Consider the following 136,933-nt stretch of genomic DNA (forward strand, 5'->3'; position numbering starts at 1 on the left):
ACAGCGATCCCGGAATTGGGGAGGATGACTTATCTCTCTTGAACAATAAGTTGAAGCACTGACTAACAACATCAACTCGATAAAGCAACTTTTAGAACAACAAAACCCTCCCCTTGTCTAGGGAATTGGGGAAGTAACGGCTCGAGTAGTTACGGAAATTACCACCCCACCAGAAGCACCCGCCGGCTCTCGAAGGATTAGGCAGATCGGAATATCAAGGCCGGTGCCCTCCCACGTTTCAGGCATTACTGTGCTGGCTGCCTCCAACTTACGCCATGAGCTAGAAAAGAAGAGGCGCAATAAAGCTCCCAAAACCGTGGTTGAGGCAATAGTCAAAAGTAGGGACCGGTGGGAAGCCAAGCTCAATGAATTGCGGGGCTAGATCGGCGATATCCGACAAGCTTACCACACACACACTCCAACATCAATAGAAGCAATACTGGAAGAAACCGAGCCACCTTTTACTGCTAACATCATGCACACTCAACTCCCACGCCAGTTCTGAATGCCGCACACCACCCCTTATTCCGGGACCACTAACCCGCCTGAGCACCTAGAATCTTTCAGGGCATAGATGGAGCTTCAGGGTGCATCAACTGTGGTTATGTATCAAGCGTTCTCCTTAACCCTAACAGGAGCATCTCAGAAATTGTTTCGGCAATTGAAGCCGTAGTTTATCAGCTTGTTTACATAACTCGGTAAAGAATTCATTATCAATTTTATAGGAGGAAAGGAGAAGTTCAAGCAAACTATTCACCTCCTCACTATTATCCAAAAGGAAGACGAGCTACCAGAGGACTACATTAAGCGCTTCAACTTGAAAGCAATGCAAGTAAAAAGACACTTAGAAGAGATCGCCCTAGCTTCCATGATGGGAGGCCTAAGAGAAGGGAGGTTCCTCTTCTCACTCGACAAAAACCCACCAACAACATTGGCCGACCTCCTCAATTGAGCTCAGAAATACTCCAATGCTGAAGGGCTTTTCAGTTCGCGGAAGGCTACTCAGAACAAGGAAAGCTCGCCTAGGAAAAAGCGGTCAAAGGAAGAACTGACCTCGACCAATAACAACAAAAGGAGAAAAGATGACGAGCCAATTAGAGGCCAGCGCCTGAGAAGGTGACCCCAAGAGCAGGTACAGTTCGTACGCACCCCTCAATGCGACACCCGAACATGTCCTCATGGAAGTTCAAGACAAACGAATCCTCAAGTGGCTGAACGAAATGAAATCCAATACTGATAAGCGGGACAAGCAGAAGTACTGCCACTTCTATCACGACCATAGTCATTCAACCAGTGACTGCTTTAATTTAAAAGATGAGATTGAGGCCCTCATCCGCAATGGGCACTTGTGAAAATATGTCAACGGGAGGGAAGAGCGAGTAGATCCAAAAAATGAGTGACCCATCAACAATGAACCTACCGGGGAAATCCACACTATCTTTGGTGGGCCCGCCAAGGGAGGAGACCCGAGCTCGGAGAGCTCATGCCCGAGTATTAGTCATTGCAGCTCGGAGCATCAAATTCACGTCACTAGTAGGCCTCCTAAGGAACAGAAAGTGGCGTCTTGTGACCTGACCTTCACTTAAGAGGACACCCGAGGTGTCCACCATGCCCATGATGATGCATTAGTGGTGACTATGACCATAGCCAACTACAAAGTATTTTGGATATTGGTGGACATTGACAACTCGACTGACATCCTCTTCGCCAAAGCCTTTAACAAAATAGGGGTCAGGAGGTCTCGACTCTGACCTGTCAAGACCCGCTTGCTCGGATTCGCATGGGATAAAGTCACCTCCGAAGGATCTATTCAACTCACAGTCACAGCAAGAGAAGGACAAAACCAAACAATGACTATTATCGACCTCCTTATAGTCAATTGTCCCTCCGTCTATAACGTCATCCTTGGACGACCATCTCTCAACACTCTATGAGCAGTGGTATCAACGTACCATCTCGTGATAAAATTTCCGACTAAGCACGACACCGGGCTAGTTAAAGGAAATCAACAAAAGGCTCGATAATGCTATTCCATGGCATTAAGAATATAGCATCAAGCGATGACTATCACCTCCCTCAATCCTCGGGAGGACTCGGTCGAAAGATGATGCCCAATGGAAGACCTCATGACCATCCCGCTCGAGGAATTTGACCCATTCCGCACAGTACAGGTTGGCTCGTCGCTGACTGCATCACTACGGGATGAGATGATGAATCTCCTCCGATGACATGCCGACGTGTTTTCCTGGTATCATAGGGAAATGACCGGCATCAGTCTAAAAATAATGGTTCACAAATTAAACGTTGACCCCGATTACTGACCAGTCAGGTAGAAATGGAGAGCGTTCGAGCCTAAATGATATGCCATCATCGAAGAAGAGGTCGGAAAACTCCTCGAAGCAGGCTTCATCGAAGAAATCTGTTATCCAGACTTGATAGCTAATGTCGTCCCGGTGAAAAATCCAATGGGAAGTGGTGAGTCTGTATTGATTACACCGACCTGAACAAAGTCTGCCCCAAGGATAGTTTTTCCCTCCCACAAATTGACCAGCTCGTTGATAGCACGGTCGGGCATGAACTTCTAAGTTTCACGGATGCTACTCGGGCTACAACCAAATTGCCATGCACCCTTACGACAAGCAGAAGACGACCTTCGTCACCGACAAATGTCTCTACTGCTACAGGGTCATGCCCTTTGGACTGAAAAACGATGGGGCCACATATCAGCGACTCATCAACAGCATGTTCACTCAACAGATCAGACGCTCCATGCAAGTCTATGTCGACGACATGCTTGTCAAAAGCATCAAAGCCACCGACCACATTGACGACCTTGAAGAGATGTTCACGATCCTGCAGAAATACCGGATGAAAATGAATTCGAGAAAATGTGCCTTTGGAGTCAATTTGGAAAAATTCCTCAGATTCTTGATCAGCCATAGAGGAATAGAGGCGAACCCCAACAAAATTCGGGTTCTCTTGAACGTCCGCTCTTGATTTTGGTGGCCGGCCATGATGTATAAGGAAGATCTACTCTGACCTGCAAATATGTAATCCCATGTTAACCCTAAATTAAAAGAAAAATGTCAGGCTGACCTGCTATTCAAGTGGGCCATACACGAGGAAAAGTTAGGAGAGAGACATCCACCCTTCATTTTTACAAGGACTGCTGTAATGATTATATGGATCCACTCAAGCCATTAGGCTTCACACCCTAATTTAAACTTTAGGGACCTAAAAATCAGGCTCATCCGTGATCGAAATGGACCACACTAAGAGAAATACTTTGGATGATGAGCATTATCTGTACACCTTTTTCAATCATGTGGTCAACTTGAATAATAGACGGAGCTAATTTTTGGGCCGTGAAACTAACCACGTCAAAGTTAGTTTTACGTAAGCGTCGTAGCGGGACCACGCAAGCCATTAACTATTTGCTCCTGAGTACTCTTGACCGAAAGGTAGTGGACTTCACGGTACATCAATTAACGAGATAACCTTTTGATTGGGAGAACGGATTAGGCCAGGACGGTGCGGAACGACCATGGGATTACCGTAGGGCCTACCTAGATGTATGAATTATGTATCCATGCGGCCCATCCGTTTTTCCATATCATTTTAAGGTATCATCCAAAAAATGAATCAAATCCAATTATCAAGTGGATCATACTATAAGAAACAGTGGTGATTGACCGTCCAACCATTAAAAACTTCCGAAGGCGCACCTTAATGTTTCCGTAGTGTTTATTTACCGGCCAATCTGTTGGTGAGGTCACATAATCCTGGATGAAGGGGAAAAAAAACAAATCGATCTAAATCTTTTGTGGCCCATTAATGGTCAATCACCATTATTTCTTATAGTATGGTCCACCTGATAAATGGATTAATTTCATTTTTGGAATAATGCCATAAAATGATACGAAATATTTAGGCATATCAAAATCTCAGGTGGACCACATCACAGGAAAACAGTAGACACTGAACGTCCACATTAAAACCTTCGTAGGACACATTACAATATTTATTTGGCATCCCACCTGTTGATAAGGTTACAAATACCTGAAGGGAAAACCTAAATATTAAATTGAACCAAAACTTCCATGGCCCTAAAATGTTTTCAATGGTAACTATTCAATCCTCACTTTTTCCTATGATGTGGTCCATTTGATATTTGTATCTACCTCATTTTTAGTCTCATCCCCTAATATGAGCTGGAAAAATTGATGGACGGCGTGGATAAAACACATACCTTATGGTGGGCCCCAAAGCGCTTTGACACCAGCAAGCTGGCTGGTGTTGGCGTGGCTAGCCAAATCACGTCCCATCAGAACCCGGCCATGGAATCGAGCAGGACACGCGCTAGCAGATGATGGGGGAACGAAAATTTCCTCTTAATATGTTTTCTAGAAATACTTGTAAACTAATCATGAGATTTTCAATTTTCACAAGCGAGGCCTTTGGTCCAGCTATCCACGCCATTACTACCATTCATTAACTAACCATATACGACCGACCTACGCTTTTACTACTACACCCGTAAAAGGAGCCTGTTCAATTTAAAAAAATCAGTGGGACCCACCGGATATTTGTGGATGATATTTACGTGAGCTCCTGTTAGGTCAGAATAGCCTCACCAATGCGTCAGATCGAGAGCTCAGATGCGGTGCACCACGTAAAATTCTTGAGCCGGCGCAGCATATGGGGATGGAGCTTCGGTGGATCTCTGTGGGCCCCACGGTGATATATCTGTCTTATATCTACTCCATCTATTCGTTTTTCAAGCTCATTTTAAGTCATCATATAAAAATTATAGGAGATCTAAATCACAGGTGGACCACACCACAGGAAACAGTGGTCATTGAAACCCACTACTAAAAACTTCTTAGGGCCCACTTGAATGTTTATTTTCCATCCAACCTGTTGATAAGTTCACACAGACTTAATTGAATGGAAAATACAAATATCAGCTTGATTCAAAACTATTGTGGTTCACTAGAAGTTTTTAATGATCAATCACCAATGTTTTCTAGGGTGTGGTCCACTTGAGATTTGAATCTGTTTCATTTTTGGATCCATCCGCTAAAATGAGTCATAGAAACCGATGAATGGCATGGATATAATAAAAATACACTAAGATGGGCCTCACAGTCAAGTATCCATCGAACCGCCTCCAGTGTACGGATGAGTGTCATATAGACATGACAGCGGTCGAGACGTTTTTTGTTTCCTAGCTAGAATTTGGTGCGTAGACTTTGCAACGCAGCCAAGAACGCATATCACATATCACATGAACTAAAAACAAAGATGATGACAATCTCAAGTGTAGTATACTATAGGAAACCGTGGTAATTAAACACCCACCGTTAAAATCTTCTAATGTACATAAACCTTAATGGGCCTACGGTGGTTTTCATTATCCCTGCTGTTTGCTACGGTGTGGTTCACTTGAGCTGCTGATCTACTTCATCTATCGGTTTCTGTATTAAAATGATATAGAAAAATGGATGTGCAGAGTCAATATATATATATATATATTGTGTGTGTGTGTGGGAAAAAGTATCATGCGCTCGACTTCGATAAGCTCCCATGAGATTGAGCTGTGTGGGCCTCACTGTGATGCATGTCGAACATCAACACTGTGCATTTGATGGTCCCCTCTAAATTATGGGATATCTCAAAAATCAGTCGTATACGGAACACAGATGGGCCATACCATCTAAAATCATGTGAAGACATGTCAAAAACATATAAAAGCACTTGGTGGGGCCACCTGAGTTTTGAATGCTGCTGAAACTTGGTCTGAACCCTCATCCAAGTGGGACACACATAATGGATGGGCTGGATTTGCAAACCACATCTCGGTGGGCCCAAAAAATGATTATGAATGTTTTAATGGTGCAGGGCCCCTCTCAACTTCTGTATGTAGTGTGGCCCATACAAGTCACGGATTTACTTGATTTTTGAGATCTAGGCCCATGATGAAATGTTTCATCTGACTGATGGGGTAGATTTTCGATATACATCACGGTGGAGCCCACACAGCTCGACCTCATTGGACGTTTCCATCAGCTCGAGCGCATAGTACCTTTTCCATATATATATATATATATACACACACACACATGCGGATATGGCACACCATGCCCGACGCATCACCGCACCACCGCTGCGGGTGGTGTGCGCAACACCACCTAATCCGCGTCCCGCGGCCAACTCATATATGTGCGGGATCCTGATTGTGGGGCCCACCTTGATATATATTTTTTATATCCACCCGGTCCATCCATTTTAATTGATCATTTTATTTATGAGCCCAAAAATAAAGCACTCCAAATCTCAGGTGGACCACACGATAGGAAATAGTGATGATTGAACGCCAGCCACTAAAAACTTCATAGGCCCACATAATGTTTATTTGCTATCCAACCTGTCGATAAGGTCACACAGACCTGGATGAAGATAAAAAAAAAAAAAAATGAAATATCAACTTGATCCAAAACTTTTGTGTAAAAGTTTTTAATGGTCAATCGACACTTTTTCATTTGGTGTGGTCTACTTGTAATTTGGATCTACTTCAATTTGGGGTTTATGCACTAAAATAACTTTTATAAACGGATGAACGGAGTAGATATAACAATATACATCAAGGTGGGCCACACCTAATCCGCTCTCATCGTAAAGACACCCAACTGTTTCCTTTTGCTGCATGCATTGTTTGACTGTTCCAGAGTGGGCAGATACAATGATCTCCAGCTGGGGTGAAGGTATGGTAGCCCGCCGAACCAACAGAGGCTGTAGTAAATATGCTTCTCCTCAGCGCAACCGGTCTCATCTGAGCCGTTCGATTGGTGGGCCCACTGATGTAATAAGGCCCGGACCAACGCAGATTGTATATTTATCCTGCCACTAGCGACCTCCCTACTGGTCGGTGCTGGAAAAACTCTATGAACCGTATCATGACATATGTATTTTATCCATGCCGTCCATCCATTTTCCCAGCTCATTTCAGGCCATCCAAACCTTAAGTGGCCCAAGAAGTTTTTAACGGTGGGCGTTCAATCACCACTGTTTCCTGTGGTGTGGTCCACCCGAGATTTGAATCTGCCTATTTTTGTCGTCATGCTAGAAAATGAGCTGCCAAAATGATGATGGACAAAACACATACATCAAGGGGCCCACATAGTCGGTACGCAATTTGCGTCTGGCGGTCCGGACAATCCCCATGATCCAGTGGATCATTAGTGTTTCTTTTTTCTTAAAATGTTCAAATGTCAAGTGGACCACTCATACCATGATGGGACGTTGGATGTGAAAGACTAACAGTTTTGTTGGGCATTAGCCATGTAGCTATCTTAGATCCAGCATGATGAACGGTTCTGATCATGGTGGTGGGCCACTCATTACAAGTAAATTTTTAATATTTACTTGGACTGTTTTAACACAGGACAAAACCGAACCATGCGCAGGTTACGTACTTTGGTGGAAAAGCAAATCTTTTGGTAGAAAGTACGCAATAATTGGAGGAGATTTACGGAGGAATAGCTATATTCATACGATAGTTCTCTACTAATTAATAAAACGGTGGAGACCCTTCAACCGTACAATGTTATAGTAGAATCCTAATCTAGACCATCCAGTTCGCTGATCCAGCTGTGGATGGTGTTTGATCGAGAAAATACTCTCAGAACATAATATTAGCCATCGTTATTGCTTTATAATTTGGACCAGTTATTTGTTTATTGTCATCCATCCATTTAATAGCTATTAATTGATGTTTAAAATTATTTAATCACTGAGATTTTGGAAGTACGGTCCATCGAGAATGGGACCCACAATTCAGATGGTCTGGATAGATGAACATCGATCCTTACGCGAATGACTATGACTCACCACCAATTTTCAAAATATGCAAAGCTGCTATGACGGAAACACATACATGGGCAGATGGGAAGGTGCGCGTCTACATCTGGATCTCCAAACCATGGGCACAGCTGTGTAGTTAAACAATGCACTCGCAGTTGCAGTAGTTCTGAACCATAAAATCAACGGCTGAAATTCAGCAATCAAAATGGGTCTTCCTAGATGTGCTCCAGAACTGGTTTGGATGGTTTAGATTGACTAATAAATGCCACGTGTAAGTAGATTGTATTAACGTGTATGATTCATCATACTCTCTCAGACACGCATGCTTTAATTCCTCGTGATAGCGACGACTCCGACCGACCTTACCCCCTGCCTTTCCGAAAGGCACTGGTACCGTATGTCAGATTGTAGGAATCCCTACGTATGCATAACGCTACTGTGAAATGCCTAATACAACTTTATCCATTCCATTAGGATTGTGGGGTCCACTTTAGAAGGGCTGTATGCTTAAATTTAGTTTAGATTACAATCCTAACCGTCCATTAATGGGCATTTGTTTTTTGAATTAAGATCGCTGGCCATTTTTGTAACATCATTTTCACGGTTGAGATCATCTGGCAATGCGTTTTTTTTGGGGTAATACTGCATCGGCGTGATTTGAACGATCTGGATTGAGATATGAATATGCCATGTGTACAGTGAATCTTTAATCGGCGTGGATGTTCGTTTCTGGCAGCGTACCACACACACCCCTCTTTTTCGGGCCATGCTGTTTCCTGATATTTTTGGCATCGCTTTCCAACTTGGCACACGTGTCATGCAGTTTATTCCAATTGGCAATGAGTGCTTTTTATATACGACCCCAGGCCGTGTATCAAATCCGAGACCGATCAATTAACCGGCGGAAACGGAAGCGCACCCGGTTACAAAATTGCACCGCCCATATCGTGGCTCAACAGCCCACTTATGTGCTATGCCTGCACTGTTACATGTGAGGGTACCGTGGAGCACATGTGTATGGATCAAGTAAAGTAATTCAATCACACTAAGCAAGCTTAACACAAATACTTCAAATTTAATGAGAAAAAATTATAGTACAAAGCAATAATAAACACTATAAAAGCAGAAATTACGAGAGATAGAGAAAATACCTAATTTGAACAAGCCTCGAATCTCCCTTATAAGCCCTTTGAAATCCTAAGAATGAATTAGAAAACTTTATATACATCTCAATCCCGATTATACTTATATATATAGCATCTAGGAGAATACCAATCAAAATCGAAAACAAATCCCGCAAATTCACTAATCTGTGTAACTCTGCGATACATTCGATGACACTTTCGATGAGACTTCGATGTCATTGAACTAAATCTTCGATGACATCAAACCAACTTTGATGACATCAAAATAATATCAAAACGTTCCAGCGACCAAATATGAAAATCTGAATTTTACGGATGACATCGAAGGGCCTTCAATGATATCAAAACTTACTTCAATGGCATCGAGCATGACACCTAAAGTGTTCAACAACCAAATTGATTTATACCAATTTGTAATCGACAGATTGTTGAAATACATATTTAAGACATCTATCAACATTTTATGCATGCCCATCATCTCTTACATAGCAAGAAAGCACTTGGAATACCAAATGGCCCAGCCGGGCAGGCTAGGCTGAACACACAGCCCCAAGCTCGGCTCAATTGCTACATGGGTTTAAATTTTAAGGTTGGGCTTAACTTTTAGGGCTCGTTTGGATACCACCAATTAAGTTTTTGTTTTTTTTTTCCTTACGATAATAGGTAAAATATGTAACTTATTTGAGATAATTAAGTTTAGTTTATAATAAATTATAAGTAACTTTTTTACTTGAAGTTATTTAATCACTTCAGTCTACTAAGTAGAAATCAAGATAAGTTATTTAAGGTATAAATAGCTTATTTTGAATAACTTATGATTCAAAAGCTCCCTTAAATAGCCATAAACTAATAAATTAGATTGTCCAGTAACGGGTTGTAGGAATATTTTGTAAGTTTTATTAGGGCTTATTTGGTTTTTCTGATACAATGGTAAATAGTTGTAAATGCATAATGATTATTTAGTTTTTCAATTATGAGATGACGGTGCTTATATTCTATTTGTAATGATGATTTTGCTACATTATTTATTTCACTCTAAAATTTCAACAAAAAAAAAATATATAATTTTAGAATAAAAAATAATAATTGTTATTGATGACAAAATCTAGACCACCCTCCACTCGGTGCGGCGAACCTCCAAGGAACCTCGGTCCTACACAAAGGGTTAACAAAGGAGACCCTGGCTAAGCCAGGGGACCCTCCGATGCCTAAGTCAGGTCAAGGGAGTCTGGGTCTAAGTTGATTGTGGAGAGAGGGTGTGAGATCTTCTGTACCTATAGCAATGGGGTCTTATTGTATTTATACCTGATCATTGGACTGTCTGAGTCCGTTATGCTCGGTATGATTTACTCAATCAGCGGGATACTAAGATCGTGGAGATATTATCTGCAATCCTGGGATCATGTAGCGTATCGCGGCCGAAGTAACCGGTCATGTTCGCCTATGGCAGTTTCTAAGTTCGGTGTGAGGATCCCATACCTTGCTTCAGGCTCGGCTTAAGTCGAGCAGTCAAGGGTGTCCGGTTACGGGCATCTACCTTAGACATGCTCGGGCCTTCGTCATAGAGTTCGCTCGACGCGGATCGTGTCACAAGCTGAGCCTCGGCACGGAGGGGACGTGTCAGGACAGAACCTTATTTTGAGCATTCTGAAAGCTCTACCTCCGAGTTCTGAGGTGAGGGTCGGTCCTTGCCCAGTCGTGACGAGCCCTCCTGCTACCCAAGCGGATGGTAAATTTGTTTTTGGTCGAACAGTAAGACGACCTGGAATATTTGTTCTCAGCGTCACGCCAACTACTTTGAGCCCAATCCGAGCCGACTGCTGGCCTCGGAGTAAGAGTGCCAATATGACTTAACTGGGACTCTTCTTCAGTTGTATTTATCATTTCAGATTCCTGTATGTCCGACTTGATCAGGAAGACGTCAGTCCTCCGAATCGTAAGGGGCCCGGATCTTCCCATAACAAAAGCCCCCTACTCTTCGAGGTCGACCACGGACTCGGAGAATAATCACATGGAAGATCAACCGCCTCATCTGTTGAACCTTCCACGCATGCCGATGTCATTATGATTTCAGCACTTGAAGCGCTGTCTCCTCAGGATTTCGCGCCTGCAGGCTGTCCTTTAGTGGACACGTGGTGACGGTTACGATTCTAAATAATTACTGAGCCTATAATAGTTTACCATGTATGCCCAAGGAGGCGTTCAAGTGACGTTTCCTCTGCTCGGGCACCGTTTCGTATACCAGAGCATGTTGTTCGATATCAGAACCGTACCGTCTGGCAGGGACCGAGCCAGCAGCGAATGGCCACGTGTGCTCTAGAGTCAGCTCGCGACGATCCGACTGCGGCCATCATTGCTCGCCATTAATGCAAAGATTCTATATGACCTATATAAACTCCCTTCGGAATCGTTCTCCCTATTTGTATTCTGAATTCGAGTGCGTGCCAGAGGATGCGATTTTCAGTGAAAGCGATTCCGACCGATTTCAAGTTTCCGGCAAGGTGATTCCGGCCGATCAAGCATTCCCGGCAGAAGCGATTCCCAGTGATCGTCCAATGAGTCTTTTTTTCTTGTGTTTTCTATATTCCTTCCAAGATGTCATCTGATATGGACGTGGTCCGAGAGGATTATAACGACTCCAAGCCGGCGAGCTCGGATGATGAGAGGGGGGCATCTAAAGGCCCCTTCAAAGCAGTGCCTCTATACCCTCCGCCCCGAAGGAGTAAGGAGGCGGGGGCTCGGACCCGACAGGCTCGCAGAAAGAAGTCCACCTGAGCCCCCAGAGATTTGATGGTGGGGGGTGCTAAGATGCCGACAATTGAGCGGGCATCGGAGGTCGTCCCATGAGGCTCCGTATTGACGGAGTCTTGATCCGTTCAAAGTTTGAAATTCTGAACTCCATTCAGATAAGGGCACCCGAGCCCCTTGATACCGCTAGCGCGCCTGCTGAAGGGGAAGTCACCATTTTCCTCTGTGGCTTGCAATGCGGGCTTCGACTTCCTCTGCACCCCTTCGTCTGAGCCTTAACAGCCTATTTAGGGCTAGCTCCCAGCTAATTCACCCCCAGCGCTTAGAGGGTTTTGATCTCTTCCTTCATCATCTGCGTCAAGTCAGGAACTGGAGCTGACACCAGAGGAGTTAGTAAGTCTGTACCTGGTCAAGCACGACAGCCAAGAACCATGGTACTACTTCGCGACCCGAGGCAACAAGGGGTCGGGTATGATTTTGAACCTTTCGTCCTCCAACAAGGATTAGAAGAATAAATGACTCTATGCTTCTGGTAAATGGGAGGCACCGGAGGCAGAGCTCGAAAGCTTGATGACTCAGGTTCCCACCCGATTCACTTCACCAGGTCGGACCACCCACATGTTCTTTTTTCATGTATTTCTTCCTTCCGTCGTAATTGAACTGTTGTTGAACTAAAGTTTTCTCTTATTTCTGTAGACTTCCCAAGGGGCTCGCCTCTCCTATCCTCTGATCAGAATAATCGGGTTGCTAAGGCTCGAGCGTGATCAGGAGACCTGCGCACCTGATCGGATCTGATCACAGCCAGTAACCTTCACTGGTCCAGGCTGTGCAAGTCCAAACCCCTCCCTACTTCCTTCAGTAAGTTTATAGCTTATTTTCAACCCCTTACCTCTGGAAGGTTTAAATCTCTTAACTTGATTGCTAATTCATTATTGCGTGAGCAGGCATGGTCGAGGCATCTGGCTCTCGGGGGAGGAAAGCCGCCCCAACGACAGAGGAGATGTTGACGGCTGAGCGCCGGACAAAGACTACTGTTCAGAGGAAGCAGGCTGCTCCTCGTGGGGAGGGCCCCTCAGGTCCAGTTTCTATTACTTCAACCCCAATTTTTGTTGCCGCAGCTCTGGCTGTGGCACCCGCCAAGGCCCGAGTCCCAGCAATCATTGTTCCAACTCCGGCAATCATTGTTCCGACTCCTTCCCTCCCGCTTACCGTCGCTCCCCCTACTGCGGAGGCTCCTCCTGCAGCCCCCGAGCCTTGCATCATCGTGCCCTCTTCTTCTGAACAGGAGGAGGCCGTTCGGATGGCTGATGACATGTTTTCTCCTCCCAACGCCGGGAATGATCCCAGGGCCAAGGCTTAAGTCTTGGCAGACAGTTGGACCGAAGCTGGGGAAGCAGTGGGCTTAGTGCAGGTGAGGACGAGCGGCGGGAGGTTCTAGCCAGGCTACCATATCTCTTGCTTGGTTCCCTGGGCCACCAAGCACGCTCCGGAGGAGGAGATAGCTAGCCTTCTCACTAAATCGAACGACTCTTTTCTAAATGACATGGCTTCAGTATTCTACAGGATATCTTCTTCTACTGTTTCTCAGCTTCCATTCTCATTTTTCCATTCATGTGCTCATACTTCCATTTTTCATTCAGTCTGTCCCAAGGCTTCTTTTGACTCAGGAGAGGGTACGGGAGCTGGAAAAGAGAGATGTCGAGGGGAAGGTCCTCAAGACAGAAGCAGGGATCTTGCGGGATGAAACCACTTTTCTCCGATTTGAGCAAGGCGAGCTACGCCGGCAGCTTGAGGATTTGAAGGCTAGAGAGCTCCAGCTGCAGGGGATCTTGAATGATCTTAAGGCCCGATGCGGTGCTGCGACGGCTGAGCTGACACGAGCCAGGGCCCATGCGGATTCGTTAGCTAAGGAGAACACTCGATTAGGTGAAGTCCTGGAGCAAACTAGGGCCGAGGCAGTAAAAGAACGGAACTGAGCTGTCTCTCAAGCAATGAAAGTTCAGCGGGTTGAAGATGAGGCCTCTATGGCTGTGGAGGTAGCTTCTGCGGTGGACGCCTTCAAGGCTTCAAAGGAGAGGGAAGCCGAAGCCACCAAGTTTTACAACTGTGGCTTTGATGCTTGTATTGAGGCGGTCTAGGATTTGTATCCGGACCTCAACCTCGAACCTTTGTTGTCTGAAGACACAGAAGAGAAGCCCGTCGAAGATGTCCGCCCGAACTAAGCCCCTGACTCCCAAGCTCCTCCGACTACATAGTTTTTAGTACTTCTTAACAGAAAACTCGGTTGTTTTTATGAATTTTATTTTTTGACCCTCTGCAGAGGGCGCTTGGATGATGATAATTTTTATGTTAATTGGTGGCTAATCTTTGAAAATTTACTAACAAGTAGGTTTGCTTTAGGGCATTGCCGAGCCGATTCCTTAACAGATCGGCTCATCCCAATGCCGTTTTGTAGATTTTCAAACCTTTATGGTTTTGTTATTGTTAAGTCCAAATCCCTAGGGGATTGGCTCATCCCACGATTGGCGAGAAATTTCTGTTTCATCCGTTAGTTGGGTGATGAGCCGACTCTTCTGTTGGTGAGCCGGGTCGTCTTTTAGCTTTTCCCCTGACTAAGAGGAGATGCCTTGTCGAGTTTTCGTGGGATAACGCTCTGACCCCTTCTTTAAGGGATCAGCTCGTTTAGTTCGCCTCTGCATATGAGAGGCAACTTTCACTTAGCAGATAATCGGTGTAGGAAAGGCAAATCTTATTGAGGGCCTTAAAAGCTGGTCGCTCGGAGGCGTACACTTATCGAGGGCCTTAAAGGCCAGTACATTAAGGATAGTAGATTTTCAAATGCTCGGCGTTCCATGGGTGGGGGAGCTGACGGCCCTCGAGGTCTTCCAAGTGATAAGAGCTCAGTTTGGTCAATCGGACCACATGGTAGGGTCCTTCCCAGTTAGGTCTAAGCATTCTAGCTCCCGGCTTAGCGGTATTCTAGAATACACGCCGAAGGACCAGGACCCCAAGGTGAAACCTCTTGATCTTGACCTTGGAATTGTATAATCGCGCCACTTGCTAATGCCGAGCAGCGACTCGGAGCCTTAAGATCTCTCTGACTTCTTCAAGCAGGTCCAAGTTAGCCGCAATCTACTCGAAATTCTGGTTTTCTTGATAAGTCCTTACCCGAGCCGTAGGGAGGCCAATTTCAACCGAAAATATTACCTCTGAGCCGTAAGAAAGTGAGAATGAAGTTTCTCTAGTTAAGGACTAAGCTGTGGTCCTGTAGGCCCAGAGGACGAACGAGAGCTCCTCAACCCAACTGCTTTCGCTTTTTCCAACTTCGTTTTAAGATGGTGCTTAATAATCTTATTGACCGCTTCCACCTGTCCATTGGACTGTGGGTGCCGAAGCAAAGAATATGCATTTGTGATGCCGAGTCCTTGACACATGCTTCAGAACTTATCGTTGTCAAACTGCCGGCCATTGTCTGACACGATGGTGCGCAGAATCCCGAACCGATAAATGATGTTTTTTCAGACTAAATCAATCACCTTCTGTTCTGTAATTTTCGTAACGGGCTCAGCCTCGGCACATTTAGTGAAGTAGTCGACTGCGACGATGGCGAACTTGACTTGCTCCTTTCCTGTGGGCAATGGGCCGATGATGTCAATTCCCCACTGAGCGAACGGTCATGGACCGCTCATGGGAGTCATTTCTGAAAAGGCCAAGTTATATGTCCTAGAGGAGGGGGGGTGAATAGGACAATGCCAAATAAAACTTATAACAGCGGAATTAAAAAGAATATGATAGCCAAAGTAAATCACAATGTAGGAAAGTAAAATAACCTCAAAATTCAGATCTTGAGAGGTTGATACAAACGTTGTTCTAAGGACAACCTTACACCAAAAACCAGAGTTTATGGTAGGACAACCTTATTTCTAGAAAGATCTTTGTATCAAATCTCAAACCGAAGAGGAATACAAAAACGGAATTGAAATAAATTGCAATCACAAATGTATTGTTCTAGGGACAGCCATACACCATAAAAATGGCAGGGCAACCTTACTGGAACAACTTTTAAAAGAAATTAAATATCAAGCTGATAAAGGAATAGCAGAAAATAAATTCTAAACTATTACAACATTCTCACAAAGCTTGAATTAAATGATTATAACATTCACCACCATACATACATCCCACAAAAGAATAATTAAAGATCAGAAGAATAAATCATTCAACCACAACACAAGAGATTATAGTGGTTCACCTGTGTGTTCACCAACTGTTAAACAACAGCCACACAAAATGCTACTCCACTCCTAATATCCTCACACAGGGGATATTAGCGTTCACTAACAAAATAGGTTTTCCCAGGTTCACCCAAAACCTTCACAATTGTGTCTTTGTCTGTGGGCTTACACAATTAAAAAAAATCCCACTTCTGAGTTTTCTTGGCTCTCCTCAGATAACCAATACAACAAGATTTTTCTGGCAAATCTTGAAAGAAACCAAAACAAAAAGGAATTTACAATTAAATGTAAAATACCTGATTATCTCATTCGTTGTAGCAGCCCGGTAGAACCAAATCAGAGTAGATGATTGAATGTCCAAGTTCAATGTCCAGTACTCAATTACAATGGATCTAATTCTAATAGATTTTAAATTAAACCGAATAGGGCTTGCCTTAATTGATTTTGATTCCAAAGAAAGGGAATAATAATTCCTCTTATCAAATCAGATTGGAATAGTAGAAACAAAATCAATTAAAATAAAGGTAAGGAAAGAGAATATTAAATAAGCACACTTAGCTTAGATGGAGCACAGAATTATCTCTCAGAAGTTCGATGAAGATTGGCTTGAATTGATTAATTAATTCGATGATTTCTTCTTAGATTCGTGCACTATTTATAGGTGAGCAGATCGCGTTTTCGACTGGTCTAGAGAGCACTTCGACTAGTCGAAGCAATAACAGATATTTGAAAAATCCGGCGGGATATGCTTTAACCATTCTACGACTGGTCGAAGGTCTCCTACGACTGGTCGTAGGTCACCTACGACTGGTCATAGGTCACCTACGACTGGTCGAAGAACCTATAAAATATCGCTGGATTTCGAGTCGAAGATTTTCGACTGGTCGTAGATGCAGTCGACACTGTTCCTACGACTGGTCGAACAGATTCCTGGACTAGTCGAAGCCTAACAGATTTCATCCGGAATTTGTAACAAACTCACGACTGATCGAGGAATTTCTTAGACTGGTCGAAGCAACTCTAGGACTAGTCGAAGAAGGCCTAGGACTAGTCGAAGAACAGACCAACCTCATGTAAAATAAACATTCGGTTTATGTATCCAAAATGACCTACTTCTAAGGTCAACCTATGGTCAGTCAAACCTCAACCATGAAGTATGGACATTGAAACATTAGGAACAAGTGACCTTGATGTATGAGCCTTGAAGCCTTGATGTAGTTGAAACCTTGATGTAGCTCAATCTTGAAAGTGTACAAACTGCCTTGAACTCTTCTTGAAGTCTTGCAGCTTGAGTCTTGTCTTGTGAGCTTTGCTTGTTTATGAATGTTGATCCTTGAGAGAGCTTCACTTATGTAAGTTATTTATAACAGTGATTTTGGCACCACAAATTTGATAACAGACAGGGATATAAACTATAGCACTTACAATCTCCCCCTTTGTCAAATTAGTGACAAAACACATAATCAAGATAAACAAAAAGTAAAACAACTGGTAAATACCTGCAAATCAATATTCAATATTCAACATTCAACCAATTTCAACATTTAACCAACCAGTTTCAACATTCAACCAACCAGTTTCATTCAACAAGATCAAACATACTCCCCCTTACTCTCCCTGAGTAACATAACCAATGCTACTCCTCTCACAATCACATCGTTAAGAATAAACCATTCTCCCCCTTTTTGTCACAATATGACAAAGGAGAACTAAATAAAGGGATATATGAGAGTAAACATAAGGAGTTATATGAGTATAGCAAAAGAGAGAAAGAGATACTCAACATAGTATCACATAGAATAAATATCCAGCATAAAACATAGATAGTATCCAACTCAAAATCAGTCAACCAAGTGCTAAGTTATAAAGTTATTACAGACCAGAAGTCTCATAAAAACTCTTCAGAACCAGAACTTGATGACGGAGCAGGAATAGATGGATCAAGTTGGTACATGCCTTTGTTCAAGCGCCTAAGATATTTGCGCATGTACTTGAATTGCAAATCATGAGCAACAGACATGTTTTCCATCTTTACATTTATATTCTCAACTTTCTCCTCTAATGCTCTCAGACGAGCATCAACATCAGATGGTTCAAAATCTGGATCATTTGCTGAGTCAGAATCCAGTTCCTCAAAAATGTCATCCATATTAATGTCAACACCAGCTTCTTCATGACCACCACCACCACCACCTTATTCAGGAAGCAGATCCAACTTCATCTTATTGATATTAGTATTGTTGAAAATCAGATGATGGATAGGTGCCTCATCAACTGGCATATCGACTAACATATGTGTAGCCAATACAGTCATTAAATAGGCAAAAGGAATGTCACTATGACCAGGATGAAGTCTAAACTGAAGAATGAAATGACAGATTAAGGATGGCAAACAAATCTGAGTACCATTGGAAATAGCATGGATAACACAAACCATAAACGAAGTCAAGTCAGATTTATTACCCGAACGAGGATACAGATTAGACACAAAGATTCTGTGGAGAATTCTGTACTTAGGTAACAAATACCTTGCGAGAAGCGCATTCCCTTTTTGAGTCCATTGAACATCCATGTTGCACAAGTCTCTAGTGAGCATGCGTTTTTCAGCCATTGAGGGTTTATCAGTTAAGTTATGGATAGGAATACCCTCATCATTCACAGGAATGTCCATAAGGGCTGAAATTAAATGACGATCAACATCAAAAGGCCCTTCTCTAGTAGAGATTTTAAAAGTTAAATCATCCTATGAGAAAGCACTAATACATGTAAACATGGATTGGGCAATGGACCGGTATGCAGGCCCACCCCAATGTAATAAGTTAACCCAACCTACAGCTTCAAGCATAGGAAGGATGTCAAAAGGTGCAATATGATTAACATCAACAGGATGTTCAACAATAACATTACGTAATCGAATGTCCCTAACATATGATGGATCATCATTGGGAACAAGAAGATGACGCTCAGAGATAGCGGTCGATCTGGAGGAAGAAGAAGGACCACGTGAAGTAGTTTTTCTTCTTCTAGAAGCCATTTGCAACAAGGATTTCAAGGAATAAAGAAGTTGCAAAGGATTGAAAAGTGGGTTTTTTCAAAACAAAATTTTCAAAATCCAAACCCCAAATCTCAATGAAATCCAAAATAGAAAGCTTCAAGCTTGAAAAGAAAGCAATCTAGACACAAATCTGTAAGAAAAATGGAATTTGGAACACTAACCTTGAAAAACAAGAAGGATGGGTTCGACAAGTCGAAGCTCGACTCCAAGGAGAAGAAAGAAGAAATGAGGAAGAAAGCAAAAATCTCCAATTTTAAGTGAAACCCGAGTTCTACGACTGGTCGTGGGTATCTGCGACCGGTCGTAAGACGACTGGTCGTGTATACTCACGACTGGTCGAAGAAGCCCCAAAAATTCAAATTTCTTACAAATTTTACAAAAATTGGAATTCAATCTAGCAAATATATACACTATAATACAAGTAGGCATAAATAATCAATTTAAAATGCACATGCCAAGATCAAATTTCATCTTTTTAAACCTGCTTTTATCGAGAGGTTTTGTGAAAATGTCAGCACGTTGAACTTCAGTAGGAATATATTCTAGAGATATAACTTTTTCTTCTACTAATTCCCTTATATAATGAAATCTAATGTCAATGTGCTTAGTACGAGAATGCTGAATAGGATTTTTTGAAATATTTATCGCACTGGAATTATCACAATGTAATAACATAGAATCCTGTTTAATTCCATAATCACTTAGCATTCGTTGCATCCAAACAAGCTGTGTACATGCATTACCAGCTGCGATATACTCAGCTTCAGCTGTTGAAAGTGATATAGAATTTTGTTTCTTACTAAACCAGGAAACTAGACAATTTTCAATGTAAAAACAACCACCACTGGTTGATTTTCTATCATCTAGATTACCAGCCCAATCAGCATCCGAGTACCCAGCTAATTGAACATTGGTTTCATGAGGATACCAAAGACCGAGATTTACAGTACTTGCGATATATCTAATAATTCGCTTGACAGCCATCAAGTGAGATTCTTTTAGATCAGATTGATATCTTGCGCAAATACCAACACTTAGAGAAATATCAGGTCTACTAGCTGTTAAATATAACAAACTACTAATCATACTCCGATAAAGTTTTGAGTCAACATTTTTACCATTAGAGTCTTTTGATAGTTTCAGGGTAGTACTCATAGGAGTATCGAAATTCTTGCCATTCTCAAATCCAAATCTCTTGATTAGATTCAAAGCATACTTAGATTGAGAAATGAATATTCCTTCAGGTTGTTGCTTTACTTGCAATCCAAGGAAATAAGTCAATTCCCCAACCATGCTCATTTCGAACTGTGATTTCATCAAATCTGCAAACTCAGTAGTCAAGTCAGTACAAGTTGATCCATAAATGATATCATCAACATAAATCTGTACCATTAAGATATGATCATTATGTTTTTTAACAAACAGAGTTTTATCGACAGATCCCATTTGAAAATTATGACTTAAAAGAAATTTCGTTAGTTTCTCATACCATGCCCTAGGTGCTTGTTTTAATCCATAAAGTGCCTTTTTAAGCCGATATACATGATCAGTATTTTTGGAATCTTCAAATCCCATTGGCTGTTCAACATAGACTTCTTCATGTAAATCGCCATTTAGAAAAGCACTTTTTACATCCATCTGATAGATCTTTATCTTTTTAAAACATGCAATGGATATAAACAGTCTGATAGATTCAAGACATGTTACTGGTGCAAAGGTTTCATCAAAATCAATCCCTTCAATTTGAGTATAACCTTGTACCACTAGTCTAGCCTTGTTTCTAATTATATTTCCACACTCGTCAGACTTATTTTTGAAAATCCATTTTGTTCCAATGATGTGTTTATCTTTAGGTCTTGGTACGAGATACCAAACATCATTTCTTACGAATTGGTTGAGTTCTTCTTGCATCGCAACAATCCAGTTCTCATCAGCAAGAGCTTCTTTTACGTTAGATGGTTCAATTTGGGATGTAAAACATACATAATTACATATGTCCTCAAGTTGTCTACGGGTGCGAACACCGGTGAGAGGGTTTCTAAGAATTTGTATGGTTGGATGATCTTTAACAGTCCTCAACTCAGAATCAGTCTGATTCGATGAAGTATCGGGTTTATCAATGATTAGTACTTCATCATTATCTGAATTAGGAATTGGCGTGTTTAAGTGATCATCAATGACAACATTAATGGATTCTTGAATCACACCAGTCCTTTTGTTCAGAACCCTATAACCTCGACTGTTTAAGGAATATCCTAGAAAAATCCCTTCATCACTCTTCGTATCGAATTTTCCTAAATTTTCACGATCACGTAAAATATAACACTTGCTGCCAAAAACTCGAAAGTATTTAACAGTAGGCTTTTTATTGAACCACAATTCGTAAGCCGTTTTATTTTTATCTTTGCTAGTGTAGACACGGTTAATAATATAGCAAGCTGTGTTGACTGCTTCAGCCCAAAGATTTTTAGAGAGCTTTATGCTATTCAACATGACATTAGCCATTTCTTGAAGCACCCTATTCTTTCTTTCAACAATTCCATTTTGTTGTGGAGTTTTGGGAGTAGAGAATTCATGTAATATTCCTTGGTCGGTACAGAACTTCTCAAAATTGTTATTCTCAAATTCAGATCCATGATCACTACGAATTTTACTGATTTGAGAAGATTTTTCAGTTTGAATCCTTTTGAGAACTTTTCTTACTTCTTCAAGGGTTTCAGATTTATCCCTCAAGAAGACTACCCAAGTGTATCTGGTAAAGTCATCAACTATTACCAAGATATACTTTTTCCCACCACGACTTTCTGTTCTGGTAGGTCCTATCAGATCCATGTGGAGAAGTTCGAGTGGTCTTGATGTGGTATTTGAATTCACCTTTTTGTGTGAGTTCTTTGTTTGTTTGCCTATCTGGCACTCACCATATATTTTATCTAATTTCTGAAGTTTGGGTAAACCTCTTATAAGTTCTCGTTTGCTCAATCTATATAAATTTCGATAATGTACATGTCTAAGACGTTTGTGCCATAAATCAGTCTCGTCTGTATGGACCATGTAACATGTTTGATTAGATGAGCTGGATTCACTAATAATATAGCAATTTTCAGACGTTCTACGTCTAGTTAATATTACAGAACCCTTATTATTTAGTATCTCACAGCTTTGATTAGAAAACCGAACATTATGGTTATTATCACATATTTGAGATATACTAAGCAAGTTATGTTTTAATCCTTCAACGTATAAAACATTTTTAAACATAGGAAGATTAAAAAGTTAAACCGTACCTTGGCCTATAATCTTGCAGTTGCTACCATCACCAAATGTGACTGAACCATCAGTCATATCTTTCAAATCCGTGAATAAAGCTTTGTCACCTGTCATATGCCTGGAGCATCCACTGTCTAGGTACCACTTTGAATGACTTGTTGCTTTGAAAGCAGTGTGAGTAACCAAGCAGGTAACTTTAGGAACCCATTTCATAACTGTTTTGGGTTTAGGAACATAGTTGGTCTTCTTTTGTGTATATTTGTAAGAATGACCTATAGAGTTAGATTTTAAGAGCTCCTTGAGTAAATCAACTATCTTTTCAGCTAGTGGATTTCGTTTCTGATTAAAGTTGACATGGCTTCTTCTAGGTTTTTGAATTTCTAGAAAAATATTGATAAGTACTTTTCCCTTTTGAGTTTGAGGACTCTCTTTTAACAAACATAGGAGGAGTATACTTTTGTTTAGGAGGTAGATTTTTATCATAGCCCAACCCGGATCGATCGCCACTTTTTCTTGATCCGGATAAAAGTTTCTCTAACTTTGGATCACCTTGGGCATATTTCCATGTGTCCTTTAGACTCAGAAGAGAAGATACTTCAGTTTTAAGTTTCTCAATTTCAGATTTTAAATCAATAATTAGGGAGTTTTTGAATTCCAAATCGCATTTCGATTTTTCAAAACAATCTGAAATTTGTGATTTTTCTAAGACAAGTGATTCAAAACAATTTTTGAGTTTAGAAAACTTTTCTTTTTGAAGTTTAAGTTTGACAGCAATTTTATAACTTTCCTTATATAGGGCATTGTAAGCGTCTTGAAGATCATCTTCATTTTCACATTCACTATTCAGATTTTCTTCACTTGTTGAGTCATTATCTGAAAATGTGAATTTGGCTAGAGTCATAAGAGCTTTAACCTCATTGCCCGACTCAGTTTCAGAATCTTCTGATTCAGAAGAACCTTCAGAATCAGATGATTCATCCCATGTAGCCAACATACCCTTCTTCTTGGGTTTGTCCCTTTTAGGACATCTATTTGCTAAGTGCCCATATTCTTGACAGTTGTAACATTGACTATCTTTCAAAGATTTTCGAGATTTGGGTCTAAACTTCTTTTTATCATTTGATTTTTGAAAATCAACCTTTTTCTTGCTTTTGAAAATGTTGTAAAATTTTTTTGCTAAGAGAGCCATATCATCTTCTGAATTACATTTAGAAGATTTTAGTGCGATAGATTTACCTTTAGGAGCTTTAAAGTTTAACTCGTAGGTTTGTAGAAAACCAACTAGTTCTTCTACCCTCATATTATCCGTATCACGAAGTTCCTAGATCGCGGTTACTTTAGAATTGAACCGTTCAGGAAGTGAGCGTAATATTTTTTCACACACTTTACTTTTTGAAAATTTATCGCCAAGACCCCACATTGAGTTTACAATGTCATTTAATCTAGTGTAAAAGTCCATAAACATTTCATTTTCCTTCATATGAATTTCTTCAAATCTAGTTGTGAGGAGTTGGACTTTAGATTTTTTGACAATTGTAGTACCCTCATGTGTCATTTCTAATATATCCCAAGCTTGCTTTGCAGTATCACAGGAAATGATTCTTTTGAACTCATCCGGTGATAATGTGCAAGTAATTGCATTTAGTGCTTTAGCATTTGCACTACTCTCACTTTTCTGAAGAGTGGTCCATTGATAATATCGTGTGACTCTCATAGATTTTGAACCATCAACCCCAGTAACTTCCATGATAGGAGGATTCCATTCAGTCACTGTAGCTTGCCACACATTTTCATCCATTGATTTGAGGAAGATCCTCATTCTGGCTTTCCAATAGGCAGAGTTGGAGCCATCAAAGGGTGGAGGCCTTGTGACTGAAAGGCTATCAAAATTTGACATCTTAAATAGCTTAAATCGTTAGCTCAGGAATTAAATCCAAGAATTAAGAAAGAGCTATTAGGCTCTGATACCACTTGAAAAGGCCAAGCTATATGTCCTAGAGGGGGGGTGAACAGGACAATGCCAAATAAAACTTATAACAGCAGAATTAAAAAGAATATGATAGCCAAAGTAAATCAATAAGGACAACCTTACAGGTCTTGAGAGGTTGATACAAACGTTGTTCTAAGGACAACCTTACACCAAAAACCAGAGTTTATGGTAGGACAACCTTATTTCTAGAAAGATCTTTGTATCAAATCTCAAACCGAAGAGGAATACAAAAACGGAATTGAAATAAATTGCAATCACAAATGTATTGTTCTAGGGACAGCCATACACCATAAAAATGGCAGGGCAACCTTGCTGGAACAACTTTTAAAAGAAATTAAATATCAAGCTGATAAAGGAATAGCAGAAAATAAATTCTAAACTATTACAACATTCTCACAAAGCTTGAATTAAATGATTACAACATTCACCACCATACATACATCCCACAAAAGAATAATTAAAGATCAGAAGAATAAATCATTCAACCACAACACAAGGGATTATAGTGGTTCACCTGTGTGTTCACCAACTGTTAAACAACAGCCACACAAAATGCTACTCCACTCCTAATATCCTCACACAGGGGATATTAGCGTTCACTAACAAAATAGGTTTTCCCAAGTTCACCCAAAACCTTCACAATTGTGTCTTTGTCTGTGGGCTTACACAATTAAAAAAACCCCACTTCTGAGTTTTCCTGGCTCTCCTCAGATAACCAATACAACAAGATTTTTCTGGCAAATCTTGAAAGAAACCAAAACAAAAAGGAATTTACAATTAAATGTAAAATACCTGATTATCTCCTTCGTTGTAGCAGCCCGGTAGAACCAAATCAGAGTAGATGATTGAATGTCCAAGTTCAATGTCCAGTACTCAATTACAATGGTTCTAATTCTAATAGATTTTAAATTAAACTGAATAGGGCTTACCTTAATTGATTTTGATTCCAAAGAAAGGGAATAATAATTCCTCTTATCAAATCAGATTGGAATAGCAGAAACAAAATCAATTAAAATAAAGCTAAGGAAAGAGAATATTAAATAAGCACACTTAGCTTAGACGGAGCACAGAATTATCTCTCAGAAGTTCGACGAAGATTGGCTTGAATGGATTAATTAATTCGATGATTTCTTCTGAGATTCATGCACTATTTATAGGTGAGCAGATCGCGTTTTCGACTGGTCTAAAGAGCTCTTCGACTAGTCAAAGCAATAACAGATATTTGAAAAATTCGGCGGGATATGCTTTGATCGTTCTACGACTGGTCGAAGGTCTCCTACGACTGGTCGTAGGTCACCTACGACTGGTCGTAGGTCTCCTTCGACTGGTCGTAGGTCTTGAAAAGCTTCGCTGGATTTCGAGTCGAAGATTGTCGACTGGTCGTAGATGCAGTCGACACTGTTCCTACGACTGGTCGAACAAATTCCTGGACTAGTCGAAGCCTAACAGATTTCATCCGGAATTTGTAACAAACTCACGACTGATCGAGGAATTTCTTAGACTGGTCGAAGCAACTCTAGGACTAGTCGAAGAAGGCCTAGGACTAGTCGAAAAACAGACCAACCTCATGTAAAATAAACATTCGGTTTATGTATCCAAAATGACCTACTTCTAAGGTCAACCTATGGTCAGTCAAACCTTAACCATGAAGTATGGACATTGAAACATTAGGAACAAGTGACCTTGAAGTATGAGCCTTGAAGCCTTGATGTAGTTAAAACCTTGATGTAGCTCAATCTTGAAAGTGTACAAACTACCTTGAACTCTTCTTGAAGTCTTGCAGCTTGAGTCTTATCTTGTGAGCTTTGCTTGTTTATGAATGTTGATCCTTGAGAGAGCTTTACTTATGCAAGTTATTTATAACAGTGATTTTGGCACCACAAATTTGACAACAGACAGGGATATAAACTATAGCACTTACAATTTCCTCTGCAGGTTGCCTCGGCACAGCCCCATGGCGCTGGCATTTGTCGCACCTTTGAACGTAGTTCTTCGAGTCCTCCCTGAGGGTTGGCCAGAAATACCCTTGTCGGAGTATCTTCAGGGCTACAGCTCGGCTGCCAAATAGTTTCCACAGATTCCTTCATGAATCTCCCTAATCACATAATTTGCTTCGTCGAGTCGGAGGATCCTGAGGTAGGGTTGAGAATGCCCTTTCTTATACAGGATACCATCCAGGATGACGTACCACGCCGCTCTGACTCTCAGGCGCCTAACTTCTAACCGATCCGAGGGGACCTCACCAGACGTGAGATAGTCATAGATCGGGTCCATCCAGCTCAGCGTAGTATCTACTGGATTGACCGCTTTCTTCTCTGCCTGATCGATGCTCAAATGTTCTATGAACTCGATGGGGATGATTCACGGGATCTTCCCTTCTGTGGCCGAGGCAAGTTTCGCTAGGGCGTCGGCCCACGAATTTTCTGCTCTAGAGATCTGATGAATCGTGTAACTCCAAAATATTTCAATTAACTTCCTCGCTTCGTCTAGATGAGCGATCATCCTCGTCTCCTTAGCTTCTTACTCGGTGGAGATGTGGTTTACTACCAGCTGAGAATCACATCGAACCTGGAGAGACTGGACACCCAGACTTGCCGCCAATCTGAGTCCAGGTAATAAAGCCTCGTACTCCGCCTCGTTATTGGAAGCCTTGAAGCTAAGTCTGATCGCATACTGGATGGACGTGGAATCAGGTGCGATCAGGATGATTTCAGCTCCAGCTCGTTTGGGGTTAGACGACCCGTCTACGTAGAGCACCCATCCTAGCTTTGGCGTCGTCTTTTGATCACTTGGGGGAATAGGCGGAGTCATCTCGACTTTGGTGTTGATCTCTTCTACGCTCGGAGTGGTGAATTCGACAATGAAGTCGGCCATGGCTTGGCCCTTAATCGCTGTCTTTGGACGAAACTGGATGTCGAACTCACCAAGTTCGATGGCCCACTTGGTTAATTGACCCAAAACTTCAGGCCTCTGGAGAACTTGTTTGAGAGGAGAATCGGTCAACACCATGACAAAATGAGCTTGGAAGTATTCGAGCTGAGAAGACGAGACTAAGTACCAGCTTCTTCAGAGTTGGATACCTCATCTCAATGGGCACCATAGCCTTACTAACGTAGTATACGGGATGTTGCTTCCCTCCTACTTCTCTGATCAGGGTTGAGCTGACAGTTGAGGCCGAGACCGCGAGATATAGGAATAGAGGCTCACCCTCTTCGGGTTTGGACAGCAGGGGTGGTGAGCCTAAATACTGTTTCAATTATTGGAAGTCTTTCTCGTATTCTGACGTCCATTCTACCTTCTTATGACCCTTCAACTACTGAAAGAAGGGGAGGCATTTGTCCGTAGCTTTGGAGATAAATCGTCCGAGCGCTGTTACTCGTCCAGTGGGGCATTGTATTTCCTTGACAGTCCGAGGTGAACTCATGTCGAGGAGCGCTTTAATTTTGTCGAGATTAGCTTCAATGCCTCTCTGGCTGACCTGAAACCAGAGAAACTTTCCAGAGCCGACTCCGAAGGTGCACTTTGCGGGATTCAGCTTCATCCGGTACTCCCGGAGGACGGTGAAGGTCTCTCCGAGATCTGTCAAGTGATTGGACGCTCTGATACTTTCACCAGCATATCGTCGACGTACACCTCCATAGTGCGTCCAATCTATTGAGCGAACATCTAATTTACCAGCCTTTGATACGTGGCCCAAGCATTTTTCAAGCCAAATGGCATGACTTGGTAACAGTAGAGTCCCTTGTCCGTGAAGAAGGTAGTCTTCTACCTATCTGGGGGGTGCATCGCGATCTGATTGTACCCTGAGTAGGCATCCAGGAAGGAGAGTAATCATGACCTGTTGTACTATCTACCAACTGATCAATCCAAGGTAATGGGAAGCTATCCTTCGGGCATGCCTTATTCAGATCCGAATAGTCTACACAGACTCGCCATTTCCCGTTGGCTTTTATGACAAGTACCACATTTGCAATCTAGTCGGGGTAATACACCTCCTCTATGAAACCAGCGTCGAGAAGGATGGAGACCTCGTCGGCAATGGCCTCGTACCGCTCAACATTGAATAGTATTCTCTTTAGCTTTATTGATTTATGGTCTGGGTCCACGTTCAGCCTGTAGACCAAGACGTCAGGAGAGATCCCTGGCATGTCCGCATGTGACCATGCAAAGACGTCCCTATGTTGTCGTACGAAAGTTAGCATTTCGGACCGTTGCTCAGAACTTAGTGATCTTCCAAGCTGTATGGTCTTGCTCGGGTTTACTTCATCAAGGGGCACTTTCTCCAGGTCTTCTATATATGAGTTCTCTGCGGGTCCTTCAGGATACAAGACGTTGATAGCGAGCGTTTACTTCACGGACCCCTTTTTGACTGCATTGCGTAACATCTTCGAGCCTCGCGCTGGTCGCCTCGGTGATAGCCTATTCCACCCTCGGCTGGAAACTTCATCATTAGGTGATAGGTGGAGACGACCACCCTCATTGCATTGAGAGAGGGTCTGCCCAGGATGACGTTGTGTACGGATGGTACATTGACAACAAGGAAGTCTACCATAAGGGTGACTTGATGTTGCCCTTCTCCCACAGTTACTAGGAGGGAGATGGCTCCCTCGGAGATCACTCTTTCTCTGGAAAAGCCGTGCAGGGGGTCTTCACAGGTCGGAGGCGTGACTATGGAATCCTCATTCTTTCGAAAGCCTCGGAGTAGATCACGTCGGCTGAGCTTCCGATGTCGATCAAGATACGGTACACATGGTCATAGTAACCACCAGGGCATCGTCGTGCGGATGCTGGATTCCATGTGCGTCTCCTCTATGAAGATCAGGCTGCACGGGCTGACCCGAAGTTCCTTGCTAGGCTGCTCGGTCAGATGGATGTGGTGTTCCGAATTCTTTCGAGAGTGGGCTTTCCGAGCCTTGTTTGAATTTCTCCCACCGGAGAGCCCCCAAAGATGGTGCGAATCTTGGCTGGCTCTTCCGTGGCGTTGTTCGGCTGTTCTCGTTCTCACTCTTCTTTTCGAGCGGTTCTTTCTCCTTTAGTATAACGGCGCAGATGACCCTTATGAATAAGGGTCTCGATCTCGTCCTTGAGGTCCACGCAGTCGGCCGTATTGTGACCGTGATCCCAATGAAAGCGGTAATATTTACGTTTGTCACGATGTTCTAGGTCGACCTTCATGCACATAGGCCAATTCAGAAGCTTTTCTCCTCCGATGTCCAATAGAATCTACTCGATAATGTGTTGAGGGGGGGTGTAGAAATGGAATTTTCCCTTCGGCCTTCTGCTTGGGCACCGATCGCGAGGGGTGCAGTCATCGGGTCCCTTGCCGGATGACTAGGACTCCTTGTTCCTAAGCCTCTTCCCTTTACCGGTCGGGTCAGTTACTTAGACATTCTTGCGGGCGTTAGTGAACTCCTCGACATTGGTGTATTTCTAAGCTCTGGCGATGAGGTCAGCCAACATCTTTAGCGAATTCTTCCTAATAGAGAAGATGAATCTTCCCTCTTTCAAGCCACCGAACACTGCAGAAAGTGTCATCTTATCATTATAGTCTTTCACCTGTAACGCTTCCTCATTAAAGCGTGCGATATAATCTTTCAGTGATTCATTGGGCTCTTGTTTAATGGTGAACAGGTGAGTATTTAGCTTCCGACTCTTCTTACCACTAATGAACTGGATAAGGAATAATCTGCTACATTCTGCGAAGGATCCAATAGAGTTTGGCTTGAGTTGACGATACCAGCTCCGAGCAGATCCTGTGAGTGTAATCGAGAACCCCCTGCACATCATCGCGTCCGTTACTGTCTGGATTTACGTTCACGAATGATAAGCTTCCACGTGCTCTGACGAGTCACCTGACCCGGAGTATTGGATGACGGGAGGTATCCGGAACCTCTGCGGCATCACCTCATTCATGATTGTTGAGATGAAGGGAGACTCGGTTTCTTCCATCATTGCCTGGACGATGGCGGGAACTGATGACGGCTGCTGCTTCTTTTCCAGCGTTAGGAATTTGTCGTTGAGCTCCGCGAACCGTTTTTCTCAAGGATTTTTGTTCTCAGCTACAATCTCTTGGGTGTTTTTTATTTCTAGAGTCCTCCTTGCCCTCCTCCGTTCTAGCTGATGACGGAGATCTGTAGGTGTCAGGGCTGAGGGGACTGAAGCATTGGTTGGAGCTTAAGCAACTGTGTTCCAAGCCGAGACTAGGATTTGGGTCAGGGGAGGATTCTGACCCGAAACCGGCGCCTGAGGGCGTTGAGGCGCCTTGGGCCTCATACTCCTCGACGCAGAGTGAGCTTCCACAACCAGACCGACCGATTCGGGAACAGGATTTGCCTGAGTCGGGTGTGGTTGTGGCTCCTATTGCTGCTTCATCCTATTCACCTCGTCGCGCAGGGCCTGTATCTCATTTTGCATGGCTCGATACTTACTCGCCCGATTGCAAGAACGCTGAGAAGGCCCCGGGGCTGATTCGACATGAAGTAGTGAGGAAGAGCAAGTCTGCTCATTTTCCTCTGGTTCCATAGTTACACTTTCTTCTTTCCTCTCGCCATTATGCTTAGGAGTAGGAACCTGACCTTTTATATCAGTTTTCCACAAACGGCGCTAAAAAATGTTGATGATAAAATATGGACTATCCTCTAATCGGCGCGGCAAACCTCCAAGGAACCTCAGTCCTGCATAACGGGTTAACAAAGGAGACGCTGGCTAAGCCGAGGGACCCTCCGATGCCTAAGTCAGGTCAAGGGAATCTGGGTCTAAGTTGATTGTAGAGAGAGTATATGTAATCTTGGTACCTGTAATAATGGGGTCTTATTATATTTATGCCTGATCATCGGACTGTCTGGGCCCGTTATTCTCAACATGATTTACTTAATCAGCGAGATACTAAGATCATGGAGATATTATCCGCAATCCTGGGATCATGTAGCATATCGCGGCCGAAGTAACCGGTTACGTTCGCTTATGGCAGTTTCCAAGTTCGGTGTGGGGAGCCCATACCTCGCTTCGGACTCGGCTTGGGTTGAGCAGTCGGGGGTGTCCGGTTACGAGCATCTGCCTCGAACATGCTTGGGCCTTCGTCATAGAGTTAGCTCGACGCGGATCGTGTCACGAGCCGAGCCTCAGCACGGAGGGGACGTATCAGGACAGAGCCTTATTTTAAGCATTCTGAAAGCTCTCTCTCCAAGTTCCGAGGCGAGGGTCGGTCCTTACCCAGTCGTGACGAGCCCTCCTGCTACCCAGGCAGATGGTAATATTTGTTTCTGGTCGGACAGTAAGACGACCTGGAATATTTGTTCTCAGCGTCACGCCAACTACTTTGAGCCCAATCCGAGCCAACTCCTGACATCGGAGTAAGAGTGCTAATATGACTTAACTAGGACTCTTCTTCAGTCGTATTTATCATTTTAGATTCTTGTATGTCCAACTTGATCAGGAAAATGTCAGTCCTCGAAATCGTAAGGAGCCCAGATCTTCCCATAACAATTATAATTTATTTTATGTACTTCTAGTACATGTCTAATTAACTCTTAATTTATGAATTATAATTTTTTATTTAAACAAGCACTTAAAAATAACAATAATGACTCATCTATCTTCCATTTCATAGGAAATTGAAAAACCAAATAAATCTTTAGTTGTAAAAGATTGATAGATATTTCACTTGTGTAGGCAAGGTGATTTAAAAAAAAAAAAAAGAAAAAAAAAAGATAAACCATAAGTAAATTACAAATTGTTGGTCATTTATACTAATTTTCTATCATACTTGAAATTTTCCAAAAAGAGGTAGGCTTACTTGCGTGTGAAGTAACATGCTTAGCATTTAAAAAGTCATGGGCATCAAAATCACACTAAAAGTTATATAAGCATCCAAATGAGACTTATGAGTAATTATTTTATCTATTATTATATTAATATAATAATATTAGTAATGATTATAAATTATTTTACTTATTTCTTATAAATAACAACATTTGGTCGTAACAATAATAATTTTACATTATTTGATTTATTTACTAAAAAATCATGAAAATGACAATAATATTACATTATTTCAATATCAAATTATTATAAAAATAAACTTATATTATTGTTCGACAGTATTTATTAAAAAAAATGTATAATAATTAATTGATTATAAATAACTTTTCTTGCTTGTTGAATCATTTGTATTTGGCTGCCATTTTTGATTTGGCAAAATGATAATAAAATTGCGCTAATAGGCAAGTGGCCAAAACAAATAGCTAGGCCTTAAATGTAACTTTAATCCCATGCTCTATCCACGAAGAGACTTCATTGATATTTAATGTCTAGTACGCTTTAGATATTTAATGTACACGTACCCATTAGGTGAACACGTGGACGGTAGATGGGTCACCACAACTTAAGAATGGATGGAGAACCAGCGACTCAGTCCCTTCTTCGAGGTAGTTTACGCTCTAAGCCGACATGATCACTTACAAGAAGAACAAGTAGAGGAGATAGAAATCAGAGAGAGAGAGAGAGAGAGAGAGAGAGAGAAAGAGAGAGTTTCAAAGATGAGAAAGAGTAATAACTTGGTTGGATTCGTAAACTTCCTAACATTACTATTATCGATTCCGATATTGGGTGGAGGAATATGGCTAAGCAGCAGATCAACTCAAACAGATTGCATGAAGTTCCTTCAATGGCCACTCATCATTATAGGAGCGACTATCATGGTAGTCTCTCTCATGGGTTTCGCTGGATCTTGCTATCGGATTACATGGCTTCTTCGGTTATACCTATTCGTGATGTTCTTCGTCATCGCTGCACTTTTCGCCCTCATCATTTTCTCTTATTCTGTAACTGCCAAAGGATCGGGTCATCAAGTACTTAATCGGGTCTATCTTGATTACTCACTATCCGATTACTCGGGTTGGCTCAAGGATCGAGTATCAGATGAGAAGTATTGGATGAAGATCAGTTCTTGTATTAGGGATGCTAAGGTGTGCCAGAAGCTTGGAGCTGGTGTTGGTGGGTTCTCTGAGGCAGCTGATACGTTCTATCGCCGTCATCTCTCTTCCATTCAGGTGATGATTCACCTCTCTCTCTCTCTCTCATTCAGATTTTATTTTTATTTTTTTTTAATCGGCCCTCAATCATCATCACATCCGAACCCGACGGACCCAACTGGAATTCGGGTTGTGAAGGTCCTCAGGTTGGATCGGGGTTAAAATTTAAAAACCACGAACCCGATTTCATTTCGGGTTGTGCAAATTCGGGTCGGGTTTGGAGGAAGCACTTGTATTTAGTCGGGTACAGAGGACTTCCGGTTCGGCGCTCGGGTTGGAATGGGATCTGGGAACCATCATCCAGTACCGAGGTCTCCGTGCTGTGGGCCCCACCATGATGTATGTGTTTTATCCGTGCCGTTCGTTCATTTTTTAAAGCTGATTTTAGGGCATGAGCCTAATCCAAATCTCAGGTGGACCACATGAAAGGGAAACAGCGGTGATTGAACGTCCACCGTTAAAGTCTTCGTAGTGGCCACTGTAGTGTTTGTTTGCCTTTTTACCTGAAAACAAAAATATTTGCTTGATCCAAACCTTTCTTGGCGCCCAAGAAAATTTTAATGGTTGAGTTCAATCACCACTGTTTCCTGTAAGGTGGTTCACCTGAGATTTCTGCCAACGGTTGGATATTATTTTTATGGTGTAGCCCGCCTAATTAGTGGATGGGGCTGATTTTTTTTCACAAGGTAATCCTTAAGTGGGCCCAACCTATTGGAAGGATTGGATGTCACGTGAAAATGATAGGTTGGAAGTTAGTCACTGGTGGGACCGCAAGATGTGGTCCAACCCGTTGGACCTGAGATCTCTTTAGAAATTATTTTGAAATTGCATCTGCATCAGACAAGCAATTCAAATTAAAATGTCCAAATAAGGGTACCTAATGAGAAAAATAAAAAATAAATTGTAATTATTTGATTTTATTTTTTTTAGTATCATTTTTATGGACATTTATTGGACGGTTAAAAATGAAAAAAAAAAAAAAAAAAAAAAACCAGGTCTTATTCTAACAAAAATGTGTCCACAGATCAGATAAATCTGATTTTGGATTGTAAATTAGTGCTAGTGGAATCTGAGTCAGCATGCCACATGTACCATTTCTACTACCAAGCGTCATAAGCAGGCAGTGTATCAAATGATTCCTCATGTGCCAGGCTTGCTTTATGCGGTCACTCTCTGTGGACGGTGAGATCTCTGTCTAGTGAGATTCTTTTCATGTGTCACAACTGTGGTGGCCCATGTGGCTGGATAGTATGGAATCAATTATGGGAATTGAAATAATAAGGAAATAGAATGACACTGTACTTGATTCTCTTAATTACATCTGACACACGTGTGCAACCTCACCATGTGTGAGAGGGCGAGCGGATTAGGTGCAGCCCTAGCCTCACCCAAGATGGTGCGGGTGCCGACCTTGATGCATTATTCTGTATCCAAGCTGTCCATCCGTTTTGCAAGATCATTTTAGATGATAAGCCTAAAAATGAAGAATATCCACATCTCAGGTGGACCGTCCTCATAGGAAACTGGTCATCGAACTCCCTTCAATGAAAAACTTCCAAGATCCCACTGTAATGTTTATTTTCCATTCAGCCTTTCTGAGGTCATGTAAACATAAATCAAGGGAAAAAACACAAATATCAGCTTGATCCAAAACTTTTGTGTCCCATTAATGGTCAATCACCACTAATTCTTATTGTATGGTCTACCTGAGAATTAGATCTGCTTTATTTTTGGGCTGATGCTCTAAAATTATCTGAAACGATAGACTGCCTGTACATAGAATAAATGCATCAAATGGACCGGTCTCTTGGGTCTTCAATGAAAGAATTGGAATCAAATGGAGCCACATGGACTCATCTTGACCGAGTCCAAGTCGACTCGAACCACATCCCACTCAAACAAGGTTCTCAAACCATAGTTAGCATTCTGAATTTTTATTTATTTATTTATTTATTCTTCTGGGTGGCAGTCGGGTTGCTGCAAGCCACCAACAGCATGTGGGTTCACTTATGTGAGGGAGACGGTGTGGGACCCGTCCGGAGCACAGGGGATGGTCACCGACGCCGACTGTACCCGTTGGAACAATGACCAGAGTCAGCTGTGCTATAGCTGTGATTCATGCAAGGCAGGTGTATTGGCAAGACTCAAGAAGAGCTGGAGGCAGGTGGCAGTGCTGAATATCGTAGTACTAGTCCTTTTGGTGATAGTCTATGTCATTGGTTGCGCTGCCTTCCGAAACAACAGAAGGATCGACAACGACGAACCTTATGGTACGAATAGGATGACTAAGTCACAGCCTGCTATGGTCCACTTCTAATAACACTCCTACTTAGACATGATAACAAGCGTGTAGTCTAGGGTTTAGGATTTGGGGTTTGGATTTCTACTTGTTTGGTAGAGACAAGGGAAAGGGTGGTTTTTGTTTTTAATTTTCTTTTGTACACTTAGGATTTGATAACCTTCTTCAACAACATGAGCTTGGTGATGAAGGTACTCTATAGATTTGGAGGCCATCTCTTGGGTGGCCCAGTACCAAAGAATAGGATTTGATCGGATGATCCTTGCGGGTTGAAACTCACGTATCATTACCATTGATTTGGATAGTCATCACAGTACGGTTTTCACGAAATTGTATTGACCATCTAATTAATGGGCATTGTAGGTGTGAATTTGCTTGGTTCATGTCATTGAGTCAATCTAGGCTTTTGTACTGGTGGCCATCATGATGGATGATCCAGATCAACGGGTGCTTCATCCCCCACGTCATGTCGGAGTGGTCATCAAATCATCTTTTCGCTTTGTTTTTAAGATAATCATGTTGTATAATCTATTACATAAGAAATGCTTGCTTATTTGAAGGAATTATATCATGTATTATGTATAGAAAGGCTTTGTTTATTTCTTCATGCCATAATAATCCAAATTCTCTTGAACTCTTTATGGTTCCAACTTTTGTGGGACCTGTGTGGGCCCACTTGAGATCTTAGTGGGCCATTGGCGAGAAACATGTCGGATTGGATCGCAAATGAGCTTAAAAGCATTCAGTTGGATAACAAGCAATTGAATTAAGGTATGAAATATTTGTAGGAGATCATGGCTACTAAAAACATATAGCTTATGCGGATTCTTATTGAATATGTTGTTCATATGGAGGATGTTATGGGGAAACCTGAATAAGGGCAATCAGGGTCGTCCTCAGCCACTCAAATCAGTTATAAAGGCCTCGAAAGGGGAACATTGAGACAAGTATGAGCCAACCTCTGAGTCGCGACTACAGGATGGGTGAGGCGAGTCCTCGCTCTCGTCCCCATCTGAAGACGACGACATCCTATGAACTCCGACCCCGAGCATCCTGACAGTAAACTCCGACTGCTATTACTCGGTCTCAGGCTTATGCAAGACGAGATTGAGCCTGGACTGACACTCTGAATACTAGTACTCGGCCTCGGGTCTGGACAGGCTAAGGCCGAGATCGGGTGAGGACATTTCGCGTACCGAGCCTGGAGACTAATCTAAATGCGGATGTGACCGAAGATCTCGTCCAAAGATATGCGTCTTTAAGACACTATACGACATACGATCCAAAGATTGCGAATAATATCTCCACAATTAAAATATCCGCGCGATTAAGTAAATCGTGCCGAGATTAACGGACGCGATCCTCTCTATCCACAGGTATAAATACCAGGGGATCCTATTGCCACAGGTATACAATATCTCACACCCTCTCTATACATTACACTACTTAGACCTAGATTTCCTAGCCTAACTTAAGCATCGGAGGGTCCCCCGGCTGAGTCAGGGTCTCCTTTGTTCACTCCTTTGTGCAGGACCAGGGTTCGTTTGAGGTTCGCAGCATTGGATGGAGGGTAGTCCAGATTTTGACCTCAACAGAGGAAATCATTGGACAGAAGACTTTCAGACTCTTGCAGAGTAGTACTTATAAATTGCATACGTGGCATGCAAGTTACTCAAATTAAACAGGTCAGGCCTATTTCAAAACTGGAACGAGTCAAGTCAGCCCTTACTCGGTCTGACTCGACTCGATGCCGAGCTCTATTGATTAGGTAGTTGTTTGTAAAATTTCCTCTTAATCTATTTTTTAGAAATACTAGTAAACTAGTCATGAGATTTTCAATTTTCACAAACGCGGCCTTTGGTCCAGCTATCCACGCCATTACTATCATGCCCGATTAACCGTATTGGACCGACCTACTCTTTTACCACTACACCCGTTAAAGGAGCCTGTTAAATAAAAATTCAGTGGGACCCACACGGATATTTGTGCATGATATTTACGTGAGAGCCCCGCAAATAAATCAGAGCGAGAACTCAGATGCGCTGCGCGACATAAAATTCATGAGCTGGCGCAGCATATGGGGACGGAGCTTCGGTGGATCTCTGTGGGCCCCACGGTGATATATGTGTCTTATATCTAGTCCGTCTATCCGTTTTGCAAGCTCATTTTAAGTCATCATATACAAATTATAGGAGATCTAAATCACAGGTAGACCACACCACAGGAAACAGTGGTCATTGAAGCCCAATATTAAAAATTTCTTAGGCCCACTGTAATGTTTATTTTCCATCCAACCTGTTGATAAGTTGACACAGACCTAGTTGAATGGAAAATACAAATATCAGCTTGATTGAAAACTATTGTGGTCCACTAGAAGTTTTTAATTATCAAGCACCATTGTTTTCTACGGTGTGGTCCAAATGAGATTTGAATCTGTTTCATTTTTGGATCCATGTGCTAAAATGAGTCATGGAAACCGATGAATGACATGGATATAATAAAAATACACTAAGATGGCCCCACAGTCAAGTATCCATCGAACCGCCTCCGGTGTACGGATTTAGTAGTGCCGAATAGACATGACAGCGGTCGAGACGTTTTTGTTGCCTAGCTAAAATTTGGTGCGTATACTTTCCAACACAGCCAAGAACGCATATCACAAGAACCAAAAACGAAGATGATGAAAATCTCAAGTGGGCCACACCACAGGAAACCGTGGTAAATAAACACCCACCGTTAAAAACTTCTGAGGGACATAAACTTTAATGGGCCCTTAGGACGGCTTCAACGGTGGTTTTCATTATCCCCACTGTTTCCTATGGTGTGGTCCACTTGAGCTTCAGATCTATACTAAAATGATATGGATGGATGTGCAAAGTAGATCCGAGACAACACCTGGTTAGAGCTGGGCATATCTTACACTATCCGGTGGATCCGACCTGATCCAACCCGATCAAATCCCAGCTGAATCGACGGCCTGGATCGGTGTGGGTCGAGTTGGACCATCCAGATCCGAATGTTTTCTGGATCGAGTTCGGGTCGTGGTTAATCCAGACCGACCTGACCCGAAACTTGATCCAACCCGACCCGACTCAATCCAGAGTGGATAAACCACATGTATTCATGGTGGGGCCCATCAGAGTTTACTCATTACACACCAGCTATATAAGTTGTTGTAGGTACATGTTATCTATCGTGCGAAGACGAAGAGAGGACGCAAAGGCTTTCTCAAGAAGTTCCTGTGCTGGGATGCAAGGTGGGGTCCACCATAATGTTTATGAGAAATCTAACCCGTCCATCCATTTTTTGAGCTCATTTTAGGATATGTGACTAAAAATTAGGAGGATCCAAAACTCGATTGGGCCATACAAGATGAAATAGTGAGAAAAGGAATTCCTACCGTTGAAACCTTCATAGGATCTGTCTTGATGTTTATATGCCATCCAAACTGCTTATAAGGTCATTTTTACTGGGATGAAGTGAAAACGTCGAAAACTTAGACCGATACAAAACTTTGATGGCCATATAAATATTTCAACGATGAAAAATAAATCCTCAGTTTTTCATCTCTTGTGGCCCATTTGAGTTTTGGATCCACCTTATTTTTTCCCACGTGTCCTAAAACGAGATCTAAAAACAGATGGACGGGTTTGATTTCTCACGAACATCGCAGTGGGCCCCACTGGAATACTTGCACAGGAGCTTCCTGTGAAAGCCTTTTGCAGGAAATCCGCATCCTGCGAAGACGTACTGACGTCTCTAACGCTCCTCGAGCTCTGGGTTGTACGAACAGGTCAAAGGAGATCAAAGTTATATGGGCCCCACAGTGATGTATTTATTATATCTACACCATTTATATATTTTTAGAGATCATTATAGAGCATTATCCAAAAAACGAATAATATCCAAAGATCATCTGGACCACACCACAAATAACAACAGAGATAATGATTTTCACCTTAAACAATTCGCGTGGTCCATTTGATAGTTAGATCTATCTCATTTTTCGTCTCAAGCATTAGGACAAGCTCGTAAAATGCATGGACGGTTTAGATACAACACATACCCCTAATAAAACCCAAAGAACTTAATAATGTCAATACAGTGCAATGCACTGTACACAGCATGCCGCTATGCTTTCTTGCTAAGCAAGCCACTATGCTTTCGTGCATAGCACGTCTACACCACGTGTCGTGTAAAGGTGAACGGAGTCTGCGCCTCAAGCTCCGAGTTGTACGAACGGCTCAAATGAGATCAAAATTACATGGGCTCAAATGAGATCAAAATTACATGGGCCCCACGATGATGTATTTATTATATTCATACCGTTTATCCAATTTTGGTGATCATTTTAGAGCATTTGAAAAAAAGTTGAATCATATCTAAAGCTCAAATGGACCACACCGAAAATAGCAGCGAGGATAATGATTTTCACCGTTAAAAATTTTGATCTGAATCGTGCCCAACCCGATCCGAGTCGGACTCGGTTCGGGTCAGTCTAACCGCCCATCAGATCGGATCGAGTCAAATCTCCCTAACCCGGTCCTGGATTGGATCGGGTTCGAGTCAGACTGCTTGCATTTCGGATCGGATCGAGTTGGACCCAATCTGATCCGACTCGGTCCGATGCCCAGCTCTACACCTGATCTATAGCTCAAGTGGTAAACTGAGTGAAAGATACCTCGTTTCAACACTGAGGTCTTGGTATCGATCTCTGGTGGTGTTGGCTAACAGTGAAGTGTGAACTCACAGCAGGGTGTACTAACAAGCTAACAAAAAGAATAATAATAATAATAATAATAATCGTAATCTGAGACCAAGCAAGCACAACGCAAACACTTCAAATTTAATGAGAAAATATCATAGCACATAACCACAGTAAACACTATAAAAGTAGAAATTACTAGAGAGAGAGAATATTTGATTCGAACAAGCCTCGAATCTCCCTTGCAAACCCTTTGAAATCCTATAAACGAATTAGAAAGCTCTAGATACATCACAATCCCAATTATACTCCTATATATAGCATCCAGGAGAATTCCAATCAAAATCAGAAATAAATCCCACAATTTCGCAAATTTGCGTAAACACATTCGATATGACTTCGATTTCATCGTACTGAACCTTCAATGACATCAAACCAACTTCGATGGTATCAGAATGTAACAACCTAAATTTCGAGGGTCGAGTAATACCCAATTTTTGAATTTTCGGGTGCCACTTATGCTTGGAATATTTAACTAATTTGGATTTCATTTGATTGGTGTATGAGCATTGGAAAAAATAATAATAAATGGGTCATGCAGCGTAAACGGAAACCAACTTAACTAAATTAGAGCATGACTAACAAAATGGTGAGTTTACGTTTAGTGTACGGGACCACATCCGAGCAAAATATGTACCGTCCAGAAAAATACAAAATATCCCTGCCCTAAGGCCCTTTCGCTGGCTCCAAAGCAACCTATAGTGACCCACCTAATAGCTGAAAGTATGAGAGCTCCTCCTCAGTATCTATGGTCGTCTCATCCAGCACGTCGGTTTCTGTGATACCTGTATTTAAGATAAGGTCTAGTTGGCATTTTAAAACACCTCCCAGAGTTGGAGTGAGTGATCAACTCAGTGGTTTCATTAGCATCAAGTTACACAAGTTATCAATTCCACAGGTGTCACGCCCCAAACCCGGAAACCGGACTCACAGGAATCCAGATCGCCGAATCTGGTGCCGATAGCCTCCATAGTACCTCATTCTCGGCTCCCAGCGTCTATACGCCAGGTTCCGATCCTAGGATCCTACAAGGAGGATTTTCCAACGTACATTTTTCTCGTAAGAAGCATAACCACAAGTTTACCCAAATCATAAAGGCAAAATCATCATCACATATCCACTAATATAATCATTTGAATACAATGCTGAAAGGGAAATACATATATCAAAAATCAAAGCTCCAGAGGTCCGCTACATGCTCCATGCTCCACGCTGCTGAAACCTAACGCCGCCTGCACGCATCTATCATGCATAAGCTTATAGAAAGCTTAGTGGGTGGTGAAAGTGTGTGAGCAGAATATGCGTGCCCAGAATATAATATCAGAGTTAACGGAGATACCGATAAATCCACAAGCCATATAATATCAGAGTAAGCAGAAATACTAACAAGTCCATGAGGAGTCAAAGAGAGACAAATATCAGATGGCGAGGGTACAATGCAATATGTAAATCCTGTTAAGTCTGTCTAAGTCATATAAGTGTAGAAATATAGCAACCCAAAATGCCATATGCCGCAGATGTAATGCAATATACGGTGCGAATGACTATGCAGGAATGTGAAGTCGGGGTGATAGTACATAGTATCGTAGGCTCCGGGGTCCACCACAAGGACTTCTATCCAAACCAGTCCCATACCTAAATTTGGATAGTCAGACTCAATGTGGTAAACTCTTGATCTCAGGTTAAGTCGCGCGCCCCAACCGAAATCCTGGTCATTACGAAGGTACCCGTAACAATTAGTTGCGCACCACCAGCCCGAGTGGATAGTGAATAAATGAATGAATGATTATGCAACTCCTGCTCAATAAGTCCACATATCAGTACAGTTCCTTTCTGGGATCATCATCGGGGTCTATTACACTCTACGCCAGCTTGTCGCCCCTATCCGAGCGCACAACTAGGTAAGTGAAAGAGACCTCACTATCCGCCTGCCAATATCAGGCCCGGCTCGTCGATAGCGGACCCATTCCTTAAGCTGGTCAAACTCAACCTAGACATTGCCCCCTCACTCAGGCGAATAAGGTCACACCCCCTCCCAACCGACCATGACACAGTAGGAGACACGGCCTACTAGTATACGGCCCTCATGCGCTCATATATATCCACTCGGTCTCGAAGTTGGGGCGTCTCCTAGACACGGAGGTTTAGAGATTTCCACCCAGGGACATCTATAGCGCCTGTACGCTAGAACCAAACATTTTCGGTGTCCCATCTGGCCATCCACGATAAGCCTGTGGAGTCTACGACCCTTATGTCACTAGGGCGTACAGTAATCATAATGCAAGATGCATGAGTCATACAATCCAGTCATACATCAATTTTGTGCATACCGTGCGCTCGTGTGAGATAACCTCCACCTATCAGGGAGCTCATAACAACATGCTCAATGACATATGCAATGATCAACCACATCTCATAACAAACATGCAGATAATGCGTATGAGCATGTATCGTGATGCTATGCTGTCACATACTCATAATCAGTATTAATAACCGGCATTGATAATTAACCTTGACAATGTAGACATTTAACCAACATTGCTCCCACGGAATGAACCACATAGAGCCTAACATATAGCGGACCCATGGCCTCACACAAGGGCCAAATATATAACACCATGGGCCTCACTCAAGAGCTTAATATATATCACGATGGGCCTCTCTCATGGGCCTAATATACATCACAACGGGCCCCATCGCTTGGCCCTCAAATGCACTACAATGGGCTTCATCACATAGGCCTCATATACATCTCATTGGGTCTTATACACGGGCTGAATGCACATCACAATGGGCCTTAAATACGGGCCGTATATATATATATATCATAATAGACCTTGGCAATCGGCTTATACAATCAACCTTGACAATCGAAATCGGCCTCAATACTCGGTCTTGATAATCGGAATCGACCTTGACAAATCGGAATTGGCCTCAATACTCGGCTTCGACAATCGGAATCGATCAGGAAATCGATCACGTCAATCAAATCAGCAATCGGTCATGACAATCGGGGGATCGATCGATAATCAGAATCGACAAATCGGTCACGTCAATCAGAATCAGCAATCGGTCACGACAATGGGGATCGATCGATAATCAGAATCGACAAATCGGTCACGTCAATCGGCAATCGGTCATGACAATCGGGATCGATCGATAATCAGAATCGGTAAATTGGTCACGATAATCGGGATCGATCGATAATCAGAATCGGTAAATCGACCACGACAATCGGGATCGATCGATAATCAGAATCGGCAAATCGGTCACGACAATCAGGATCGATCGATAATCAGAATCGGCAAATCAGTCACGACAATCGGGATCGATCGATAATCAGAATCGGTAAATCGGTCACGTCAATCGGCCACGACAATCGGAATCGATTGATAATCAGAATCCGCAAATCGGTCATGTCAATCGGAATCGACAATCGGTCATGACAATCAGAATCAGAAAATCAGTCCATCAATCGGAATCGGCAATCGGTCACGACAATCGGAATCGATCGATAATCAGAATCGGCAAATCGGTCACGTCAATCGGAATCGGCAATCGGCCACGACAATCAGAATCGATTGATAATCAGAATCGACAAATCGGTCACGTCAATCGGAATCGACAATCGGTCATGACAATCGGAATTAGAAAATTGGTCCGTCAATCAGAATCGGCAATCAATCATGACAATCGGTATCGATCGATAATCGAAATCGGTAAATCGGTCATGACAATCGGTATCGATCGATACTCGGAATTGGTGAGAATAAGCCTAACAAGGCCTAAGGGAAAGTCACAATGTGGACATTCAACCATCATTACCCATCAATGTAGACATCTAACCAACATCACTCTCAAGCAGTGTCCCACATAGAGCCAAACATATAATGGACCCATGGCCTCATACAAGGGCCTCATACACAACATAGTGGGCTACATACAATCTCAATGGGCCTCATTACGGTGAGCTATATATAATCTCAATGGGCCACATCCCATGGGCTATATAAACATCACATTGGGTCTGATATCTGGGCCTCAAATACATCTCAACGGGCTTCATGCCTAAGCCTCAAATATAACACATCGGGCCTCATTATGTGGGCCTCATCACATCACATCGGGCCTTACCAAATGGGCCTCGAATACTTCATGACGTGGCCCAACCACGGGCCTCAAATACATCTCAACGGGGCCACATCACATGGGCCTAAGGGCAACCCATGATCTAGAAAATGGATGAGCGGAGTGGATGTGAAACAGATGAACGGTGTGGATGTAAAATACATACATCATAGTACGTCGCATGGGTGGCGGTGTGGTTGCAATGTACATAGCAAGTGGGGTGTACGTCAGCGCGGATGGTGGAAATAAAATACTTACATCATGTGGCACCACCCTGCACCGTTCCAGAAATGGACGGTGCATATAAAACACATACATCAAAGTGGTTTCCACGTGTGGGGCCCACGCTGTTAGGCATCATGGATAAAACACTTACATCACGGATTCACGGTGGATACCAGGCCATCATGGATGGAACACTTGCATTATGGTAGGGTCCACGTCCAGTAGACTGGATGGACAGCTGGGGTGTAATACATATATATCAATGGTAGGCCCCACGTGGCACCATCCAAAATGGACTGTGCAGATAAATACATGCATAAGAGGTGGGTTCCACACATCCTGTGATTGAATGGTGGGAATGAAACCCAGAACCTGTAACGTCAATGGGTGTGAGGTATACTGGCCAACCCACACCCCACACGTGTGAAGTATATTAGCTAATCCTCATCCCACACTTGTGAAGTATACAAGCCTATCCTCACCCACACGTGTGATGATATGAAATACATACGTTTGGTGGGTCTCCAACGAATGGATGGACGGTCATCATGCTGTACCCACAGTACTTGCTGACATCAGTCAGTAGGTGAGACCCACCGTCCCTATTAATGGACGGTGTGGATCATGTGACACATACATCATAGTGGGGATACACGTCCCACGTGGAAGGCCACACATGTGGCTATCCTCACGTTAGCCCTGGACGGACGGCTAGGCTATAAGGCACATACATCACTTGGGTGGCTAGACGGTGTGGATCCTACACATGCAAGGTGGGTCCACACGTGTGGCCCACCAGATATTTTATATATATATATATATATATATATATATATATATATATATATATATATATATATAAAAACCAACTTTCAGGCCTATGGCCTTCTCAATTTGGATGGACAGTGAAGATTACCCACATAGGGTCCATGTGATGGATGGCAGGGATGTAATGCACGTACATTAGGTGGGTCCCATCCCACACGTGCAGCACGTGTGGGGTGGGCCCACGCCTCCATATGGATGGTCGGTGGAGGACACATACATCTTATAGATGTACAGCACGTACATCAAATCTAGCCCACCACACATACATCATGGTGGGACCCATCGTCCATGTTCTGGACATGTGGAAGAATAGATGAGATACATATGGTAGGTCCCACGTGGTGCCACCACAACATATCTTACATTATATAAAAATAATAAATATGTTGTGGTGGCACCACGTGGGACCTACCATATGTATCTCATCTGTTCTTACGTCCAGAACATGGACGGTGGGTCCCACCATGATGTATGTGTGGTGGGCCAGATTTGATGTAAGTGTTGTACATCTATATTGTCTGACCTGAGGACTGGACCCCACCAAAGATGTATGTGTCCTCCACCGACCATCCATATGGAGGCGTGGGCCCACCCCACACGTGCTGCACGTGTGGGATGGGACCCACCTAATGTGCATGCATTACATCCTTGTCATCCATCACATGGACCCTATGTGGGTAATCTTCACTATCTGTCTAGATTGAGAAGGCCATAGGCCTGAAAGTTGGTTTTTTTATAACAGGCACAATTAATGAAAAGCAACTAAGCATACGATCTCTAGATACTCTTGTTAATGCACGTGCATGTTGTTATAATATGATACATGCCCTCGTAATCCAATACTCCCTCATAGCGACTCCATCTTACGTTCGCAAATGACTAACAGTCCCTCATCACGCGACCTCAACTGTCAAGTCGTCACTATCTAGTGAAATGCGACATGGTCATGTTAGCCAAGTATTTATTTAAGTCCGTTCGTCCAAAAAGATTAGGAAAACTGATGCACTCTCACGAAATCAAAGGTCTTAACCCGATCGCGAGGCTCAAGGCGATCATAGCGGCCCTACACCTGCGACCCTTGATCCGTCTGGGTTCGTCACTCCCAGCTAAGCTCATACAATAAGCATGATTTAAATTGGATTGCTTGTGGTCACTACAGGGAGGCTTGTCAGCCTAGTGTAGGCTGACAGTTCGAAGAGTGTTTCATACCACCATACCCGGCTCTCGAGACTTGTGGATCGTATGACTAATGGTTGTAAGTGGGCATTCTAGGGACGTGGGGTGCCCCATGTTCAGATGGGCGTGATCATACATAATAAACACACATGGTTGACCAGTTGGTGGACTAATTCGGCTAATTCAGGCGAACTACGGTGCAATCGGCATTGGGTGCGAGCATCCTGTATAGTCCAACTACTGCTGACTGTCTATATTCAACCTAGCTTAGTAGGATTGGCCCTTAGGCAGCCAACCCAATAGGGTTGCCCGTACGGCTTTTGCAATTTGTTGGCCAACCTGATTGGCCAGTCAATTAACATTTCATAGCAGGTCACGTACATTACTTATTTCAAAAAAATTTAGGCATGCATGACATTAAATTTGGGCATTCTATTCGAATCAAGCATCATGTCGGACATACGGATATATTGCCCTAAATCATTACAGACTTCACAATTATCAAGCAATTAGCTGCATGAGTCAGAGAATAGGGTAAATCATGAACAACAATTCAATAATTATAGCCTAATTTAGTATGAAAGCAAAGTTCAGCTACACTAAGCATGATTCACAAATTCATGGAAGACGAACAATCGAAGGATACTTGCTGATTAAGATACGCATCACAATTTTCATAACACAATCATTAATTGTGACCTAGGTTCGATAATTGGTTACATAAGGATAATGGTCCGCACTTAGGGGAAATCCGACAATTCTTTAATGTCGTGCCTAGGATACCGACTGAATAATTGGTGAATTGACGCCCTATATCGCAAAGTTCAAATTTCAAAGGGGGCTAGGGGTTTACCTCTCTATCATCGCCAGGCTGCTCTCTACGATGGGGCGCTGTTGCGAGCTCCGATGTGGGCAGCGGCAAGAGAGAAATTCCCCAAATAAACTCCCTAAGGAGCTCTCTCTCTCACTTCTCCCCACTCCCTCTCTCCCTTACAACTGAATTTTTGTATGAGAGTGAGGGAATGTGATTTTGGGCTTTAAATAGTCCAGATTCTGTGTCTAAATGACCATATGGGTCCTTTTTCTAACATACATGCCCCTAATGGGTTGGATTTTGGTCCACAGGGCTCCTATAGGGGTCTGCTGGCTCATCCACGCCATAGGGTGGGTGCCCCATCATAGGATGAGCGATCCATCCAAATTCAATAGAGATTAGATGCCTTGATCGATTGTGGGGACCCTACTTGCGATCGACGGCCATCAGCACTCGATCGGGGCCACTGTTATATGGATATGAGCAGACAAATATCTCTGGCTCATGACTCGAGTTTAGTCGCAATCCGATGGTTGAAAAGTCGTAACTTCATAATTTAGTAACAGGGCCAACTTCACTTAAGTTTTATATTCAGGTCCAGGAGAGTCGCGCATTTCAAGCATTTCTTTCCCGGCCCAAGTTGCTCAGTTCAGGGCACCGTCTAAACTTGTCATCCGCGATGGACCTCAACCCTAGTGAGGCCGACAATTTCCAATAGTTTCGGGCTTAGTAAAATTTTGATGGGTGACCCACGCTCATTTTAGTACTTCGATGACATCGAGTAGGATACTTAAAGTGTCCAGCAACCAAATCGATTTATACTAGAAAATCTCAATGGCGTCGAACTTGTCATTGACAGACTGTTGAATTACATCTTTAAGACATTTATCAACATTTTATGCATGCCCATAATCTCTTACATGGCAAGAAAGCACTTGGAATACCAAATGGCCCAGCTGGGCAGGCAAGGCTGAATACACAGCCCAAGCTTGGCTCAATTGATATATGGGTTTAAATTTTAGGCCTAGGCTTAACTTTTAGGGCTCGTTTGGATACCACCAATTAAGGTTTCTTTTTTTTTCCTACCATAGTAGGTAAGATATGTAACTTATTTGAGATAATTAAGTTTAGTTTATAATTAATTGTAAGTAGTTTTTTTTTTACTTAAAGTTATTTAATCACTTCAGTTTACTAAGTAGAAATCAAGATAAGTTATTTAGGGCCCGTTTAGCCGGGCGAATCTCATGGGATTAGGAGGGATGGGATGGATTTTAAGGTAATGATGGTGGTTTTAGTGGATTGGTTTAAGATCCATGGGATTGCTATATCTGGGAACAAGTTCATTGGGTCTGTTTGGCACGCCCTGCATATCCCGGGATTTTACTTTCCAATCCGTCTAACCAAGGGATGGGATCAATTTTAAGGTAATGATGGTGATGTCAGTGGATTGTTTTAAGATTCATGGGATTGCTTATATCTCGAGACAAGTTCATCGGGTCTGTTTGGCTCCTCATGCATATCCCGGGATATCGCAATCTCATCCCTCCTAATGCCGTGGGATCAGTCTGGCCAAACAGGCCCTTAATGTATAAGTAGCTTATTTTGAATAACTTATGATTCAAAAGCTCCCTTAAATAGCCATAAACTGATAGATTAAATTGTTCAATAAGTGGTTGTATGAATATTTTGTAAGTTGTATTAGGGCTTATTTGGTTTATATGGTACAATGGTAAATAGTTGTAAAAGCATAATGATTATTTAGTTTTTTAATTATGCGATGACATTGCTTATATTCTATTTGTAATGATGATTTTGCTACATTATTTATTTCACTCTAAAATTTCAGTAAAAAAATATAACTTTAAAATATAAAAAATATAATAGTTGTAATTTATTTTATGTACTCTTTTTACATGTCTAATTGACTCTTGATTTATGAGCCATAATTTTTTACTTAAACGAGCACTTAAAAATAACAATGATGACTCATTTACCTTTCGTTTCATTGTAAATTGAAAAACTAAACAAGCCTTTAGTTGTTAAAGATTGATAGATAATTCACTTGTGTGAGCATCTTGATTTAAAACAAAAAAATTTTAAAAAATAAAATCAGTCATGAGTAAATTACAAATTGTTAGTCATTTATACTAATTTTCTATCATACTTGAAATTTTCCAAAAAGAAGTGGCCTTACTTGTGTGTGAAGTAACATGCTTACCGTTTAAGAAGCCATGGGCATCAAAATCACACTTAGAAGTTATATAAGCATCCAAATGACACTTATGAGTAATTATTTTATCTATTATTATATTAATATAATAAAATTAGTAATGATTATAAATTACTTTACTCGCTTGTAAATAATAGCATTTGGTCAGAACAATAATAATTTAACATTATTTGATTTATTTACAAAAAAATCATGACACCGACAATATTACATTATTTCAATATCAAATTATTATGAAAATAAACTTATATTATTGTTTGACAGTATTTCTTTAAAAATTGTATAATAATTAATTGATTATAAATTACTTTGCTCGCTTGTTGAATCATTTGCATTTGGGTGCCATTTTTTATTTGGCAAAATGATAATAAAATTACACTAATAGGCAAGTGACCAAAACAAATAGGCCTTAAGTGTAACTTTAATCCCATGCTCTATCCACGAAGGGCCTGTTTGGCTGGGCGGATTAGAAGGGATTGGAAGGTAAATCTTGGGATTGGCCGAGCGTGCCAAACAGACTTGGGATTCTGATTCTGGATATAACAATCTCCAGCAATCCATTGACATCACCATTATTTCCTTAAAATCCATCCAATCTACCTTAATCCCATTTAATTTTGCCTTCGACGTATTTAGGGCCTGTTTGGCCGAGCAGATTGGATGGGATTGGATGGTATTAGAGTGGATTACATGGATTTCAAGGTAATGATAGATGCGTCAATGGATTGGTGCAAGATCTATGGGATTGCTATATCCGGTTTGTCTGGCACGCTCGGCCAATCCCAGGATTAAACCTTCCAATCCCCTTCAATCCCTCGAACCAAACACGTCCCAGGCAATTTTGAAGGGATTAGGGTGGATTGGATGGGATTTAAGGGCTTGTTTGGCCAGGCAGATTGGATGGGATTGGAAGATAGATCTCGGGATTGGCCAGGAGCGCCAAACAAACACGGGATCCTGATTCCAGGATATAGCAATCCCATGGATCTTAAGACAATCCACTGACATCACCATCATTACCTTTAAATCCCATTCAATCCACCCTAATCCCTTCAAAATTGCCTGGGACGTGTTTGGTTTGAGGGATTAGAAGGTTTAATCCTAGGGCTGGCAGGGCGTGCCAAATAGACCCGATATAGCACTATAGTAATCCCATAGATCTTGCACCAATCCACTGATGCAGCTATCATTACCTTGAAACTGTGCAATCCGCTCTAACACCATCTAATCCCATCTAATCTGCCTGGCCAAACAGATGGTGATGTCAGTGGATTGTCTTAAGATCCATGGGATTGCTATATTCCAAGATCAGGATCCTGTGTCAGTTTGGTATGCATGGTCAATCCCAAGATCTATCTTTTGATCCCTTCCCACTCTTGCCAATCTCATCCAATCTGCCTGTTTGGCCGGGTAGATTGGGAAGGATTAGGTGGGATGGGATTCAAAAAACATAATTATTACCCATGGCAGGGATTGTCCCCCCTTACCATGGGATAAGCTTAATTCCATGCTTTGTTTGTAATACAGTAGTACATTGAATGGATATACTTACTATCATTTAAAATTATTGAGAATAACACATGTGTTATATCTAAACTGGTTATTTGTTTTGTAACCTCATTTTATGGCAAAAGCCTAAAAATGAGGTAAATCCAAAACTTATGTGGCCCTAAAAAAGTTTTCATCTATAGGTATTCAATCCATATTGCTTTATATGGTAGGGGACCTCTTGAGCTTTAGATCTACTTGATTTTTTGGCCCATACTGTCTTGAAAAATAGGTGAACAGTGTGAATATAGCCCACACATCATGGTGGCACTTGCATAACTTGCTAATATTGAGTAAAATTGACACCGAACTCGACGCAATTCCATCTGATCTAATTTAAGAAATTGGAAGGGATTGGAACGTGCAATCCCAGGATCAGACAGCCATCATTGCTTCGAAAGTGATGCCATCCACCCTGATACGATTCAATTCCTTCCGATCCGCCCGGCCAAACGCGCCCGACGAGACATCTTTGATATTTAATAAATTAAGTACGGGTTGGATATTAAATGTCCACGTACTCAGGTGGACACGTGGACGGTAGATGAGTCACCACAACTTAAGAATGGATTGAGAACCAACAATTCAATCCCTGCTTTGAGGTATCTTACACTCCAAGCCCACATGATTACTTACAAGAAGAACAAGTGGAGGAGATAAAAATAAGAGAAAGAGGGAGAGAAAAAGAAAGAGAGAGTATCAAAGATGTGGAGAAAGAGTAATAACTTGGTTGGATTCATAAACTTCATAACATTCCTATTATCGATTCCGATATTGGGTGGAGGAATATGGCTAAGCAGCAGAGCAACTCAAACAGATTGCATGAAGTTCCTTCAATGGCCACTCATCATTATAGGAGCGACTATCATGGTAGTCTCTCTCATGGGTTTCGCTGGATCTTGCTATCGGATTACATGGCTTCTTTGGTTATACCTATTTGTTATGTTCTTCGTCATCGCTGCACTTTTCGCTCTCATCATCTTCTCTTATTCTGTAACCTCCAAAGGATCGGGTCATCCAGTACTTAATCGGGCCTATCTTGATTACTCACTATCCGATTACTCGGGTTGGCTTAAGGATCGAGTATCAGATGATAGCTATTGGATGAAGATCAGTTCTTGTATTAGGGATGCTAAGGTGTGCCGGAAGCTTGGAGTTGGTGCTGGTGGGTTCTCTGAGGCAGCTGATACGTTCTATCGCCGTCATCTCTCTCCCATTCAGGTGATGATTCACCTCTCTCTCTCTCTCTCTCTCTCTCTCTCTCTCTCTCTCATTCAGATTTTTTTTTTTTTTTTCAATCGGCCCTCAATCATCATCACATCCGAACCCGACGGACCCAACCGGAATTCGGGTTGGATTGGGGTTGAAATTTGAAAACCACGAACCTGATTTCAATTCGGGTTGTGCAAATTCGGGTGGGTTTGGAGTAAGCACATGTATTGGGTCAGGTACAGAGGACTTCCGGTTCGGCGCGTCGGGTTGGAATGGGATCGGGGAAGAACCCTCCAGTACCGAGGTCTTCGTGCTGATTGGTGCTGTGGGCCCCACCATGATGTATTTGTTTTATCCGTGCCGTTCATTCATTTTTTAAAGCTGAATTTAGGGCATGAGCTCAATCCAAATCTCAGGTGGACCACATGAAAGGGAAACAGCGGTGATTGAACGTCCACCGTTAAAGTCTTCGTAGTGGCCACTGCAGTGTTTGTTTGCCTTTTTACCTGAAAACATAAATATTGGCTTGATCCAAGCCCTTCTTGGCGCCCAAGAAATTTTTAACGGTTAGAGTTCAATCACCACTGTTTCCTGTAATGTGGTTCACCTGAGATTTGGGTCTGCCTTAGTTTTGGGCTGATGCCCTAAAATCATATGGAAAAATGGATGGATTGGATGGCTGGATGAATCACATACATCATTGTGGGGTCCACAGGACCGAGGGGTTACTACCGAATCCGATTCAGGGACCCGACCCGATCCAACACTCCAAAGTTTTACTACTAATAATCAGATCCATTCAAATTACATATCATTACGCTTTTTATAATTATTTAAAATTTGGAGCTCATGAGGAAAGTTTTTGGGTTTTTTCATTATTTATTTATTTATTTATAAACATGACGTAGAACTTTGTAGACGCTGTACTTGTCTGTTCTCAGATTTAGAAGATTCTGCTCTATCCTTGGATTATCCAGACGGTTAATCTAGTAACTCTTACTGTGGATTTTCAATGTAAAAAAAAGGAATCTCACTTTTCCAATATCTCATCGTCAATAGTTAGTGAGTCAGAAACAGAAGGTCTAGAAAAGCAGGTTTCTAACTCAGCTTGTTATGAACGCTGTCGATCCCTAGTCAACGAATCGATGAACGGTCTGGATCATCGCGTGACGGGGGCAGGAGCGGCATGCAGATCAGGGGAGAGCGGACGCGGATTGCCTACAGACGCTGCCAGCAGCGAGCTCGCTACTGGTCGTGGCTCTGTGGGCCCACCATGATGTATGTGTTTCATCCGCCCTGTTCATCAATTTTTCCAGATAATTTCAGGGCATGAGTCCAAAAATGAGGCAGGTCCACATCTCAGATGGGCCACACCACTCACGCCACAGGAAAACAAACAACCACCGTTAAAAACTTCATTGGGCCCACTGTAATGTTTTGTTTACCTTCCAACCTGTTGATTGGATCAAACAGAACTGTTCAAAGGTAAAACACAAATATCAGCTTGATCCAAAACTTTTGTGGCCCTAAGAAGTTTTGAACGGTGGGAATTCAATCACCACTGTTATTCTGTGGCGTGTTCCACGTGAGGCTTGTATCTTTCTCGTTTTTTGGAATCATGCCATAAATGATCTACCAAAATGGATGGACAGCGTGGAAAACATACATACATCATCGTGTGGCCCACAGAGCTGCGTCAGTAGGCAAACTCGTCCAGGAGAGCGAGCCTTTCCAGCAATGAGCAATCTCTTTTATTATTATTATTATTATCAAGGCTCGCCTCTTGGGCCCCACATGCACCATGTGATGTTCCAGATTCCACATCTGGAAGCGCGTTGCGTTTATGGTTAGAATCGCAGATCTCAATGAAAGTACATTCTCACCGTCCATGCTAGGCCCCCGGCAGACAATTTGCACACCACCCTGACACGTGTAAATTCAATGAGATGGCTCTACGGTTCTCATCGCCCCATGTGCGTGTGACATCCAACTCGCCCAATCGGTAGGCTCAGCACGAGATAACCTTGTGAAAAAAAAATAAAAATCAACCACACCCACCGATCAGGTGGGCCACACTCGTATTTTGTTATATACCGACGGTTGGATATTATTTTTATGGTGTAGCCCACATAATTAGTGGATGGGGCTGTTTTTTTGCACAAGATAATCCTTAAGTGGGCCCAACCTATTGGAAGGGTTGGATGTCACATGAAAATGATAGGTTGAAAGTTAGTCACCAGTGGGACCGCAGAGAGTGGTCCAACCGGTCGGACCTGAGATCTCTTTAGAAATTATTTTGAAATTGCATCTGCATCAGACCATTAATTCAAATTAAAATGTCCAAATTAGGGTACCTAATGAGAAAAAAATTGTACTTATTTGATTATATGAGTACCGTGGACATTTATTGGACGGTTAAAAATGAAAAAATAAAAATAAATCCACTGGTCTTATTCCAACGAAAATGTGTCCGCAAATCAGATAAATCTGATTTCGGATTGTAAACTAGCGCTAGTGGAATCTGAGTCAGCATGCCACGTGTACCATTTCTACTACCAAGTGTCCTAAGCATGCAGTGTATCAAATGATTCCTCATGTGCCAGGCTTGCTTTATGTGGTCGCCCTCTCTGGACGGTGTCATCTCTGTCTGGTGAGATTCTTTTCATGTGTCACAATTGTGGTGGGCCCTTATGGCTGGATAGTATGGAATCATGATGGGAATGGAAATAACAAGGAAAAAGAATGACACTGTACTTGATTCTCTTACATCTGACACACGTGTGCCACGTCAGCATGTGTGAGGGGGGAGTGGATTAGGTGCAGCCCTGGCATCCCTTGCTGTGGGGCCCACCTTGATGCTGTCCATCTGTTTTGCAAGATCATTTGAGAGCATGAGCCTAAAAATGTAGAATATCCTCATCTCAGGTGGACCATCCTATGGGAAACTGGTCATTGAATGCCCTACCATGAAAAACTTCCTAGGGCCCACTGTAATGTTTATTTGCCATTGAACCTCTTTCTGAGGTCAAGAAAATGTGGATGAAGGGAAAAAAACAAATGTCAGCTTGATCCAAAACTTTCGTGGCCCATTACTGGTCAACCACCACTATTTACTATGGTATGGTCTACCTTAGAATTGGATCTACTTTATTTTTGGGCTGATGCTCTAAAATTATCTAGAACAATGTACAGCCATAAATGCATCAAGGTGGGGCCCTATGGTAAGGGCCGCACGCATAAACATAAACCTACGGTTGGCATCTCATTTCCATTATTTCATATGGCCTACTTGAGTTGTAGATATATACTGCTCGAAACAGGTGTTGTAGAGGATTACCACCCTCCGCCGAGCTCTGAGCGCTCGGAACAAACCCTGGCCCTGCACAGAAGGGTAAGCAAAGGAGACCCTAGCTCAAGCAGGAGACCCTCTGATGCCTAAGTCAGGCTAAGGAATCTGAGTCTAAGTAGTGTAGAGTAGAGAGGGTGTGAGATATTGCGTACCTGTTCCTGTAGAAATGTGCTTCTTTTTTCTTTTCTTTTTTTTTTAAATACCTGAGGGGCGCTTAGGACGTGCCTGATAATCTAGGCATTGTCATAGCCACTACACGAGGGCTATGCGTGCGCGGTAATTGGCAGTTATTCCAAGATCGTGCCGATCGTGTCGCGAACACTACCTGATCATGGCGCGAGCACTGCCTCTGCCGAGACTTAGTCTCTATCCGAGCCAACCTCATGGTCCGAACCTTACTCGGTGCTCCGAGTCTACGGATGTATGGAAGCGGGCTGTTGATGTACCAAGTAAAGAAGCTCGGCTCGGAATACTAGTCCTCGGCTCACGACAGTGACCCTCGGCTCGGTAGTACAATGGTCGAACAAATGCTCTCCCGCGTTCTGAGTTGTCTCAATTGGGTCGGGCATGATGTCACAGCTCTGAGGTTCGACCCGTCTTGTAGAGTGCACGACTTATCTCGAGTCCAGGGTCGGTGTCATCATTCAGCCAGAATCCTTGGATCGGACATTCGCCTCCGGTCAGATACGTGTTTGCTCAGGGGCCCTATCACTGATGTTGGAGTTAACCTCGATTAAACTCGGTTCAAATTTCCCCATAACAGAAGGAAGCCCCCTACTCTCTAAGTCCGAGCTTGGACTCAGAGAGTAATGGAAAGCGAATCGAGGCCTGGGGAGACGAACCGTCGATTTCCTTGTAACAATTGGACTAAAAGAAGCGTCCCCATTATGGTCTTTGGGATCCGTGTTTCACATGGGGCTGGCCGTCGCTCCCGTTCTTACCATTGTGCATCGACCACGTAGCCGCAGATGTCGAGGCGGTTCGTCCGAGTGGATCAGTGGGTGCCACGTGTATCTCGAAATATGAAGGGTCGTCAGCGCATTGAACGCTGGCGGCTCACGGATCGGGACGATGCGTAAAGACGGCTATGCATTAACTGTTGACTGCGCACGGGTTGGGATGACTTTGGTTACTCATATCATGGATCGCCACGTGCACAGGAGGGCTCGGATCCGAGCCTTTTCAGCTTCGGCTATAACTGGCCGTCATGATGGCGGGCGGCGGACTCGGGCTATAAAAAATCCTGACACCTCTTCCATTTCATTTTCCCCGCATTTGAATACTCTTCTCGTCCCTTACTCTTCTCATCGAGATCTGCTGCCAAAAAAGAGGAATCCATTCTAATACTTTTGCCGGAAAGGGAAATCATCACCAGAGTAGATCGCCCGCAAATCGGAGCAAATCCCGTAGCGCTGTGAGTCTTCTACCGCTTCTTTCTTTATTTCGCAATGTCAAGCAACTCAGACGAAGTCCATGAGGTCTTGAACGGATCGAAGCCCGAGACTACAGATTTTGAGCGTTGGAGCTCGGAAGGTCCTCTCGAGGCCATCCCACTTTACCCTCCGCCCAAGAGTACTGGGGCGAAGTCTAAGGGGGCAACAAGGATATCCCCAGACCTTGCTGGGAGGTCGTTGGCCGGGCCCTCGGGTGGCCGGTCCAGAGCTGAAACTTCGTGGGGATCGGTCTTTGTTGAGTCTCAGTTGGCTCGCCTCCGAGCCGAGTACCAGATTCCAGACTCGGTGCATATGAGGTCTCCTTCTGACACGGACGGACCGGGAGCCCCTTCCGATGGGGAGATAGCCATCTTCCATTGCGCCCTACAGTGCGGACTCCAGTTTCCGCTTCACCCCTTCATGCGTGAGGTGCTGGCGCGGCTAAAGCTCGCTTCGGGTCAACTCGTCCCAAATGTGTGGCTTATCTTGGTGTCGTCCTACATCTTCTGGTGACAAGCGAAGAACCAGGAGCTTTTGTCGGACGAGTTCTTGGCAATGTACCAGGCAAAGCACGACAAGGCTGAGCCATATTGGTACTATCTCTCAGCTAGGGCGTCATACACTCCAGGCCTTGTCGCCAAACTTCGTACTTCCAACAAAGATTGGAAGGGAAAATGGTTTTGGGCCTCGGGAGAGTGGGAGGCTCCGGCATCCGAGCTCGAACACCTTCGAGTCCGGGTACTCACCCAGTTCAGCCTCCAAGGTAGTGAACCGAGTATTTGTAAATTTCCTTGTCTTTCGCTCGTTGTTTATTCTAACAGCCTCTGCTCTTGCTTGTACACTATCCGAAGGGGGCGCCAGAACTGTCTTCCCACCTCCGAGCCTAGATAGCTAGGGCTCGTCTGCTCGATGAGGAAGGCCGCACCTGACACTACAAGATCAGTCTAGACAACCCCATTTAGTCTGGATTTTGTAGATTCAGACCTTTCCCAGCCGCGCTAGGTAAGCCTTTTGACTAGATCTCGCGCTTGAGTTTCCCGATTAGATGAGGCTGACCCTTCTTGTTGATTAGGAATGTCTGAAGCCATGGGATCGAAGAGGAAGAGGGGAGGGACAGTACGCCCCTCGTTCAATGATATTTTGTCGTCAGCGTTGGCGACTCGGGTTAAGGTAACGGCTCGCAGAAAGAAGATTCCAGTACCCAAGTCTGAGGCCAAGGAGAAGATTTCAACACCTGAGGCCGTTGCGGCCGAGCCTCTTATGGCCAAGGTAACTGCGGTGCAGGTGCCAACATCAACACTTGCACCAGCGCTTGCTCCAGCTTCCACAGCAATAGCTCCAGCCTCCACGGCTTGCCCATCATCGCCCCCCGGGATGCGGGGGAAATTCGTGGTCGTCGCAATGCCTTCTCCTCATTCATCTGATGAGCGCAATCCCAACCTCCACTTCACTACTGCGGAGTTGGTTTGCAAGATTGAGCCGTTGGTCAGCAATTCTGCCATGCCCGAGGCCGAGGATCGGGCCTCGACTGCGCCTGACCTTAGGCAGCCCGCAAGCCCCGCCCCTTCCCAGGAGCAGGAGTCACTCGTGCAAGGTCACCACTTGGCGTTACTAAATGATTGGGCAACGAAGCATGCAAATGAGAGCGCCATCGTCAGCACTCTAAACCGACCCCTCGATGGGGTATTGAATGACTTCGCATCGTACTGTTACACGGTAGACTTCAATCTTGATTAATTTATCCTCTTCTCCTTTTTTTTTGTTGTCGGTTTGATTGTCTAGGTCCTTCCAGGCGCGGCAATCACTTGTCCTCGCTTGAGAAAGGCTGCGGACGATGGCTAATCTTGAGAAAGAGAAGGCCAAGGTTGAGGAACGCCTGAAGGCCTCGGCGTCGAAGGTGAAGCAACTACAGACCCAACTGAATACCTTGGCTTCGGAGGTGAGGCAGCTGAAGGCCCAGCTGGGGGCGAGTCACTTAAAGGAGATGGGTCTCCAAGGAGAGATCAACGAGTTGCAGGCCCGCGCAGACTCGGCTGAGTCTGCCTTAAATGGCTCGTGGGTGGACAATGCTCAGTTGGCAGCTGAGCTCGAAGCGGTTAAGCGTGAGGCTGCTGAGGTTCTTGCCCGACAACGCTCCGAGCTGGAGGCCTTGGCCACATCCGAGGTCGCCGCGGCTGTGGAGGAGTTCAAGTCCTCCAAAGAGCGGAATGACGAGCTAGAGAAGATTTACGACTTTGCCTACAACGCAAGCCACAAAGTGTGCTTAGATGAGGTTTGAGATGCTTATCCAGATCTGGACCTAGACGTCTCGGCGACAGATGCTGGGGACTCTCCTGGCACAGAGACGAAAGTCCCTCTGGCGGTAGCTCCAGGCGCAAAGACGGAAGTCCCTCCGGTGGTAGCCAACGCTAAGAAGACCCCTGAAGCCGAGCCTCCCGTGGAGCCAACCTTGGGCTGATCCCCTCAAGTTTCCTTTTCTTTATCTTTTTGTGATAAACAAGTCCAGTATTGTTGGATATTTTTTGTTTCATTGAAAGCTTTACTCGTGGATGCTTGTGTTGTGGTTTGCTGCATATGTTGAGTGGCGAGCCGACCTCTTCTTTTAAGGGGTTGGTTCATCTTAGGGCTTTAACTCTGTACATGAGAGGTGACCCTTGGTAGTTCTGTAGGCCCTTGTTGAATGACGAGCCGACCCCTTCTTTAAGAGATCGGTTTGTCGAGTTCATCTTTGCATATGAGAGATGACCAATTCTGTAGACCTTTGTCGAATGATGAGCCAGCCCCTTCTTTAAGGGATCGGTTCACCGAGTTCGTCTCTGCACATGAGAGATGACCCTTCGCATAGAAGATCAAGTAGAACAAAGAGAGCAGGTAGAAGGGAAATAGATGATGCTTTTATTGAGAGCCTTAAATGGCTAGTCAATCTAAGTCGTACATAGCTTTTATTTCTTCAAGGATAGTAGACTTTCAAGTGCTCGGCGTTCCATGGGTGGGGTAGCGGACGCCCTTCCAGATCTTCTAAATGGTAGGACACAGGCTTCGTCGAGCCGACCATGCGATAGGGCCCTTCCCAGTTTGGTCTGAGCGTCCATACTCCAGACCCCGCAGTGCTTTTGAAGACGCAGCGAAGTACTAGATCACCTTGTCGAAACCACCTTGTCTTGACTCTGGAGTTGTAGAATCTAGCCACTTGTTGATGCCGAGCTGTGACTCGTAGTTTGGCGATATCTCTTGCTTATTCACTTAGGTCGAGATTTGTCACAATCTGCTAGGCATTTTGACCCTCATGATAATTTCTTACCCGCGTTGTGGGGAGGCTGATCTCGACTGGAACGATCGCCTCCGAGCCGTAAGACAATGAGAAGGGGGTTTTCCCTTTGGATGACTGGGCTGTGGTCCTGTAAGCCCAGAGAACGAACGGGAGCTCGTCCGCCCAGTTGCCTTTAGTTTTTTTCAACTTCGTCTTGAGGTGATGTTTGATGACCTTGTTCACGGCTTCCACCTGCCCATTAGACTATGGGTGATGAGGTGAGGAATACGCATTCGAGATACCGAGCCCCCTGCACATGCCTCTGAATTTGTTGTTATCGAATTGCTTCCCGTTGTCGGAGATAATAGTATGCGGGACTTCGAACCAACAGATGATATTCTTCCAAACGAAGTTAGTCACCTTCTGCTCTGTAATCTTCGTCACCGGTTCGGCCTCGGCCCACTTGATGAAGTAGTTGACTGCCACAATTGCAAATTCGACTTGCCCCCTTTCCGGGGGGCAGAGGTCCAATGATATCGATCTCCCATTGAGCGAACGGCCATAGCCCACTCATAGGGGTCCGCTCTTCCGTAGGTTGCCTCGACACAACAGCGAATCTTTGGCACTTGTTGCACCTTTGGACAAAACTCTTGGAGTCTTCCCGAATGGTCGACCAGAAGTACCCTTGGCGAAGTATCTTCTGAGCCAGGGCTCAGCTACCGGAATTATTTCTGTAGATTCCCTCATGAATCTTTCGGATCACATAGTTTGCAAGAATCTGGACCACCCTTCATCGAGCTCCGATTGCTCAGAACAAACCCTGGCCTAGCATAGAAGGGTAAGCAAAGGAGACCCTAGCTCAAGCAGGAGACCCTCCGATGCTTAAGTCAGGCTAAAGAATCTAGGTCTAAGTAATGTAGAGTAGAGAGGGTGCGAGATATTGCGTACCTGTTCCTGTAGAAATGTGTTGTTTTTATACCTGAGGGTCACTTAGGACGTGCTCGATAATCTAGGCGTGGTCATAGCCACTGCGCGAGGGCTACGTGCGCGGTAATTGGCAATTATCCTAAGATCGCGCCGATCGTGTCGCGAGCACTACCTGATCATGGCACGAGCACTGCCTCTGCCGAGACTTAAGTTTCTATCCGAGCTGACTTCATGGTCCGAACCTTACTCGGTGATCCGGTAGTAGAAAGTGCGTAAAACACCTAAGTATTATGGTCCCCACCCTAATTTGCATGTTCATTCATACTGTCCATTAGGCAACCTTTTTTAATTTTATTTTTACCATTCATTTGAAAGTTCCAAGCATCATCTTCATCCAAAACTAAGGTGGACCACACAACATAGAACGATGTTGTTCACCACCCCAAGTATAGGGTTGCGATGTAGTAATAATCTTGGTAAGACCGAGGTCGAATCCACAGGGACTAAACCTTGTACGTATTCTGAAAGTACCTAGAACTAGAACTAGAAGATGTAATCTAATCTAAACTAGGGGAACTTAAGAGAATAATGGTGAATAAAATAACTAAAACTTGTAAAATTCAAAGGTGGGAAACTAGGGATTCCAAGGATCCACTTGTAGAGATCAAGGAGATCTATGCTTGATTCACGAACATAGCTGGATTTAGAGTCCCATCTTCATCCAGTTGGAAGATATAGCATTAAAAATCAAATCTGAACTTCCTTTGATCCAGTTCTCAAGAAATGAGAGGTATGAGAATTAGAATTGATTCCATCACAAAACCATGCCTATGAGACAAAGCAAACAACAAAACTTAACCAATCCACATCCAATCTAAGGGAGTTATGAACGTTAGGAAGGATTCCATCATCCAACCATGCCCATGAGACGATGGTGAACAACAGGGCTCTTGCGCTCACAATCCCTGTAATGCAAAGAACATACCCGAAGCTATCGCAGATCAATTGTAATTTAAGTCACAATAAACTATTAAAAACTATAAATATTCCTCATAATCAAACCAAAATCAAAGATAGTTCAATGTAAACATGAATTAAAGCCATAAACAGCCTATCACGCTACAAGCTTCACTTCTTTGCCCTAGATAAGAGGTTTAGCCGATCATAGGCATGATCAGTCTAAAAACTCTTAAAAACATCAAAGAGAATAATGAAGGAGAAGGGAGAAAGAAAAACTCTAAGGTTGGCCGTCCTACGCGTCTTCCCGCTCCTTTTCTTCTCACGTCCACGGCTCCAAGCATTGATTTTCAAGCTCTCTCTCTCTCTGCTTTCCTTTTATAGGCAACAAGGGGCGGTGGAGAGGCTACTAGAGTTGGTGCAGAAGCTCCTAGAAAGCTTCTTACGCACCACCTTGCACAGGAAAATGCAAAATGAGCTGCGTTTGGGTGGAGTTCTCGGCCAGAAGATCGTCCCACGATCTGATTTGGCTTCATGGTTGGGGTAAAGACCCCCTTTTTCAACTTTTAGACGATTTTCAGGCCTCTTGGACTTCAATTGCTTGATTTTCTCGAATCTTTTGCATGTAAATTCTTCGATCTCGGTCTCCTAAGATCCGTCCTTTGCCTTGGTGATTTGTGAGCATCAAATTCATGCCTTTAGTACCCATTTTCAGTCCAAGCTCCTAAATTCACCTTGCAACATAAACACGATTAAAATAGGACGTTAAACAGTATCATGTTCGTAAAATCAGATAATAATTGGGGTCTAATATGCAATATTTGACCCTCAACAAATGCAAAATCAGAGAACTGATTTTTGTAGGAGGCGGAGTTTGGTGAGTATCTATTTACCATGGTGAGGCACACTGATAAATGGGGTTGGATAAAATATGCACCCCACAAAAAACCTATGGTTGGCATCCTCTCTCCGGTTTTCCCTGGTGATGTGGCCCACCTGAGTTGTACATGGGGCTGTGTTTTTGCCCCAAACTCTAATACACAACAGGATGGAGCTCAGTTGTAAGTGCTAAGTGTTGTGTACAACTGGTGTTGCAAGGATCTCGGTCCAGCAACCAACAGGTCACTCATCAATGGCTAGGATCATTTTAAACCATTTTCCATCCATAGGACAGTCCCCAATGATCAGTCGCCTTCCCATGTGTACCATAGAAATATGACCCTACCATACTCTATTTAGTGTAGTTTTTTTTTTTTGGGTGTATTTCCAGTAGAGAGAGAGGAAAAATCAAAGCAGTGAATGCAACCTAAACATGGTACAACCCCTGTTTTGGTGTTGTGTGAGAGAGGGAAAAACCCAAAAAAACCCCGAAAACTCAACTCGACTAGGCTCAATGTTAGGCTGGGCCAGGTTGACTCAACCTGAGTCAATGTTCAGCCGGGCCAGGTTGACTCGAAGACTCAACCTGACTCGATGTTCAGCCAGGCCAGGTTAACTCGAAGGCTCAACCTGACTCGATGTTCAGCCCGGCCAGGTTGACTCGAAGACTCAGCCTGACTCAATATTTAATTATTATAAATTGAAAATAAGTAATAGAAAATGGGAGTAATTGCAGCACAAGCCTCATTGGTTCAGGTAGTTGCTCGTTTGAGACCCGGAGATCCAGACCAATACATCTAGTCCAAGTGAAGTTGTATTGGACAAGTTGGGGGGAGACAGCCGAGTCCGGTTGAGTTGCCTCCTTTTCTCGAAACATTAGGAAATTTTTGAAAAAATAAATACAGAAAAATTAAGACAAACAATAATTTTTTATTTAATAAAATAAAAGGTTTTAATAATAATATTTTAAAATAATAAATTCATAGGAGGCTGTTAAATCATCTCTTGGTTCTTCAATAAAAGAATTGGAATCAAATGGAGTCACATCCCACTCAAACAAAGTTCTCAAACCATAGTCAGCATTCCTCATTGTCTGCCTAGCGAAAAGTGACTAACTGAATTTTTATTTATTTATTTATTCGTCTGGGTGACAGTCGGGTTGCTGCAAGCCACCAACGGCCTGTGGGTACACTTATGTGAATGAGACGGTGTGGGACCCATCTGGAGCACAGGTGATGGTTACCGACGCCGACTGTGCCCGTTGGAGCAATGACCAGAGTCAGCTGTGCTATGGTTGTGACTCATGCAAGGCAGGTGTATTGGCAAGCCTCAAGAAGAGCTGGAGGAAGGTGGCAGTGCTGAATATCATAGTACTAGTCCTTTTGGTGATAGTCTATGTCATTGGATGCGTTGCCTTCCGAAACAACAGGAGGATCGACAACGACGAACCTTATGGTGAGAATAGGATGACTAAGTCACAGCCTGCTAGGATCCAATTCTAATAACATTCCTACTTAGACATGATAACAAGCATGTGGTATGGGGTTTAGGGTTTGGGGTTTGGATTTCTACTTTATTGGTAGAGACAAAGGAAAGGGTGGTTTTTGTTTTTAATTTTCTTTTGTGCACTTAGGATTTGATAACCTTCTTCAACATGAGGTTGGTGATGAAGGTACTCTATAGATTTGGAGGCCATCTCTTGGGTGGCCCAGTACCCAAGAACAGGATTTGATCAGATGATTCGTCGCTGGTTGAAAGGCAGAAAGGCACGTACCATTACCATTGATTTGGATAGTCATCGCAATATGGTTTTCCCGAAATTTTATTGGCCATCTAATTAATGGGCATTGTAGGTGTGAATTTGCTTGGTTCATATCATTGAATCAATCTAGGCTTTTGTACTGGTGGCCATCATGATGGATGATCCAGATCAATGGGTGCTTGATCCCCCACGTCATGTCGGAGTGGTCATCGAATCATCTTTTTGCTTTGTTTTTAAGATAATCATGTTGTATAATCTATTACATAGGAAATGCTTGCTTATTTGAAGGAATTATATCATGTATTATGTATAGAAAGGCTTTTTTTATTTCTTCATGTCATTATAATCCAATTTCTCTTAAACTCATTATGGTCCCAACTTCTGTGGGACCTATGTGGGCCCACTCGAGATCTTAGTGGGACATTGGCGAGAAATGCGTCGGATCAATCGGATCATAAATGAGCTTAAAAGCATCCGATTGGATAACAAGCCATTGAATTAAGGTATGAAATATTTGTAGCAGATCATGGCTACTATAAACATATAGCTAATGTGGATTCTTATTGAATATTTTGTTCACATGGAGGAAATCATTGGACAAAAGACTTTCAGACTCTTGCAGAGTGTGATTGAAGATACATAGACAGTCGGAGATTACTTATAAATTGCATATGTGGCATGCAAGTATTTCAAATTAAACTGGTCCCGGCATGGACCAAAAATTAAAGATTACTGTATTATTTTCTTAGGATGTCTTCAGTACAATGGCCCACATATGTGCACGCAAGCACATGTACAACCACTTTGGCCTAATTTGGTTTTGGAAATTTTGAGCTCAATAAAGGGAAAAAAAAAACTTCACATTAGTGGAAGTTCACATGTGTCAGGAATGAGAGTTCATGCAGGACTTGTTTTTATAATGGAAAAGAGGATCTAAAGTCTGTAAATAACGGAGACTCTTGGTTTCTTCATCCAACAAACTTAAAATGTGTGGAGTTACTCATCTTTTACACGCACTCGAGAGATAATTGGAGAGAATGGGAGTTAAAGAAATGTTACTTCAGCAGAAGCTAGCATATGCATTTGCAGGGAAAGAGAGTTAATGTAGGACTTGTTTTTATGATGGGAAATTCGAAAATGAATTTAAGCATAGGACTTAATTTTATGATGGGAAAAGGAATTTAAGCGTATAAATAAAAGAGACTCTTAGGACCCATTTGGATACCATGAAATAAATTACCTTTTCTACTTATATCAGTAGATAAGTGACGTTTTTTCAGATAAGTAAGTTTGGTTTATAATTAGTTATTAGTAACTTTTTTTTTACTTAAAAGTACATAATTACTTCAGTTAATTTTTTTAGCTTTTTAAATTTTCATTAGTTGCTGAAGATAAGGAGACAAAAGAGGAGAAGCTGATAATTATGTTGTTTGCCAAACATACTTATCTTCTTAATAAGTATAAACTAATTAGATAAGCTACTTGAGTAGCTTATATTAAGCAACTTACAATCCAAACACTCCCTTAGCTTCTCCATCCAAGATTTAAAAAAAAAATTGGGCAACCCATCTTTGGCACACGCTTTGGGGATAATTAGGGAGAAGGCGATGGAAGCCATTCCTAAGCGTTGTTTTTTTCACATGGTTCGAGGTCTATAGCCAATCTCCTTTCTAGTTCTTGGTTTTCTAGTTGATATAATTATGTATTTTTGCATCTCACAATTCTCACTATGAATCAGGACTTCATTCGATTCTAGATCAATTAACATGTAGTATTAGAGTATAGGTTTTGGGATCATATAAACGCATTAATGTTTAATTGAAAACCACATAACCATTACAGTTCGTTCAATAGTTTTGGTAATTGCACTAACTTGTTTTTTGGATTCACTACTCTAAAGGCTAAAAGTGGATAAGGCCTTTGATTATCTCTACTAATCCTACTAATCAGATCTATAAATCCAAAATTAGAAATAGTAGTATTCCATCTCATCGGCTCTTAATTTGTGCATACGATTTTTGTAGTCTTTTAGGATTTGTTTGATCAGATCAAGACCATCCATTATGGGACACAACGGTTAGATCTAGACCTCAACTTGATTAATGATTGGTTCGGGCCATTCGCCCAACCTGGCCTAGCATCTGGCCTAGATTTTAAACCTATGCCCAGCCCTTGCACCAAGTTTTTTTTTTTTTTTTTTCCCGTAGAAAAAAGTATTTCTATTGCCAATCTTCTTAAGTATACAGAGTTTTAAACAATGAAGCAATCATACACTTTCTTTCAAAAAATACGGAGTTTAAAATGGAGTTTTGCTAACAACAGCCAGGCACATTGTGAATGAGCCATACCCCAAAAGCCACATTACCACCATTGCTTATACGCGAGGAGTAGTTTGTAGAAGTTGCAGTGGTAGCATTGGTTGATACAACCGAGAATGGAGACCCGCCTCTCGGGCTGCATAGTTTGAGGGCGTGCTGAAGTGGCCAAGGAAATCCAGCGTGCTCTGATGGGAGGCTTGTCTGGTGGGGAGACCGCAGGTATTCTTGGTGTAATGATCAAGTTCTCTTTGTCTTCCTTTGTTGGTTGGGGAATGACACTGATCCGAGTGGGACCCATGGGAAGCAGGACGTTGGTGATTCTGCCGAGAGGTGGCTGCAGCTTAGATGTGAATAGAGGTGGTTTTTTCTTATTTTGGGCCGCCTTCTGATCTTTGGCAGCAGCTCTATTTTCCTGCTGCAGTCTAGTTGGCTCTCAAGTTCTTTAACCCCAAAAGCCACATTACTACCATTGCTTATACGCGAGTAGTTTGTAGAAGTTGCAGTGGTAGCATTGGTTGATACAACCGCGATGGAGACCTGCCTCTTGGGCTGCATAGTTTGAGAGCGTGCTGAAGTGGCCAAGGAAATCCGGTGTGCTCTCATGGGAGGCTTGTCTGGTGGGGAGACCGCAGGTAGTCTTTGTGTAATGATCATGTTCTCTTTGTCTTCCTTTGCTGGTTGGGAAACGGCACTGATCTGAGTGGGACCCATGGGAGGCAGGACGTTGGTGATTCTGCTGAGAGGTGGCCGTAGCCTAGATGGGAACAGAGGTGTTTTTTCTCATTTTGGGCCGCCTTCTGATCTTTGGCAGCAGCTCTATTTTTCTGTTGCAGTCTGGCTTTCCTCTCTTCAGCTAGTTGGCTCTCAAGTTCTTTGACCCCAAAAGCCACATTACCACCATTGCTTATACGCGAGGAGTAGTTCGTAGAAGTTGCAGTGGTAGCATTGGTTGATACAACCGCGATGGAGACCCGCCTCTTGGGCTGTATAGTTTGAGGGCGTGCTGAAGTGTCTAAGGAAATCGGGCGTCCTCTCATGGGAGGCTTGTCGGGTGGAGAGACCGCAGGTAGTCTTGGTGTAATGATCATGTTCTCTGTCTTCCTTTGCTGGTTGGGGAACGGCACTGATCCGAGTGGGACTCATGGGAGGCAGGACGTTGGTGATTCTGCCGAGAGGTGGCCGCAGCTTATATGGGAACATAGGTGGTTTTTTCTCATTTTGAGCCGCCTTCTGATCTTTGGCAGCATCTTGATTTTCCTATTGCAGTCTGGCTTTCCTCTCTTCGGCTGGTTGGCTCTCAAGTTCTTTAACCACCATTGCTTATACGCGAGGAGTAGTTTGTAGAAGTTGCAGTGATAGCATTGGTTGATACAACCGCGATGGAGACCCGCCTCTTAGGCTGCATAGTTTGAGGGCGTGCTGAAGTGGCCAAGGAAATCTGGCGTGCTCTCATGGGAGGCTTGTCAGGTGGGTTTACCGCAGGTAGTCTTGGTGTAATGATCATATTCTCTTTGTCTTCCTTTGCTGGTTGGGGAACGGCACTGATCCAAGTGGGACCCATGAGAGGCAGGACATTGGTGATTCTGTCGAGAGGTGGCCGCAGCTTAAATGGGAATAAAGGTGGTTTTTTCTCATTTTGGGCCGCCTTCTGATCTTTGGCAACAGCTCTATTTTCCTGTTGCAGTCTAGCTTTCCTTTCTTCGGCTAGTTGGCTCTCAAGTTCTTTAACCACCATTGCTTATACGCGAGGAGTAGTTTGTAGAAGTTGCAGTGGTTGCATTGGTTGATACAACCGCGATGGAGACCCGCCTCTTGGGCTGCATAGTTTAAGGGCGTGCTGAAGTAGCCAAGGAAACCCGGCGTGCTCTCATGGGGGGCTTGTCTGGTGGGGAGACCGCAGGTAGTCTTGGTGTAATGATCATGTTCTCTGTCTTCCTTTGCTGGTTGGGAAACAGCACTGATCCGAGTGGGACCCATGAGAGGCAGGACATTGGTGATTCTGCCGAGAGGTGGCTGCAACTTAGATGGGAACAGAGGTGGTTTTTTCTCATTTTGGGCCGCCTGCTGATCTTTGGCAGCAACTCTATTTTCCTGTTGTAGTTTGGCTTTCCTCTCTTCGGCTAGTTGGCTCTCAAGTTCTTTAACCCCAAAAGCCACATTACCACCATTGCTTATACGCGAGGAGTAGTTTGTAGAAGTTGCAGTGGTAGCATTGGTTGATACAACCGCGATGGAGACCCGCCTCTTAGGCTGCATAGTTTGAGGGCGTGCTGAAGTGGCCAAGGAAATCCAGCGTGCTCTCATGGGAGGCTTGTTTGGTGGGGAAACTGCAGGTAGTCTTGGTGTAATAATCATGTTCTCTTTGTCTTCCTTTGCTAGTTGGGGAACGGCACTGATCCGAGTGGGACCCATGGGAGGCAGGATGTTGGTGATTCTGCTGAGAGATGGCCACGGCTTAGATGGGAACAGAGGTAGTTTTTTCTCATTTTGGGCCGCCTTCTGATCTTTGGCAGCAGCTCTATTTTCCTGTTGCAGTCTGGCTTTCCTCTCTTCGGTTAGTTGGCTCTTAAGTTCTTTAACCACCATTGCTTATACACGAGGAGTAGTTTGTAGAAATTGCAATGGTAGCATTGGTTGATACAACCGCGATGGAGACCCGCCTCTTGGGCTGCATAGTTTGAGGGCGTACTGAAGTGGCCAAGGAAATCCGGCGTGCTCTCATGGGAGGCTTGTCTGGTGGGGAGACCGCAGGTAATCTTGGTGTAATGATCATGTTCTCTGTCTTCCTTTGCTGGTTGGGGAACGACACTGATCCGAGTGGGACCCATGGGAGGCAGGACGTTGGTGATTCTGCCGAGAGGTGGCCGCAGCTTAGATGGGAACATAGGTGGTTTTTTCTCATTTTGCTCCGCCTTCTGATCTTTAGCAGCATCTCTATTTTCCTGTTGCAGTCTGACTTTCCTCTCTTTGGCTAGTTGGCTCTCAAGTTCTTTAACCACCATTGCTTATACACGAGTAGTTTGTAGAAGTTGCAGTGGTAGCATTGGTTGATACAACCGCGATGGAGACCTGCTTCTTGGGCTGCATAGTTTGAGAGCGTGCTAAAGTGGCCAAGGAAATCCGGTGTGCTCTCATGGGAGGCTTGTCTAGTGGGGAGACCGCAGGTAGTCTTGGTGTAATGATCATATTCTCTTTGTCTTCCTTTGCTGGTTGGAGAACGGCACTGATCCGAGTGGGACCCATGGGAGGCAGGACGTTGGTGATTTTATCGAGAGGTGGCCACAGCTTAGATGGGAACAGAGGTGATTTTTTCTCATTTTGGGCCGCCTTCTGATCTTTGGTAGCAGCTCTATTTTCCTGTTGCAGTCTGGCTTTCCTCTCTTTGGCTAGTTGGCTCTCAAGTTTTTTAACCATCATTGCTTATACGTGAAGAGTAGTTTGTAGAAGTTGTAGTGGTAGCATTGGTTGATACAACCGCGATGGAGACCCGCCTCTTGGGCTGCATAGTTTGAGGGCGTGCTGAAGTGGCCAAGGAAATCCGGCGTGCTCTCATGGGAGGCTTGTCTGGCGGGGAGACCACAGGTAGTCGTAATGTAATGATCATGTTCTCTTTGTCTTCCTTTGCTTGTTGGGGAACGACACTGATCCGAGTGGGACCCATGGGAGGCAGGACGTTGGTGATTCTGCCGAGAGGTGGCTATAGCTTAGATGAGAACAGAGGTGGTTTTTCATCATTTTAGGCCTCCTTCTGATCTTTGACAGCGGCTCTATTTTCCTGTTGCAGTCTGGTTTTCCTCTCTTCGGCTAGTTGGCTCTCAAGTTCTTTAACCACCATTACTTATACGCGAGGAGTAGTTTGTAGAAGTTGCAGTGGTAGCATTGGTAGATACAACCGCGATGGAGACCCGCCTCTTGGGCTGCATAGCTTGAGGGCGTGCTGAAGTGTCTAAGGAAATCCGGCGTCCTCTCATGGGAGGCTTGTCGGGTGGAGAGACCGCAGGTAGTCTTGGTGTAATGATCATGTTCTCTGTCTTCCTTTGTTGGTTGGGGAACAGCACTAATCCGAGTGGGACCAATGGGAGGTAGGACGTTGGTGATTCTGCCGAGAGGTGGCCACAGCTTAGATGGGAACAGAGGTAGTTTTTTCTCATTTTGGGTCATCTTCTGATCTTTGACAGCGGCTCTATTTTCCTGTTGCAGTCTGGCTTTCCTCTCTTTGGCTAATTGGCTCTCAAGTTCTTTAACCACCATTACTTATACGCGAGGAGTAGTTTGTACAACCGCAATGGAAACTAGCTTCTTGGGCTGCGTAGTTTGAGGACATGCTGAATTGGCCAAGGAAATCCGGCGTGCTCTCATGGGAGGCTTGTCTGGTGAGGAGACCGCAGGTAGTCTTGGTGTAATGATCATGTTCTCTTTGTCTTCCTTTGCTGGTCGGGGAACGACACTGATCCGAGTGGGTCCCATGGGAGGCAGGACATTGGTGATTCTGCCGAGAGGTGGCCGCAACTTAGATGGGAACAGAGGTGGTTTTTTCTCATTTTGGTCCGCCTTCTGATCTTTAGCAGCAGCTCTATTTTCCTGTTGCAGTCTGGCTTTCCTCTCTTCGGCTAGTTGGCTCTTAAGTTCTTTAACCACCATTGTTTATACGCAAGGAGTAGTTTGTAGAAGTTGCAGTGGTAACATTGGTTGATACAACCGCGATGGAGACCCGCCTCTTGGGCTGCATAGTTTGAGGGCGTGCTGAAGTGGCCAAGGAAATCCGGCGTGCTCTCATGGGAGGCTTGTCTGGTGGGAATACCGCAGGTTTAGGGACTTAAGACCCAGACCATTACCCGGCCCATTGCCACCTAATACAAGACTCAGATGTTTTAAGCATATATTAGGGCTATAGCTGTGGGATGTGGGTCATCTTTCAATAATCCAAACCGTTTGTTTATATGATGGGCGATACTAAAAAAAGCTACCATATTGAAATATTTTAATCTTTGGATCATGTATCATGTTATTCTTTTCCTTGAAATATGGTCCGTCCCCTTATCAGTTGCTTTGTATTGTTTTAGGATATTCAAATTTTGTAGTATTTTCAAACAACCATCATCCATTCTGAGGCCCATCATATAAACCATTTAGATGAGGGGAAACATTATCCAAATCCAACGGCTACAGTCTCTACATATCCTAACATATCTTATTTCCTACTGTGACATGTTCGCCACATGACTGTAGCAAATCTTTTTTTCTCTTTTTATATATTATTTATTATTTTTTTCTTTTTTACATAAACCAACACCACATGGATCTTATGATCTCAGTGTTGAAATAGAGTCTGTCTACCACTAAGCCATGGAGCCGGACCCTAGCAAACCTTGCATTTTAGCTGGTTTGGAGATTTTTAAAGATAGATTTGAGGCATAGGGCTACTCTCAATGAGAGACTTTAAAGAGATTGGCATAGTTGGACGATCCACATACATGCATGTAGAAATTGTACTAATAATAATCATGGGACCATTATTTATGGGTCATACTGAAAAGCTTACACAGCTAGATATCTAAGAGGTAGTTGAAAATAGAAAGTAACCAGTGATGATGAGTTCAAGAAACAAATGACCATTAATCAAAGGTGAAATTCATCCAACATTTTGATTTTTGGTCCTATATGCTATAGAGAGAGTGTGTGTGATGGTTCATACGCTAGCATTCAAAACTGTGCAATTGCTGTATGTAAAACTCAAATCAAATTCAATGCAGACAGATCATCTTATCAGATTGATGAGCTATCATAGCCTTTGGTAAGAGCCGTTTGTTTATTTATGAATGTCGATTTTTTATTTATTTTTTTAATGACTGTTCGTGTCAACCAATCACGCATCCAAATTCACCCAGATAGACTATTCTCCTTTGATTGGACGATCCTGGCCACTGATTATATATAGACCAGTTGGAGCTTGAATTTGGACCATTGACTAACTGAATGGTTAAGATATCCTTGAATCAGGCGATCAGCATATCATTTCAACAAATGTTTATGGCCCATCAAAGTGAATCAAGAATCTGATGGTTATTTTAGTTATTTGCACGGCTTGGCTGTAATTTTTTTTTTTAGTGAGAGCTTGCCTTGCCAGAAATGAAGAAGCTCTTTTATTATTATTTATTTTTTAAGTATACTATGATGTTTTGAAGTCTCACCATGTGATGATCCAGCTTCCTCATCTGGAAGGGTTTTAATTATATGGTTAGCATCGCAGATCTCAATGAAAATAGATTCTCACCGTCCATGCTAGGCCCCCAGCAGACAATTTGCACACCACCCTGAGACGTGTAAATTCAATGAGATGGCTCTACGGTTCTCATCGCCCCATGTGCGTGTGACATCCAACCTGCCCAATAGGTTGGCCCAGCACAAGATAACCTTGTGAAAAAAAAATCAACCACATCCACCGATCAGGTGGACCATACTCGTATTTTGTTATTTACCAATGGTTAGATATTAATTTAATGATGTGACCCACCTAATGATAGGTTGGAAGCTAGTCACTGTTTAGACAGTAAAGTGTGGTCCAACAGGTCGGACCTGAGACATCTTTAGAAATTATTTTGAAATTGCATATGCATCCATCCTTCAAGTAATTCAAATTAAAATGTCCAAATTAGGGTAACTAATGAGAAGAAAAATATACTCATTTGATTATTTGAGTATCATTTTGGTAGACATTTATTGGACGGTTAAAAATGAAAAATATCCATTGGTCTTATTCTAACAAAATTATGTCCTGCAAATCAGACAATTCTGATATTGGATTTTAAATTATCGCTAGAGGAATCTGACTCCACATGCCACGTGTGCCATTTCTACAGCTGCGTACCAAGCGTCCTAAGCAGCCAGTGTATCAAATGATTCCTCGCATAGCAGGCTTACTTTATATGGTCAGTCGGTGGAGGGTGATATCTCTGTTGAGTGAGATTCTTTTCATGTGTCACATCTGCAGTGTGGGTCATATGGCTGGATAGTATGGAATCATAATAGCAAGTAACCAACAAAATGAATTTCTTGAAATAATAACGAAAAAGAATAACACTGTACTACTTGATTCTCCCACATCTGACACTCTTGTGCCACGTCACCATGTGTGAGGGGGGAGCAGATTGCCTGTGAACCGGGCACAGATATATATACACACACACACACATGTGCCGGGGGCTGTGTGAGGCCTACAAAGATGTCCGTGACAAATCCACTCCGTCCATCTGTTTTGAAAGACCACAAACTTAAGTGGGCCACATCAAACGAAACAGTGGGAACGGCAATGTCCACTATTGAAACCTTCCTGGAGCTGAAGATGATGTTTATATGCCATCGTATAGCCCACATGAGTTTTGGATGTGACTGATTTTAGATTACTGTTCTATTGTGGTCTTTCAAAACAGATGGATGGAGTAGATCTTTCATGGACATCTTTTTGGCCCCAGCAAAGGGAATACCTCTGTGCCTGCAATCTGCTTCCGTGTTAGCATGAGCCTAAGAATGAAGAAGATCCAAATCTCAGGTCGACCGTACCAAAAAAATAAAAACAAGAGTGATTGAACGCTCTAACATTTAAAACTTTATTTTCTATCCAACCTTTTGATAAAGTCACATTAACCTGGATGAGCTTGATCCCAAAACTTGTGGCTCATTAATGGTCAATTACCACTGTTTACTATGGTATGGTCTACTTGAGAATTGGGTGCATGCCCTAAAATGATATGGCAAAATGAATGAACAGTGCTGATATAGGCCACATGGTAAGGGCCCAGGGAACTTAGGGTCGGTTCACAGAATCCTAACAAATCAAGAACCGATCACCTAAAATATCGGTTCAAGACTAAACCTCCTTTCCATTGGATAAATTTCCTCAAAAGAATGTAAGAAAAAAGGACCCTACTGCAAGCTTATTTATAAATGATAAAATAGTAGAACATGGCCTGCCTCCCACAACATGATCCAACAACCCATTACAGTATGCACAATTATATCTAATGTTGTCCAAAGACCATTCCATCTCCCTCACTCTGTGATCCCCAATTTACCTTGAGTGGAACTCATAACTGCCCTTCCCAGGTTAATTGGGACCTGGCTTGCCTATTGAACAACACAACACCAATGATGGTAGTGTGTTTATGTGGCCACCCCACGATTATGTTTTATCCGGCCCGTCCATTCATTTTGCCAGATCATTTCAGGGCAAAGGGCCCAAAACTGAGGCAAATCCAAAGCTCATAAGGACCACACCACAGGAAGAAGTGGGGGTAATGATGCTCACATTGAAACCTTACTAAGGCTAACCATGATGTTTTATTTGCCATCCCACCTGAAATATCAGCTTGATCCAAAACTTCTGTGGCCCCCACGTAGTTTTCCATGGTAAGCATTCAATCCCAACTCATTCCTGTGTGGTCCACTTAAGCTTTGCATTTGCATCTGCATCTCCCTCATTTTTGAGATCATGCCCTGAAATGATCTAGCAAAATGAATAAAACATATACTTCATAGTGTGACCCAGAGAATTTTGCCGTACATCATTACTGTGTTCTACACTAGGCAATGTGTATTCCTCAAGAAAGAGAAACTCTCAGAGGGAGCGGGCCAGTTTTCCTTGATAGCAAGATGGTCGGATGTGTGATGTGATGATTCTTGATACGATCATGATACAGAAAGGTCATCATATCCTCAAAAAAGTGATTGGGTGACTAAGGATTCTGATAATGAGACTTACCCATAGCAACCAGACTTATTGATGATGAACTGGAGAATAACGCCATTTTTTAACTGATTATACCTTTCCTTATCTACTTATATCAAGTATCAAGCAATGCATTTTCACTGCTTTCCACCATGGGAAAAGTGGGGTGCCCTGCCTCAGTAATCTAACTGCAGCCACTGGTGATTAACCTCATCCTGGGTATCCGCCCCCATGGTAAAATGCTAACTCTTCAATCGGTAGGCCAGCGGACTGCTGTCCCCTCATCTGCAAAGGGCAATGGAATTAGCACGGGGCCTAACGAAAATCAGCATCCTATCCTTTAATATCCTCAAGAGGACAACGGTCCACTTGTGACCAAAAGACGCCAGAGCTTTAGCAGCTGGGATCTTCCAATCCGGTGTATTTTTTGAGCTATCCAGGGCGGGGATCATCACAATAACAATTTGGATCACTGAATGATGGGCCCACTAGTGCAAAATGAACCAGAGCATTCCCAAGAAAATGGTATTACAGAATTAATAATCAGTTTCACAGGGAAAAAGAAAAAAAGAAAAGAAAAGAACTAGGAAGGAACCCACTACTCTGAAATAATAAGATCAGAAAGGAAACAGACCAAATACATCTGCAGTGTCTGTCACCAAGAAGGAAAAAATTACTTGAAATAAAAAAAGAAAATTGATTAAAAAAGAAAACTTCAAAAACAAAAAAGGGGGGGTTGAAGGGGTGATAGATATCACACAAAAAAAGAGGAACAGATGGAATATAATAAGCAAGAGAACTTGACATAAGAGGCCCGTGTTAAGATTTCAAGCACACCTTGAAACCCTAGGGTGGAAAAAATAGAGCAACTGCAACTGCAAATCCTAGGTACACATCCTATCATTTCCTCGGCTGCTTCCATATATCATATAAACCAGAATCTGCTCATCAAAATGCTCAACCACAGAGACGAGCACACCCCCCAATAAAGAAGAATATAGGAGATATCAACTGCCAATCACAACACTCAGCTTAGTATTTATACATGGATGAACCAGACTGTGGGGGTGCAGGTGGCAACCGGTTGGGGGTGCGGCGGCTGCTCGAATTCGACCCCGAGTTTGCATCACCATTCTGTGCTGGGTCACTGTACCGCCGGCTGTGACCGTTGGGACCTGACCTCGATTCAGCAAATGAGCTGGAGTGATCCACCGGTCCGTTAGCTGCAGCATCAAATGCAGATCTCCAATCGTCACCAGTTGCAGTAGTGGTCCTTGGGCTACTCTCTGCATAGCAGCAGACATTTCAGCGTCAAAGTCAGCTTAACAAGTGCACTCCAGTTTATCACAGACAAGGAGACAAGGGGAATCAATTCTATCTTGTCTGGGTCTAGTCTAAGGGGGTCCAGCTTACTACTAGTTATCCACATCAAATGAGGAACCATCAAATAGGAATTATTTCTGACTCAAATTTTTTAACAGATGCTTCACACTAGTAATTTCAGATGCATTTTCACCCGTTTTGGAACTCAAAATAAAATAAAGTGTACAGGAATCGTTGGCTCCTTAATGGATCCAAAGAAGCTTAGGAGAACCATTTAGAGAAGTACTCGTGCCATTTCCACATTGAAAATCCAGAGTTGCTTTCATGGATGCAAGCAGCTGAGAAGCCTAACCATATATAGCGTAGGCACAGCTCATGAGGTGGTTGTTATGAAGCTGCAGAGAAAATTTCAACAGACTTGTGTGGTCAACTTCAGTTAATGGATCAAGGGTATCTTAAGCCATTCCACATTTTCATACAGTAAAATATAATCCCTCCATCTGTGATTGCCTAATACATCAGTAAACGTCGCTTCTTTCTATGTAGCAGTTGAAAAGATGGTTTAAAGTAAAGAACGTCCACTCAAGTTTCTTTTTCTTTTTCTTTTTTTTTTTTGCTCCCTTTTTTTCCCTCAAACCCAAGACAGCATTGTGCTTGCACAACAATCCTGAAACAGGAACAAAGTATTCCAGAAATCCAGATATCTTAACCTGAGAAAAAGCATGTCAGTTTCAAAGCGAGGAACTTTTCCACTTGAAACTTTTGTGGAAGAAAATTGATGGTAACAATATAGATGAAATTTCTAGCCTCTTGCCCAGCTTCAGATATGACCAACTTCCCTAAAAGTTTATAGCATCGCACTGCTTTCATAGAGCGAATGGCATCCCTCAAGAGAAATTTTCAGTATAATTTGAGGGATATCACAAGTTCACAACCATTAAATAGAGCGCAGACAACAATCAGTCTACCAATCTATGATTATTGATATGTAGTTTCAACTGACCTGCTCCACCATTGGACCAGCTCGCTGCAGCTGCTCGGTTGTCATGAATGCTAAGCTGTCTAGTGAGTTTCGACAGAATCGATGACTGTTTCTGGTAACGCTCCCTCCTACGCTTTACATTTTGGTCCTCTTGAAGAAGTTCTTCAATCTTCGCATTGTTTTGGGAACTAGCCATGGGCAAACAGAAACGGAATTTTGATTATTATAATTTTTCCCATTGGTTAAATGTCAGCAATAGGAACTGAAATCCATGACTGCAACACATTAACATGCACATATGCATGTCTAAAGAGTATTAACCTGATAGAGCTGTATAGCTGATTAAGCATGTCTTCTTTTGCCTTCTCAACTTGGCAGAGAACAACAGCCTGTTCAACCACCAATCACATAGAGGACATTACAGATCTTAAAAACTTCCTGCCAGGACTGAGTGCATGAAAATAGGAAATAGAGGCTTACTTTGGGAACATTGGCAGCAAGACTGTTCAAAACAGCCTCCACATAACCTCGGACTTCTTGAGACATCCACCTGAGCTCTTCTTCTGGATCTGCAGGCCTCCTAGCCATTGTGTCCTAAAAAGGATGCAAAATGCATGTTGTACATATACGCACATAAGAAAATGCACACGCACATAGGGAAGAGATGGCACATGCATGCATTGTGTTCATATTCATGCAAAACAAATTCATGTTTCCATGTAACTGTTTGTATCAGTGGTTCCATCGCCCACATCATATGTATAACAATGGAATACTAGGAAACTACTTTCTCTGTCATTAATTACTTCAATTTCTGGAGTATTTCCAAAATATTTAAAATGTGACCCTTCTTTTCCTTTCTTTTTTTTTTTTTTTTCCTTTTTTTTGTTTGAAAATGCAGCACGTTTTCAATCATTTCATACAGAAAATCGTAGATTCTATCCTTAATAAAATATAAAACAAAAGAAGATATTATCATTTCATTTTAGTTTCATTGAGCCATAGAACATTGAAAAAAAAAAAGCATCAGTTAGGAGCATACCAGAGAACCATCAGAAAGACTTTGTCGAATGGGCAGGCCAGTTTCAGAAGATTGCATTCCCTTGCCAGGAGCTCCCTTTGAAGGCTGCATAACACTTCTTATCTTGTTTATCCACTCAACCTTCTCTTGCATACTCTCAGCCTTCAAAAGAACAGCACTGTGGGCTGCATGATCAACAGAAAATTAAGGTATATATTAGCTCACAAAGAATGAAAAAGAAAGAGAGAACAAGAAGAAAATAAAAGAAAAAGAAATAAATGGGATAAATATTCAGAAGGGAACAAACCTTTCAAAACAGTTTTATAAGGAACCTTGCTAGTAATCTTGAACACAAGACTTTGACCTTTTCCTGAATCTGGTCCATTTGCCTTCTTATCCTTGGAACTTTTTGCTGGAGGTTCATCATCATCTGGAACCTCTTCTAAATTACACTCCTGCAAAGATAATGTATTAGACAGAGCAGAAGTGCACTGACGATTATGTAATAGTGTTTGAGTTTTTGGATTTCAACAAAGCTTTTGTTAATTATCAAAAAGAAAAGTCACTGAATTCAGACATAAAACAACAGGTTATATTCACTGGAAATGCACATACAGTTTGTCGGGCAATTAGCATAATCATTGCCAGACAATCTATGCATTAGTTTCTGTGTTTTATAAAGAAGGATGGCCACCACATTGCTGTTTGCTAATGTAGCCAAGCTGATCAGGCTAGACAACATCAGACCATTAGAATTGAATTGTAGGACAGTAATGAAGATACCAATTGATTTGACCAAAAAAAAAAAAAGTATTGAAGATAAGATAGCAATCTCAAAAAGAGAATAAAATAACTAAATATTGATGAGAAAAACAATTCAGTAGAAAAGAAAAAAAGGGCTGAATTATAGAAAAAGAGACGGGAGTCACGGGACATTAATACTATGATCATGGTGTGACACTTTTGTTACTATTATATTTCTTTAAAAATATGGTGTGCATGCACACTGTGTGGGCATATCACTTAGAGCATATATCACTCTTTGTTAAAATCTTCTTCTTCTTCTTTTCTTTTTTCTTTTTTTTTTAAAAAATTTTTTATGATCATGATCAGTGTTTTAAATAGCACGTGGCATATTGTGTAGCATTCAGCCATCTATAGCGTGTGTAGCATAGGCTACGTCACATGCAGTGTTCAAAGTATTGGTATCGCTACAAGTTTCACTGGCCGGGGATACGGAAACAATATCGATATCGATGATTTCCGGAAATGTGGGGAAACATTGGGAGAACAATGGAACTTTTTAATGGAACTTCAAGAGATGCTAAAATACTCATATTTGCATTTTTTGGAAATTACAAAATTGCAAAAAGAATGCATACATAATAAACTTTCATTTAATGGAGCCTAAAAGTATGTGCTATCGTGAGTAATCAGTCCAATAGTAACACAACAATCACTTAAATATCATTAAACCAATTAAAAAGCAAACAAACATGAATAATGCATTCATATACTATACATCCATGCATAAATACGCATATAAACACAATGTACATGCATGATGATCCAACCATCAATCCATCCTTCCCATTTAAACATCCATCCATCCCATCTATCCATCCAAACATCCATACTTCCATCCCATCATAAATACATCCATCACATCTATCCATCCATACATCCATCCCATTATCCATACATCTATCCATCCAAACATCCATCCCATCTATCCATCCAACCATCCAAACATTTTTCAATAAACAATTTTTTTTTTTTTGCGATATCAATGCATTGGCAATATTATCAAAATATCATTAATATATTGGTGATACAAGCGACACCTGGAATTTACATCATCGAAAATAGTGGCAATACATCGGTGATATATCATCGATACTAGGAATTAATGAAGCTACCAATGTTATCATTATCACCGACCTAGAGATATGGATAATATCAAGAATACTCAGAACAATGGTAGCGTGTAGCATAAGCTACAAGATACTTCTATTTTTAATTACAAATTAAGGAAAATATGATAAATAGTAGAAACTAATATTTTTTATAAAATAAAAATAAGCCTAAAAAATGCTTCATTTTTTCAAGTAAAAGCATGTTCAAATGGACAAGGTTAATTCCATGCCATACACCACAACAGGCCCCACACAACAAATGAACAAGCTTTATTCTACAATATTGCACAGTACCAGTCCCCTAAAATAGGGAGGGGGGGCGGAGGAATGACCCTCAGCTTTAACACTCTTTAAAATACAGCAAATGGACCTTGTAAGGCTGATTGATCGGCCAAAGTCTCCTTTTCAAGGGCTTTGTGGATAGAGAAAAACGAAAAATTGAATGTGGGGCCGTAGGGGTGCTTCTAAGACATTGTTTAAAATGCGAGTTTTGCACCATTTAAAACAGTCATAAGTCCTCAATCGCACATGTGGAGGCCCTGTTATTGATGGTTAAGATTGTCTGACATGGGTAAATGTGCAAATAGGACCCACTATTTGGGTGGTCTGGATAGCTCAACATCATTGCCATGTGTGAGAATGGGTGGTCACCACCATCTTATATCGGCTAATGAACTAATGACATAACAAATTTATTCTCTCTCTTTTTTTTTTCCTTTATAAAGCCTGAGTATGGTGTTAGCATATGCAACAGATGCTACAAGCTCCGTAGCTCTTGGTGCAGAATATGGCTCTGTAGTGTACTCTACAGGGGAAAATCACTATTTTGCACACTACGTAGCAGCACTATTTAAAACACTGATCATGATTTTCGATTTGCTTTTTATTCTTTGCCTTTTCTTATCAATAAAAGAATTTTATGAAAAAGAAAGACAGTACGGATACCCATTAAAGCAATGGATAATGATACTCTACATGAAAAAGATCTCGAGAATTCTGCCCGGTGGCGTTGCACCTGACGGTATCCTTTGCACCGATCATTCCCCGACCCATGTGAATGAGGTTTGACATCAGGTGGGCCAGCTAACTATCAAACATCTGCCCAGCTACCATGAGAATGAATCCTGTTTGGCAAAACAGGATTCATGAAGCTGAACCCAAATAATGGAACAAGGCTATGATGCTGATGACAATCATGAAAAAAGAACTCAAGAACCCTTAGCTGGTGTATCTGCTAGGGAACTAGCCTCTCTTGAAATATTTGCTAAATGAGGTTCGAAGATAGTAGAATTTGGCCTTGAGTTTCATTAATTAGGAATGCGTGCTTCCAAGGAGCTACACGCTTGCAGGAGACGCAAGCAATTTCAAGGAATACGCATTAATTAGGAATGCTGGCAACGGAAGGTCGAGTTTTAAAAGGTACATTGCAAAACTTTAACAATTTGATGGCAAACAAACATAGACATACCTCTTTTACCAGGGCTCAATAGAAAAGAAGAAGAGAGTGCAGGAGAAAGGCACAATCAATAGTTAGGCACACTGACTAAAGCGTCTTATTAATTACAAAAAAGGAGACTGATATGGTAGTACTCATTACTACACATGAATATATACTCATATCTCCATACTATCTATTATAAGCCAAAGCATTAATGTCAAGCATGCCGAACTTGGAAGACTATCTGATTTAAATTATGATGACTGATGCCTTTAGTGAGAAAGCAAGTTAGTCGTCATCAGAAGTTGTTTTTTATATGACATTTGAACCGCCTTGGATGAAGCGACAATTCACTACAATATGCTTCGTATGCTCACGATACATAATGAAGTTTTATCAGAAGAATAACAAGGACACCTAATTCTGTCAAAAAGGTTTTCAACCAAAGCAAGTCACAAACACCATGAGTCATTGCCCGAAATTCTGCCTCAACACTCGAACGAGTTGCTTTTTACTTTTCCATGTAACAAGGATACCCCCAACTAATATGCAATAATTATGAAGTCTTCTCTTATTTGCTCCAAAACAATATGCAACAACTGGCAATAGATCTTCTATCTGCATGCGATTCAGCCCAACCAGAATCTGTATTCAGCATCAGCATCACCATGCTTAGAATATATAAGACCTCTCTACCAAGCAACCCTTTCAAATATCGCAAGAAACGAAAGATGGCCTCTAGATGACTTGAACTAAAAAACACTGTATTGGCCCCATAACAACCATTACAGGCAATTTCCCATAACAGCCATTAAGGCCCCCTAACGTGTAACAGTGGACACCGTTACCGTTACATGATGGCCATTATATAACCGTATTTGGATACCTTGGTAATAAATCCCCATTGTCTGATTGAAGACGATGATTCTGCTCAACCAGAGTGTCACTTGGCTGGGCCCCCAAAACAACCAACATCATGCAATAAATCGAGAACATATTTCTGCCAAGAGATGACAATGCCCTGCTTCAACCTAGCCACCTCTATCACCAAGAAATATCATAACGGACCAGATCTTTAATTTCAAACTCCTAACCAAGAAAATGCTAAAAGTTCCTAAATTATCTCCGGATCATTCCAATAACAACAATGTCATCAACATACACAATTCCAACTGTGATGTCAAAATCTTGCCTCCTAAAAAACATAGTATGATCAGCACAACCACGAGTGTACCCAAATTTCAGCATGGCACTCTTGAAGCACTAAAATCATGCATAAGGATATTGTTTCAAACCATATATTGCTCTTATGAGCCTACATAGTGTGCCTGAACCCACCCATGAACGTAACCAGGATGAGCCATATACCAGTGCTTTCTGAATCATGTGATTCACAATATAAATGACACAATTTAGGCACGATTTGGATTTTAGATCCAAAACACACAATCCAAATCATAAATGATACTGAATCATAAGATTCATTTTCTTATATTGGATTTTACATCCAAATCATAAATGATACTGAATTGTAAGATACATTACCCCATGATTCAAATCATGAATCGTAAGGTTCAATTAACTTCATAATTCACCAAAAAAAAAAAAAAAACAAAAAAACAAAACAAAACAAAAAACAAAAAAATGGTGAAAAATTCAATGTGTTTTCAAGCGACAACAAATTTGGAGTTTTTGAGCTTAGAAAACCTAGAAGAAGGAATGCACGATATTATTTTTGACGACCAACAAATTCAACGCCACTTTCTCCATTAAGATTCTACATCAAAACATAAAAAATATCATACTTTGTTAGCTCTTTCGTTGATTCTCTTTTTAGGACAATATGTTGAAAGAAACTCAATATATTGTCTTTTCTTTACTTCAAGATTCTTTTGAATATTGAAGATTCATATGCTTATTTTAAGGTAAATAATTATCTTTTTTCTTAATACTTATCCATTTCATTTATTTTTGGCTTCTTAATATGAAGAGGGGGGTCTTGTACTCCCTTGGTCCCTTTTTGTTATTTTAGTCTTCCCTCCCTCTTCTTCTCATCATCAGTAGAAAAGGGAGATAAGAATATTGGAATTGAGCATGTTTCCAATGGAAAATTAAAATCAGCGGGACGAGCACTCTCAGCAATAATGCCAGGTTTATTTGGAAATTATAACAGAGATACTATGAAAACGATAAAATATAAGATTCAAAACAATCTCATAAAAATCTGCTGCAAACCTCCAAAATGATGACACCACGAAAATGCCTCTCCTCTTGCTTTTTGGTGTATGCAAGCTGGAAACAAGGTAACCATCAAGATATATCCCGTCAATCTCAAAATAATAATAATACCAGCACAAAACCACATTTTACAAATGTTTACTTTAAAAGGATGCCAGTATATCACTGACCTTGCCATTTTTCTCGTTTAGAACAAACCATCGCCTGCTCCATCCACTGTTTTTTGCACTTTTTTTCAACAGATATCCTAAAAAGAAAGTGATAAATAAAATTAATGCAGCCAAATCTTGTTTCCAGCCAAATCAAAAGAAAACTGTGTTTAGGCTGCAGAAGCTAAAACTAATGCATTCTGAAATTGAATGATAGCAATCATCAAATTTTCTAGGTACTTGACCAATTCAAACAAAAGAAGCCATAAACTCCATGTGCACAAGAGCCCCACATGGCATGCAAGAGAAAATCACATGGTCAAAGAACCCCATATAGCATGCAAGAACCCCTTAACAGTTCACATGCACGAGTAAGATGCATGGTCAAAGAGGCCCTCCTGATCATGGAATACAAAAACAGTTATGCTATGGGCATAATGACCATTACATAATAGTAACTGTGGCACCAGTTATGCGATACACGGCTGTAATGCCCAATTTGAAAAACAAAAATAGCCTGTAACCGCCAATATGGGGCCAATACATTTTTTTCCTTTAAAAAGAATTGACCATTACGGGGGTGTGAAGGCCGTTAGAACCCATATCGTAACAGGCATAAGGCTGGCTATTATGGCCACTGCTAGCATTATGAATACCTTGCTACCGATACACATTCTAACTTCAGAAGATGAAGAGAGAACAGAGAACTTGTACAGAGTGACGCTTCCATATGTTATCCAACTTGGAACAAAGGTTCATATCATGCACTGAAAGTAGTCAGAATTCAGCTTTGACAACCAAGCATATTAAAAGTTTGTCACTAAATACACAATTTACATCTCCCACAATCATTTGAAATAAGGTAGAAGCATTGTTCCTTAGTGTGGTAGATGGGAAATTCTATGTGGTTGGTGGAGTCTCAATGTTTTCTTATCATCAGTGGAAGTTCATTTTTTTATTATCAACAACACAAATCAGGAAGTAGTGTCTACAGCAGGTTTGAATGAGGGACCTGTGCCTGAAGGAGGTCTACCACTGATGACATAACCTCTTAGATGATAGGACAAAGCTATCAAAAGAACTGGGGGAAGGGATCTCCTTGGGAGTTAAATTCCTATTGGGAGGATGGGAATTTTGTTTATCTATGTAGTTGGTGATGCAATCGCTTAAAGAGTTCCCAATATTGATGCATGATGAGAATTTATTCCAGAGTGCAATAGATTCTTCAACATTCTGAGGTCGTGAAACCTTTCACCTGTTTATGGTTTGGCATATCCTTATACTCGAATACATTCTCAATCAAATCCAGTAAGTTCATAATATGCAATCATCCATGGAATTCAGGATCTCAACCTTAGTTCCTGACTCTTGACGTTGTTCCGTTTCCTAGATGTGTTGATCTCCATTGAATTCATCTTCACAGCCTTAGTTTTTATCCTAATTTTCAACTAAGCCCTGAATTCAAGGTATTTAATAACGGTAATGGTGGCCGAAACATTCCCCCCCCCTGAAAAAGCCCTATGGCCCATAATGGACAACAGTTCCCACCATTTACTGTTTTTTTTTTTTTTGAAAGATGAAAGATGATTGCATTAAACGAAAAGAAACAAGAAGACAGAGAGGGCGAAACAAACCAAACACAACCAGAAAACAAAAAGCAGGAAAAAACAAAAAAAAAAAAAAGAAGCAGAAAAACTGAGGCTGAAAGAACTGCTGAGATAGCAGTATTTAATAACGGTAATGGTGGCCGTAACATTTTTTTTCCCCCTGAAAAAGCCCTATGGCCCATAACGGACAACAGTTCCCACCATTTACTGTTACATGACCATTTTTTGATACCTTGCCTATATTGAAGGAAAGTAATGATTCCAGACTCTCCTGTCAACTCTTTTACATTCCAATTGCCTCAAAATACATAATGAATTGCAAAGTTGATCTCATTGCCAAGTTCTTCTCATGATAGCTTTTGCTTGATCCATTCTCAATGGAACATCAACTGCAACAGCTCTTATAGGCGGCATTCCAAATCCTTATATGTGCATCCTCCCACAGATCAATAATGCATGTATACCAATCAGATATGCAAATCGGGAATCATAGCCCAAAAACCCTTCAAATTGCATTAAATTATACGTGTTATCCAGTGGAACCAGAAAAGAATAAACCATTTGTGGATGAAACAAGTCAAAATTAGAGACCTAGAATGATCTCAGCTCCGACAAAGTTCAAAGGAGAAGCAATTTTGCTTTTTAGAAATAAAGAAAAGTAGGGTGGAACATCCACCCCTATACACGCTCTTTGGTTTTTCCTTCTAGACTCAGGCTTCAACTTCTTGACCTATTATAACTAAGACATGGCGTTATACTTTTCCGAAAACTTCCATCTCTCTGTGTTTCTTCAATATCTGAACCTTCAAATCTTGCCTTGGACACGGTGACGAATCTTGTTCTGGCAGTTTATTGATGTGCAATTGCTCAAGATATTTTCAGACTTTCAAGTCTTAATCGGGATGTAGTTCGAAAAAACTCACAGGAAAAAATAAATAAATAAATAAAAATCAATCATCATCATAGAAACAACATCTTCATAGGATGAGTATAGCTGAAATGAGGATGTTGAGATGGATGAGTGGGAAGATGAGAATTAGAAATGAATGCATCCAAGGGAACTTATAGGAGTAGCACCAATAGGTACTAAGATTAGGGAAGGTAGACTTAAGACGGTTTGGTCATGTTTAACAGAGATCAAAAACCGCACATCAGTACAAGTTGAATGCTCTAAAGGCCAAGGGGGAAAAGACCCAACAGGACATGGATGGAGATAGTAAGAAAAGACTTGATCTACGGTCTAATTGAAGGTCTGGCCCTTGATAGAGTGGAATGGCAGAACAGGACTCAAGTAGCCAACCCTAATTAGTTGGGATAAGGCTTAGGTGATGATGATCATCATCATCATAGCCCTATCCCAGCAATTTGGGATTGGCTTTATGAATCCTCTCATGATTGCTTGGCAGAAGTTCAATGACCAACTTCTTACATGACTTCGACCTTCCACCAAGGATTGGAACCATCCAATGCATCACTACTAAGTGAAATTGTTTGTTTTTTTTTTTTTTCGAAAGATTAGGATTTTATTGAACAGAACAAAAAGCAGAGGAAACAAAAAGCGAGAACAAAGGAAAACAAGAAAGATAATAATAAAACAAGAAATGAAAAATACAACTTGCTACCCCCATGGCAGCACCGAACCCCCAACTAGAACCAACCGCGCCTAAGGAGCCCAGTCCCTGAACATAACTAAAACTCTCAACAACCAAAAAAAAAAAAAAAACGGCTGAAACACTAACATTCTGAAAGCATAGGTTATTTCTTTCAGCCCATAGCCAAGAGGACAACATCAAAAGGATTCTCCATTTCTTTTTTTCCCATTGCTCCTCCCAAGTCCGTGTGCCAGCCACAGAACAGATCGTCCATAGCTTTCGGTATCACCCAGGAGATACCTGCGAACCTAAGAACGCTCCACTAAATGTCAAAGGCGAACGGGCGATGAATGAATAGGTGATCAACACATACAAATCAGTGTTTTAAATAGCTACGCTACGTAGCATAGCATGGCCTTAACGCTATGTAGCTCATGAAAATAGCTTAAACCACATGTAGCCTAAACTTCATGATAATTTGCATACGCTATACACTATGTAACTACGCTTTATGCTATGTAGCTCACAGGATGTTTTCAGTGATTTGTTACATTTTTCCATATCCAATAAAAATTAGTTAACCTTTTTAATGCTTTTAGTAAAATAGTATAAAAAGCAATATTAAATCAGTTTCATTGCTCTCTGTTTACCTTTATGCTTAATCATTGCCCTTTCCTATTACTTTAAGTTCCATTTTGTTGCACCAAAAATCATGAAATTTTGTTGAATTTCATTATTAATCAGTTTAATTTGGTACAGAATATCATGACATTGGTGCAACCAAGCACCTTGATTAAACATCTAGTAGTTGCTACACGCTATTAGTGTTGTCATGTGCGACCGCATATGCACATATGCGCATATCCATATGCAAATCGCATATGCGATTACGGCACATATGCGATCACATATTGGCCATGGCACATTGAATTTTATTTTATTTTTTTGCAAAAAACAATATTTTGCATATAAAAAGGCTTCCAAATCTCCTCCATTTGCAATATTCTCACTCCAAAACTCTCTTACTCTAGTTTTCTCTTACATTTCTTAATTACAAGTATTCTCTCTCTCTCTCTCTCTCTCTCTCTCTCTCTCTCTCTCTCTCTTGTATTTTCTACTTCCAAGTGATCTTAATCTCTCTCTCTCTCTCTCCCTCTCTCTCTCTCTCTCTCTCTCTCTCTCTCTCTCTCTCTCTCTCTCTCTCTCTCTCTCTCTCTCCTGCATTCCCTCTCTCTAGGAAGTTGGAAGATCAAGATTCAAGCACTTTCAACTTTCAAGGAAGATACCTTGTTGATTTTCTACAATAATAAATAAATAGCTTGTTGATTTTGTCGTTACTTCTTGTTAACTATATTGTTAAATGTGGATGACTTGATGTTTAATTGATTTTCTCTCAAATGTATTTTAAATATGTAAAATTAGTTATCTATTAACTTAGAAAAGTTCTCCTTAGTTTCTTATATTTTTTTACATTGTTTTGAATTTTCCCTCTCTCTCTCTCTCTCTCTCTCTCTCTCTCTCTCTCTCTCTCTCTCTGTATATATATATATATATATATATATTGCAGAAATTTAAAAAAAAAAAAATATATATATATATATGCAGTTGCATATGAGATTGTTCAATCACATATGCGCATAGGCATATGCGATCGCACATGTGATTCAACAACATTGCACGCTATATAGCTTATGCCTCATGCTTCAAAGGAGTGAAAGCTCCGCTACACACGATTCGCTATTTAAAACACATACAAATACAAATACAGGTAAGTGGTATAAAATAAACAGGAATGCCAAAAACTTTGATATCTAAATATTATCATGAAATAAGGAGGATATAACATTTGAGGTTTTGGAGGTAAAAGTAGCTAGATATTATTAAGTAAACATTATTCCCTGAAAATATCGGGAGAATATTGCTATATTTTATCAGAGATATTGACCACTATGCTTGGAAACAAGAAAAATAAATCAAAACAAGTTCCTCAAGGTGTTCCGTAATGGTAATGGTGGCCGTAACGGCCACTACTATTACCTTTACGATACGGGGCATAACGGTTGTTAGGGCCCCGTAATGGCCGTTACAGTCTCACATGTGATTCAACAACATTGCACGCTATATAGCTTATGCCTCATGCTTCAAAGGAGTGAAAGCTCTGCTACACACGATTCGCTATTTAAAACACATACATACAAATACAGGTAAGTGGTATAAAATAAATAGGAATGCCAAAAACTTTGATATCTAAATATTATCATGAAATAAGGAGGATATAACATTTGAGGTTTTGGAGGTAAAAGTAGCTAGATATTATTAAGTAAACATTATTCCCTGAAAATATCGGGAGAATATTGCTATATTTTATCAGAGATATTGACCACTATGCTTGGAAACAAGAAAAATAAATCAAAACAAGTTCCTCAAGGTGTTCCGTAATGGTAATGGTGGCCGTAACGGCCACTACTATTACCTTTACGATACGGGGCATAACGGTTGTTAGGGCCCCGTAATGGCCGTTACAGTCTCTTTTTTTATTTATTTTATTTATTGCAACCTCCCCCCCCCTGCCTCATGCTTCAAAGGAGCGAAAGCTCTGCTACACACGATTCGCTATTTAAAACACATACAAATACAAATACAGGTAAGTGGTATAAAATAAACAGGAATGCCAAAAACTTTGATATCTAAATATTATCATGAAATAAGGAGGATATAACATTTGAGGTTTTGGAGGTAAAAGTAGCTAGATATTATTAAGTAAACATTATTCCCTGAAAATATCGGGAGAATATTGCTATATTTTATCAGAGATATTGACCACTATGCTTGGAAACAAGAAAAATAAATCAAAACAAGTTCCTCAAGGTGTTCCGTAATGGTAATGGTGGCCGTAACGGCCACTACTATTACCTTTACGATACGGGGCATAACGGTTGTTAGGGCCCCGTAATGGCCGTTACAGTCTCTTTTTTTATTTATTTTATTTATTGCAACCTCCCCCCCCTGCCTCATGCTTCAAAGGAATGAAAGCTCTGCTACACACGATTCGCTATTTAAAACACATACAAATACAAATACAGGTAAGTGGTATAAAATAAACAGGAATGCCAAAAACTTTGATATCTAAATATTATCATGAAATAAGGAGGATATAACATTTGAGGTTTTGGAGGTAAAAGTAGCTAGATATTATTAAGTAAACATTATTCCCTGAAAATATCGGGAGAATATTGCTATATTTTATCAGAGATATTGACCACTATGCTTGGAAACAAGAAAAATAAATCAAAACAAGTTCCTCAAGGTGTTCCGTAATGGTAATGGTGGCCGTAACGGCCACTACTATTACCTTTACGATACGGGGCATAACGGTTGTTAGGGCCCCGTAATGGCCGTTACAGTCTCTTTTTTTATTTATTTTATTTATTGCAACCCCCCCCCCCCCCCCCCCCCCAAAAAACTTGTATCTGCCCTGTAATGTTGATTTGAAAGTATGAAAAAACTGTATATGTCCCGTAATAGACCATCACAGGGCTATTATGGCCTTTATAGGGATGTAACGTGTCGTTAACAGCAATTACGGGTCATTTTTTTCCATAACGGCTGTTATGGCCGTTACGACCCCGTAACGTGTAACAGTTGCCACCGTTACCTTTACGGCCCCGTAACAGCCTTTACGGCACACCATGAAGCTCCTACTAGTTAGCTTGGAAACAAGTTTCCTGTGTCACCTTACAACTACTAGCAAGCCATGTAAACAAAACTCCAAATCTAACTCAACTTCTAACAAACTCATTGGTTTATGCTTTCAAGAACCCATATTACACCAAATCCAGTCCAACCAACCACTTATGAGCCCACCACAACATCACAGAATCTCAGTGCTAATGCCACTTTCTGGGAGGGCCTTTCTATGTTTTATAGGTTGTGTGAATAGCCCCCATCCCCATGGGACCAATCAGGCAACTCTGCATTACCAAACCTTAGAATCAGGCCAGTCAATTCAGCAAGTGGACCTATATGCGTGGAAACAACAGATGGTTAAAGAAACCAGTGGTCCACCCTCAATGTAAACATGCGGCCAGCCAAATGAGTTGATTGGAAGGCCAGTTCATCTGCAAAGTGGAACCCGCCAGATGCATAGCCCTGGATCTCCCATCCACATGACAATATGGCACATGTGCCCCCATGAGGGCTGGGTGTTTCTTAGCAACTCAATACACATAACCAGTAATTCGTGTATATCATACTAATTCCAAGTGGAGCCCCATCTCAAAAGTGTACCACATGCAAATGATAACACATCAAGGCAAAAGACAATGGAATCCAATCAAACCAGACAAAGCAAAACAACATCTCAAAAGTGAGTAGAAAACCTGCAACCAAATCCCCAGCAATCTGCAAAGTCGATCCCTCTTTTGCATCCTTCTCTGGTTGATTGGATTTGTCCTTCATTGATTTCAAGCTTCCCCCACTTTGTTGGGCTCCTGTCTGAGGGCTAGTTGCCTTTATAAAAAACAATACATAAGATAAACCACATAAAGTAAGACTAATTACCTCTGACGGCAACACGAGCTATAATCTCAGCAAAGCATTGAATTCATATTAATGTGTAACATCTCATAATATTATTTATCTTAGAGAAACAGGAAAAGGAGACATGAAAATCTAAATGTTGAAGGCATAAGGGGTGTGATAGCATGGCCATCCAACATGCACAAAGCATTGTGGAAATTGACTTTCACATTTGAGAAAGTGCGGGACCTACTAGCTCCAAGGACAAACATTTCAATTGATTATGTTGTGAGGGGGCCAATGAAAATGCTGCCACCCTTGCTAAAGAGGGAATCGAAATATTATCACTTTGTAATTGGCAGTTTCTTTCCTCTCATTTGATGTATCTCATTTAGATTTTTATCAAACCCCAGGATGTTTCCCTATATTTCTTTTACCTTTTTCAAGCTTTGAAATTTTATCATTCATTCATAAAAATAATAAAGAAAAGCAAAAAAGCTCACTCTGTTTAGCATGGCTTGCTCTGCCTCGTGCCCTTTCTTGGAGGATCGGTTCTTCTGCTCTTCCTCCCGACGTTGCCTATCCATCCTGGTGATAGAGGGATCAGAATAAAAATGTCTTGAAGGAAGAAGAATAAGAAACCCATCCATATAAATTATTCAATACAACAGGCAGAGCTTTATTAAATAACAAGTTAACAAAAGACTAGACTATAATATTTTACAGAACATTTCATCATTCACTTTTACCATTGTGATATGTCTTTTGTTCTATTGAAGCTGAAGAGGAAATAGGTACTTGGCAATCATCATGTTTATTTATAAGCATTTCATTACATTTATCAAATGTCATTTTATAAAATAATAAGGTAGCACAACATGTAAGCATAAACGTGTTCTAAAATCTAACATTACTCAACACAAGAATTCTATTCAAGCCTCCTGATAAACAACAGAATACTTAATTGTTTTTATTCATTGTTGCAAGTTTCTACTAGTTTCTCCTCATTAATCTTCAAAATTTTACACCATTTTCTAGTATAATATAAAAGGATTTATCTGTTGCAGAACTACTACAAAACTCATATTCTATTTGTGAGAGTTCCCTTCAGCTCGGGTTACTTTCAATTCTTAACAGTCAGACAGTCGCCGAAACTATCATGACCCAATCATATATGGACCATATGGAAGACTCCAACTGGGCTAAGGCAGGCATTGGAAGCAGCAATTCATTGAAAGGCCAGCATCAATTTCCTCCACCTTATCATGCAGCTTACAATTGAGGCAAGAGGTTCACTCCCAAAGGAGTTTCATTTGACCAAGTGAAATCATTGGCGGGTCCTGGAGTGCTCATCACGGGCTCTTGCGCACAGTGTTTTTAGTATCTTGCAATATCACTAATATATCTCACGATATATCTTTTATCCCAACTGGGTGATACAAAACCCAGCTTCAATATCTAAATTTCATGGTATCATGTGATACACCCACACCTCCCCTTTATAAATTCTTAATGTATCATGCAATATATCGATACCGAATGTGATATCATGAGAGATAAAGGGAAACTAGCGCTATTTTGTCTGCAAAATCCTCAAATTTCACAAAATTTGATTTATTTTTTTTTTCAGTAAAAAAAACTTCTTCCTAGTACATCGTAAGATGATTTCGACCAGTCCACTCTAGTTTGTTGGAATAAAATCTTCAAAATTTCTCAAAAATTGCGATCGAAAGCTTCTTGGGGCCAGATTCTACAAGGTGCGTATGTGTTAGTTTTATTCGTTCTTTTCATTTTTATATATTGTAAATAGTGTCAAGTCATAAGAAATGCATGATTATTCATGTTTTGCATGAAAATTTATGGATTTAGAGCTTGGATTTCAAGATTTAGGGGAGATGGGCCAAGTTGCAAAAAAAAAAAAAAAAAAAGGGGGAGAAATTTAAATTTCCTCAATTTTTCCTAAATCAATTGCAATCACAGTGTCCAAATACGAAATCAAACATGTATATAACCAGATCTACACATTCTTGCCAATTTGGGGATTTTTCAGGAAAAATGATTTTTAATTAAAAATTGTTAAAAAGATATTTTTTCCGAAATCTAAAGGCATATTTCTAGTTTTTTTACTTCTTTTGCTTTTGAATGTAATGCTTCTGTTTCCATACATGTCTTCTTACATTTACAAATTTTATTAATTAACTTTGAATATAGTTGCATCAGTTTAGTCAAACAATGCATAGATTAGCACCCTATACAAAGGAAATAAATTATGTACACTTGTTTTTGTGATTTTTATTTCTAAGCATGTATTGGTGTCTTTTTTAACAATCCCTGAAGTTCCATTGAAAAATTCAACCAATTTCCCAATGTTTCCCCATGTTTCCCAACAACAACGATGAAATTATACAATAGAAGCGATATATCCCGTGTGATAACCGATATGCATCCATATCACAGGGATGTAATACATTACGTGATAATTATATGGAAAACATTGCTTGTGCATATACCTCGGGATGACACCACAAATGAAGCCCCCACCACCCTACAGATCACAATCCAGCGACAGTCACAAACTCGTCACTTCGATCAATCAATCCCGCCACAACAAGGAACCATGGCGAATCCTCAGACAACCATCAAAGGAAAAGGTGGCTATACCGAGGAAAGTTCCTCAATTAGAAGATGCTTTAGCCTAAGCTTCTTTTATCTTTAGTCAAGTGAAGCCCCATTCATCATGATCCTAATACATACTAATGCCAACCCAACAAAGAATTCACTCGAGAAAGAAGTGCCAGGCGGATGGCCTTAAGAAGCTAAGTCGATCATGTTGTCTTCTTTACGATGGAGGGTTGGGACTAGTGGTACAATACGGCAATCACATAGAAGCGACAGATAAAGTTAAATTTTACAATTTTTATTCCCCTTTTGTGAATTTTTATTCACCCTTATTTCCCCTTCACTTAGCGAATTTTTATTCCCCTTAATCATCATCATTGGTATTCAAGAAGAGTCCGGATTAAGGTAGGCAGAATCTCGAAACGATGACCCGAAAGAAGTGAACAGAGATGAATGAGCAAATAGAAAGTGGCAAAAGAAGTGCCAAGGAAATCTAAGGAAAGAAAGGTGCACACATAAGAAAACATGGTTGTAAGATGTGAAGGGCACACGCAAGGCAAATTACCAAAAGGGTCAACCATGAAGCAGCCAAGAAGATAAATATGTAAAGCCTTGAAACATATAACAATGATAAAAGGGGAGCGAGAAAAGCAATACATAGGACCAAATATAAGGCGTACAATGAGTGGTATGATGTCAAATGCTAGAGAGGGGGACAGATATCGACGAACTAGCTAAACTGCAGTAGAAGAAAAGCGGAGACAAACCACATTAGATGTATCGAATGGTGAGAAATGAAAGGTCATGCAAGAAAATGGTGAGATAAAAGAATGATAGAGAGACTACCTTCAAAGGTTATTAAATGAAGAAGCACTGGGATGAAAACAAGAGCCCGGGACCCTTGGTGGTCGGGAGGGTGTGTGATTGTGTGTATTATCATAGAATTTGGGAAAGCGAATAGAAGTGCCTGAACAAGGATGAAGAAAGGGAAAGTTGTGGGGGCAAATGATACACTAGACATGTGGAAGGTTCTAGGAAAATTAGAATTAGTTTTGTTACGTGATTTCAACAAATCTTGCAGACAATGACAAATGAGTGGAGAAGCATCATGATATCTATTTACAAGATCAAAAGAGACGCACAAAGTTACGCCACCGATCAAGGGATCAAAATCGGTTTGGCAGATGGTGGTAGAGCAAAGACTAAAACAAGATACAAAGATATTTGAGAATCTGTTTGGCTTCATGTCGGAATAGTAAGAGTATTTACCAAAAAAAAAAAAAAGAGTATAAAGAGAAGAAAAAGATTCTCCTCAGTTTTTTATTTACTTGGAGGAAACATACTGTATAGTGCCTAGAGAGGTTGTGTGGTGGGTGGTGAAAAGGAAAGTTGACATGGTACAACGTGGAAATTGAGACAAAATAGAATAACATTGAATATGGAATCTACTTCATAGGTTCAAATCACCTCCGAGGTCTGTCTGGAATGAAAGGAACTTCCGCTACTTTCGGAACCGAAGCGATTCCTCTGTTGGGGTTCAACAGGGTTCTCTTGTATTTTAGAGATTGGGCTCCTTAGCCCTGTTGGGTTTTTTTATTGGGTTCCCCCAGTCTTGGGTCTGTGCTATTGTATTTTTACTTTTTCCTCTTCTTTTTTCTTGTTGTGTTTGTTTTCTGTTTTATCCTTTTTGCTTTGTTTCTATTTATTCGTTGTATCTTTTGTTTAATAAATGAATTCATCTTTCAAAAAGAAAAGAAAAAAGAAATTTAAGAAGAAGAAAAAGTGTTATTGAATAGCAACAGATTCTAGGGCATCATGGAACTAGGAATGGAATGGCTGTTCAAAAAATAAAAAATCACAACACTAGAACAGAACAGGAGTCTTTCATCAACAATCATGTCCCAAACCATATATATATATATATATATATATATATATATATATCTATGGAGGACACCAATCTAGCTTTTATATATATATATATATATATATATATATATATATATATATATTGATGGAGGACAATTAACCACTTACTCTAAAAGCTAGAACTGTTAGAGTATGGCGAATTAATCACTTTATCTTATAGCCCAGGCCCCACATCGCATGGTTTAGGACCTCAGCCGAACCCCATTCGTGGGCCCCAAATCACATGGGCCGCCCACCCCCAATGTGTCCCCACATCCCACGGGCTACCCCACTCGAGCCCAGTGTGAAATGCACATTAATCACCCCCAGTGAGGAGTCTCGAACACGATACCTCTCCCATGGGCCTCAGATCACATGGGTCACCCACCCCGAGTGTGTCCCCGCATCCCATAGGCTACCCCACTCGAGCCCGGTGTGAAAATGCTCCTGCATTAATCACCCCCAGTGAAGATTCTCGAACACAAGACCTCCTGCTCTGATACCAATTTGATGCAGGACAATTAACCACTTGCTCTAAAAGCTCGAACTGTTAGAGTATGGCAAATTAATCCTTTTATCTCATAGCCCAGGCGCCACATCGCATGGGTTAGGACCTCGGCCAAACCTCCTTCGTGGGCCCCAAATCACATGGGCCGCCCACCCCGAGTGTGTCCCCACATCCCATGGGCTACCCCACTCGAGCCCAGTGTAAAATGCGCATTAATCACCCCCGGTGAGGAGTCTCGAACACGAGACCTCGCCCGTGGGCCCCAAATCACATGGGTCACCCACCCCGAGTGTGTCCCCGCATCCCATGGGCTACCCCACTTGAGCCCAGTGTGAAAATGCCCCTACATTATATATATATATATATGTGTGTGTGTGTGTGTGTGTGTGTGTGTGTGTGTGTGTGGCAGTGTGTGTGTGGCAATGCTTATATAGGCCTTTCACAAACTAGGTTGTCTGCAGTTATCATACTTCTACTAGTTGTTTACTTGTCAAACAAATTCTAGAACAACAAAAACAGAAACTTTCTACCAAATTAAAAAAACACAATTAACTTCTAGACTAAGTTTCTATGACATAGTGGACCTCATATTTTTGTAAAGGATGAATATTATTGAAAGAAACAAAACACAGGGGCCCGAGGAGGGCAAAAACAAAGGCAAAAAGGAAAAAGAGAGAAGAAGAAGGCTTTTTTTTGAAAAAAAAAAAACTATAGAACACGAAACAAAGAGAGACAACAAAACTGCCAACCCAAAAAAAAAAAAAAAAAAAAAAAACAACATTAGCCCAGGAAGGCTGAGAGGATGGATCTTTCTACCAGAGAGAGACTGATGGACCACTCTCAAACTTCCCTAACAATGTGAACGGCAACAGATGTGGCAGATTGGAGTTGAGGAAGCAGCGCAAGTTCCTTTCCTACCAAATTGCCCACAAAGAGGCCAACCCAATGAGTCTCCACAAAGCCGAACAATCATTGTGAAGGCCAGGGTTGTGCCAAGCATGCAGGAAGGGATGCACCCTAGCATTACCCAAACCACTGAGAACTTCAAGCAAATATCCATATAGATGGCTAACAAGAAAAAGGGCATAGTGGACCTCACATTGGTGAATAAGGTCTTCCAATTGGTCTTGCGGGCACCACAGGTCAACCAGGCCACTAAAAGGGCTACCAAATTGGATTTGTGAGCTCCACATAGTCCAACTAGGCCACTAATTGGACCATCTAAATGGGTCTATGAAACCAAAAAAGATCAAAATGCCCTATACCTCAAAATCATGGATTAGTTAGGAGCAGTGTTCGAATTATCTCCGATATTATCTTTATCTCCAGCTTAGCGATACCAATAACGTTGGTGGTATAAGAAATTTCAGGTATTAACAATGTATCGCTAAGTATCGCCAATGTATCAATATCGCTAATGTAATCATCAATATTTTCAACTATGTAAATTCTAGGTGTCGCTTGTATTGCCAATGCATCAACATCGCCAATTTATCGTCAATATTTTCGACTATGTAAATTTTAGGTAATGTTTGTATCATAAGTGTATCGACGATATTTCAATAATATCGGCAATGTATTGACATTATCAAAATTTTGTTTATTAGCAAAAAATTATTTCAATTTTTTTCATGGGCGCATGGTTGTATGTAGTGTACAATTTGTCATTGATAATATTGATAATATTTCGATATCATCGATATCACAACATGCGCGATATTGAGACCACAATTTTTCGTTTCCTTTCCAATCGTTGATGATTTCTTGGTGAAATATCATGTGTTGTTGATATTTTGCAATATCAATGGATGTTTGGATGGAAGGTTGGACGGTTAAATAGATCGTATGGGATGGTTGGACTAATTTCTTACAACAACACATGCTTTTAAGGCTCCATTAAATGGAAACTTGTTATATATGCATTCTTTTTATAATTTTTTATTTCTAAATATGCAAATATGTACATTTTAACATTTCCTAAAGTTTTGCTACAAATTTCACCGTTTTGCAATGTTTGCCTGCATTTCCAGTTATCAGCGATATTATCGGCGATATTGATATTGTTTCCATATCCCTGGCCAGCGAAACTTGTAGCGATACCGATACTTCGAACATTTTTTTAGGAGGTGGGGCCCACCTCTGATCTTACATGTGTTTGATGATTGATGAGAAAAAGAAAATAACTAATGAAATATTCTATGTGCTTAATACCAACCGACAGACAACGGGTATATTTATTTACCTGCCAAAACATCAGTAGTACTATTGAAAAAATAAAGAAAAAAGATAAGTGTACCTTCTTTGCACTAAACGGATGAAGTGTTGGGGGGGAACAAAAGCGCGTTCCATATCAACTAGCGCAACCACCATCTTTTTGGCCTCATTTCTAAACCCATCCAAAGCAGCAGATGCAATGGCAACAACCTTCACAACAGTGGAAATATTATTTACTGAAAATACTGTGGTGGATCTTTGTTATAAATCATGAACATTTCTCGTAAAGCCTTGCAGATCAGTGGGAAGAATCTTTTGCTCAAAGATGCCAATCACAGAGCACAATTACCTCTCTCTTAAAAGGAGGGTATCTACCAAGACCTGGTGTAGCATTTGCAGATGCAGAAACAATGTCTATCAACACACGGTGAACCTGTATGGGTAGTCACTCCAAAATAGATCGAAATGAGAAGTGTACAAACAATTTATTTATCACAATGTCTATCAACACACAGAGCATCTCGTATAGAATTACCTCATCCACACAAAGACGTGATGGTTCTTTCGCCAGCTCCAGGACCCCTTTTATAAGAGATCTTAAACCTTTCTCAGGAGATATGAGATATGGTTGATAACCATCAGCTTCCAGCACAATCTAAAGTGCAACATATAGTTACAGAATAATAAGTTGCAATAATAAAGACGGCACAGAAGCATCAGAAAGGACAAAACAGACAGGACAGATACCCGTTTGACGTTATTGATATCGAAATGTCTGTCCAATGGAAGCTGCTTGATCCTGTTTGGAAAATTTCCTTCAAAACTTGCAACAACTTTCCAACCACCACCCTGTAACCAAAGGTCATAATCAGCAGTAAAGGGATTGATTAAATTGTACAAGAGAACTCATTCAGAAGTCAGAACATAGAACAATGCAAAAACTGTGACTGATTCAAAATCTAATTTCTAAGTACTGGGGATTCCCTAACAGAGTGGTGCGCACAAAAGTTGCCACCAGAACTTGTGAAATGAAGTGAAATTACAAACCAACTTTTAGGCATCAGAGCAGTTTCAGTATTTATTTTTTTTAGGAAAACCACAACATGATGCATAATCAACCATTGTATTAAAAGAATCATTTACTGCATTGAAGAACAAAAAACACTGCTACCTTGCACACATCTACACATCATGAAAAGTTTCCAAGAACAAATTTGTTAATGAATAGAGAGGCCAAGTACTCTGTGCCCTCAAAAGCAGGAGTTTGAAAGACAAAATACTGCTTGAAAAACATATTGAGGACCTTAGAAAAAAAAAAAAAACTTTACATTGATGCCCATAACTAACATTTCAATCCAAAATCAGATTGCATATAGCAGAGGTTACCTTAGAAAAAAAAAATTTACATCAATGCCCATAACTAACATTTCAATCTGAAGGCAGATTAGATATAGCAGAGGTGCGACTGTTAATTCATGAAATGGAGGGAGATAAGAAACATAAGGGCTCATTTACATGCACTAAAGAGCTTCTGCAGAAATCCATTTACGTGGATACACCATATTTCGTGTTTGAGAATCAGAGGAAATGTCCCATTCCAGAGAGATGGATTTCGTTGCCATTTCCATTTCCATGAAAAACCACTGTTACCATTTCAGCCTTGAAACTAACTACAAATCTATTCCCACATTGGAATGGAGCTGAGCTCATTAATGATACTTAATGAGAGAGATTTCATGCCCATCTTCCACATCAGGAACAGAGCTTGGCCAAAAAGATTTCACCCTTTCTGCCATTACCATTTCCATGTATTTAACCAAAAACATATTTCAAAGAAAAGAAACATTGCTAAGAAAACGCCTGAATCCATCCAAATGGGCCCTAAACAGAAAGGAATAGTGATTAAGGGACCCTCTTTATGCATAATGACACTAGTCAGAAATCAGAAAAAGTATCGTCTCATATCCAATCCTAAAAGAAAATGATAACGTTGCTCTGATTTCATTCCTCAAAACCATGACGACAATTGAGGGAAAAAAATGAACCAATTAAAATCTAAAAAGGTTCTGAATCAGGTGAAACCTCCCATTGAATGAAGTTGCCTGTGTGTGGCAATCCAAAGCCTAGTGGCAATAGTCATGCATCCAAATGATTATTTTATGCAAGAGCTAGCCATGAATCCTAATGATTATTTTATGCAAGAGACAAGACTTACAATTCATGTAAAATGATCATTTTCTATGTAATTTTCAAGATTCCATCCTAGAATACCTGTGGTGAATCTTTTCAACTACAACGGAAAATATCTGCACATTTAAACAGTAAAATCTAAAAGGTAACTATAATACTAGAAGAAATTATTCACCTCGCCAGTTGCAATATGCTGGAGAAATTTGTCCTCAAATTCTCGGCAGAGCTCCAAAGCAATAGCCCTTGTTCCTTCAGCACTATGAACCATTTGTTCCCCAAGCCTTACCAACTCATCCTCAACCACTTGGGACTTACCCTGAAGCCTGCAATTTTTTAAAGTAACTATGTTATAAGAAACTCCGTTAACTGAATATCACCTAGAGCAACAGAGGCCACCTATAGCTATTAACTTATAGGCAGTGAATACTATGATTTCTCAAGGCTTAGGAATCGCTTCATAGGCATGCAGCCACCCATCATAATTTAATGGGGAAAAATAATGCATCACGTAAGTTCTGGATACATGGGAAGACCAACACGTCACTATATGCAGAATTGACTGAATAAATCTCTGTAGCCTTCTTTATTTTTGACAAATAGTGGAAATGGCTACATGGATACATACCTTTTGGCCCAATATTTACACATCAAGAGTTGGCAAAGTAGGCATCACACAGCCCTTTGAGTGAAATTTGAACACACAAGGCAACAGAGACCACCTATAGCCAATACTATGATTTCTCATAGCTTAGGAATCGCTTCATCAGAATGTAGGCATGCATCATACTTTTAGTTCTGGATATGTGAAATCAGTTTAGGCAAGACCAACAAATCACTATATGCAGAATTGACTGAATAAATCCCTCTACTCTTCATTATTGAGAAGACAAAGCAGGCACATCACACAGCTCATTGAGTAAAAGTTGAATACACAAGGCATCCAGGCAACAGCAAGAACAATTCAGAAAATAATTTACCCAGACAGGAGGTTTGGAAGCCTGACTTTCATCCGTTTACGAATCTGGCGAGCAAGGGTTTCCACCAAAGCTAATCTTCCGAGCTTGCTTTGAGGAGCTCCTGTCAGTATGGATTTTAAGCTTTCACTCTCCGCTCTCCAAGCAGTTTCCAATGAGTTTTCAGAGCCAACAGACCCAGATTGTGCAGAGGCAATAGAAACAGATTGACCAATTAAAGCAACCCATGGAATGTCAGATGTGCTACGAGGTCCCTGATTCAAGAGAAGAGCCTGAACAGCAGCAAGGGTTTTCTGGTCTGTTGATGCTTGATCTATTTTACTAATAACACCAATGGTTCTGGTACCTATGATCGACAAAAGAAACACAAAATCACTACTTGATATTAAAAATAAGAGGAAAAAGGACACCACTCTCTTGCTAAAGTATTTAGGTCTGTCAAGTGTTCCGGGTTGGGGACGACATATACTGCTGTACTAGTATCAGAACCCAACCAAGGGATCAAGATTCAGATCACGTCAAGCTTTAAGATACAGTTACCACATGCAAGGCAAAGGAACCAAATCCAATTGGATCCAGGAATCCCATCAAGTCCTGTCAGGTTCAGTTTCAAACAAGAATTAGAATTTAAAATGGGGCATCATACCAGAATCAAGTCTAGATGGTTCAAATGTGGATTCGGACTCCTAACATACCAGAAACAAGCCATTTGTAAGGTCATTAAAAAAAAGTTTAATTAAATAAAATTTACAACTGAAAGTTTCTTATACTTGGGGTACTTGGGTCAGGCATCTAAGTTGATTACCCAACCCGATCCATTTTCTAATTTACCTGAATCGGCATGGTGAAAGGTGGCCCAAGCACATGCCTAGGCATTTTGGGCCTAGTGCACCTTGTTTGGCCTTTCATTGCAGGACCCTTTTAACTAGGTGTTGCTCCCACTTCAAATCCCCGCTTTAGAATCTCCCTCCCACTTCCTACCTATTTATACTTGTTTACATTTTGAAAGAGACACTTCCCCGCTCACACACCTGGCATGTACCTCACATGCACACACCTAGGTGCACCTGGGTGGACCTAGGTGCACTTACATCACTATGGACATTTGAGGTGAGGTAACCTTTTGTTTACGTCTTGTGGTTTTTTCGATATTTTACCACCCCATATGGGTGTAAATAGACGAGAAGTTTTTTCAACCCTATTTCAACAGCTCTCCTCATTTCTTTGAGATCCAAAGCTTAAGATTGTCTAAACTCTAACCAACATTTTGAGCAACTTTAGCTTTTGATTAACGGTTATTAGTGTAGTTGACCAGTTCATGGATGGTTTGATTAATGATTAATGATTAGTTCATTACTAATATTAATTTGATGGTTTAGTGTACAAGTTGATTTTCTATAAATAGTCTTAGCTCCATTTTAATTTTCATTTTCCTTTGAAATTTGAATGGTGTTGATTTTGATAGAATGAAAAATCAGCATATAAATATGTAATATTAATATTTATTATATATGTAATGTAAACATTATTTGTTATTACACATTTTTGAAGAAAATCGCCTCATAACTCCAAGCACTTTGACTAGGCATTTCCAGCGCTCCAGGGGCAAGTGCACCTATCCCCTTTAACTACATTGATTGGAATCATTGAACCTGAATCTGAACCGATTATCACTTGAGCCCAAAATGTGGATACAGAGACAATTAAATTGGATCTGAAACTACAGGTATCTGTGGATCCAGGTACCCATCGACAGAACTACAACGTATGCAACACCAAAGAGCATTAGCATAATCACTGTTGTAACTAGTACACACCATGCAACAGCCTACATGCTCAACTGGAACTCACCTTCCGAATCGAATTCCTTAGCCAGTTTAAGGGCACGAGATGAAGAAATATCTGGTGCTTGAGTTGCGGGTACTATGACAAGCAAAATTGCATCATTGTGCTCAACATAATCACTGATCTGGAACATGGACCATTTACCAAAATTAGCACTATTATCAATGTGCACAACATACTTTCATTCGCCTCAGCCAAAAACTGAGCCATAAAAAAGAAATTCAGTGGAAACACCAAAATGAATGCTTCATGTTCACCTAACACTTGAATGTAAATAATGATAAGCAGAGTTACACACCATAGAATCATCCATAGCCCGCTGATCCAATCCAGGTAAGTCAATCAATTTCAACGGAGGAGCTGGAAAAGTAATTCAGAAAATACACCTTAGCTGAAAAGTAAAGAAACTTGTAATAAACAACTAATCAAATGAAACGCATGTGCCCAACTCATGCATCATACAAAAGCAGAGATATCTTCGCAAGGTAACCTCACAGCATGTCATGCAAGAAAAGTAGCAGTCAAAAGCAAATACACTTGAGATGTACGCTGCCGCACCAAGGCAAAAGTTCAGTGCAAGGAGATGCCAATAAGAAAATATTAGTTGTGTTTTGGGTATTCCAACTTTTGGCAGAAATGGATGAGTTCCTCTCACAAACCGCAAACTGAGGTACATCCAACTCTGCCCTTTGTTTAAAAGCATGTCCACAGGATTTCCAATTTCCTTTTTGTTTCTTTTATGGAGGATGAATATTATTGACCTAAAGAAATTTATGGGAAAGGAGAAGGAATCTGGTGCAGTAATGGCTAAACCCACTTAGCATGACATTATTAGTACCATGTACTCTAGTGCAGAACTGTTGTAAGAATAGTCAAACTGCAGCATGTCTATGGGCCTTCCATCTTCTTTTCCATTTCTTTTATGGATGATGAATATCATTGGTCAAAAGAAACTTAATTCACATAGAAAAGAATTGGATGCAGTAGTGGCTAGACCTACGTAGAAAGAGATTGATGACCAACCTGTACTGGTACGTAGCTTCAAATATATCTCATCTGCACGGCTCTTTCCCGAGCCGTGAACACCAGCACCCTTGCTTAGCCTGTCTTGGAGAGAATGCCGAAGAGCGCCTACGGCAAATCCCAACAATAAATCAAAATTCAATAAATTGCAATGAGAAAATATAGAAAATAATTAGCTCTCTAGGAATGGGAATAAATAGAAGTAGATGTGAAATGCATAGAAACCGCAAGTCATGCAAGCCATGGAACTAAAACAATAAACATCAGTGTGTTAGGAGGCCTCACTTGCAGAAACTTGCTGAGCTTTGTTGTCTATTTGCAAAACAATATTTTTGCTACTTAGAGAACTATCCCTTTGTAAATCAATACCGATAGGAGCCCGTGTAGCGCCATTTTCTCCAGTTGGCTGAATAATATAATACAAACATTAAAAAACTGAAGCATTACCAAAGAACAAGATCGCATGTGAAACCTCCTTCTTACAGATAAGAAATCCATAAAACTAATGTGCTTACAAGAACGGGATGCCCAATCAAACTGTTCAAGACCGCCGACTTTCCAGCACCCTGCATAAACAGCAACTTAGCAAAGTACCAGAAAAATGCCTACAAAATAAATCATGAACATCAATAATGTCATAAACCATGACCGATGTTTGCTAACCCCGTGCGCACCTTCACAAACAGCAGGGCCTACCTGGCAGGTGTGTGCATGGGACATCTAACCCATGCATAAGGTGGCCCCACAGTGAAGACGACCTGGCGCAAAAAATCAGGCCTGACCATTGATTTGGGGGGTGAACACTGTATGAAAGCAATGGGCAATTGTGCAATATATCCAAAGTGGCAGAACCAATGGACACATATGGCCTGCCTGAGCGGCGGACCTGACCATTTTCTGTGCCAAGCCATCTGAACAGTTGTGTCAACCTTTTGCACAGGTCAGAAGTCCCACGGGCATTATTGGCATGTGAGCCATATCTAAGGACGAATATGAAGAGGACAAACTGCAAAGCTCACAAAACCTCACATGACAAACGACATTAATTTTCAATTTTCTTGGTGTGGGTATTCAAATACATGCAAAATAAACAAATACATAAGCAACGTCTGACAGATCTGAAATTCAACTGGAAACCATCATTCATCCAAAAAAAAAAACACAACGAAGAAACAAAAGGTAGAATCTCTATTCGCTATCGGCATCAGATCAGAATGGTTCAATTCCTAATTATCCAAGATGCCCAAAGCCAGATCAAGAATCCACACGAACAAAACATCGAATCCATGAAACATTTCAGGGGAGAAATTAGGGCACGGACGACTTACAACATTGCCGAGCGCCACAACGTTGAGGAAAGTGGATGACCTCTTTGATGAAGACTCGTCCACATCTTCATCAGCAAGAAGAGCAGCCGCCTGCATCATCGATTCAGATAGCTGGGTCAGCTCGTCCATGGCCTCCATCGCGGTCTCGGGACACGTGGATCAGACGGCTCGGGAGAAGATTCCGGGGTTTCGAAAACAGGACGAGATTTCAACGATTCAAGACCTAATCGTGGGAGATGAGATCGGGAGAGACGAGATCTAGATCGAGATCGAGGGATTTCTGGAGGAATTGGGAAAGAGACGGACGATTTGAGGGGTTTGAACGATTTGGGAACTCTAGAGAAACCCTCTCCCTTTTTCCCGTCCGCGGATTTGATTTTTGGAAGATCGGAAGCGGTGAGGAAATGAGGGAATGCAAGAGAGAGAGAGAGAGAGACAGGAGGGCAAAGACTCAAATATCAGGATCGAAGGGGTATTAGAATGCAGGTGGTCGCACGCTCCAGTAATAAATCGACGTTTCCGGGGTTTTAAATTTGTGTGGTATGATGCTCGATCGAAATAAAATGGCGTTTTTCCTGTTCGGCCCCGCTACGTTGCTAGTGGGGCCCACCATTCTGTGACCCGAGCCCTTGATCCAGGACGCTGTTTCTCTAGTGACGCTACCACCGGCCAGGTGTCTAGTGGTCGGTTCTATGTGGGCCCACTATAATGTATGTATTTTATCTACGCCGTACATCCATTTTTTCAGATTAGATAAAAAAATGAGCCAGATTTAAATCTCAGGTGGACCACACGAAACTTGTAAGTCCCACTATAATGTTTATTTGTCATCTAAACGGTTGATTAGGTCAAACACACCTGGATGAAGGTAAAAAACAAATATTAGCGTGATAAAAAACTTTCGTGGGCCCAAAAAGTTTTTAATGGTGAGAGTTCAATCAACATTGTTTCCTATTACGTTGTCCGGTTGAGATTTAGATCTAAATCATTTTTTATCTCACTGCATGAAATGATCTGACAAAATGGATGGGCGGCATAGATGAAACACATACATCATGGTGGGGCCCACATAGCGTCGACCACTTACTAGCCAATACGCCTCTCCCATTACCTCGCGTCCCCCGCATTTTGAAGAGGCTACGTTGGCAGGAGAACAACGTGAAATGTGAACTCCACTCGCGCCTATGCGATAGAAAGAGGAGGGGCCTTCTCATGTGGCCGACATGGGCAAGACTCAGTCCATCTGGTGGGCCCCACATGGCACACACTCCTCAAAAGATAGGTGGGTCTGCTCATGCTGTGGGCCCCAATAGGTATCCTGAATAGGGACAGCTGCTATCTTTTTAAATTTTCCTTTTTTTAATTTTATAAAATTGTGACCCATATGATGAATGGTCTGATCTGATTTTGGTTTCATTGTATTTTCATGTTGGGCCCCACCAGATGAATGGACCTGATCTTGAATACGAGTGCCCCACGGCACAGTTTATTTAGACGCGTCCATTCCACTGGCAAGACTACGACTCATTCTTCGGCTACATACGGGGGCCCACATTTTGGTGATTTAAATCATTCGTATGGTGCACCGACTGTAGATGGATGGGAGATGCGAACGTTCCCCCATCAAACGATCCAAACCACTGGATCGACCTGTCGCTAAGTTGGACCGTCAGTTATCATTTATATTGGACGGCTACAATCATCTGGCACGGGTGACGTCAGTTCGCGACCGCCCTCCATCTCAAGGACGGGACTTGCCTGTAACCGGGGGCCACAGGAATCTCCTTTTTAACCCAATGTTCTATGGGGACCACCACAACTTATATCCACTCCGTCCATCGGCTTAGCCGTCTCTTTTTAGGGGATGAGCTGAAACATGACTGAGATCCAAAACTCAGGTGAGCCGCACCATAGGAAATAGCCAGGTTGGAAACGCTCACCGTTGAAACCTTCTTGCCCCACTGCCATTTTCAAATGCCTTGTAAGACCTGATTTCCGCGTGTATGAAGGCAAAACACAAATATCATGCCGATTCAAAACGGTGGTGGAGGGCATTCAATCTCCACTGTTTCTTGGCCGTGTGGCCCACTTGAGTTTTGAATCTACATGATGTTTAGGATTATTATTTTTAAATGGTCGGCCCAAGAAAATGGACAGAGTCGATATAACACAAAACATCGTGGCGGGCCCCATTTGGTTGCAGGAGATTCCAGTTATAGATAGTTTTTGTCCTCAGGTCAAGGAAGCGGATTAGTTAGTGACCCTGCCACTAGCCCATGGCTACGCGGATTGCCTCCTGCCCCGGCGTCTCCACCTGGGAACGGGCAGGAGGTTTGAGTGGCCACCGTGATGTGTGTGTCTTATCCACATCGCCTCCTTCTTCGTTTTTTTTTCTTATTTTTTTTTTTCCATATCATTTTAAGGTATAGGCCCAAAATTGAGGTAAATCTTAGGCTCAAGTAGGTATAGGCCCAAAACTGAGGCAGATCTTAGGCTCAAGGGGACTACACAATGGAGATTAATCTCTTACCTTTGAAAACTTCTTAAGGGCTACGGAAGTTTTGGATTGAGCTGATATTTGTGTTTTTTCTTCTTATAGATCTATTTAACTTTATGAATAGGTTGGACGGAAAATAAACATCACAGTGGGCCCTATAAAAATTTCAACGATGAGAATCATTATCACGATTGCTTCGTGTGATTTGGTCCACTTGCATCTTGGATCTGCCTCATTTTTGTCTTATGCATTAAAATACTAGGAAAAATGGATGGACCCTGTGTATAAGATTCATACGTTACAGTGGCCACTAAAAGGGGAAGGACGCAGTCCAAGTCCTGGCTAGTGGTCATTATTCTATCCGCCCACTATGATGAATGTGTTTCATTTAGGCCAGTTATCATTGTTTTAATTTATGATTTGAGGTAGATTGAAATCTCAAGTGGGCAACATTAATTGAACTCATAATATTAAAAACTAAGGTCACAAAAGTTTCTCTTCATTCATGTGTATGTCAAATAATCATTATTGTGGAACTAAAGAGGTTTCAAATGATGGACATTTTGTTTTCCATTTGTGTAGTCCACTTAATATTTAGATCTACTTCTCTTTTTTCTTTTTCATTTTTATCAAGCCCTGAATGATATGAAAAACTGAAGAGGTGTAGATAAAATACATACATTATGGTAGGGCTCATAGATCACGGAGCCACCAGCCAAGCCATGTCCTCGGAGGATTGAGTACTAACCAACTAGGACCTAACTAGAGATGAACAGCCATGTCAAGGACTATGTGGACTCACCATTATGTATATGTTTTTATTAACCTTGTTCATCCAGTTTTCAAAATAATTTTAGAGCATGGACAAAAAATGAGATAGACAAGGCGCAAGTGTACCACACCACATGAATGAGAGTGAGAATTAAAAGTCTATTGTTGAAAACTTTTTGGCCGGCTATTGAAGTTTTGAATCAAGCTGATATTTATGTTTTCCCTTTACATGGGTTTACGTGACCTTACTAACAAGTTTGATGGTGAATAAACAATTGGCCCAATGAAGCTTTCAACAGTAGGAATTCAATCCCCATTATTTCCTATGTCGTAGTCCACTTTAGCCTTCCATTTAACTCATTTTTTGGGTTCAAGCTCTAACATGATTGGTCAAAGTAAATGGACGGCATAGATAAAATAAATACATTAAGGTGGGCCCCACAGAGCCCCTGACAATAATGGGAGAGCAATTACGTGCAGCCTCAGCCTCAGTCAACACATTGTGGCCATGTCCATGGGACTACCCTGTGTATTCATAGTATATCCACACCTTCCATCTTTTTTACGAGCTCATTTTAGGCATAATACCCAAAACAAAGTAGATACAAATCTCGGGTGGGTCACACCACATGAAATAGTGGTTCTGAACTATTAAAAACCTCTTGTAGGCCACAAAAGTTTTGGATCAAGCTAATATTTGTTTTTTTCCCTTATCGAGGCCTTTGTGACCTTATCAACTGGTTGGATGGAAAATGAACATCACGGTGGGCATTAAAGTAAGCCATAGGAAGTTTTTATGGCATAAGTTCAATCACCACTGTTTCCTATGGTGTGATTCAAAAGAGATTTAGATCTGCTTCATTTTTCCAATGATGCCCTAAAATGATCCGGAAAAACGGATGGACGGCGTAGATATAGAATACATACGTCATGGTGGGGCCCATGGACAGGGCCGCACTGTGTTGGGTGAGGTCGAGCTGCACCGAATCCGCTCCCCCACTTTTTGGAGGTAAGAAATTAGATGATGAGCAAGAAAAGAGTGGTTATTTAAAAAACTACCACGCCTGAGCACACTAAACTGTACAGAATTACTATAGTCACAATCCAAAAATCTTGCTGTTGGATCAAAATCGTATCCACTGATCCGCAGACTCTTCGTTTATTAAAATAGAAGTCCTGGGGATTCTGCATTTTTAACTTTCCAAATAATGTCTATTAAATAGATCATTAGATAATTAAGCCTAGGGCTCACATAGCACATATCTACGCCGTACATCAAATTTGCCACCTCATTTTAGGGCATGGCCCAAAAATTGAAGTAGATCTAAATTTCAGTTGGGCCATACAGAAGGAAACGATGTTGATTGAATGCTCACCATTAAAACTTCTCAGGGCCAACCATAATGTTTATTTGCTATCCAACCTATTGATAAGCTCATATAAACTTGAATGGAGGGAAAACACAACTATTAACTTATCCAAAACTTTTGTGGCCCACAAGAGGCTTTTATTGGTGGGTATTTAGTCACCAATGTTTCTTATAGCGTGGCCCACTTGAGATTTGGTTCTTATTTGTTTTTTGGCGCAAGCCCTAAAATAGTAAAACTAATGAATAGTGTGGATATATAAAAGATACATCAAGGTGGGCCTGACAATCACACTTATTGTTCATTCTATTTTTTAATGTTTATTTTCTTTCCATATATCAATTTGTTAAAGATATAGGCCTTATTTGTGGATGAGCTAAAGGCCATAAGCAATCAAGAGTCTAACTTCTGTGTGTATATGAAAATTTTATTATATAAAAATGGTCATGAACCGCATCTTCTCTTTATTTCTTAAATGCTTAGATCATTTTCAACTTGCTGAAAATTACCAACTAATTGTTGAAAATTAATTTCTAATTGTCCAATTGCATCTTCTCTTTATTTTTCAAGTAACAAGATCATTTGCAACTTGCTAGGAAATTTCAGCTATTTGCTAGTGTAGACACCCCACCCCAACAATGATGCACCGCATTTTGAATTATTTGAGATAGCTCGTGAGCTTGGAAGTCCCTTAAGAATGAAGTCCAACTAATCTAAACCACAATAAAGCTCATAGACCCAATTGGCCAATGGAATTTATAAGTAAATTGAGAGTACAAACACTCGTTAGGACAACCTATGTCACCCCTATGTCATCCATAACGGGTAATGGTTTACTATTGATATACAACAAGTGTTGATGGCAACAGGGCCACCAACTAAGCCCATTCCAACAAGCCCATACAATGAATAGGGTTCCCAAAGTCGCTGTAACAGAAAATGCAAAAACTTCGAACAAATGGCAATCCTATTGCCACTCAAATCTTTATAAACCTAGACATATACTAGGATCTCTCCTAAGATCTTTCCGGGTGGCGGTAAAAGAAAACAACGGCTGGCGCGGTAATCTAATTGCCACCCTAGGGTAAAACGACCATTTCATCCTCCCAAATGGTGAAATTACATGTTTTATTATTTATCAAAGTGATTTTATGATGTCATGTGTTCTCTAACTGTTTAGATCATGCCATGTGGTAATATTGGCCCTCTAAGTTGCCTTAATTTACTAAGTTACCGAGGTCATTATAAATAAAGGCCCACCCGTCTCATTTCTAGAGACTTGATTTGGAGCTAGAGCTAGTAATATATTTAGTTCCATCTAACAAAAGCCAGTAGAGATGAGAGACTATACTGTAGAGAGTGATTAGTGGAAGTATAGAGTGATTAGTGAGTGTAGAGTGAAAGTGAGAAAACCTTGTCGGTGGGCCTAACAATTGAGCTGTTATGTGATAATTTATACATTTGTTATATTGTTATAGACTTTAGGCTCAAATCCTATCTAATGATATAGATTTATTTTTTTAAAAATACATCTCTAATGAGCCATGTGATGAAGATAATCAATGGTCAATGTTATACATTAACGACAAACAATATACAGGTCCAAAATTTTAATGGTAGGCCTAATTGTCAATTTTATATATGAACGTATTGTAATTGATATACCATCCATTTGATCATAAGAGGAAGTGAATGAAGACATGTACTTGAATATGCCATTGTCGACGGTAAAAGGTCATCAAAAAAGATGGTGACGTACCAATCTTCCTCTATGTCTTATCTCTCTATTCGATGGGGTTTGTACATCTTTGATAGGTCACCAGAGAGGGGACTATAGTATTTTTTATAAGCTTTCTTTGTCAGCGTGAGAGTTCCTCCCATTGTGAGATTTCACTACTAAAAATCATACCCATCACACCTTCTCTAATGACAAAGACACTCTCTGCTACATATGACTCTTAAGAGAAATGTCCATATGTGGAACATAAGTCTCACGTGGAGGTAGGTTGACCCCAAAAAGAGGTTGCGACTGCAAGGCTCTCTCTCTCATCGACTCGAGCTTATATGTTTATTTTAATACTAATGAGGGTGGTATTGACTCGTGGATGATGAACGTTTATTTCAAAGTCATTATTAGTCAAATTTAGCTTAAGATCTATAGACAACTGAAAACCATATAATTATTTATAAAACAAAAGATCTGAAGATTCTTTGATCCGGGTGACTCCTGTAGTTGGTTTGCAACTAAATAACTATAAATATGAGTGTAATGCTGATGTGACGAAAAAGGAAAGGGTTTGGACGCTATTTTTTCGTCCTCACTAAGTGCAGTATCTATTTTATGGGATTTTGAATTTTTTGAAAAATTGAAAGAGCTCTAAAAGTAACTACGTCTAGGGTTCGAGTGGACGAACATCTGAAAAAAAAAAAGTAAAGAGAAAATAAAAAGAAATATAAGTGTGATGTTGATGTGATATATATGAGATATTGGTATTAACTAGTGGAGTGTGATAATAAAAGGAGAGAAGCCAAATACTCTTATATGAAAAGAGCTAACTAGGAGTTTTTAATTCTAACTTTACTCTACGGATCAACGAACTCTTCGAAAACTAGCAGCTTATTGGCATAAAGAAGATCGATTTGAGAAGGAGAACACCCTAAGTTCACCCCCCACCCCCTTAAAGTTCTTACAAAACCCTCAGAGCTTGCACTATTTCCCTTGATGTTGTTCGTAGCTCTTGTAAATGTGAGAGGATAACCTGATATTTACAGAGGTGATGGCAATAATCAAATTCCCACCGATGTTGATGTAGCTTGTTTGCATACTTTTTGAGGTTCTCAGAATGATATGAATGATCATAGGTTGATAATTAGATTTTTGGAATAGACGGAAAAATAATTTTCAGTGGTGGTATTTTACATCTTTGGAGGTAAATTTTCTACTTCAGCTACCATGAGGCCCCATCTGTCGATCTAGATCACTGCTACATGCCCATCGGGAATTAGATTCTCAATGGTTACATTTGGTTAATCCGAACCATCAGTTGGTGCCGGATGGGTTCAAATATCCTTTTGATGCACATTTTCTCCATTTTGCAATGTTTATTTAAGTCACTCAAATGTCAATTTTGAGAATTCATTATGATTATATAAAGTATTATCTATGATCTTAATTAGAGTGTCTATACCATGGTGGGGTTATACATGACCATTCTTATGGGCCCTACCCAATGCCCAAATCCAAACCATCCATCATGTTGTTCGAATAGGCGATGACATGTGTAGCCTGTTATTTCTAACATTCACTCACTTGGATCATTAATAATCCAAACCATTCATCATATCACCCGAATAGGCGATGACATGTGCAGCTTATTATTTATAACATTCACTCACTTAGATTACTCATATCATTTTTGTATATGTAATTGATTATATATCTAATTTAGACCTTACAACCTTGAAACCTTACTAGAAATCTTACAATAGATCATGAGAAATATACCCTTTATAATTTAGCCAATTAAAACTACTAATATAGGACCATCTCAACTATTATTTATCAAAGAAGAACTAGGTGTAATAATAAATATTAACACTTCTAATGACATGAATTTTGATAATATGGACGCGTGGTATGAAAATATCATGCCAAGTATAAAATCATATGCATAATTCAAAGTGCTCATACCATTATGCCTAAATAAAAGCCAAATTGTATTGTTCATTCACCTTATGTATGCACAACAATCGTAAACTGTATTATTATAAAACTTGAATCATCAATTAAACTATATATAATTTATCAAAATATGTACACAATTCTAATGTCTGTTATATTCTTACTGATCTTAAACATTTTATAAGAGACGATGTATTTTTAAGGTCAACAGACATCTAATGATTCTAAAGCCTTTCATTTTCTTTTTGATAAAAACTTTGAGCATGTGCTCTTTATTCTTATCATTGAGTGGAATAATGTACTACAACACCCACCACGACATTAATGGTAGGTGTGTACAATGGATCATTGTCTTCATGGTGAACATTTAATTTCTGTTTTACATGGTTGAAGTCACAAGTGCATGCATTGCACTATTTTGTGCAACACATTCATATCATAAGATAAAATCATAAATGGACTTTACATTGAGAAAGCAATCAATGTAATCCAAATTGTACATTCGATTAGTTTCACTTAAGCATAATACTTTATCACCTTGTCACATTTTCGTGGATCCTCGCTTAGATTCACAACTTTTTTTAAGTACTTTATTTTACGATTTCTATAAGACAGCATGCCCAAGCTTTTACAGTGGTTAAAATCGATTCTCACTATTCCACTATTAATTAAGTAATTAAACGACATATTTTGATTTTTAGGGAAAGTTTCAGGTTATGTTTATTGAGATTTTTTTTAAAGATTTTAAACAGATGTCACATATCCTCTAAGAGTTAAATTTTCATATGGATATTTTCTTTTTCCTTAATGTCACAACATGTACAATGATCTTTAAAAGTAATATCAACATTTTATTTGGATTGAAATTATCTGTACATCACCTAATGAGGGGTTGAACCTTTATTGACATCCACCTTACTTTTATTATTGTTTATAATTTATATTACTATCATTCACATCCACATCCCATCACATTATCAGATTATTGATACATAAATCATTATTTGAATTTAAAATCAAAGTTTTTCTTTTATTTATTTTCGAAACTAATGTAATATAAAATATAAGAATGTTTAAATAAATTTAAATATACATTAACTCATATGTTTAAAAGAAAAAAAAAGTTTCAACATAACAAGGTTATGGTATTGTTATTAATCTATTCATGGTTTGTGATTTTCCACCTCCATTTCCTCACTCTTATTGACTATTGAGCATTAAGGGGCTGTTTGATTTTTAATTTCCCTGATAAATACAAGGAAATAAGTAATTATTACTTACTCCACCTGTTTAAAATTCACTGGGAATTACGTTACGAAAAGCGGTCTATACAATACCTGTTATTACTGATTTAAATATGTGGGCCCCACTATGATATATGTGAGTTATCCACATCATATATCCTTTTAAAAAATACATTTTAAGGCATGAACCCAAAAATTAAGAAAATCAAAAGCTCAAGTGGATCACACCTTAAGACATTAATGGTTGAAATTTGTTTTCTCCCCAGAGCCCACATTGATGTTTATTTGCTATCCAACCTGTTCATATGGTCACACAGTCATGGATAAAGGGGAAACAAAAATATCAGTTTGATCCAAAACTTTTGGGATCCTCAAGAAGCTTTCAATGGTAGGAATTCAATTCCTATTGTTTCCTGCGTTGAGCTCCACTTGATCTTGGGATCTGCTTCATTTTTCGGCTCATGCCCTTAAATGAGTTGGCTAAAGGGATGGATGGTGTGGATAAGACACACACATCATGGTGGGCCCCATGATTTAACTTTTTTTTCCTTAGGTGACGTGAAGAATTATAAATGAAAGGTAGCGGTTAACATCACCTTGGAAATCCAACCAGAAATACACTGGTAAATAATTGTTACCCATTTACTTTAAATTACCTCTATAATTAGAAAATCAAACAGGCCCTAAGGGTCTAAGGATTCATCCCTTACCTAATGACTCACCATCCCTGCCAAAGGTATCTGATGCAACTCATGCACCCTCATGGAAGGTTGTGCATTTTATTTTGAGACACCTTCATTTGTTATATGTACTACGTGTATAGAGCTTGAAAGTGCATCTTGCTTTGAGGGTTATAAGTCCTAGATGTGTTGTCTTAAGGTAAGTCTCGCACTATGTCTAACACATGGGCAATGACTTATTCATATGACCAGACTTCATGCCAAAATTTTGAAATGACTTAGGTCAGTTTTCACCCGACATCAAAGTGTTTAGGAGAGTTATATATGATTTGAATCATAACATATTGTCTCTAATGGTTACGCATGCCTTTGCTGGACTGCATTACCTATTAAAGGAGTTATGCGCCCTAGTCAAAATGTAATTTTGAGTAATCTTTTCATCATTTATAGCATATGAAACTCATTGATAATGCTGGAATGATTATGCTAATGTAAGCCGCAATGTTACATGGATTTTTTAAGTGATACCTCTCAGGATACATGATGCACATCATTTTTTAGTATCCCAACACTTAGTTAATTATACAAGATGCCTAAATGCTAAAGGCTATTACTTCTACCTGGATCTGATCGATGATCTAGATAATCTAAAGACAAATGATCATATATTAAGACTTATGCATCTACTTTATACTATGTAATAGATTAATTTTCTCCTTTTTTTTTCTTTTAATTAAGTTTTTTTTTTAAGAAATGTAATTAAGAGCCTCATTAGACCGCAACTTGAAATTTATTTGTTTCCTATATTGATAAAAAAATCTCTCGGTAGGGCATAGATAAAACACATATATCATGTGTGGGATTTCACATACATTGTCCAGATAGACGGTATGGATACAATATATATATATATATATATATATATATATATATATATATATATATATATATATATATATATATATATATATATATATATTAAGTCTTAGTTAAAAAAAGTATAAGAATCAAAGTTTTAGGTTAAGCTAATTAGAGGAGTATCAATCAAATGAGTTTGAGAAATTTTTAAATAAAGAAGTTATTATCATGTAATGGACTACCCATTATATTCTTTAATAAAATGATGTTGCTGAGAAAAGAAACAATATACTCCTCAACATGGTGATATCCATAATAAGCTATGCTTCGTTCTTATTTTCTTTTTTGGGTATCGTGAAAATTATTGTCTTTGGAATGATATTCCTATCAAAGTAGTATCCAAAACACCAACTATGGTGAGGTTGTAAGCCTGGACTAGGTTAGATGGCTATTTGGATATGCCCCGCAATGATGAAAAGTCTATATGCAAATGAATTGAAATTTAAAAGTAGAAGGTACTTTTTTATTAGATATCATAGGAGTTCATGGAATATGAGTTCTATAAACTATTTGAATAAAAAATTGACACAGGGATGAACGTGATGAGGTTGATCACTGTCTCCCTCAAGGATAATTACTCCAAATCCACGGAGCTTCTCTGGACTCCTCACAGAGACTTCTTAAATCCATAAGGAAAGAAAGCAAGAAAATAGAAATAAATTTTAATAAATTCATAAATTGATTAATGATCGAATTAAAGGAGTTCACAACCCTTTAAATAGGGATACCAAGCAATGAGAGAGAAATCAAAATCAAACTACGATTAAAACTCCTAGAATTCGCAACTTGCTATTTATAGTTGATCGTGATGTCTACTAGTGCGCAAAGTTTTCAGCCAAAAATAGTAAGTGTCCTATTTGGCTTCACCAAGTTGTTCTCCTAATTTTCTAAGCATTTCTCGCGTTGGGCACAACTCCTAAAGTCCAACGGATGAAGAGTTATAATCAAACTAAAACTTATTATTTATAGTAAAAACGGAATTAAAATACAGAAACGACCGTCAATCTGGTGGTATTTCGAAAATTCGGCTTGCGTAACCTTGCATAGTGGGGTTGGGTGGCTAAAGTATCTCGTTTTACCCTAAAATCATATATTTTACGTTCAATAATTTATTCCGGATTGCGAGAAATGCGCGATTTAAGGTCCAACGGTTCAGATCACTTTTGTTGTTGACTAGGCCTTTTCTGATCCATTTTGGCCATGAAACTGTTCGCGACCCGCTCTACATCAGTCCCCTCCACTTCAAAAGAACTCGTCCTACTCTGGTTCATAATACTCGGTTAGGTCAACGACGTTGAAAGTCTGTGAGATCGTAATGCCATCTAGAAGATAAACAATGTAAGCGTTGTTATTGATCTTTCGGATGATTGGTACCAGTGTAATCTTATTATTCTTTAATTTATTATACGTCTCGGTCGAAAATCTTCTTTTTGCGCATATGGACCATAACGTGGTCGCCTACCTCGAACACCTTTTGTCGTCGATGCTTGTCCGCTTGCTCCTTATACTTCTGTTCGAGGCATGTAGCTTATTCTACACCTCTACATGAATGCCCATGATTATGTTTGCTATATATTTTGCTGTAATGCTCTTGCATGGGAGTTTGGGCAGATGGACTAAGTCAAGTGTGTGGCGAAGCACTCGTCTGTAAATAATCTGGAATATGAATTTTTCTATTGAGCGGTTATTGAATGCAAAGTCCGATGAGACAAGGTCAAATCTCACTGCTTCGGTTTTTCTCTTGAAATACATCGAAGGAGGTTTCCTAAGGTATGATTCACAATCTCGGTTTGCCCATCAGTCTGTGGATGGTAGGTACTGCTGAGCTAAAGTCGTGTATTGAATCGAGTTCATAAAGTCTGCCAAAAGTGGTTAATGAACTTCGTGTCAAGGTCAGAAGTAATAGTCTCGGGAACCCTGTGTAGTCGCACAACTTCTTTAAAGAATAGATTTGTTATGTGTTGCATCGAGAGTCTTCTTGTATGAGACAAAGTGCGATATCTTAGAGAAAACGATTTACCACTGTGAACACCGAATTCATGCCACATTATGTTCGTGGGGGACTAAGTATGAGTCCATAGAAAAATCCTCATAAGAGCCGTTAGGCATAGATAAGGGGGTGTAGAGGCCCGTATTCTAAGATTGTCCATTGGAGGTTTAATAAACATGACAACGTTTTACTGAGTTTTCCATATCACGTACCAATTGCGGCCAGTAATACCACTCTTCCACAAGAGCGCACGTCTTGTCTTGCCCAAGGTGTCCACCAAGGCCACCTTCATGTAGCTTTTGAATAATCTACTCCCTCAGAGAACTTTGGGGGATGTACAATCGATTCCCTTTGAAGAGGAAACCGTTCTGTATATGTAGGTCATTGAGATGACCTTCTTAGCACTTCAACCAAGAATTCTTGAAGTCTTCATCCTCAGCATATAGCTCCTTGAAAGAGTCAAAGCCGACCATTTCATTGCTCATCGTAACAAGTAGTGATGCCTGACGGCTAAGTGCATCAGCCACCTTGTTCTGCTGCCTTGACTTGTGCTTCAGAACGAACATGAATTCCTACAAAAATGCAACCCATCTAACATGCACACGATTCATATTAGTCTGACTATTAATAAACTTTAATACTTGATGGTCAGTGTACAGACTCTCTTTGAATCAGATAATGTTGCCAATGTCGCAGTGCCTGAACAACTGCGTACAATTCAAGACTACTCTCCTCAATGGTTATTTAGAGGAATAGATAAATATGAAGTAATTAGAAGAACTTTACCAATCTAAATATAAATATAAAATATGTAAGCTTTAGAAAGTTATATATAGTTTCAAATAGGCATCGAAAAGCTGAAATCATAGGTTTGATGAGACACGTGTTCATTTAACCTTGTTAAGAACTTAAAGTAACTATTTATTTATTTGTGATCCACATAGGCTAAAATATTCTTTTCGGTCTTCCTTGTGAATAACATTTCTCTTTTATTGAGAATGATATTGGATTTACGACGAAGGCTAAAGTTTGGCTATTTGCAACCTTCAGTATGAAGGATTTGAAAAATGAGTCCCATATTATGAAAAGCAAGCTACATCGTAATTAGGCTTCTTCCACCCTAGAATTTTTTAGATAACACATCGTAATAAGTAATGGATAGATTCTTCATACTTAATTTTAAGAAGGGTGAACCACATTTTAGAAAAAAAAAAATCTTTATTTAGAAATGATTGTCCTGAAACCCCTAATGAGAGATAAGTTATGGAGAAAGTTCGTTGCAAATATGTCATTGGGAGTTTCATATCCATTGTGCTGTGTATGAGCCCAAACATTGTTTGTTTTTTTTTTTTTGTGGGAGTGATTAGCTAATATTAAAACACTCTAGCCCGAATCATTAGACAAAAATAAAACATATCATTAAGTATTTGAGGAATATGGAGGACCTCGTTTTTGTATTTGGACATGGAGATTTGTTTATTATCGGATATACATATATACACTTCTAGATAGATCTATATGCTAGGAGGTCGATAAGTTGGTATATCTTTTGTGGTTGGTGGTATTGTTATTTATCATAAAGTCAAAATGAATTGAAGGCAGAGTATGTGGTTATGAACGAAATATCCAAAAAAGTCGTGTTACTTAAGAAATTTGTCTTAGAGATACATATTATCGAAGAAATCGATAGACTATTTTAGATATAATATATCAACAATGGTATGGTTTCAAGTGCAAAGAGTCTCGGTATCATGGAAAATCCAAGCATGTTAAAAGGAAGCACCAAATTGTGCGAAAATATTTAGAAGACAAAGTTAATGAAGTTTTGTGGGTGACATCGATAGATAATGTTGCATATCTTTTAATAAAGGCATTACATACAAATCATTTTAATGCCTATGTTTATACCATGTGATTGCATGTGGAGGTAGATTAGTTTTAGAACAAGTGTGATGTCGTTAGTTGTATCTTGAAAAATTAATGTTTATGTTCTTTGTGCTCTCATGTTAAATTTATTATTTAAACTCATTAATGCGCGTGACATATATAAGATCATGTTTGTAAATGGGTAAAAGAAAGATTTCTTTGGTTGTCATTAAAAACTTAAGATTGAACACAATTGCAAACTAAGGGAGATCTATAGGTCATGGATCTTAGTATCCTATTTTACCATAACACTTAATAGGTTGTAGGACAAACCTGCGGTTATTTTTATCCTGTGTAGGGAAACTGATGATGAATCGGAATGGAAGGTCTCCACAATCATGCACAACAATGAGTTGGTATGCCTTTGCACTATACCCCTACATAGGAGTGTGAATGTGTTATGGATATAAGCTCTTGGTATAAGACCTGGTGGACACTTATATTGGTGAATCATCTCAAGTTATAGATCGGGAGGCCTATCATGCCCGGACTAGATTGACTAATTAATATAGCTTTGATTAATTTATAGACTTGAAAGTGTGTGAGGAGTTAAAGGTCTCAATAATGTGTTTTGACTCTCGTTAAGAGATAATTATGATGACTGACAAGTGTGTGTAGTTGAATTGACCTAGGTGCATACATTAAGGTCTAGTTGAGGCTCACATGATTCAATAAGGGATTCACTTAGGGCGTATTTGATTTTTCAATTCATCGAAAAATACCATGTAAATATTTAATGATTATTTCTCCTATATTTACCTCACTTTTTTCAACATTTGATTTGACCACATACTTTTTTGACTCAAAAATCGAGAACACCATAACATATTTGTGGGTCCCACATATCGCTCATCCACATCGTTCATCTATTATGCCTAATGCATTTATGGCATGAGCTAGAAAATGAGGCATATCCAAAGCTCAAGTGGACCACGCCATGGGAAAAAGGGAATCAAATATTTACCATTAAAAACCTCTTAGGGCCACTGTTTCTTGTGGTGTGGGCCATTTGAGTGTTCGATGTGCCTCATTTTTCGACTCATGCCTTAAAATATTGTGTTAAAACAGCTGGACGGAGTGGATATATTATATACATCATCTTGGAGTCCACAAATATAAAAGAGCTCTTTTGAACCGGACGGGTGAAGTGGTAATAATTACTCATTTTAAGGGTATTTACATAGGCCCTGAAAAATCAAACAAGCCCTTAATTACTAGGACATTATTATTGGATTGATATTATGTTTTAGTCCATTCATCAAGTGTCTTAAAAGGTCGGTCATGTTATCAAAGATTTTCTATTAGTTAATTAAGGTTTTTCAATTGTCATAATTTAGTTTTAACAGTTTATATATTCTAAATTAAGCTTGATAAACATCTAATGCTTAAGATCTGGTGATTCATACCTTAGAATTTCACGTGTTATTAAATAAGGATGGTTGGTATGATGAATGAAGGGATTTGGTTAATTTGGGTGCATGTTTAAAATATAGTCATATAATTTAAATGTAGTGGGCTCATCACAGTCTGTATGATAGTAGAGTACCATAACAAGTGTATCATCTTGCAATCCTAATTTCTCCATATAAATCAATCCTATTCTAGAGGGAGAGAAAAGAGAGCCTCGGACGTCATAAGCCCATTCTCGTTCCTCATTCCCTCACATCGCACATTCGTTTGGGTTCCATCAAGGATAGCTTGCGTATGCCTCCTTGGCTATATTTCGATGTTGACATGTGACTTTCATATTTCTCATTCATTTGGGATACATTACGAAAGAGATCTTCTAATTTGAAGGATCGGTGTTGATATATTTTGGTTATTTACAACATTTTTCAAAGTAATTCTAATCGTATGATTTGTGTTTTTACTTTCTAAAAAATTGATGATATCTAAATGACAATCCTTAATTTAATCAAATAATATATATATATATATATTTAAAATTTTATATTTCATTACATGTCAAAAATCTTAAGATTCCTATAATAGATGATAGTGCTCTAAGTAAGCTAGATAATTCCAAGATCTCTTATCGTTGCTAGTCTCACTCTTTTACTACAATGCCTAATGATTCATGTTCATCTCTTTACTTTCATCCTGTTGTTTGTAGAATTTAAGGCAACATTGTTGCCCAAATACGATATCATTCTACTTCTCTACACTATATTAGTTAGTTTGTGTCTTATCACTACTTGTCTCCATCATTTTGCATATTTATGTTTGTTATCTCTTTTGTTTTGTCCATTCCTCAGTTACAATTACTTTAAAAGACCCTTGATGGAAACAATCTATGATCCAAATGATGACAACTATTGAGAAGTTGAGAGATCTCCTTTATGACCATCATGAGGTCAATTGCAAGTGGCTTTACACTCTCAAGCATAACCTAGACTCTTTTATCACTCGATGTAAGAAATGTTTCATTGCTAGATATTTTATTTAGAAGCCTGAAGTTGATTATTATAACCTTTAAGAAGAAATATATGTGTTTTCATTTTGATTTCATCCGAAAGGTATGTCTTAAAAAGTTTGTCAGTTGAAGAAGATTCTTTATGAACTCAAGCATTCTTCTTGTGCGTGGTTTGAACGATTCAATACTACAAATACTCTAGGTTGTCTTTCAGTGGTGTGCATCTGATCATTTTACTTTGTTAAACAATATGACTCCTACATCACAATTTTGGTTGTCTATGTTGATGACATTATTACGGTGATAGTGATGGTAACATTTCTTTGATAAGATATTTTTGGCCAACACCTTTAAGATTAAATATTTAGGTTCAATGTACTCCTTTTTTAGAATTGAAATTGTTCGTTCTTTTAAAACCATCTTCTCTGATCTTTTTAACTTCACATGTATGCTTGACTCTCACCTCATTGAGTTACCAATGGAAGTTAATCATTGTTTGTTAACCAAATACTTAATATCTTCAAAGACCCTAAATTGTATTGACGATTAATTAGGACATTGATCTATTTATCTATTATTAGGTTTGGTATTACATACCCAATCAATATTGTAAGCTAGTTTATGCAGGCTCTGTGTTCCCATAATCTTGAGACTTCTTTTATATTATTCGTTACATTAACTCAGCTAATGGGAATAGTCTTTTCTATACTAACCATGACTACATTAATATTCGTTTCTACTGTGATGCTGATTGGATAGAATTTGTTGATAATTGTCGTTCGATCATAGGGTTCTATATATTTGTTGGAGAAAAATTCGTTTCATGGAAAGGTAAGAAGCAGACAGTTGTTATCCCATCCTTTGTTGAAGCGAGAATCGATTTATGGGGCACGGGACAAGTGAAATTCTCTGATTGTGCTTATTTCTCATTGATCTTGATATTTTGAGCTCGCCACTTACCATTGTTTTGTAATAACCAAGTTGTCATTTATATTGCCTCTAACCCTGCTTTTCACCATCGAATAAAACATATTGAGGTTAATTGCCACTTTATTTATAAGAAGCTAATGTCATGTATCATCTATACTCATCATTGTCTACTAAAGATCAGTTAGTGGACGTTTTTATAAAAGCCCTTCATTATTCTTGCTTATTTAACATTATTATCAAGCTAGTGTTGAGTGTGAAATATAGCATATTTCTCCTCATTTATACCTTGGTTTTATAAACATGATGGTGATTAATCGATTTAATTATGCATATTTTCATGTGCGAGGTGATTTTAAGAGTTTAAGGTGAAATTGATGTCAAAAGAAAGATTTATATTCAAAAGATAACTAAATAAAGATTTGGAGATTTGGAAGTTATTAATGAAAAATTCACATGCTAAAGATACAAGAAAACCAAGTGAGAGATGAAGAGAATCAAAGATTTGAAGTGAAGAAAAAGAATCCTGAAAATAAACATATTCCTGAAAACAAACATATTCATGAAATTGTCCTAAAAAGCATATTCTAAAACTTCAAGTATATTTTGGAAAACTGCGCAGAGTGCTAAATTTGAGGCAGTTTAAACCCTTAGTCTATTTTGAAAAACTGCGTAGAATGCATAAATTTAAGGTGGTTTTTAGATGTTTTCAACTCGGTGTGAAAGTTGGAGTTCCACAACTATAAATATAAGACTCCCTATAATGCTTCAAAGCATTTCTAGGGTTTGGAAAGGTTTCAAGGAATATAATACAAGGGTGGAGCAGCTACTAAAGAGTTTTTTTTCTTCCCTAGTTTATTTTTCATACTTTGTTTAAGAGATTTGGTTTCAATCATGTTTATGGTTGGCTAAACCTTTTAGCTAGGGATAAGAAGTGAAGCTTGTAGCGTGTTGGGATGTTTATTTTGCTTTAATTCTTATTCATATTAAACTTCATTGATTTCTAGTTTGATATTAAATGAATATTTTCAGTTTTCTACGATTTATTGGGACTTAAATTACAATAGATATTGTGATAGCTTTGGATATATTCTTTTCCTGTTTTTGAGATAATGAGATTGGTAAATCTTATTATTTACCATCGTCTCTTGGGCATGGTAGGGTGATGGAATCTCTTCCAATCTTTACAATTCTCCTCCATTGAGAATTAGGTCAATGAAAAGTTCAGATTTGATTTAAATTGCTTTATCTTCCAATTAAATATGATAAGACTCCAATTTTAATTGTGTTTATTGAATCAAGCAAGGTAGCATCTTAATAGATACAAGTGGATCCTTGGCACCCTAGTTCCCACCTTTAATTGATAGCTTAAACATTATTCATAATTACTCTCTTTTATTCAAGAATTCAGATTTAGATTTTCTTCTTATTCTAGTTCTTTTCAGAATACGTACAAGTTTATTCCCTGTGGATTCGACCTCGTTCTTATGAGTTATTACTACATCGTGATCTTACATTTAGAGTTGTGAACAACTAAGCATGATTAATATCTCTGCTTCATCTTGAAGGAGAGTTTTTAGTAGTAATGTATCATATGATCCTTGGACTATTATATATTTATATGCTTATAAATGGAAAGAGGTGAGGGGGAACTATAATTCTATTTTTTCACTAAATACACTTCTAATTCATTTTCAGATACCGATTAAATAAAAAAAGCATTCATAAAGACAAAACTAAACATTATGTTTACGCAGTTATGCTTTTTATCATTCAATTATGGATCTTCCATACCAATGATAGGCCTACTTCATCAATTCTAGTGAGAAACCTGACATATTATTGTGACCAACCTTTTAGTCTAAGACCATAACATACAAGTGGTTTCATGACCCCGAAGTCGATTCATACTAATTTCATGAAATTTAAGACACTCAACGCATTTGGGTTCGATGGATTCTTTAAACCGATGTCATCAATGTTTACACTCATTTTCAATGCCTTGACATGGACGAATAAACATCACATGTTTGGCACAGTTAGAATTGTACTCGCACCCAGAGAAGATTTGTATATGATCTTCCTTCGACGTTACATTTTTTCATTATTGTGATGATATAGATTCTTATTAGGCCCTTTAAGGGGACGAATTGTCGCATGTCACGTGGTTACAATTAACGTGCCCATTAAATGAGAGTCATACCTGGAAGGAGTGCACACGGGTCGGTTTGGTTCGGTTCTGGGGTGAAACTAGAACCGAACCATTCTTAACGGTTCTATGAAAATCGGAATCGGATCGTTTGCACATTAGAAACCAGTACAAGATTGTAAAAACCGGTTCGGTTCTGGATTAGTTTTAGGCGAGGTGGAGAACCAACGAGTGAGAGAGAGATAGAGAGAGGGAGGGAGAGAGAGACCATGGTCGCTGGGTTGGGTGAGGTGGAGTTGCGACCAATGTGGGTCGGTGGGCATTGGGCGATGGTTGTCTTGTAAGAGAGAGAGAGAGATGAGAATTGAATGCGGGTAATAGGGGTGGCGTAAAAAGAATAAAGAGATTAGAGTCTTATTTTATTTTATTTTTATTTTATAAAATATTTATTGCTTGGGATGGTTCAGTTCTAAGTTCAGTTCCACGGTTCAGTTCGGTTCTACATAACCCCAAACCGAGAACCAAACCGAACTAATTGGTTTTTTGAATTTTGAAACCGGAACTGGTGCACTTTAGAACCAGACCAAACCGTGGAGTTTGGTCGGTTCCGGTTTGGTTTACTTGTTTTACTATTTTCATGTGCACCCCTAATACCTGACACGACTATAAAAGACCTGCTAGATGAAGGTATCACATCTCATAATTGGAGGCACGACTAACAAAGGAGACTAACAAGGCGAAATTATGTACTTCATCAAGGAGTACATCATTCATCGGTTTGGTATACCTGAGACAATCACAAGTGACAGAGGAGCAACCTTCTCAGGCCAAGAATTTTAAGAATTCGTGGCCACATATAAATTCAAATTCCTACACTCTACGCCATATTATGTTAAGGCTAATGGTCAGGCTAAATCAACTAATAAAATATTGAAGAATATCATCAAATGGATGGTAGAAAAGAATACACACCAATGACACACATCGTTGTTTGAAGTATTTTAAGCTTACAGAATATCATAAAGAGAAAGTACATGGATAACACCTTTTGCGCTGGCTTATGGGCATAATGTGGTTTTGCCAATTGAGGTTAACGTGTTATCGCTGAGGGTAGTGTATCGGCATCAGTTAACACCAGAAGAGTTCAAAGAATCTATGTTTGTTGAGCTAGAAGAATTAAACAATATACATCTCCAGGCCCTTGACAACTTAAAAGCTCGTAAGCTCAAAGTGGTTAGGGCTTGTAATAAGAGGGTTAAAAAGAAAATCTTTATAAAAGGAGAAATCGTATGGAAGACTAGGCTTCCAATCGACGTAGAAGACGAAGAATATGGGAAGTGGTCAACATGGGAAAGACCACTAAAGATAAATGTCTTGCATGGGGGAGCATATCTTCTGCAAGATATGAACAGTCAGAAAAACAAAAATCTCAACAATGTCCAATACCTAAAGAAATAGTATCCAACGCTGTGGGAGACCATTTAAACCGAAGAAGAAACGACTGCTGATCAAGTCGACCTGCATCAAAAGTAAAGAAACATCGATGAAATGACCATGGTAAAAGCAAAAAATTACCCACGACCGACTCGTGTCATTTTATAAATAGTGGTCGAGTACTGCACTTGGGCCACCGCCCCTTTTGGAGCATTTGTCATGACTCAAGACCATTATAGGTCTGATTCCCAAAGAAGCTTGCGTGATGGCTAAGCGCGAGCCTCATGTTAACACGTGTTGAGAAACTGAACGGCCGTCAAAAACCCGAATATTAAATATCCCATTGCATCTCTCGATATAAAGAGACATGAGGGCATTGGTTACACTCATTTTTGGTGCCCCGATGTGGACAATAGGAAGATGCCACGTTGACACACTACGTGTTTGGCAAAATCAGAATTGTACTCGCACTTGGTGAAGATTTGTGTCTGATCTTCCTTCAGCGTTACGCATTCTGTCATTATTATGATGATACATATTCTCATCAGGCCCTTTAAAGGGATGAGCCGTTGCATGCTATGTGGCCACGATTAACATGCCCATTTAATGAGGGACGTGCCTAACACGACTATAAAAAGACTCACTAGACGATCGTATCACATCTCATAATTGGATATGATCTCATTCACGAAGCTCTCCTATAGTCCCTCTAAAACGGGAGATTTCTCCAAAGACATTTGCAGAGCTAGTAATGATTTAGAGGAATTCGAAGATCTCGACGTTGGCTCAATCTTTAAACGAATCTAGCCTAGGATTGGGCCACGATTGAGAGGGACAGAAACATTATCTAGGTTAGGTTCGCAACCATGGTCCCATCAAGATTAAAAGAACGGGGGAACTATATCTAAATTTAATCCCATAACCGATCGATATCAGATGTTAAATCCTACTCCTATTGAAGACCGTGTGATATACATCGGATCACCATAGTAAACGACTGTGATTAAACGAAAAATGCTCCCTTAATTGAACCAATAGGGTCCTATAAGGTAGCATTTATGTGTAGGGAGTGGAAATGTGAGACCCATTCATTATGAACGTTTCAAAGATCTTCTTAGTTAAAAGCTTTCGGATTTACGGAGAAAGAATTGCGTGTTTGTAAAGCCCACACGAAGAATCCTGAAGGACCAAGAAATCCAGCGAGGGGCTATAACCGCCTTGAGAAAGCTATAAAAAGATCATATAAAGAAGAGCTGGAGGCTCCATGCTAAATACATTTATCTACATGTCTACTTTACATTCATGCATATTCTACTTTTCATAACCTTGTTCACTATTGCCTAGCGGCTCCCGCTGAAGTACGTTTATCTTAAGAGTACATTAAATATCTGCAATCTTAAGTTGCTAGATTCCTATGTCAGTTTGAGTTCCGATTCAGTTGTTCATACATTTGTCATATCCTACTAACCATCTGCGTGGATTGTTTGTTCCGATAGGCGCTTCAGGTATTTATCTTACTTATCGCATCAATTAGATTGTAAAGTATGCCGGTTGTAATAAGGCCATTACATTAATAAATCAATTGTATTTATGCTAGTCTTTATTCTGTTACGTGCAAATATTCTGCTATATTTGAGGAATATCGCATTAAAGCATTGTTGAAATAGAAAGTTTTTAAACTGCCCGTTTCTGTAATCATTGGTACAAGGTTAAAAAAAAAACTTATTAGTAAAGGCTAACCCCTTCCCTTGCTCAAATCGCCTGAGTATGACGATTGACATACACCAAATCAATAAGTCGATGGTCGAGAGGAATCTGGATCCAGGTCCAGTCTCCAATCTGTACATCTCGGCGCAGGGATACTGGCCAATTCAGTCAATATCTTTGAGTCGAGTAGACTTTGGCACGCCCATACAATCATACATGCATTCATACTTCCTATCTAGGCCCTCAGTCGCACGAGTAGATTTAACTTGCTGAATCGAGAGCACCAACCAATGCCCATCACTTCACACCTCTTGGATCTTACAAACAGTGACCTTTCACTCGATTATTGCCCATGAACAACCCAACAAAACCTTATGCATGTGACTACCATAACCCACTCTCTAGACCCAGAGAAAGGATTGCCAAAGTACCTTTTGCTGCAAGGAATCAATAAAATTGGCCTTTGATTTGGCCCAAATAGTGGTCAATTTTGACCTATATCCATTGGTCAAATTTCCTTTTCAATAAAGTGGTGGGATCTAGACCTACATCCATTGGTCAAATATCCTTTTCAATGAAGGGGTGGCAAATGGAAATGGTCCATATTAATAATGAAAGTACAGACTAACAATAGAAATGGCCCATATTAACAACATAAAACGATTAGATTTAGGCACATATGGGCCAAATCTATGGCTTGCAATGGACCATCAGAATAATCCAATATTGAGATCTAAAACTGTACCAAGGTTGAAAAACTCTTCCAGACATGGACGTAAGAGACCCACAAAATGCTGACCCTGAATGGTTGAGATCATTGTTCAAAACTGGTACAAACTGGTCCCTTTTTGAAGGACAGTTATTCATTGGTGCAGGAACGTCCAGGAATTCTAGTGATGCCAAACAGTGAAACTTGTCCAATTTCAGGAATCCAGAGTTTCTTAGATCCAAACAGGGCCTTATGGCTTGTCCCAAGTCAAGAGTATTAAGATCCTGAAGGTTTTTGTTTTTATTTATTTATTTTATTAAAATCTTGGATTTATGGTATTTGGTAGAATAAAATTCCTGAAATCCACACCTGCCTGTATGTCATGCCTTGCGAAATATGAACTTCCCAACAGGTGGGGCCCACATTGTTAGATCTTTTACCTAACAAAGCATGCAAATTTCACTCTGATGCCTCTGAAATTTGATGATCCTATTAAGAGCTTTGACCATTAATCTGGGCCATCCATCACGTGGGGGCCTACCTTAGATTCCCATCTCTTTCAAAAATCAATTGCTTGTATGATTCTAACCATGCATCCATTTTGATAATACTAGAAAAGTTCCAATCATTGATTTGGACTATGCATATAGCAGGTTCCACCTTTGGCCGCCCATTATTCTAAAAAATCATGATTCTAACCATACATCCATTTTCATAATACTAGAAAAGTTCCATTCATTGATTTGGAGTATGCATGTAGCAGGTTTTACCTTTGACTGCCCATTATTCTAAAAAATCACTTTGATTGGATGATCTAATCAATCAATGGTTAAGGATACAAGGAGAAAAGGTCCAATCATTGATCTATACCATCATCATGCCATTCCTCTCCCCAATAACACTTTGATTGAGAGATAATTACCATCCATGAATGGCTAGAAAAATGGTGAATCCATATGGATTATACTAGAAAAAGGTCTGATCCACCCGGCCGATTCATAATACAAATGGGTGGGATCTAGATACTCCTAAGCCCAGACCTAAATAGCTTGGCTTATTTTGAATTCGACCCGACTTAAATTCTAATTAGTTGGGTTTGTGATTAAAATACAGATCTGATTATTAAATGAATCGGGTCCTCGACGGGACCAGACCAATTTGTGCCCATCGCATCGAATGTTTCATTAGGATCGAACTGTTGCGATCTGTCAATTCGCCTTTCTTAAACTGATGGAAACACATTGGTCTGTTTAGATGGGTTACCAGGTATATGGTTTGATGCATCTGATTCAGATCAATAGGGAATTTTTATTATGAGAAGAAACCATGAACGAACATCGTTGTGGTTGCATTGAGGTAGCTAAGAGCGAGCTTTCTATAGGCCACTCCATAATCTTGCTGAAAGCCAAGAGAGTGCTGGGTTTTCTAAGGCATGGTCTGAAAAACTACAGGGGTTGGAAGAATGGGAATAACCGCAACGTATTAACTCTTTTAATTTTTTTAAGATTCTCGGATTCTAAAAATAACTGGATCCATTGGTGGTATATTAGCTTAATACACCAATAAATTTATCTGGACAATTATAGACTTTAAGGGCACGTTTGGATATCACCAAATAAGTTACTTTTTAAATTATGTTAAGTAATTAAGCTACATTTTTCACTTAATTTCTTTTGGTAAATATTATTGTAAAAGTAACTTATTAGTGAAAAGCTACTTATCTTAATAAGTTATTTTCTTTTTGCCTTTTCACTTATAACTTTTCTACTTTCTCACTCCTGGCGTCATTTTGAATACTATCAAATAAGTAGCTGTTTTAACTTATGGAGGTTAACAAGTTACTTTTCTAAAATAAATTAGTTTAGTTATTAAACTCAAATAAGTAGTTTTTTTAAATAAAAATATAACTTATAAAATTATTGTTTTTCATAAGATTGGAAAATCTTCCCGATGAATGGGTGGATGATCTAGTGATATCTATGTGATGATGGCTCATATCAAGGTGGTCCCACATAATGCACGATCCACATCAAAGATCCACCCTAATGATGAATGGCCCGCATCCAAGGCGAGCCTCGCATGATGGGCAACCCACATTGAAAGTGGGGCCCACATGATGGGCAACTCACATCAAAGGTGAGCTCCACATGATGGGCAATTAATAATGGTGGGCCCCACATGATGGACAGTCCATGTCAAAGCTTGGCCTAATGATGAGTGACCCATGTCTAAGGCGGGTCCCGCATGATGGGTGGCCCACATAAGAGGTGGACCCACCTGATGGACGTCCACGTCAAAGGTGGGTTCCACATGATGGACAATGGACATTGAAATGGGCCCCACATGATGGACAATAACATTGATGGTGGGCCCCACCATGACTAACATCAAAGCTGGCCCCTACCTAATGAACCACAACCAAGGTGGGCCCTAATGATGAATGACCTGCATCAAAGGCAGGGTCCACATAATGAATGATCCACATCAAAAGTTGGCCCCACATGAAGAATGTGAGGGGAACCAAATAGACTTTCTGAAAATTACTTATGATGTTGGAAACCAAATATGCTTTTTTACTTTTGAAGATAAGTATGTTGTGATTAAGTAAAAATCAAGATAAGCTACTTATGGCTAAGGAGCTTATCTAAAGAAACTTACTATCCAAACACACCCTTATTGTTCATGTCTAGGGAGGCTCTCTCATTGTAAATATCAATGGAGGCCTTACATGGTGGACTGCCTAAATTAGAGGTGGGGCTCACATGGTGGATGGTCCACATAAACGGTGAGCCCTACACGATGGACGACCTAATATTAATATGGGCCCACATATGGATAGTCCACATCAAAGGTCGGCCCATAATTATAAAAGGCCAACATCCAGAGCGGTTGATATAATGGACGATCCACTTTAAAGGTGGGACTTATATGGTGGACGATCCACATCAAAGGTAGGCTCCACATGATAGGTAATGGACATTGAAGTTGGGTTGTCTATGATGGATGACCCATATTGAGGTGGGCCCACACATGGATGATCCACATCAAAGGTTGGCCCCTAATGATGAACGTTCCACATCCAAGGTGAGCGTCGCATGATGGGGCAACCCGCATTGAAACTAGGGCACACATGGTGGGCCTCACATGATGGACGGTCCACATCAAAGGTTGGCACTAATGATGAAGTGCCCATATCCAAGGTGGGCTCCAGATGATGGATGGTTCACATCAAAGGTGGGCTCCACATGATGGGCGATGGATATTGAAGGTGGTGGACCCTATATGATGGACAATAACATTGATGGTGGGCCCCATATGATGGATGATCAATATCAAAGATGGGCCCTACATAATGAACAATGCACATAAAAGGTCGGTTCCTAATGATGAATGGCTAGCATCCAAGGTAGGCCTCACATGATGGATGGCCCACATCAAAGGTGGGGCCCACCCAATGAACAATGTACATCAAAGGTTGGCCCCAAATGATGGTTGGTGGATGTGAGGGAGACTAAACAAACTTGAAAAATAATTATTTATGATGTTAGAAGCCAAACATGCTCTTCTACTTTTTGGTTGATAAGCATGTTGTTTACAAAATATACTTATCTACTTAATGAGTATAAACTAAGATAAGCTACTTATGGCATAAGTAACTCATCTTAAGTAACTTAAGATCCAAACACCCCCTAAGGCCTGTTTGGATGCCACCGAATAATAACCTTTTCTAGTTGCAATAGTAGATAAGTAACTTAAGTTTGGTTTAAGATCAATTATAAATAACTTTTAAAGATTGGTTTAAGATCAATTATAAGTAACTTTTTTACTTGAAACTAACCGCTAAAGCGTAATAAGTAAAAAATGATGAGCTACTTAAGGCATGAGTAGCTTAAGTACCTTATTATCCAAACACCCCCTAAGATAAAAAGGACTTTTAAGTGTTTGAATGATAAGTTACTTGTACCCCAAGTAACTCATCTTGGTTTCTGCTTAATCAGTAGATCAGCATATTTGGTCAGTATCCAAAAAGCACATTGGGTTATTAAAACACCAAATCTAGTAATGTGGTGACAGTGGGGCCTGCGTTAATGTATAGGTTATATATCTACTCTGTCCATCCGTTTTCCCCAGCTCATTTTAGGGTATTGGCTCAAAAATGAGTCAGATCCACATCTCAAGTGGACCACACCATAGGAAACAGTGGTCATTGAATACCCACCATTAAAAACTTCCTAAGGCCGACCATATTGTTTATTTGCCATCCAACCTGTTGATAAGGTCACATAGACATGCATTCGATCATTATGTTTCCTATGGTATGGTTCACCTGAGTTTTGGGTCTGATTCATTTTTGGGCTCATGCCCTTGAGTGGGCTAGCAAAATGAATGTATTCAACACATACATCAAAGTGGGTCCACCTCACTGGACGTGGATTACTGGGTGAACCCAACTCCACGTGTCTAAAGGTCCACCGTGATGTTTCTTAGAAATCCACCCCATCCATCCATTTTACCAGATCATGTTAGGAGGTGGGCCCAAAAATGATGTAGATCCAAAGCTTAACTGGGCCACATTGAAGGAAACAATGGAAATTGAACAACCACCATTGAAATCTTTCCGAGGTCCACTGTGATGATTAAATGAAGAAACGGATGGAGAGGTGGATATTTCAAAAAAATAAATGTGGGCCTCATGGCTATTTCAACAGTGGAGGTTCAATACCACAATTTCAAGTAGTGTGGCTCACTTGAGTGTTGGATTTACCTCATACTTGGGCCCACAGCCTAAAATTAGCCAATGAAAATGGTAGACATGGTGGATTTTTCAAAAACATTATGGTGGGACACTACAATTTTTTGAGCTCCTCCGATCTAAGGTGGGGTTTAATAATACTTTTTTCAAGTTGTGCGGCCCACCTAAGTATTGGATCTTCATTATATCTGAACACACTAATTAAAATGAGCT

The 136,933-nt window shown here is 40.6% G+C and overlaps 4 protein-coding genes across 5 annotated transcripts; 3 read left to right on the top strand and 1 right to left on the bottom strand.

The window, feature by feature from the left end:
- The first annotated feature begins 32,749 nt into the window (after positions 1 to 32,749).
- Positions 32,750 to 36,241, top strand: LOC131243361 (tetraspanin-3-like). Its single transcript, XM_058242675.1, has 2 exons — positions 32,750 to 33,353; positions 35,305 to 36,241. Exons 1-2 carry the CDS (start codon positions 32,841 to 32,843, stop codon positions 35,650 to 35,652), a joined length of 861 nt encoding a protein of 286 aa, XP_058098658.1. The 5' UTR covers positions 32,750 to 32,840; the 3' UTR covers positions 35,653 to 36,241.
- Positions 36,242 to 51,965: 15,724 nt separating this feature from the next.
- Positions 51,966 to 65,444, top strand: LOC131243362 (tetraspanin-3-like). The gene is made up of 2 exons (XM_058242677.1): positions 51,966 to 52,569; positions 64,510 to 65,444. Exons 1-2 carry the CDS (start codon positions 52,054 to 52,056, stop codon positions 64,855 to 64,857), a joined length of 864 nt encoding a protein of 287 aa, XP_058098660.1. The 5' UTR covers positions 51,966 to 52,053; the 3' UTR covers positions 64,858 to 65,444.
- On the top strand, positions 57,503 to 61,123 carry LOC131243363 (uncharacterized). Of its 2 annotated transcripts, XM_058242678.1 has the most exons (3): positions 57,503 to 58,344; positions 58,415 to 59,058; positions 59,135 to 61,122. In XM_058242678.1, the coding sequence occupies exons 2-3, from the start codon at positions 58,417 to 58,419 to the stop codon at positions 59,159 to 59,161; spliced, it is 669 nt and encodes a 222-aa protein (XP_058098661.1). In that variant the 5' UTR covers positions 57,503 to 58,344; positions 58,415 to 58,416; the 3' UTR covers positions 59,162 to 61,122. The 2 variants fall into 2 exon arrangements, with proteins under 2 accessions (XP_058098661.1, XP_058098662.1); XM_058242679.1 differs by having other exon boundaries at positions 57,503 to 59,058; positions 59,135 to 61,123.
- An 11,476-nt stretch (positions 65,445 to 76,920) lies between the features above and the next one.
- On the bottom strand, positions 76,921 to 108,073 carry LOC131243364 (dynamin-2A-like). Its single transcript, XM_058242680.1, has 22 exons — positions 107,554 to 108,073; positions 106,741 to 106,791; positions 106,511 to 106,631; positions 106,226 to 106,333; positions 105,501 to 105,562; positions 105,209 to 105,326; positions 103,361 to 103,703; positions 102,559 to 102,706; positions 100,941 to 101,042; positions 100,729 to 100,848; positions 100,543 to 100,626; positions 100,276 to 100,403; positions 93,448 to 93,532; positions 92,806 to 92,935; positions 85,249 to 85,325; positions 85,076 to 85,132; positions 79,794 to 79,941; positions 79,508 to 79,671; positions 78,946 to 79,059; positions 78,787 to 78,854; positions 78,487 to 78,653; positions 76,921 to 77,446 (listed from the first exon to the last, which is right to left on the bottom strand). The coding sequence occupies exons 1-22, from the start codon at positions 107,689 to 107,691 to the stop codon at positions 77,193 to 77,195; spliced, it is 2,787 nt and encodes a 928-aa protein (XP_058098663.1). The 5' UTR covers positions 107,692 to 108,073; the 3' UTR covers positions 76,921 to 77,192.
- Between the last annotated feature and the right edge of the window lie 28,860 nt (positions 108,074 to 136,933).

This window comes from Magnolia sinica, chromosome 4, assembly GCF_029962835.1.
Source record: "Magnolia sinica isolate HGM2019 chromosome 4, MsV1, whole genome shotgun sequence".
In the NCBI taxonomy this organism is placed as follows: Eukaryota; Viridiplantae; Streptophyta; class Magnoliopsida; order Magnoliales; family Magnoliaceae; genus Magnolia; species Magnolia sinica.

What these genes read in the sequence shown, in the direction of transcription:
- LOC131243361 (XM_058242675.1), top strand. Translation starts at nt 32,841, where the DNA reads ATGAGAAAGAGTAATAACTTGGTTGGATTCGTAAACTTCCTAACATTA. An exon ending in GTCATCTCTCTTCCATTCAG is followed by an intron (nt 33,354 to 35,304) that starts GTGATGATTCAC and finishes TCTGGGTGGCAG; the next exon opens with TCGGGTTGCTGCAAGCCACC.
- LOC131243362 (XM_058242677.1), top strand. Translation starts at nt 52,054, where the DNA reads ATGTGGAGAAAGAGTAATAACTTGGTTGGATTCATAAACTTCATAACA. An exon ending in GTCATCTCTCTCCCATTCAG is followed by an intron (nt 52,570 to 64,509) that starts GTGATGATTCAC and finishes TCTGGGTGACAG; the next exon opens with TCGGGTTGCTGCAAGCCACC.
- LOC131243363 (XM_058242678.1), top strand. Translation starts at nt 58,417, where the DNA reads ATGTCTGAAGCCATGGGATCGAAGAGGAAGAGGGGAGGGACAGTACGC. An exon ending in TCGCATCGTACTGTTACACG is followed by an intron (nt 59,059 to 59,134) that starts GTAGACTTCAAT and finishes AGGTCCTTCCAG; the next exon opens with GCGCGGCAATCACTTGTCCT.
- LOC131243364 (XM_058242680.1), bottom strand. Translation starts at nt 107,691, where the DNA reads ATGGAGGCCATGGACGAGCTGACCCAGCTATCTGAATCGATGATGCAG. An exon ending in TTGCTGCCAATGTTCCCAAA is followed by an intron (nt 78,855 to 78,945) that starts GTAAGCCTCTAT and finishes GTGGTTGAACAG; the next exon opens with GCTGTTGTTCTCTGCCAAGT. An exon ending in CTGGTCCAATGGTGGAGCAG is followed by an intron (nt 77,447 to 78,486) that starts GTCAGTTGAAAC and finishes GCTGCTATGCAG; the next exon opens with AGAGTAGCCCAAGGACCACT.